The sequence below is a fragment of the Bos grunniens genome, chromosome 18 (assembly GCF_055505025.1).
Source record: "Bos grunniens cultivar Pamir isolate PY7600 chromosome 18, Bosgru_T2T1.0, whole genome shotgun sequence".
In the NCBI taxonomy this organism is placed as follows: Eukaryota; Metazoa; Chordata; class Mammalia; order Artiodactyla; family Bovidae; genus Bos; species Bos grunniens.
This window is the reverse complement of record NC_141182.1, coordinates 62598281-62731475: the sequence shown is the minus strand read 5'-3', so window position 1 is coordinate 62731475 and position 133195 is coordinate 62598281. Positions and strand designations below refer to the sequence as shown.

Here is a 133195-nt window from a genome sequence, read left to right as displayed (position 1 = left end):
CGCTTGCACCCTGTCTCTGGAGGTGGGAGATATATTTAAGGGGGTGTGATGGGAACCCCCACCCCTCCTAGGATCTCACCTTGGTTTGGGGCGCTCCTCTTCTGGTGAGAGGGATACAAAGAGATAATTAGCAAGAGTTCGTGGGTGGGTGGGCATGACATTTCCACAGGAGGGACCCGCCCCTTCCCAAGCCGTGGTTCCCACAAGCCCAGTTCCCTTCTCCTGCAGCTCCGGGGGAGGGGTTGGCGGGTAAAAGAGGATAAGGGAAATGGGGTGGCCTTTAGGAGGGACAGGGTCACACGCATCAGATATACATTCAGAACTGGTGTGGGGGATCCCCCTCCTCCATCGCTGGGAACCCAGGTGTCCAAACCTCCAGACCATAAGGAGACCAAAAAAAAAAAAAAAAAAGGCAACCCCCGCCCCCGCCCCTCGTCCTACACACCCAGAGCTCCTACCCTCCTCCATCAAGACCTAGCAGTGCAGGGAGGCCCCACGCCCTCTCTTCGCTCGGTGACCCAGGAGTTGTGTCCTCGGCCGCTCCCCATAGCAATCCAGACCCCCCCCCCCCACCACCGCTAGCCCCTACGGCAACCCCGGCCCCAACCTTTGAATGTATATGAAGGAGAAAAGTAAGGGACAGGCGAAGACGAGAGGGAGGGAGGGGTGCCTCTCCGCAAACACCCAACCCTTCTGTGCTTGGCCCTCGAGTCTGGGGAAGAAGGCTTGGGTGTCGGTCCCTTTAAGACGGAAGGGAACGGGTTAAAGCCTCCGCGAGGCTGGTTCCCTTCACGGCCAGCAGAGGGCGCGAGCGCGCTCCGGGCTTAAAGGGCCGGGCCGGGCCGGGCGCGGGTTGCGGGGCGCGGAGCGGGTCCTCGCGGAGGTCGGGGCCCCGAGGCCCCGGGATCGCTCTCCGGAAGCGAAGCAGCCGCGGTTACCTGGCTCTGCCGCCGGCTCCGGCTCCTCGGGGGCTGGGAGGGGGCGCAGGATAAGCGAGGGGGTGAGGGGCCGGGGAGGAGAGCGGCCGCGCGCGGGCGCGGGGGGCGGGGAGGGGAGAGAGGGGAGAGGCTGTTAGAGGAGCTGAGGCTGAGCCCTCCCGGCCGCCCCCGCCCCGGCCCCGGCCCCGGCCCTGCGTCCGGCTCCGACCTGCGGAGTGCGGCGCCTCACCTTCCTCCTCCTCCTCGGCGGCCTCCTCTTCTGCAAGGGGTAGGGGACAGAGGGCGCGGCGTTAGGGGTCCGGGGGAGGGGTGGGGGCCCCCAGATGGGGGCACAGGGAGAACCGGGATCGGGTCGAGTCCGATCCGAGACCGAGAGGGGGGCCCCTTGGGGCCTCCGCGGCAAATGGACCCGAGAGCGCTTCCCACGCACGGGCTGTGCGAACCAGGAGAGCGGGCGTCGGGCGGGGTGGGCTAAGTAAGATGCTGCAAGGCACCCCCAACCCCACCCCCGCCAAGGCTAGCCCGCGCCCCACTCACCTTCAGGCTGCTCCCTGAGGACCCGGGGGAAGGAAAGAGGGAGGGAGAGAATTAGGAGCCTTGGAGGCGGGAGGGGTCTCCGCCGCTCCAGGCCCCCAGCCCTCCCGCCGGCATCACTCACTCTTCATATTCTTGCTCTTCGGCGTCCGACATCCTGGGGTCCTGGTGTGACCTACAGACAGCAGAGAACAGGCCAAATGGGGTGCGGTCCAGAAGGGCAGGTGGCTGGGGTCTGGACCCCCGATTCTGAAGGGGAGGGGCCGGGGGCCTGGAACCCCGGGTCTGAGGGGGGAGGGGCCGGGGGCCTGGACCCTGGCTCTGGGGAGGAGGGGCCGGGGGCCTGGACCCTCGGGTCTGAGGGGGGAGGGGCCGGGGGCCTGGACACCCGGGTATGAGGGGGGAGGGGCCAGGGGCCTGGATCCCCGGGTCTGAGCGGGGAGGGGCCGGGGGCCTGGACCCCCGGGTCTCAGAGGGGAGTGGTTAGCCCCCCACCTCCTCAACCTACTGATCCGGTGATCCGGGCACTGGGGGTAAGGTGGGGCCGAGCCCCGGCTGCAGCCCCGCCCCTCTCCACAGCTGTCCCCTTTTGTCTTATGACAAGTCCGTAGGAACCTGATCTGGGTCTGGATTAGGAGAAGGTATTTGGGAAGGGACAGTGGCCTGAAGACAATAGCTGCCCCGCCCCCAGGGTCTATTTTGGGGGGATGTCACATCGGGTGACACAGAGGACATCTCCTGAGAAGTATCTGAGGGCGGGGGAGGTGGGTGAGGGTTCAGGGAGAATTAATCGCCAACCCCACCCCCACCCCCACCCCCGTCCTCTCCCACCCCCAGGGCCCCCACCCCTCTGGCGGGTTATCTGCCCACCTGTCACCTCCTTTCACCTTCACCCACTGCCACGGAGGGGACAATGACACACAAGAGCAGCTTCTGTCCCCAGGCCTCACCCTGACCCCTAAATACTAACACCCCCCATCTCTGAAATCCCCAAGGTGCCCAGGTGAGACCTCCCCAGACCCCAATACACACAGATTCTAACTGACGAATTCTGAAAACCAGCAAGTCCTTGGATCTCCAGATTCTGAGACCTCCCCCCAACTGTGGATCCTGCAGGTTGTGAGCCCAGACACCCTAAAATCTTGATCCCTTAGGTCTTGACCTAAATTCTGAAACCTCAAGATTATGAGACCCCAAAAATCTGTACACCCAAATTCAGAGGCCTGATTGATGCTACCCCAATATGACACTACAAATTCTATTACCTCCAGCCATGAGGCCTCAGATTCTGTGACTTTAAGTCCTAAACCCACAGACACTGACCCCCAGTCCTGACACTCAGACTGTCTGCCATCCAAGCTCAGAGACTCTCAATTTCTGAGATTCCCTCAGACTCAGAGCTCCAAGGCCCTAAGGTATTCTATTCTGGGATACCCAAACCCAGGCACCCCTAAATTCTATAACCCCCCAAATCCTCATACATCCCCCATCCACCCCCAGTCCCGGGACCCTGGCCCCCTCGAATTCCCAGATCTGCCTCCATACCTCTCCTCCTCACCTCTCATGTCTCCCATCCCTCTGCCCCCTCCCCCAAGGACACCCCTGGAGCTCACAGGGGGCTGTTACCTGAGTCTGGGTCAGCAGAGGTGTGAGAGAGTGGTGGGGAGAAATCTTGCTGGGCAGGCTGAAGCACCCCGGTTTATAGCCAGAGGTTGAGCCCCGCCCCAGGGGGAGGGGAAGGGGGAGAGGATTCCTTTCCTCAAAGTCTCAGCCCAGCTCTGAGGTGGCCCTGCCCTCCCCACCCCCCCACCCCCACTTTGGCTCCACTTTAGGGTTCCAGGCACCTCCTGGCTGTTCCAAGGCCTCTCCCGCATCCCAAAAGCATTGTCCAGGAACTCCGGGCTGGGTCAGGTCACCCTCGGGCTCCCCACCTCCCTGGGCCCCGGCACCCTGTGCTCTGAAGCCGCTGGGCTCAGCCCTACAGTCGGTCCTTGGATGAGGTTCATTGACGAAAGGGGTCCAAGGGAGATTTTACCCCTCCATGAAAGAGACCCTTTCTGTCTGTCTCTCTCTAGGCATTCACCTCACATACACTGTTTCTTATCTGTCTCTCCTCTGTCTCCATGACTCTCCATCTATGTTTGTCTGTGTGGGTCCGTCTCAGCTTCTCCCCACCTCTGTCTCCGTCCGTCTTTCTGTCCCCCCTCCCCACCCCCACCCCTTTGTCTGCCACCGGGATTCCACTCTGGTGACAACAGGCACTAAAACAGGGCAGCAGGTGTGTGAGGGGGTGGGGGAGGGCGGTGTCGGACTCTGCGGGACCTCACCCCCCCATCTCCATCTGACACTGATCTTTTTTGGTATCCCCCTCCCCTTTCCCAGGGGAGCCGCGACCTTGAACTCTAGGGGTTCTTCACTCCTCCGGGCTTCTCAGTGCCTCTGTCTCCCCTTGAACTCTAGGGGTTCTTCACTCCTCTGGGCTTCTCAGTGCCTCTGTCTCCCCGTTTCTTGGGGGTTGACTCTGGGGCTCTCTTCCGCCTCTCTCCACACCTCTTTGTCTCTGAATTCTTCACTCTGTCTGCCGGTTCTTCTCTCTGCGTTTCTCTGGGTGTCTCTGCACTCCAGCCTCTCGTAGTGTCTGTCTGTGGGTGTCTGTGTCCCCAGGTCTCCCTGTGCTTGTCTGTGACTCAGTTCCTGTCTTCTTCTTCTTTTAACACTTATTTATTTATATGACTGCCCTGAGTCTTAGTTGTGGCATGTGGGATCTAGTCCCCTGGCCAGGGATTGAACCTGGGTGCTCTTCATTGAGGGCACAGCATGTTAGCCACTGGACCAGCAGGGAAACCCCTTGTGTCTTTAGCTGTGTGTCTGTCTTTAGCTTCCTAGCTCGTGTGTGTGTGTGTGTGTGTGTGTGTGTGTGTGTGTGTGTGGTCTCTTTGTGTCCCTCTCTGCGCGTCCTTATTTCTGTCTTCCAAGGTAAGCCCATCACTGTCTCCCTGTGTATATCTGTCTTTATTCCCTCTTTCTGTGCACTTCTTCCTGTGCCTTTGGGTCTCTGCCTGCCTCTCTCTGGCCGTGCCGCTGACTCCGTCTGTCTGTGCCTCCGGGTATGTCTCCGGGCCTTGGTCTCCTTGGTCTCGGCACCTCTGTGTCCTCGCACGTGGAGACTCAACTCTGCTCCTGCTGTGCTCTTGTGCCGCTCCTACCCCGAGTTCTCCAGCCTCTCCCACACCTAACCGCCCGCCCTGCCCCCAGGAGTAGACAGACAGCCACCCTCAACTCAGAGAGAAGCTTTATTCCTCGGGGTCATCCTCGAGGCCAGGGTCAAGGCAGAGGGCAGTCAGCTCAGCCCTCAAACTTCTTCTTGCGGCCTTCCATTCCACTCAACGCGTCAATGTTCTTGCGCCAGTCTCCCACCTCTCGGTTTTCCTGGTGGGGGGGAGGTCAGAGGTTAGCGTGTCTTCCTGGTAGCCTCCACTTGCCCTCCTGCCTGCTGGGTCACTTGTTCCAGATGCCCATTGCAGGGTCTAGTTCTGGAATACGTCTTATTCCCTCAGACAATCTTTTCCAATATGCCCCACTTCCTGTCTCCCTCCTGTACTTCCTGTCTCCCTCCTGCACTTCCTGTCACCCTCCTGCACTTCCTATCTCCCCTTGGATTTCCTGTCTCCCTCCTGCACTTCCTGTCTCCCTCCTGCACTTCCTCTCTCACTCATGTACTTCCTGTCTCCCTCATGCACTTCCTGATTCCTTGTCACTTCCATTCTCCCTAATGCACTTCCTGTCTTTCTCTTCTACATCCTGTCTTACTCTTGCATTTCCTGTACCCCTCCTAGACTTCCTGCGGAGGACCCTTCACCCTCAGGCTGGGTCCTAGGATTGCTGCCCACTACCTCCTCCCCTGGGACTTCCCTGGTGGCTCAGATGGTAGTGTCTGCCTATAATGCAGGAGACCCAGGTTCAATCCCTGGGTCAGGAAGATCTCCTGGAGAAGGAAATGGCAACCCACTCCAGTATTCTTGCCTGGAAAATCCCATGGACGGAGGAGCCTGGTGGGCTACAGGCCATGGGGTCGCAAAGAGTTGGACACGACTGAGCGACTTCACTTTCACCTCCTCCCCTAAGCACCCCCTTTCCTGGACTGAGCCACACTCACCTTCTCCGTGTCCTCCTTCTTCACCTGCTTGAGGTGGGCCCGCAGGTCTAAGGTCTCCTTAGCCCTGGCACCCAGCAGTGCCTGCATCATGGCATCTGCAGAGATCCGCACTCTACGCAGAGTGGGCCGCTTAAACTTGCCCCGAAGGTCAAAGATCTTCTGGTTCAGATCTGCAATCTGGGCAAAGCCATAAAGGGAGATGGAGACCCCCCCTCCTCTTCCTCCTTGCCTCACTTCTCCACCCTACACTTCTCTCCTATCCCTAGCCAGGCTCTCCCTAGTTCAGGCCTCTACTACCTTCAGGATGAAATCCAAGCTCCCCATCCTGTAATTGGATCCCCAATTTGCCTCAGCCTCATCTCGGAAAACCACCGACACATCCCAGTCCGGCTACACTCATCTCACAGGTCCCTGGCCCACACTTGAGCTGACTTACCAACACTTGAGGCTCCAGCCACAAATGTTCACAAACATATTTCCTACTTTGTCCCCTCCTGGCTTTTGTGCTCATCCCTGACCCTTCACTTTCACTTTTCACTTTCATGCATTGGAGAAGGAAATGGCAACCCACTCCAGTGCTCTTGCCTGGAGAATCCCAGGGACGGGGGAGCCTGGTGGGCTGCCATCTATGGGGTCGCACAGAGTCGGACATGACTGAAGCGACTTAGCAGCTGACCTATTGTGCTCATCCTTCTGGCCCCTCCCTGCCAGGTTCACAGAGTTGTCCTGCGTTTCCTGGTGTCTGCAGCTGTAAGCAGCTGCAAGGGGCCAGGCTGAGACCAGAGCCTGAGGCATCCCATCCTACCCCAAAGGGACACAGGCGGCCCAGTGCCTCCCACCTCAGTGATGTTCTTAGTGACTTTCGCCTCCACGTCGTATCTCTCCTCATCCACCTTGTCCACACGAGCGTGGAGCTGTCGGCACAAGTCCTGGTGGAGGAATGCGGTGTGTGTAGTGAGGAGAAAACCCAGGGGTTTGGACTCCTGGGTCTGAGGGAGGAGGGGTTGGGGACCTGGAGGAGTAGATTGAAGCCAGACCCTGGGGAACTTTAGAGTCAGAGGTTCTGAGAATCTGGACTGGAGTTGGGCTGGAGGAACCAGTCTCTGGGTTTTGAGGTTATAGGCAGCTGCAGGCCACATTTCTGAACTCCTAAGGGTGAGGATTGGCAAATTGGACACGAAGGTCCTGGGAAGAGTGGGGGCATCGGTAAGTATACCCCTGAGTCCCAAGGGACGCAAGATCGGACACTAGGAACCTGGGAGCCCAGGCTGGGACGGAGTCCCTGGTTAGAACCAGTACCTGGAGCTCCGCGAAGCCCAGCCCGGCCAACTCCAGAGGCTGGCACCGTGTGCTCAGAGCGCGCCCCTTCTCTCCTCGCCGCTCCTCAGCCTCCCGCTCCAGTTCCTGCTTTGCAATCTGCAGCATCAGGGTCTAGGGAGGGGGTGCCGGGAACCGCGGCCCAGTATTGGGATGAGGACGCTGCGGGGTAGTCACCCTCATCGGGCCCTGCCCTCTAATCCCAGGCCGGCTTCCAGAGACCTGCCCCCTCCAGCTTGATGTCCATCATTCCCAGGCCCCAGACCTCCCTGGCAGGGCCACCTTCCCGCCAAACTTTTCAGGTCCCGCCCAGTCGCTCACCCGAAGCCCCACCCCAACATCCAAGACCCGCCCCCTGAAGACACCTAGCCTTCCCCCGGGCTCATCCGCACCTTCAGCTGCAGTTTCCTTGAGGCGGAGATCTTAGACTTTTTCTGCCGGGGGTAAGACAGCAAGGAAGGATGAGGGAGGAAGATTCGAAGGAGGACGGCGGGAGGAGCATCAGAGCCCCGCCCCCTCAAGTCAGGTCTCTCCTCCAACTCCAGCCCGCGGGAAGCCACGCCCCTCATCCCCATCCACCAATCTGGGGCCTGTAGATAGGCTCCGCCCACCGTCTCTAAGCGATCTCTGGTCCAGAGACGGCGGGACTCCGCCCATAGGCAAGCTCGCACCAATCAGACGCCGGCCCTCTGCTAAGCCCGTCCCATGAAAGCCTTCCTCCTCTTGGGCTCCGCCCACAACCGAAGTCCCGTGAGGGCCCTGGCTCCGCCCCGCCTCCCCAGGACGCCGGTGCCCTAAGAACCTCAATCCAGACCCTGCGAGCCCCCTCACCGGCCCCGCGCCCTCGCTGGCCCCCGACCTCACCTTGGCGTGCGGCTCCGTAGCGTAGGCGCGGTAGTTGGCAGACGAGCGGCGTCGGACAGGAGGGGGCGCGGGGACCGTGTCCCCTGCCTGGGGTTGGGGGAACGGAGCTGAGTGACCACGGGAACCCCCCCGCAACCCGTCTCCGTGCCATCTTCCAGGGCTGCAGTCTCTCTCCCCAGAGCCCTTCCCGCAGTCCCCTCCCCGGGCACGCGGGGCCAGCCCACGCCCGCTCTCACCGTACTGCCGCCGCTCCTGGAGGGAGAGAAACCAGGAAAGGGGGTTACTGGTGGGCCTGGGTCCTGTCTAGTCCGTGTCCCAAGGGACCCCATAGGCCCTTCTGACCACAGATCCGGCCTACCAGCTCCCCATTCTCGGCTCCTAGGGTTTGGAGTCCCAAACTCTCACCTCATTCGGACACCCGGGTTTCCTGTCCTTACCTCCCTTCTCAGACCGGAGTCCAGGCTCACAACTCTCACCCCTCACAGGGATCCGGGAGATAACCCCCCACCCGCCTCCGGCCTCAGGAGCCCAGGTTACCAGTCCTCACTCACCGGTCCGCCATGCTGGGTCTCAGGCCAGGAGCTGAGGGAGGCAGAACCCTGGGGGCAAGGAGCTCTTGGAGGGTCAGGGAGGGAGCGTCCGGAGTGACCTTGAAGGCCCCTGGGACTTGTCTCGTCCGGTCTGCTCCAACCTCACTGAGGACACTGAGATAAAGGGCGAGGACGGAGACTAAATATACTGCTGCCCCCTCCTCTCCCTGCCCAGGATTCGAGATAACGGGGCGCGTGAGGGGTGGGGCGGGCCATGCTCCAGCTGGATCACCCCTTCACCTTGGCGGCCTGGGAATCCAGCCCCTTCTCCCTCAGACCCAGGGGTTCAGGCCCCCAGCCCCTCCTCCCTCAGACCTGGGGGTCCAGACCCCCCACCCCTTCTCCCTCAGACCCAGGAGTCTAGGCCCTGCCCCTTCCCTAAATTGCAGTCTCCTTGAGGACTGGAACTTCTTCACCGTGTTATGCTCAGTTTCAGTGCCCCAAACCTGTTACCCAATCAGTAAAGTTTGCTGATTTACTTGAGGAAACACGTGTGGGGTGTGCCCAGGCTTTCAGCAGTTCATTCATTCAGTCGTGTCCGACTCTGCGACCCCATGGACTGCAGCGCACCAGTCCATCACCAACTCCCGGAGTTTACACAACTCATGCCCATTGAGTTGGTGATGCCATCCAACCATCTCATCCTCTGTCGTCCCCTTCTCCTCCCACCTTCAATCTTTCACAGCATCAGGATCTTTTCAAATGAGTCAGCTCTTCGCATCAGGTGGCCAAAGTATTGGATTTTCAGCTTCAACATCAATCCTTTCAATGAATATTCAGGACTGATTTCCTTTAGGATGGACTGGTTGGATCTCCTTGTAATCCAAGGGACTCCCAAGAGTCTTCTCCAACACCACAGTTCAAAAGCATCAATTCTTCAGCACTCAGCTTTCTTTATAGTTCAACTCTCACATCCATACATGACTACTGGAAAAACCATAGCCTTAACTTGACGGACCTTTGTTGTCAAAGTAATGTCTCTGCTTTTTAATATGCTTCAGCAGGTAGCACATAAAAATTCACCTCTTGCTCACCCCCCACATCCCCTCCCTCTCCTATTCTTGGAGACAGACAGGAAAGACACAGACACCTGGAGAAGAGTTCTTGGTTCTCTTTACTTGGACCACCTGAGGGTAGACCAGCCTGTGAGAGGCGACACCCCCAGCCCCCAGTTAGGAATGGGACGCCTGGAGTCAAGGGGACCACGCAGAGGGCCTGAGCAGAGCCCCAAGGCCAGATCTCCAGGCTGTTTTCAGAGTCTGGGCGTGAAAGACAGAACTCAAGAGAACAGTCTAGAATTCTAGGAATAAATATAGAATCCCAGGAATGGAATCCGAAATGCTAGCGACACCTCTGGCACCGAGTGAGACTGCTGAGAGTGTGACTGAGTATTCTAGAGGCGTGTTCTCATTCTATGACCGGAGGTTAGATGTCGGGGATGGGGTATTTGGTTTCTGGAGGAACAGTCTGATTCTCTGATTTGGGGGCCTGACTCCCTGTGGGCGGAACTGAAGCCTCCAAGAGTGAAGCTTGAGACTCTGAGGTCAGTTTGAGGGGTTCAGAGGGTGGGTTCCCCGATTCAAGGGACTGGGTCCTGTCCTCAGAGGGCGGGTCGGTTGCCTCAAGGGGCGGGGTCAGGACTTCAGGGGGCGGAGTCCCAGATTCCACAGCTGGGTCCTCATGGCCCGGAGCTGAGTCCCCTGCCTTGTAGAAGCGCGCGAAGGTGTCCGAGGGCTTGCCCCCCAACTGTGGGGCGAATCCAGCCGCTTGTGCTAGCTCCCCGACCCGGCTGGAGAACGCCTGCAGCTGCTCCTGCCGCAGGTCCACTAGGAACCTGGAACCAGGAAGCGGCGGGTTAGGGGGCCCCGCTTTCCGCCCCCGGCCTGAAAGTTGCCCGCCCTGCCCTCTGCTGGCTCACTGGGCTAATTCGACAATCAGGCGTCCTCCGGGGGCCACGCAGGCCCCCAGCTCTGCGCTGAGAAGATGGACCATCCTGCGGAGAGAAAAGGGGAAGGCTGAGGCTCGGACTTTGAGGTTCTGAGTGAAGAAGAGAGGCTGGGGACCTGGACACTGATAGAGAAGGGTCTGGGGGCCTGGATTCCTGGGTCTGAGGGAGGAGGGGTTGGGTGAGGAAGACCTGGGCGCCTCCCAGGTCCTCTTACCCACAGGCCACGTAGAGGAGCTGGAACTGTCCCATGTAGCAGCTCTTGTGGTGGAGGGTGTGGGCAGAATCGAGGGACAGGAAGTGGACAGTGAAGGGCTCCGGGGCAGGGGCTGCTGGGGAAGGGAAGACTGGCAGGGTTAGGCAGACACTCGAAGCTTGGAGATGACTCTCCTCGTCCGTCTTCAGGCCTTTTGTCATCCTTTCTCTTGGGTAGATCCCTGGAAACTTCTGGGAAGACTGGCCTGGCAGGCAGAAACCCATTTTACAGACTAGGCAACTGAGATTCACGAGGAGAAAAGAGAGTGGGTGACCCATAGCCACACAAGTCATTAATTCACCCGGGAGGGCCAACCTAGGTAATGGGTAGACGGAGGCACGACCAGATTTGGGGTCGGGGGATTCAGGTATAATCTGAAACCTAGAAGCTCGTTAAAATGTTCTCAGCCTCTTGAATATCTGCACGTGGGATCATAATTCTGCTAATTCTGCTACTGGAATTCAGAATGGTATGAATGGTGTCAAGAGTTGGAAAAGGGAGAGAAATTCAAAGAGAAGAGTGAAAAACAGACCGGATGTCGGGAAGGGGAGGTCATTTGTCCAGGCTTTAGACACCGAACCGATCCATGCTTGGACTTCAAATACCCGGAGCCTGAAGCCTGGGACGAGGGTCCGGGTCCCGCTCTCCCCCAGATGTGAGCGCCCCAGCCCCGCTTGCCACCTCAAGGGAACAGCCCCGGTCCGCGGCTTACCGGGCTCCGAGCTTCCCTCCGCGCCGCCCTGCACCTGCTCCGGGTCCCCCTCGGCGGCTCTCGGGTGCCCCCAGGCGGCCATCTCTCGGAAGAGCTCCGCCACATTGTGCTCGGTGATCTCGCATGCGGTCTTTGGGGGTAGAAGGGGCGTGGCCAGACGCTGAGCTAGGACCGCGGGGCCGCGGTGGCACTGGAGATGCCTAAAGAACGCTCCCCTTCCCAAGCCCCCACCCCCAGAGAAGGCATCTGGCGGACGCACTTAGATTTCTAGACTGGGCCTGGGAAGTAGAGGGGTGGGGCTGTCACGTGGACGTAGCGAGGGGCGGGGCCCCGGGCTGCAGGGCCCCGGGCTGCAGGGCCCCGGGCTGCAGGGCCCCGGGCTGCAGGGCCCCGGGGCTGCAGGGCCCCGGGCTGCAGGGGCGGGGGCGGGGCCTGGGCTGCAGGGGCGGAGCCCAGGCGTCGGGGGTGGGGCCCTGAAGGCGGGGGCGGGGCCCGGGCGGCAGGGCGGGGCCTTGCGTACCCTCTCGGGCCCCAGCACCTCCAGCCTCAAACCTTGACCGGCTGCCCGTTGCTAGTCCTCAGGAGGGTCTCGTCGTCCGCTTCGATGCCGAAGGCCACGAAGGGCCCCGTGGCGATGTCCCCCCAATACCCGCGCGCTGCCACGCGCTCCCCGCGCTGGGAAAGCAGGGAGAGAGGATAATGTTGGGGAACTCGGATTGTGGGGCTCCCCAGCCTCTAGAATCAGCAGCAGCCAGGGAGCACGCACGTGGCTCAGGAGGCGACCGGACGCCAGGGTCCGGTTGGGCACGTGATAGGCGCTGGAGTCTCTGAGTTCAAAGGCGACGCCCGTGTCCCTCCAGCGCCTGAACTCGCGGGTGTGGATGACTCGGGCCTGGAGGGAGCGGGGAGCGAGGAAAGAGGCCTCTGTGAAACTTACAGGCCCCAGCCCCGCCTCCTCCACCCCCAGGACCCGAGACCCTAGCCTCGCTTCCTCCACCCCCAGGACCGGGACCCCAGCCCTTCCTCCTCCACCCCTAGGACAGGGGACCCCAGCCCTTCCTCCCCCACCCCCAGGACAGGGGACCCCAGTCCCGCCTCCTCCACCCCCGGGACCGGGACCCTAGGCCCGCCTCCTCCACCTCCAGGACCCGGGACCCCAGCCCCGCCCCCCAGCCCTCACCCCGCGGTCGTGCAGCTTCATATGCAGGTCCCAGTCGCTGACGCCGTGCCGGGCGTCGTACCGGGAGCCCAGGTACTGGCGCAGCCTCGAGTCCCACAGGCGGCTCATGGGGAAAGCCTCCGGCCCCTTCTCCCCTCCGGCCCAGAAACGGAACACGGCCTCCAGGGCGTCGCGTTCGCGGAACTGCGCGGCCAGGCCGGTGTGGGGGAGAACGAGGGAGAGGGGGCTGCAGGGACCGTGGCGTCTCCCCCCGACCCTCCCTTCCCCCGCGGGGCGTGGGAAACGATTCTGGCGGCTCTCCGCTGAAGGGACCGAGGCTCTGAGAGCAGAGGCCACCCCCTGGGCCATATGGCCCGGTGGGAGCCCCGGAGCCCTCAGGCCGCTCCATCCACGCAGACCCTGTTGGACGGCCCGGCCGCCACCCGGGTCCCGGGCGGGGACTGTCGGAGGCCGCGCGGAGGCACCTTGAGGGCGCCCAGGCTGAGCCAAGGCAGCTGCTCCGCCAGGCGGTCAGGTTCCGGCACCAGGTGAGCCAGGCGGCAGGCCTGGGCGCGCACGAAGGCGGCCACCGGGGGGCGCAGCAGCGCGTTCCCCCACACCTCCAGGAAGGTCTCGCTCCTCTCTGCGGGGAGTAGGGAGAAAATAATGGAGGGAGCCGAGGGGTGAGTCCACACGTGAGATCCGTGACGGCGACGCCACTTTATAGAGATGGTATTCTTCCATAGTCGTGTAATGAACATGGCGGACCTAGGCAAGTCCCCCACCCATCCCAAAAGCTAAAACATGAAGAGTAATTTACACCTCACCTGGGTCTCCTCGCCTATTCCTACCAACCCCCCGCCCCGCAGGTAACCCCAATCCTGAATTTCCTGCTTAAGTTTCTCTTGACTTACAAAAGGAAAGATTTTTTTAAAAAAAGGAAAGGTTATATAGAGATGGAGATGAAGATTTATGTGTGTTAGCAGAATCCTGTAAGACAGAACTAGGGCTTCCCCGGTGGCTCAGCAGGAAAGAATCTGCCTGCTAATACAGGAGACCAAGGTTCGATCCCTGGATCAGGAAGATCCCCCGGAGAAGGGAATGGCAACCCCATCCAATATTCCTGCTTGGGAAATCCCATAGACACAGGAGCCTGGCAGGCTACAGTCCACAGGGTTGCAAAGAGTTGGACACGACTAAGACTGGAGAAGGCAATGGCACCCCACTCCAGTACTCTACTCTCGCCTGGAAAATCCCATGGACGGAGGAGCCTGGTGAGCTACAGTCCAGTGGGGTCGCTAAGAGTCAGACACGACTGAGCGACTTCACTTTCACTTTTCACTTTCATGCATTGGAGAAGGAAATGGCAACCCACTCCAGTGTTCTTGCCTGGAGAATCCCAGGGACGGGGGAACCTGGTGGGCTGCCATCTATGGGGTCGCACAGAGTCGGACACGACTGAAGCAACTTAGCAGCAGCAGCAGCAGAGCGACTAAGACAGAACTATTTACCTTTAGTTGTATACACAATATATATCGATATCAACATATAGTTTCATTTTAGTTGTTTAAGAACCTTATAAGAGAGAACGATATACTTTTAGTTTGGTTAGATAAGTTCTAGTTTAAGAGCCTTTACAAGGTGCATTAAGAAATCTGTGCAATGTCTTCTGAAAGCCCTGGGCTGTTAATGACACCTACCATCCTTAATCATGGTAACAATAATCGCTAATATGTGTGGAGTCTATATCATAAGCCAGGAGCCATGCATTTTTTTTTTCATTAAACCCTTATTAAGAATTCTATGGCGGAAGAACTTTTAGGATCTTCATTTTATAAATGTAGAAACAGAAGCCCAGAAAGGGATAGACACTAGCCCAAGGTCACACAGCAAGCAGAGTCAGAATTTGAACACAGCCTGCCTGAGTCTAGGGGGGAACAATTGGCTCTAGGCACCAAGCTGAAGTTTTTGTTACTGGAAAACAAGTCAATTTCCCACCCAAATCCTCCTCCTCCTTTCCTTGTTATAGTCTCACTTCCAAGGATGCCTCCTCCAGGCAGATTCCCTGGGGTTCATACCTCTCACTAGGGGAGACTCAGGCCTGAGGGAGGCTTTAGGCAGGACAGAGCTCAGCTCAGCCAAATGGTCCCCACATCCGGGGGACTCATGACCTCTCGGGAAGTCCCTGGATCTCTTTTGGGCTTCTCCCTCATCAGGAGGTTTTGAATGCTTACACTGTGTTACGAACAGTTCTGAGAGTTTTATGTGGATTATCTCCTGGAATTCTCTGAATGATTCTCGGAAGCATTCTTTTTAGCCCCATTTCAAAGGTAGGAAGAGCTGAAGCTGACAGGGCTACCAAGTGAGTGAGCAAGTGATGGAATAGGAAACAATGTGCATCGTGCTTAATTTCACCATTGAAATGCTAGAACTCTGCAGGAAGGGGGAAGGGGCTGGGGGCCAGATGGCCTGGATCTTTGCTGACCTTGCAGCCCCATCTTCTCAGGATCCTCCAGGGCTAGGCTGAAGATCAGTATGTGTCGGGCTACAGCTTCCAGATTATTCTCCAGCACATAAAACTAAAAGGACGGGCAGGGAAGAACAATTCTGAGATCTGTGTCCCTGGCTCCCAACAGACCCAGGAGTGGGAAACCTCAGCCCCCTCCTCCCACAGGACCCCGGAGGCTCGTGCACCAGTCCCGCTCTTTAATCACAGAAACGTGGGCACTCAGAACCCTCCTCTCCGTCACTACTCAGGAGGCCCCATCTTTAGACACTTCCCCCACTTCAACCCAGGAGCCCCCAACTCCAGCCCCATCCTTCCCCAGGACCTAGGAGTCTGGGTCCCCAGCTCCCTCCTCCCTCAAGGACTCAGGAAACTGGGCTCTCATCTTCATCCTCCTCCTTCCAAGACCCCATAATCCCAGCTCACATGGAACCTCCTTCGAGGCCAGAGAGCTGCCCGGGCCAAGGTCCGTAGCAGGTGCCGCCCATCCACTGAACCCAACAGCAGGACATTTAGCTCGGGGGTCTCATGCTCTGTTTCGGCCTGCGAATCTGGATCCACAGGAGGACCTGATAAGATGATAGCAGGCTGGAGTTTGCGGCCTGGAGAGCGTCCCCTGCAGCCACCCTCAGCAGGACTTGGACCCCTGGCCTCGGTTTCAACCGGAGCTGTGCCTCTAAGCGTTCCGGAACTTGGAGTCCACAGAGGCATCTAGGCTGCCCACTGGGCGGAGGGCGCCCTTGGAGCCCCCGAGAACGTTAGCGCGCTGTCTGCCAGGCTGTGAAGGCAGCGGCTGCGTCGCAAGATTTGTGATCCTGAGCGGGGGGCTCACTCTCAGCCTGCAGGTCCACTGCCGGGGACAGGCCCCACCAGGACACAGAGCCAAAGCCCGTGCCCGAGCCTGCCGGTGTAGTCATCGCCGTGCGGTCCGGACAACCTGGGAATCCCCAAACATCGAGTCTCCGTTGCCCACCCGTTCCCCTCGCACCTGCCCCGACTTCTCGCCCCTTCCACACCCGCCTCACCTTTATCTTTTCAAATAACCCGAGACACCCCCTCCCTCCCCGCTCGGGGCTGCGCTAAGGTCCGAAGGGCCCTCCTCAACTGCTGCCCATAGTCCCCGCCCTTTTCAACCATTCGGCCAATGGGAGTGTGCGGGTTGGCACCGCCGCGATCAACTGGCCAATGAGAGTGAGCGAGACCTGCCGGATGCGAACTTTTGGCCAATGGAAGCTCTGACGGACGACCACCCGGGCTTGTGGGCTTGAGGGCTTGAGGACGCGGTCGTCATGACAACAGAGCGGCCAGAGGGCGGGGCCAGGAGAGGCTGGGACGGAGCCTGGGGCGGTCCAAATTTATTGAAGCAGAAGGCCTGGACCGATCCAACATTTAGACAGAACGGAACCGAATCTTCATAAACCCAAGTTAAAATGAGGTGAACTAGACCTCAAACTCGGAGAAGGCAATGGCACCCCACTCCAGTACTTTTACCTGGAAAATCCCACGGACAGAGGAGCCTGGTAGGCTGCAGTCCATGGGGTCGCTAAGAGTCGGACGCGACTGAGCGACTTCACTTTCACTCTTCACTTTCACTCTTCACTTTCATGCATTGGAGAATGAAATGGCAACCCACTCCAGTGTTCTTGCCTTGAGAATCCAAGGGACGGGGGAGCCTGGTGGGCTGCTGTCTTTGGGGTCGCACAGAGTCGGACACGACTGAAGCGACTTAGCAGCAGCAGCAGCAGACCTCAAACTGTACACTTCTGTGTCCCCATTTTCGCTCTCACCCTGGCTCTACCACACAGGACTTTTCTTACCAGGTGGAAACACAGCCAAGTGCTGGGACCAGCTAGCACTGGCCCCTGGTTGCTAAATTTTAGGGAACTTTGTGACCTGGTTGTTACACACAATCATTACTAAAAATTAGTTTTACTAAATTAATTACTAAAATTTAAATTCAGTAAAATACATTAAATAAAAGTAACCATACTCAAAATTCACCACTTCCTATTTTATTTTACTATTATCAATGGTCTCAAGGTTAGTTACAACTATTGTACCTGTAGGAAGAAAATGCTATTTTAATGCAGTCGTTTAAGACATGAAATTGGCAAACTATGACCACAGGCTATCTACTTTTGTAAATAAAGTTTTATTACAACAGGATCAGGATTAGACTAGTGCAGAGAGACCCAAGTGAAGGGTCAGATCCTGCCATTAATTTTTTAATATTTTTCCGTCTTGGATTTCTTTTTTGCACTAGTTTGGATTTTTCTTTAAAAATTGCAGTAAGGGCTTCCCTGGTGGCCCAGTGGTTGAGAATCCCCCTTGCAATTCGATGCAATGAGTTGACCTGTCTGGGAGTCCCACAAGGTCAGGGACTCAAGTGAGACACGTCTCTAGATCATCCCCACCACTCAGCTCAGGGAACAGCACCCACGGAGCGCTAGCTCTCTGCCTCCTCTCCTCACCCAGCTGCATGAATTTAGACAAGTAAGTCACCCTTTCCATGCCTCCATTTCCCTCTCTGTAAAGTGGGAATGGTAACATGAAGTCAGCAGACGAGTGGTGGACTGAATGGGGGTCTGTCTGCCTGGTGAGGACAGTCCTGGGCTCTGGGAAGGAAATGATGGCTGAGTCCCTCCGGGGTTCTAGTCCCTCAGCCCACTGGAGCCCCAGATGCTGACTTTCTCCAGCGAGGCTTACTGCCTTTCATCCTCATCACCACCACTCTCCAAAACACTTCCTCCACAGAGGAGCCAGAGACTCCTTAAAAGTAGACCAAGCATGCCACTTCCCTCTAAAACCTCCTGAGGGTCCTCACTGCAGGTACATACAATCCCAGCTCCTTAGATTTATCTCCTAGCACCTAAGTGATCTGGCTCTTGGCTGTGTCTCATTTTTTTTTGGGGGGGGGGGGCATTTTGGCCACCTTATGTGAAGAACTGACTCATTGGGAAAGACCCTGATGCTGGGAAAGATTGGAGGCGGGAGAAGAAGGGGAAGACAGAGGATGAGATGGTTGGATGGCATCACTGACTCGATGGACATAAGTTTGAGTAGCCTCCGGGAGTTGGTGATGGACAGGGACGCCTGGCATGCTGCAGTCCTTGGGGTCACAAAGAGTCGGACATGACTGAGCAACTGAACTGACTGACTGATGACACATGCCTTCTGAGATCTTAGTTCCCTGACCAGAGATTGAAACTGCACCCTAGATGATGAAAGGAAGGGGGATAAAGGGGAGGGAAACATAGGTATGAAAATCTACATAAATCATGGGCAAGGGAGCAGAAAAATTCCTGAATAACTAAGTGAATTCTCACTGACTCCTCAGAGCAAACATGCGGTAGGTATTACCATTATCACGATTTTTTCAGATGAGGAAACAAGCTTTGAGGGCTGAGTGAATGAACCGATGAAGAAGTGAATGGGAGAGTGGGTTGGTGACAGGGTGGATGGATGAAGGGGTGGTGAGTGGGTGGGTGAGTTTCTGTGTGTATTTCCAGGATGGGCAGCCCTGTCCTCGCCCTTGTGTGATCCCGCCCCTGGAGGGCCCCTCTTGGGTTCCCAGCCCCCACCCCTGTGCACCCCCATCAAGGAGATTCGGTCCAGGCCAGCAAAGTTGCTGAGTATTTATTTGGTCCCAGCAGTGGTGCAGGAATCAGACTGGGGACAGGAGTGGGTGATCCTGTGCAGGAAAGGGGCACTGGGAGCCACGGGGATAGTAGGCTGGGATCACTGATTGTCAAAGCAGAGGGCGGGACCCTGGGGTCGGGGGAGGCCAGATTGCCTCCCTTTCCCCAGGGGCCCCTGGGGCTTCTGGGTATGTGCTGTATCGGGGGAGTTGGCAAGTTATCATGATTGGCATAATGGTGGGGGAGAAGGCAGGAACGGGTAGAGTGGGGGGTGTTGGCCTTAAAGGTGGGCATGGGCGTGGCTTTGGGCAGGGGCCTGGGGTCAGGGGCTTGAGGGTGGGCATCAGGGTGCTGGCGGCGGCCTCACTCGGTCAGGGGGCCGCAGCGAGTGCCACTGGGCGATGGGCCGCCGGGGGTTGGCCAGCATGTCTGCCCAGTGCCGCAGGCCAGCCCCCCCGGCCGCTGCCCCTACAGCCACCCTCCCGATGGCCTCGTTCTTGCCCAGCTTGTCGTAGTCCAGCACAGTCAGCTCCACCTGCACCTTCTGGGTTGGGCAGGGGAGGAAGAGGAGACAGAAAGTGGGGTAACAACGCACACGGAGGGACTCAGTTATCATTGCTAAGGAGACCCCCTCCCTGAGTTCTGGGGAGCCTCCATAGGTGCCTGGGCTAAGGCTTCCTCTGGAGCTGGGAGAGGGAGGGTGTGAGGGCCCTGCTGGATGCTTACAGGAGTGCCCGGGAGTCTTCCTGCCACCAGGTTTTAAAGCAGATAAACCCTCAGGACCTCTGTTGCTCAGAGGCTCCTTAGGGTGCAGGGTCCTAATGGGGGCACATCTTCAAGACTGTTAAATGGGTGGGTGGGCCTGGCCTTAGGGTTGCGGGTCTCTTTTTCTCAGTATCCAGAACTCCTACGGGCGCTGGGCATCCCGTCTTGCTTGGGTGGGCGGGGCTTCCTGGTCCTCATGGGGGAAACTGAGACTGAGAACACAATTAGACCCCCAAGACTTGGCTCCCAGGGGCTGCTAAGGAGGCTCTCCTCCCTTAGTAACGGGGGTTTCTAAGGGCCTGGGACTCAGGGGAAAGGCTGCTCTGGCAGGGGCGGTGGGGAGGTGTGCCCTCACCTGGACCTGGTCACAGGGCACTTCAAAGCTGAAGGCCTCGTTGTAATAGGGGTTCAGAGTGTTCTTCTTGATGGTGGTTTTCTTCTTCCGCACCTTTTTGCCGCCCTGCAGCAGGTGGACCTTGACATACGGATCTGGGGGGAGGGAGGAGTAATCTTACAGCTCCCCTCACTCTGCTGAGTCCAGGAAGAATGCCCGAGGCTCTTCTTCAACATAGAGACAGCCCACGGACCCCTCAGGCCCCCCTCTCTCTGTGCCCAAATCGAATCTAAATCGTCCACGGCGGCCTGGACCTTGCTCCCCACGGTGAGACCGGGGACCCAGAAACTGCGGGAGCCTAAGTCTGCGACCCGGCTCCGCCCGACACCGCCGTCGTTTGCGGCTTCCCGCACACCTGACAGTCCCCCCACGTCCATCTTCTTCAGGTTTTTGGCCTCCAGGACGATGACGGTGAGCTTCCCGGCCGTGGGGACATAGCGGAGGGAGAAGCAGATGTCTCCTAGTTTCTCCTGCTGAGAGGGAAAGAGGAACCGGTCCCCGGAGCCCGGGATCCGCCCGCAGCCCCTCTGCGACCTTCCTTCCCGCCCCCTCGGCTCGGAATGGTACGGTCCGGAACGAGCCCCGCCCCCACCCGGACGCCTGTGCTCTGATTGGCCCGGGCCTGGGGTGGGAGGGCCCAGCCGGGGGGCGTGGCCACGAGCGCTCACCTCCTCGCGAGGCGCCGCCTGCAGCTCGCGCCAGGCCAGCACTGGCCGCCCCAAGTCCACGGAGCTCATGGGGACTCGCACCTCCCCGATGGCGTCGTTGCGGGAGAAGCGGTCGAAGTCGTACACCGCCATGACCAGGATCCGGCCCCCCAGCTCCACGTAGGGGACCTGGGTGAGGGGCGGGAGCAAAGAAAGCACAAAGTGAGGCGCAACACATCCACGTGGAAAGCGGTGAGTGTGGGCAGTGAGGGGCCAAAGGAAGAGTCGGGGGTGTCCATGGAGCCCAAATCGGACAGCCCAAGGGCCAGCGGAGCAGTCCAGGGGCCAGCACTGCTCTCGAAGGGACAGCACAGGGTCCAGTGGAATAGTCCACAGAGCTGGTGGTAGCTGCCACCAGTAAAAGCTGAAGGGACTGGGGCGCCAGTGTTCTAGACTGGGGACGGGCTGCCGGGCACGGAGCCCTGAGGCCACGAGCTCACCTTGAAGGCAAAAGTCTCCCCAAAGTGAGGGTTCAGCGTCTGCCGATGCACCCTGGTCTCGTGCCGCCTCCGTTTGTCTGGCAGCAGGTAGACCCGCACGTAGGGATCAGAGGAGCCACCTATGTCCAAGGCTGCCAGTCCCTCAGCTTGCACGATGCCCACCAGCAGCTGGACAGTGATGAGAGGACCCTAGTCTCAGCTTCCCTTCCGGAACCTCCTCCAATAAGGGACTAGAACTCCCGGCGCCCTCCGGTCCAAAGCTTCCCTCCGTCTCCACACCCACCTGACCAGTCTGGAAATCATAGTCCAGTGAGTACTGCAGTCGTCCTAGTTCATTCTTCTCAGCCACCTGCTGCCCTGGCCCCGAGGGCGTCGGCTCCAGCTCCTCCACTTCTGGCTGCACCTTAGGGAGCCAGGGGCAAGGGCAGGTGAACTCCTCGCCTGACAGTGGTGTCCTCCAGGCCCCGAAGCCAAGGGAGACAGACTCACAGAACCCTCTGGCTAAACCTGAACGTTTGCAAGCTAAGCAGAGTCGGTGTTTGACTAGTGATGTCTGCCACGGGCGGCGACGCGCCATGGCAACACACAAGGTGGTATGCTGGTCAGTGTTTGATTAGTGATGTCTGCTACCGGTAGCACACATGCGGTGACGCACAGGCAGTGTGTTTGTCATGCCTAGACTAAAAGAACAAGCGCTGACAGCGTCTCGCTGCCTACAGGATGGACGCAGATTTTAGTTCCCACGTTAACGGATGTATTGGGGTGATGGTCCAAATTGCCACGTTGATTAGTGATCTTGGACGGAAAAACATGGAGGGAAAATGGCACATCTAGCGCATGTTTGCCATTCTAAACTAGCACAACGAAGTCCGAAGACTTCTAGTCACTGATTTTCTAAATGCAATGTGAATAGTAGTAGTGGTAGTGTGGTAAAATGCCTTCACTTCAGAGATTCTGACTCAGTAAGTCTGGTGCAAGATCCAGGACTTGCATTTCATCAAGCACCCAAAGTGATTCTGATGCTGACGGGGTTTGGAGCTACCGGCTTTAGGAGAGAGGGCTGGAGACTGAACACCAGGACCCTAAAGGGCATCCCTTACTGGTGATAATTATAACAGCTATTTGTTGAAAAGGGAGGAGAGGAAACACTAGTTATGGACTACGACCTCGAGGCTCAGAGACAGTAAATTTTTCAAGGTCACAGAGCCGGTTACTCTGGGTTGGAAACCTAGGACTCTCTGGCTCCCAGGAGAGCCTCATTCCGCTCTGCATTCAGAGGTATAGTGTTCAGATACCTGGACCTGTAGCTTTCCGCGCCAATGGCCTCTTCCTACTCATGTTTGCATCAACCTCTCCGGACTGCCCTACAACCTCCTCCTTTGTCTCCTTGTCCCAGATCTGTCCTCCAGTGGGCTCCAGGGGATTCATCTTAAAGCCCATGTGATCTTGTCCCTCTCTCGCTCAAAACTTCTGTGGCTCCCAGTTCCCTTCATTACATGGGTACCACTGAGCTCTTTAGAAGCTTCACCCTCAAACACAGAATATATGCATGTGTGCTAAGTCGCTTCAATTGTGTCCGACTCTTTGTGACCCCATGGACTGTAGCCCATCAGGCTCCTCCATCCACGGGATTCTCCAGGCAAGAATACTGGAGTGGCTTGCTGTGCCCTCCTCCAGGGGATCTTCCCAACCCAGGTATCAAACCCATGTCTCTTATGTCTACTGTATTGGCAGACAGGTTCTTTAACACTGGCGCCACTGGGAAGCCTATAGCACAGTATACCTTTATGCTATATCCCAGCTATTGTGAAAACCGAGTTTGTTCTCCAAATATCCCTCAGGATCTGGACTCCAAGCCTCAGCACGTGCTCTTCCTTTGAGGTAGAATGTCATTCTCTCTGCTCTCAGTTAACTGAGTCCCTCTGGGTCTCAACACAGAAATCACCTCTGGGAAGTCTTCTCAGACCCTCCGGGCTGTCAGCTAGTTGGTTTCTCTGTGCTCCCATATGCCCCATACTGCCTCTAATGTGGCACATACTGCCCTGTGTTGTGAATGTCTGTGTGAATGTCTGACTTCCCCATCTAATTGGAGGTTCTTGTGAATGTCTGGTTCATCTCCAGGGCCCCAGATCCACTTTAGGGCTAGACACACAGGGGAGCTGCTGGGCTATTGAGAGGAGCATGGGCACAGAAACGGCCAGGGCTGAAGGACTGGGTCAGTCCACACCTTGTCTATGTAGCTCCGGCCCAGCTCCTTCACTTCCTGAAGGTGAACCTGGGCTTGGGCCTGGCTCTTCTTGCCCATCCGCCTCCGACAACGCTTCCGGTAGAGACAGAAACAGCAGCTGAAGATGAGGAGGCCTGAGACCAGCACGATGGTGGCCAGAGCCCAGGGGGGCACTGCAGAGGGCATGGAAACAGCAAACACTGAGGCCGGGAGAAGCAACCCGGTCATTCAGACCTGGACCATGTGCTAGCTGAAATCCCGGCCTTGTTTTCCCTCCAGCCATGTCCATTCCATTTTATTCCCATGTTTTCCTTCCAGCTCATCTCATATATAAAACTGAAGCCTTATGGCAGGCTGACACCATCTGGATTTTCTTGCTTATTAGTTCTACCTCCTCTTCTACCCTCATTCTAATTTTTCTGCTCAACCCCTGTGCTTTAAGAAGGTTTAACCTCTCCCCGAGTCTCCCTATGTTTAAAAGAAGGGAGAGGTGGACCTTCCAATTCACCAATCCAAGGTTCCATTCCATTCCACACCCTTGATGTGGGTCTTCATTTTTTTGCAAACCTGTTCCTTATTCATTTCATTTAGATTCCAATCCAGGATTCGTACTATGACCTCACCCGCATTTTCCAGCCCACCAGCCTGAAAACACCCGATCCGGATCCCGCCCCCGAGAATCCCTACGAGGCTTTCCCTCCACTCCGCCCCGGGTCTCGCTCACCGGGGCCGTGGCTGATGCGACTCGAGTCAGGAGGCGTGTCGGGCGATGGAGGCCCGGGTGTTGGGGGCTCCGGGAACATGACGGCGAGGTCTTATGGTTCTTCCTGCGGAGGCACCCAAACGCCTTATCTCCCACACCCACCCTATGAGTCCACTGAGCCCGCCGAACAACAAAGAACTACAACTCCCATCGGCACTCTGGGCGGGCGGCCGTGTGGGAACCGATCGACTGCCGCGAGGCATACTGGGAGTTGTAGTTTAATCCTTCCAGCTACGGAGGGCGGAGGCTAGGCGTGGGTTCCAGGAGCACGTTCCCGTCCAAAGGGATGCCCCCTTCCTTTAGGCCCCCCAGGAATCCAGTCCCGATGAGTTCTGCTCCTTTCTTGCCCTTCCCCAGGGCCCGAACCAGTCGTGGGCGAAGACGGGCGTGGGAACCGGAGCACCGGGTTGCCCAGAGCAACGGTTGGCTTGGCTCGGGCGGGGTGAAGGGAGTGGTGGTTGCCCCGGCAACGGTCTGTTGCTAAGACAACGGGCGGGGCTTACGCACACAAGCGGAGTCCCAGTGGGGCGAGCGGGTTCGGAGCCCTGTTCCGCCTGGGACCCCAGACCCTGACACCCGAGACAGGCGCAGCTGGGGAGGACTCGGCCTTGCCGGTCCGTGCTCGCGCCCGCAGCTGGATCCTCCCTGCACACCTACCCCTGAACGGGACGTGAAGACTCAGGCTGCCCTCCGTCTCCTACTCCTGCGGGGAATGTGGGCGGCGGGCGTCTGCCCTGCTGCCTTGGCTGGGCCCCCACATCGTTTTCAGCCTGTTTGTCTCGCCCGTGCGCCCCGAACTCTGTCTTCACACCTGTCCTCGTGACCGCCTGGGCCTCCATTCTTCTCCAAACCGACGCCTTCCCTATTTCTGTCCATCTCCCCACCGGCTGCCCGCCGCTCCCCGGTCTGGGTTGGCTGGCTTCTGCCTGTTGTCTGGTCCCCGTCTACCGAGGTCTTGCACCCTCTCCCCCGCCTGCGCCTCCCTTTCTTGTGGCTCTTTGTCTCCACGCCTGCGCCTCCCTTCCTTGTGGCTCTTTGTCTCCACACCTGTCTCTAAGTCCCATTCTCTCCGAATCAGGCTCCAGCCCTCCCCCTCCATCTGTTGGTCTCCCCCGGTATCCCCTCCACTACACACACACACGCGCGCGCGCGCGCGCGCGCGCGCGGCATCTCTCTACGGATGGGAATGAGGATGGAGCTTGGGGAGGGGGTCCCAGCGGCTCCTACCTGTGCGGCAGCTAGACAGGACCCTCCGGAGAGACACAGAGGAGCCGGCCCCGCCCGGACCCCGCCCCCGCACGCGGGTGACTGGCGCTGTCCCCGGTGCTGATCGCGGAGCGCTGCGGGGCGGGGGCGCGGCCGAATGGAGCCACCCCGGTGTGTGCGCGTGTGTGCCTCCGTATATGAGTGTGAGAGAGAGCCTGTATGTGTGTGTGTGTGTGTGCGCGCGCGCGCCTGCGTGTTCCGTAGGTGGAGAGGCCGCCCCGCCCCTCGTCTAGCCCCCGAGCTTGGAACCACCAGGGCGCCCACGGATATTTATCCTGGTCCCGAGGATATTCTGCCTTCTAGTCTAGCCATCCCGGCATCCAGCCCGCTTCTCTCCACCTCAGACTCCGCGGCTGCCCACAGAACCGGGCGCCAAGATACCGGGTTCTAGGACCCAGAAGACCCTCTCTGGAGGCCAGGGTATTCAGATATCTAGACAGGAGACTAAGCCTGAAATTCACCAGCAAATCGGCTTCACTCCACCCTCTAAGTTCCCCTAGGGCCAGGCCCAGAAGGCAAGCCTCCATGCTCCTAGCTGAGGGCACGGAGCCCACACTGCCCACACCCTGGGCCTTCTCGGAAAGACTCAACTGTCCAAACCTACATTTTCAGGTGCCAATTGTGAATCCCTGTAGCTATCTTCCTGGGACCTTTGCCTCAGTACCTATACATCAGGAACCCACCTCAATATTATTTCCAGACCCAGAAATCCACTGTGGGGACGGGTGTCTCTGGGGAAAATAGTGATTTAATAAATTATGGGATAAAAGAAAAAAATATGTACAGGCGGCAGGGTAAGGGGAAACCTCAGATTCTTGAAGACTGATTTGGTTTCTGGAGTAAAAGGTGGGCAGGTCTCTGCCCACCCTTGTTCCTAAGGTGGCCAGAATTCTGGAGCCTCGTTACTTTCTTTCTTCCTCAGAGTTCAGCTTGTTTCCTTGAGACCCTACCTTCTCCTCCTCCCTCAAACAAAAACCAGAGACTCCTGGACCCCATCCCTCTCCTTCTTCAAGGAACTGGAAATCCAGGATCCAGGCTCACCCCCTCTCCAGGAAGTAGGAATCTAGGCTACTGGTCCCCTCTCTTCCTTCAGGGCCCGGGAGTCTGGGACCCCAGCCCTCAGCTGTCCCAGGGGCCCAGACATCTGGGCTGAAGCAGGGGTGCAGAGTCTGTGTCTAGAAGGGCAGGGGTCTCAGCCCTCCCACAGCTTAGGCCTCTGTAGCAGCTCCATTCTCCATCAGCAGGTTCTCGTAGGTGGCCCCCTTCTGAGCCCGCACTGTGGCTGACTGTTGCAGAAACTGAAGGATGCACTGGTGCAGGAACACGTACTGGGCCTGGGAACAGAGCAGGGTGGGGGGCGCCCTCCTGAGCCTCGGGCCAGCTCTCCCTGCCCTCGCGCCCACCCAGCCCAGCCCGGAGATCCCCCTCACCTCAGTCTGCACCATCAGTGGGCGGCTCTCCCGCATCTTCTTCACGTAACCAAAGGGCCCCACGAGACCCTCACACTCCAGCTGCCGCAGCAGCACATCCAGAGCAATGAGGGTGCCTGTGCGGCCCACGCCGGCGCTAGGCAGGGACAAGGAGGCGTCAGGCCACACTGACTGGAGGGCTCCATCTTTGGAGTGCCCAGAGGTCAGGTATTTAGCAGGGCTATTCTAGAGAAGATTCTATACATGGACATCACCAGATGGTCAACACCGAAATCAGATTGATTATATTCTTTGCAGCCAAAGGTGGAGAAGCTCTATACAGTCAGCAAAAACAAGACCAGGAGCTGACTGTGGCTCAGACCATGAACTTCTTATTGCCAAATTCAGACTTAAATTGAAGAAAGTAGGGAAAACCACTAGACCATTCAGGTATGACCTAAATCAAATCCCTTATGATTATACAGTGGAAGTGAGAAATAGATTTAAGGGCCTAGATCTGATAGATAGAATGCCTGATGAACTATGGAATGAGGTTCGTGACATTGTACAGGAGACAGGGATCAAGACCATCCCCATGGAAAAGAAATGTAAAAAAGCAAAATGGCTGTCTGGGGAGGCCTTACAAATAGCTGTGAAAAGAAGAGAAGCAAAAAGCAAAGGAGAAAAGCAAAGATATAAGCATCTAAATGCAGAGTTCCAAAGAATAGCAAGAAGAGATCAGAAAGCCTTCTTCAGTGATCAGTGCAAAGAAATAGAGGAAAACAACAGAATGGGAAAGACTAGAGATCTCTTCAAGAAAATCAGAGATACCAAAGGAACATTTCATGCAAAGATAGGCTCAATAAAGGACAGAAATGGTATGGACCTAACAGAAGCAGAAGATATTAAGAAGAGGTGGCAAGAATACACAGAAGAACTGTACAAAAAAGATCTTCACGACCCAGATAATCACGATGGTGTGGTCACTGACCTAGAGCCAGACATCCTGGAATGTGAAGTCAAGTGGGCCTTAGAAAGCATCACTACAAACAAAGCTAGTGGAGGTGATGGAATTCCAGTTGAACTATTCCAAACCCTGAAAGATGATGCTGTGAAAGTGCTGCACTCAATACGCCAGCAAATTTGGAAAACTCAGCAGTGGCCACAGGACTGCAAAAGGTCAGTTTTCATTCCAATCCCAAAGAAAGGCAATGCCAAAGAATGCTCAAACTACTGCACAATTGCACTCATCTCACATGCTAGTAAAGTAATGCTCAAAATTCTCCAAGCCAGGCTCCAGCAATATGTGAACCATGAACTTCCTGATGTTCAAGCTGGTTTTAGAAAAGGCAGAGGAACCAGAGATCAAATTGCCAACATCCGCTGGATCATGGAAAAAGCAAGAGAGTTCCAGAAAAGCATCTATTTCTGCTTTATTGACTATGCCAAAGCCTTTGACTGTGTGGATCACAATAAAATGTGGAAAATTCTTCAAGAGGTGGGAATACCAGACCACCTGATCTGCCTCTTGAGAAATTTGTATGCAGGTCAGGAAGCAACAGTTAGAACTGGACATGGAACAACAGACTGGTTCCAAATAGGAAAAGGAGTTCGTCAAGGCTGTATATTGTCACCCTGTTTATTTAACTTATATGCAGAGTACATCATGAGAAACGCTGGACTGAAAGAAACACAAGCTGGAATCAAGATTGCTGGGAGAAATATCAATAACCTCAGATATGCAGATGACACCACCCTTATGGCAGAAAGTGAAGAGGAACTAAAAAGCCTCTTGATGAAAGTGAAAGTGGAGAGTGAAAATTTGGCTTAAAGCTCAACATTTAGAAAACGAAGATCATGGCATACGGTCCCATCACTTCATGGGAGATAGATGGGGAAACAGTGGAAACAGTGTCAGACTTTATTTTTCTGGGCTCCAAAATCACTGCAGATGGTGACTGCAGCCCTGAAATTAAAAGACACTTACTCCTTGGAAGGAAAGTTATGACCAACCTAGACAGCATATTCAAAAGCAGAGACATTACTTTGCCAACAAAGGTCCGTCTAGTCAAGGCTATGGTTTTTCCTGTGGTCATGTATTGATGTGAGAGTTGGACTGTGAGGAAGGCTGAGCACAGAAGAATTGATGCTTTTGAACTGTGGTGTTGGAGAAGACTCTTGAGAGTCCCTTGGACTGCAAGAAGATCCAACTGGTCCATTCTGAAGGAGATCAGCCCTGGGATTTCTTTGGAAGGAATGATGCTAAAGCTGAAACTCCAGTACTTTGGCCACCTTATGCAAAGAGTTGACTCATTGGAAAAGACTCTGATGCTGGGAGGAATTGGGGGCAAGAGGAGAAGGGGACGACAGAGGATGAGATGGCTGGATGGCATCACTGACTCGATGGACGTGAGTCTGAGTGAACTCCGGGAGTTGGTGATGGACAGGGAGGCCTGGCATGCTGCAATTCATGGGGTCGCAAAGAGTCGGACACAACTGAGTGACTGATCTGATCTGATCTGATTCTGGAGGCTACGGCATAAGTGGGGGTTGCTTAAGTAGGAAGTAGTAACTAATGACTGTTCACAGTTCTATCTGCAAGGCCCCGTCCTGGGTGCCTCGTGTCCTCTGTGCACTTCTCCCACCCCTCAGAAGTAGGAACTGTCAGTGGAGTGTGTCCGTTTTACAGACAGGGCAATGTGGCTGAGTGAGGTGAAGTCCACTGTCCCAGGACTCTCAGCTAGGAAGTGACCAGCTGAGGTTCATACAGAGCAGATGACCTCCCAAGCGAGTCATTTTTCTTTAAACATGAAACGAACCATTTTAATTTTATTATTATTATTTTGCCAAGCGGTGAGACTTGTGGGGTCTTAGCTCCCCCACCAGGGAATGAACCAGGCTCTTGGCAGTGAAAGCACTGTGTCCTAACCATTGGACAACCGGGAGTTTCCCCAAGGAGGTGTTTTAAACGTTTCTTAAGACCTCTGGCCGTTTCCTGCTCTTGTCCTTCACCCGTTCCTCCCCACCCATGCCGCCTCCTTTATTTCTTTTCCCTCCTTTCCCATCCCTTCATCTTCATCCTCGTTCGCAACCTGTACCACTACCCCTTCACCTCCTGCCTCCATCTCCTGCATGCCTTCCTGGTCTCCTCCGCCTCCTCCTCAAGTCCCCTAAGGACTCGAGGGGCCGGATTCTGAGGCGCAGGGCGGGGGTCCGGGCCCTCCTCACCTGCAGTGCACGATCGGAGGCCCGCCCCCCACCGTCTGGTCCAGCCACTGCCGGAGCATTCTCCAGAAGGCCAGCAAGGGGTCTGGGGAGTGGGGCACGCCGTGGTCTGGCCAGGTCATGTAGTGGAACTGACGCACCGGCAAAGTCTTCTGCTGTTGCACCTAGAGGCAGGGGTTCAGGGGACCTCAGTCCGGGGCCTGCTTCTGATGGGTGGGGGCACCGCTGGGGCACACGGAGGTCCCCGGTGGGAGCGATGGAAACCGCGACTTCCGGGGGAGCTCTGGGGAGGGGCCGCCGCAGGGGAGGAACTGCCAGTCGAGGGGGGCGGGGCTTACATGGCAGAGCTTCAGGTTCCGGACCGCCCAGTTCTCCGCCACCTCCTCCCCCACCAGCGTCACCTGCAGGTGCCCGTGGGTGAAGGGCTGGGCGTCCAGAGGCCAGTAATGCTCACACTTCACCTGGGAGGAGACGGGTGGGTCAGACTACAGGAGGCTGCGGAGAACCTCCCCCGGAGCACCCCCGCGTGGCTCTGGGTTTCAGCACCGGGGACGCGGCCCCGGCCCGGGAACCAAGGGGAGAGCCACCCCAGCCAGGGGGACTCCCCCCTTCCTCAGGTCTTCCAGAGCAGCCTCACCCCATAGGAGGCCCAGTGGGTGGGCTGGGGGAGGCGGGAGGGGTGGGGTCGTGCTGGGAACCCCCGAGGTTGGGTCAGGGTCCACCCCAGGACCCGTGTCTAGGGCAGGATCACAGGCTGCAGCCTGGAGGGCGCCGCCCCCCCCCCGGGGCCCGGGGCTCCCCTCACCCGGCCGGACTCCACGCAGTTGGTCAGCATGACCAGGGTGTGGCTCTGCTGCTCCCAGACCATGCGCCAGAAGTCTCCCACGGTCTGCGGCAGGGGACCCTGGGCCGCAATGAACTCCCGGGGGCTCCAGAGACCCTGGAGGGAGGCAGACCGGTCAGGGCCCCCCTGCCCCCGGCCCTTACCTTCCGAGGATCCCGAGCCCAGGCTGACCCCAGCCTTACGGGGATGAAGCTGGCGTTGATGTACTCGGAGCCCGGCTGTCCGAGGAGGGCCTGCAGGGGCACGCGGGACCAGTCGTCTAAGGGGAGATGCCGACGTTAGCGAAGCGGAGGGAGCGGGGAAAGCGGGGAAGGCGGGGACGGGCGGACACAGGGAGCTGGGAGGGGGGCGAGGGACCCCGTCGGGAGGAGCCAGGGGCTTCCCGCTCACTGGGGCAGGAACTTTTGTCTCTCGAGGGGAACAAGGGACTAGGGTGTTGACGACTTCGCAGGCGAGAACGCCGGAGACTCGAGACTCACAGGGCAGCACGTTCCTGTAGCGGTTCTTGGCGCTGTTCTCCAGGGCTGAGGCCACCGTCTGGGACTGGCCGTGGTCCTCCAGGGCCAGTTGCTGGGGGCGGAGGAAGGGGGGGGGCGGTGCATGGGCGCTGGGTTTCCTCGGCCCACCCCCACCCGGGGCCAGCCGCGTGGCGCCACCCCACTCACCCTGTGCCCCGGGGAATTCTGCAGCACCCACAGAGATAGGACGCGTGCGCCTACCGTCCCCGGGGCGCGTCTGAGACGGCTACTGGGAGGAAGGCGCCCGGGCTAGGGGCAGGCGGGAGAGGAGGGACCCGGCTACCCGACACCAGCGTGAGAGTCAAAAAGGTGGCCGATGGTGGCTGGGGATTTCTGTGAGCCACCCAGCTGGGCATGCCCGTTTCCGCTCAGCCCCGCAGGGGCGGGAGGGGCTGGTGGGCACGCGGGGCTGGCTCACCCCACCTGGTACTCCTCGGCAAAGCCATAGTTGCTGTCCCTCTGGTTTCTCCAGACGTGCTCGGCAAAGTCTTCCGCCAGGATGTCCCCTGGGAACCTGTGGGGGGAGGGCGGGGAGAAGGGTGAGTCTTTGAACTGCCTTTAACCGCACGTTCTTGGGATAAAAGGAGAGGGTTTTGCTTTGTTTTCTTTTTTTGTACCTCCCCAGGACTTCAGTTCAGTTCAGTTCAGTTCAGTCGCTCAGTCGTGTCCGACTCTCTGTGACCCCATGAATCGCAGCACGCCAGGCCTCCCTGTCCATCACCAACTCCCGGAGTTCACTCAAACTCACGTCCATCGAGTCAGTGATGCCATCCAGCCATCTCATCCTCTGTCGTCCCCTTCTCCTCCTGCCCCCAATCCCTCCCAGCATCAGAGTCTTTTCCAATGAGTCAGCTCTTCACATGAGGTGGCCAAAGTACTGGAGTTTCAGCTTTAGTACCAGTCCTTCCAATGAACACCCAGGACTGATCTCTTTTAGGATGGACTGGTTGGATCTTCTTGCAGTCCAAGGGACTCTCAAGAGTCTTCTCCAACACCACAGTTTAAAAGCATCAATTCTTCGGCACTCAGCTTTCTTCACAGTCCAACTCTCACATCCATACATGAGCACTGGAAAAACCATAGCCTTGACTAGACAAACCTTAATTGGCAAAGTAATGTCTCTGGTCTCTAGGTTGGTCATAACTTTCCTTCCAAGGAGTAAGCGTCTTTTAATTTCATGGCTGCAGTCACCATCTGCAGTGATCTTATAATTGGAAGTTTGGACCTTTTATCCTCCTTCACCCAAGTCACCCTCTGCCTCTGGCACCCACCAGTGTATTCTCTGTATCTATGAGTCTGAGGTTTAATTTAAAAAAAAAAAAATTTTTTTTTTCCCTGACGGTGCCACAAAGCTTGCAAGATCTTAGTTCCCTGACCATGGGCTGAACCCAAGCCTCTGGCAGTAAAAGCACTTGAGTCCTAATCCCTGGACCGCCAGGGAATTCCCTCAACCGTTTTTACGATTCCAGATGTAAGTGATATCATACGTTATTTGTCCTCCTCTGACTAATCTCACTTAGCATAATGCCCTAAAGGTCCATCCAGGGTGTCACAAACTGCATCATTTCATTCCTTTTTAATGGCTCAGTGATATTCCGTTGTCTGTATGGTGCATGTTCTTTGTTCACCATCCACTGATGGACAGCTAGCTTGTTACTATATCCTGGCTATGGTGGATATGCTGCTATGAGCATGGGAGGTGCAGACTTTTCAGATTAGCGACTTTGTTTCTCATTCATCAAATCTGTCCGCGGGTATACACCCAAAAGAATTGAAAGCAATGTCTCAGATATTTGTACACCCACGTTCATAGCTGCATTATTCACAGTGGCTAAAAAGTGAAAGCAAGCCGTGTCCACTGACAGGCGAATGGATCAGGAAGACGTGGTCTATGTATACAGTGGAGTATTATTCATCGTTAAGAAGGAAGGAAATTCTGACCCATAAGGCAACATGGATGAACATGAGGGCCTGATGCTGGGTGAAATGAGCCGGTCACAAGAGGACAAATACGATTCCACCTATATGAGGCAGCTAGTCATCAAACTCATACAACCAGAAAGTAGAAGGGGGTCTCCAGGGGCTGGGGAGACAGGGGAAATTGGGAGTTAGTGTTTACTGGGTGCAGAGTTTCAATTTTGCCAGGTGAAGAGAGTTCTATAGGGAATTCCTCCGGCAGTCCAGTGGTTAGGACTCCAGGCTTTCACTGCCAAGGGTGCCAGTTTGATCCCCGAATGGGGAACTAAGATCCCACAAGTCATGCAACTTGGCCTAAATAAACAAAGCCGTGTGTGTGTGTGTGTTTTAAGAGTTTTATGGATAGATGGTGGTGCCAGTTGTGCAACGATGGGAGTGGACTTAGTGCCACTGAACTGGGCACTTAAAAACAGTCTGCAGTGGTGAATTATAGCTTATCTATCTTTTTACCACGATCAGAATTTGTTTTTTGGCTATGTTGGGTCTTAGTTGTGACATGTGGTATCAAGTTCCCTGAGGAGGGATCGAAGCCAGGCCCCCTGCATTGGGAGCACAGAGTCTTAACCGCTGGACCACCACGGATGTCCCTTGGGAGTCGTTTTGACTCAGAAAGAGAGAGAGGTGTTCCTTCTGCCCTTTAGGGCCACTGCCCATCTCTAGGCCCCAATTCCCTGTGGCCCTCCCTGGTTCTTCCCTCTCCCCGTTTGTGTGTGAACATGCTACTCTCACTTTCGTACTGAAAAAAGTAACCATCTGGGGCTTCCATGGTGGCTCAGTGGTAAAGAATCCACCTGCCAACACAGGGGACACAGGTTCGATCCCTGGTGCCCGGCAACAAGAGAAGTCACCGCGATGAGAAGCCTGCGCTCTGCAACTGGAGAAAAGCCTGCAGGGCAACTAAGACCCGGCACAGACCAAAAAAAAAAAGCGTCCTTCGACCTCGAGTGGCTTCCGCTCCAGGCGTTTCTGCCTCCTCCCCTCATAGCGCAGTGCTGTCAGTACGGTCAGCCAGTCCAGACTCAGTTTTGAGTCCCTGGCTGGAGGCTCACCAGTTCAGTTCTCCTTTTTTTTTTCTTTTTCTTTTTTTTAACGTAATTGGGTTTTGGTTTATTTTTACACTTTATTCCTTTGGCTGAGCTGTGTGGCCTGCAGGAGATCCCTGACCCGGGACTGAACCTGGCCCTGGTGGTGAATCAGACGCCAAGGAGTTCCCCAGTTCTCCTTCCGGACGATCTGATTAAATTGCACACCCTCACCACCACCCCTTTGAGGATCACGAACTCTGGGCCGTCTGCTCAGATCGCCACCAGCGACCGGGAACAGCCCTCAGGGTCCACTGAGGTGATTCCAGTTGAACCTGTTTGGCGTGCATTGCTCACCTGTCCCCGTGAAAACCAGGATACAGCCTCTTCCCCAGGGATCCCCTCGCCTCCCAGCCAATGCTGGGTGTGTGATTGCGTGGCCCTGCCTGGTGTAACGTGTAACCCCTCGCTGGGATCTGTGAGTGCAGTAAACTGCCTCTGAACGGTGTCTGTCTCCAGATCCAGTGGCCCCATCATACCTACACAACAATGAGATGGCTGAAAATGTGCCATTGCCTTCAGTCTTCTCAGGCAGGCTAGTTTTCTCTGCTTCCTTCCCACCCTACACCACGGCCTGGTGTCTGCACCGCGACTCCAGGGGAACAAGGACTGTTTCAAAGTCTGATTTGCCTCCTTATCTGCAGTTCCAAAGGCCGCCTCTCAGGCCATCCTTCGAGTCAGTGCTCCGGAGCGTCCGGCGCCACTTTGGTTTTTTTCCGGATCCACCCTCTTCTGAGCACCCTCTCCTGGCTGGCACCACCACCGGCCTCTCTGGCCGCTGCTGCTCCTCCTCCTCGGTGGGCCCCTCGCCCTCCATCCATCCTAAAAGGGAGGCATTCCCGGGAGTCCATCCTTGAGTCCCCCTTTCCCACTGGACACACGCTACTCATGGGGTTTGACCACTTCTGTAGCTTCACCTCTGTCTGCGATTTCTAAATCTCCAGTCCCTACTTCTCCCCGTCCTGAGCTTCAGACCTGTTTCCCACCAGCCTCCAGTAATCTCCACCTGCAAGTCCCCAAGGATCGTCGCTGGGACATACAAACACGCACACGGAGGTTGAGGATGGCAAAACGCTCGACGTGTAGGCGGGACCAGACTTGGAATCCAGTGGGTGCAGAGATTTGTCGCAGGTGCCGTATAATGGACACAGGGTAGGGAGGGGAGAGGTCAGAGGGTGACTGGGGCGGGATGCTGGCCAGGACACATTCTACGGCGAAGGAGAAACTGGGCGTCATCGCCCCCACACCTGTATTTACTCCTCCTCAGGCACCCACCTCTGGTGGCCATCCCCTCTTTCTTTTTGTGCCCACGAGCCCCATGGACAGCAAGGCGATCAAACCAGTCCATCCTAAAGGAAACGAACCCTGAATATTCACTGGAAGCACTGATGCTGAAGCTGAAGCTCCAATACTTTGGCCACCTGATGTGAAGAACTGACTCGTTGGAAAAAGACCCTGATGCTGGGAAAGACTGAAGGCAGGAGGAGAAGGGGACAACAGAGGATAAGATGGTTGGATGGTATCACCGACTCGATGGACATGAGTTTGAGCAAACTCTTGGATATAGTGAAGGACAGGGGAGCCTGGCGTGCTGCGTTCCACAGGGTGACAGAGTCAGACTCCACTGAGCAACTGAACAACCTCCCAGCTGGCCTCCCAGCTTTCCTTAACTCCTTGCCCTGACTCTCCTCTGTTAATCCCTGGGGACTGTTCTAACATAGAAATTTAATGACGATTGACCCAGAGTGATGAAGATATTTGCACAAATGTTGTCCTGAACTGCAAGACTTTATCCAACACTTGTTCATCTTCGTCTTCACCCGCACACCCAACAAGCATTTCAAACTCAGTGTGTCCACCGCTGAGCTCCTGACACCTTCCCCCAAAACCTGCCCCCACCAGAGACATTCCGCCTCGAGTCATAGTGATTCCAGCCTTCCTGGGGCTCAGGCTAAATGCCTTGGGGTCACTCTTGAGCCCTCTCTGAGTTTCACACCAACACATCCAATCTTTAACCAGATCTGCTGTTTAAACACTCAGATGACATCTTGCATCTGATTCCCTCTAACCATTTCCTGCTCTGAGACTTAACGATGTCTGCATTATTAAACACATCTTGCTGCTTCCCTGCTTTTTGCCTTTGCTTCTTAACTGCATCACGGGTCTACTCAAAAGCTTCCAAACACTCCGATCTCCAGATATAATGCAAAGTCTTCACTCTTATCTGACCCCACCTGGTACCTCTCCAACCTCATTTCCTACCCGCCTCCCTTCACCCACACTCTGCTCAACCTCAGAGACACGCCTCATTCTCCCAACACCCCAAGAGGGCAACTGCAAGGGGGCCTCTGCCTGGAATGTCTTTTCCCAGGTGGGCACAGGGTTCTTCCCCTCATCTGCTTCAAGTCTGTCCTCAAATGGCTTTCTCTTAGTCATCTGCTTAGTGAGGCTTCTCCTGGACACCGTATTTAAAATATTCCCCTACTCTTGTTAGCCCTATCTCTCGCTTTATTTGTTTCCACGTAACCATCTTGGCCTTCATCAACTTGTTCTGCTTCCTATGTGCTCATGTGTTTGCTTTTGGTTGTGCCTCGAGGCTTGAAGGATCGTAGGTCCCCAACCAGGGGTCTAACCCGTGTGCCCTGCAGTGGAAGCCTGGAGTTCCAACCCCTGGACCAGCAGGGAAGTCCTCGTGCTGGAACATAAGCGCCACGAGGGCAGGAATCTTTGTTTCCGTCGCTGTTTCCTACAACAGTGCCTGACGCTTTACAGGGATTTGGTGGTCGCACCGCTGGATGAATGAGCGGGAGTCCCAGAACGGAGACTGAAAGCGGTTCTGTAGCCTCTGGCCCGGAGCGCTTAGGGAGCGGGCAGCAGTGGAGGCATGATGGTCCCTGCAGGTGGATCCCCTAGTCCTGCCCTCTGACCTGTCCAGTGGCCAACTGGCTTTGACCTGACAGCGAGTCTCTGGCGCTCCCCAGACCCGCTCACCTGATCTCCAGATCCTTGGGTGCGGGTTTCTTCTCCCTCTTTCTACGCCTGGAAAAGGACAAGGGGAGGTAAAGGTTCGGGGAATGAGGCTGCAGCAGGGGTCCCCGTCTGTCCCCCAGGCCCCCCTCCAGGTGCGCCGTGAGCCCTGCGCAGAGTCTCACCTCCTCTTCAGGAAGAAGAGCAGCAGGCCCACCAGGACGAGTAACAGGAGGACGCTGACCACGGCTCCGGCGATGACCCCTGGGGAAGGTGAGGTGGGGGCTGTTAGAGCCTGGCGCTGCCTTCCTGCCGTCCCTCAGACTCAGAGGCCCACGGGGTAGACTCGAGGGCAGAGGAGGGAGAGGAGAACGCACCCCCACCACCCACCGACCCAACCTTGCCCCACAGCCTCTTAGTTCCCAAGTTGCTGATCAAAAGTCATCACTTGCTCGGGGGCTTCCCTGGTGGCTCCATGATAAGAATCCGCATGCCAGAGCAGGGGACACAGGTTCGATCCCTGGTCCAGGAAGATTCCACAGGCCTTGAAGCAACTAAGCCAATGAGCCATGACTACCGAGCCCAGGAGCTGCAACTCCTGAGCCCATGCACCACAGCTCCTGAAGCCCACATGCCCCAGAGCCTGTGCTCCGCAACAAGAGATGCCACCGCAGCGAGACACTGGCGCATCCCAACTAGAGAGGAGCCCCACCCCCCACAACTGGAGACAAACCCTTGCAGCGACCAAGACCCAGCAGAGCCAAAAGCAAATAATTAATTTTTTAAATAGCAACGAAGCACTGATTGATACACATTAGAACACTGGATGAGCCTTAAAAGCATTACACTAAGTGAGAGAAACCGGTCACAAAGGACCACACACTGTGTGACTGTATTTCTAGGAAAGATCCAGAAGAGGCAAATCTAGAGAGAGAGGTGTAGATTAGAGACCGTCAATGGCTGGTTGGTGGAGGACTGGGGAAGTCAGGGGGTAACAGGCTTAAAGGAGACTCTTGAGAGTCTTGTGAACAGCAAGGAGAGCAAACCAGTCCATCCTAAAGGAAATCAACCCTGAGTATTCATTGGAAGGACTGATGCTGAAGCTGAAGCTGCAATACTTTGGCCACCTGATGCGAAGAGCCGACTCACTGGAAAAGCCCCTGATGCTGGGAAAGATTGAGGGCAAGAGGAGAAGGGGACAACAGAGGATGAGATGGTTGGATGGCATCACCGACTCAATGGACATGAATCTGGGTGAACTCCGGGAGTTGATGACGGACAGGGAGGCCTGGCATGCTGTAGTTCATGGGGTCGCAAAGAGTCGGACATGACTGAGCAACTGAACAACAACAAGGCTTAAGGGGAAAACTTTTCTTTTCTTTATGGGATGATGAAAACGTTCTAAAACCGATGGCAACAATGGCTGCAAATACTGCGAATATGCAGCAGCCATTGGGTTATACCCTTTCAGTGGGTGAACTGTTGTATGTTATAGGAATCACATCTCAACAGAGCTGTTTTAAAGAAAGCAGGAAACAAAACACAAGCAGAGAGGACCCCCTGGGCAGGTGGGCCTGCCTCAGAGCAAGGCCTGAAGGGGTCTGGGGAGAAGGCCATGAATCCCCCGTCCCCGGGACCCCACTCACCCGCGTGCCCGCTCTCCACATGGCAAGCCACCGCGGCAGATGGGGCCCTCATTTCATCCCAGACGGTCGTGACTGTGGCTGAGGAGGACTGAGCCGCCCTGAGTAACGACACCTTCACAGCATCCCCGCAGGAGGAGCTGTTCTGGGGGCCTGGCTGCCCCTTGACCTCCAGTTCAAAGGCCTCATAGCCTCCCTGGGGGCAGGACCAGGCCAGGATGACCTCGTGGCCCCCAGAGGTGATGACACAGGAGGTGATGTTGGCAGGATCTGGGGCTGTGTGCAGGAGGATGAGAGGCATCAGGAGGCTCCATCCGGGGGGACTTCCCACTGCCCCTCTCCCCACCAGTCAGGCCAGTTCTCTGAGAACCAGCGTGTCCTTTCCTTCCCCCAAACCAGAATACCTCTTCACCCCTCATTCTCTCACCCCTCACCCCTGTTGTCCACACGGGGACAGGCCATAGGTCTCCAGAGACTACAACTCCCATGAGCCCTTTGACCATCCATGTCACTGCAACACATGACATCATGACCCCATGGCCTGATGGGATTTGGAGTCCGCTCACCTCTCACTGCCCCCAGGCCCGACCTAACCCCCCACCAGGTTAAAGGGAGCCCCATCTCACCCGTGGACGCATTGAGGCTCTGTTTGTAACCGCGTACACCGTAGCTCTCGGCCCACACGTTGAAGCAGTACCAAGTCCCGGGCACCAGCGCCCCCACCGTATAGTGAGTCCTGTTGGTGCTGCCCGTCTGGTTGTCCTGGTGTCCTTGGGGACCTCGCTTCCTCTGGGGATGTCCTCTGCTGGCCCAATGGACCCAGTATACATAGAACTGGGGCTGTGGGTCTGCAGGGGCTTCCCACTGCAGGGTAATGGAGCTGTCGGTCTGATTTCGCTTCTGCAGGGCCGTAACCTCGCTGGGAGCTGAGAAGTAAGGATAGAGACTGAAGGGGCTGGAGCCCCAAGGACCCCTCCCCTCCACCCCAAACCCGTGGTTCCCCAGTCTCCTCCTCCTCAAAGCAAAGCGAAAGTACCTAGGCATAGGAAGGGGTCTAATTGCTAAGGAGTGTGAACCACAGAAAAGTGGCCAGGGGTGGGGGGGCCAGGATTGCTCAGGCCCTCTGTCCGGGGTCTACAGCCCTGGGTCCCACCCATCACCATACCCTACATTGTCTGTCTCAAGCTGCCCCAGGGACAGAACCTTCTCATTTCTGGACATATCAACTTTCCAGGTGGAGCTGTTGACTCTGGTCTTTCTGGTGCGTGCGTGTGTGTCTCACATGTGTGTGTCAAGTCGTGTCCGACTCTGTGACCCCGTGGACTGTAGCCCACCAGGCTCCTCTGTCCATGGAATTTCCCAGGCAAGAATACTGAAGTGGGTTGCCATTTCCTTCTCCAGGGGATCTTCCCGACCCAGGGATCCGGTGTATCCTGCACTGGCAGGTGGGTTCATTACCACTAGCACAGTGGTAATTAACTAATCGGTAATTAACTAATTAACTAATGGAGACCCAGTGGTGGCACTGGGTCTCCATGGCTGCGAGCAGGCACTCCCTATCTGCAGCGAGTGGGGTCTACTCTTTGCTGCAGTGTGCAGGCTTCTCATTGTACTGGCTTCTCTTCTTGTAGGGCACATATTCTTTCTTCATCGCCTGCTCATTGTGGCCCAAAGGGACCCTGGGCAAGGGAGGGTGCCACGTTCTCCTGTCAACTCTCCACCACCATCTGTCACCTCCCATTAAAACAAACAAAAACAATACGAATAGCGGCTGCCTCTCACCTGTGCAGGCATTGACATGCACCGAGCTATTGAGTCCATCCTTTACTGCGTACACAGAGAATTCGTACAACGTCCCGGCTTCAAGTCCTTTCACTGTGATGGTGGTATTTGTTGTGTTTTGAGACACAGTTGCATTACCGTCACCAGTCCACTGGACACAGTAGTTCTCAGGCTCAGAGCCTTCAGGCACCTTCCAGCTCAGGGTGATGGAGCTGCTAGTCTGATTCTGCACAGTCAGGTTGCTGATGGTGCTGGAGGCTGAGAAGTTAGGAAGAAGGATCTGGAGTTAGCAGGGGAGCAGGGGAGGGGAGAGTTGCTGGGTGTGTTTGACCCTCAGGGTGAGCTCCCAGGCCTGCCTCAGTGACAGGCCGGAAGACAGATGCGGGCGCATGGTCCCCATCAGCGCCTCCTGAGCCTCAGTGTGCACATGCATCCCTGGGAGTCTCCTTACAGTCGGATTCTGACTCAGGTGCCCAGGGTGGGACGGAGGCTCTGCACGCACAGTCAGCTCTCAGGGGCCGCTGCCCATGCACGGACCACACTTGAGTGACAAGATCTAGAGCCGCGCTTTCCGGTAGGATTTCTGCAGCAATGCTGGTTCGGGGCTGCGCAGCCAGCTTCCTGGTAGGGGCTGGGGGCTGAGGACTGGGAAGGAAGGTCTGGTGCGAGCAGGGGAGTCCTGTCCCTTCTACCACCCCCCATTCCTGCCCCGTGTCCAGAAAGGACCGTTCCCATTGGCACCTGCTGTGGCCACTTTGTCCTCCATAGAGACACCCCCCACCACCACCACAAAGCTCATGGGCGTCGAGGTGTAGTGGCTTTGCGTGGGCTATGAACTCAGGCAGGGGTCACTCACCAGCCGCCCTGGCCCCTGTCCAGCTGCACAGGCCCTGGAGACAGCCCAAGGGGAGAATCAGATTCTGAGGCTCACCTCGCTTCACCCCAGGTGAGACGGCCGGCCAGTGACCCTCCCCGAGTGCCCCTGGCCCTGTGAGTCAGTGCTCCCGGAGGGCAGGAACAGGGCACCGCACCTCCTCCCCCAGGCTGGGCCCGACAAAGGTCAGCCCCACGACCTTCCCTTGTCTGCTTTGGGTGTATGTGTGTGTTGGGGGGGTGGGGTGGGGTGGTGAGGTAGGGATGGGACTCCAGGGACCCCGGAGCTGGGGTTGGCTTCAAGCATAAGGTGCTGAGATAAACTGAATGGTTTCACTTCCTGAAAAATATGGCCTTGGAAGATTAAAGGCAGGTATCAACAGACTGGGAATGAAGGAAGAGATTGAGGCTGGGAACCAGGAAACTGTCACCCAATCTGAGGGAGGGGGCTGGGGCCTGGACCCCACAATCTGAGGGACGAGGGGCTGGGGGTCTGCACCCCTGGGTTTCAGAGAGAAAGGGCTGAGGATCTGGAAGTCTTGGGTCTGAGGAAGGAGGGGCTGGGGGCCTGGACCCCCGGGTCTGAGGGGGGAGGGCCTGGGCCTGAATCCCTTCTCTTTATAAAATACCTGAGTCTTGCCAATAACCAACGTTTACTTCCGCAGCAGACACAGCAAGATCTTGAGACCAGGTGTATGTAAGCCTCCCTAGGAACCTCCCCCAATCCGGAAGCCCAGGGAAGGGTAAGCCCCGCCCCCCGCGGGGCCGGCATTCTGGGACCCCAGCATCCCTTCCCCTCGGACCCGGGGTCTGGGGGACTCACCAGCAGCAGCAGGCTCCCCCAGGGCCGGAGGCCACCGCCAGCCCCGGTCATGTCTGCGGACGCTGCCGAGGGACCCAGGTGTCCCAGCCCCGGGACCTTCCACCTGCTGGACTTTACACGCAAGAATTCCCCTCTCCCAGTCCGACGTGAGGCCACAGGTCAGGGCAGAAAGGGAGGAGGAGGAAATGGAGGCTTGTAGCCTGAGGCCAGGCCCGCCCCGCCCAGCAGCCTCGGTCCTCACCTCTGGACGCTGGGCTCCGCCTGGCTTCGAGGTATCCCCTTTCTGCCCCCAGGTTAAGGCACCGCTTCCCACGGCCGGGTGAAGGCGCGACGCAGGTCCCGTGTGTGCGGGGCGGGATGGCGGCGTGGGGCCGCTCCGGGGCGGGGAGGGAAAGATGCCCACCCCTCAAGTGGACCGTTCAGCACCAGACCGGCGTCTCATCGCCTGTCCTGCCTTTGGGCTCTGCCTCCCCTGCCCCTGCGAGCTCCGGCTGCCCTCAGACCGTCCCTATTTGCAGACCCACGCCCCACCGTTCTACCTGGGCCCGAGAGCATGTGGCTTCAATTCGAAGTGGCTCAGATTCCATATCAACGGAACTGGGCACAATCCCTTGCAAATATGTGGTAGGAATAAGGGAGTTCGCATCAAGTCTTGGAACAACGTCCGGCCCTTTGAAGCCATTGGATAAAACTGCAGCCACACTTGCTGTGGGTTCATCCCTAGACCGCCGGTGTCCAGAAGGGCTTTTCAGAAGGGCTTTGCCTTCCTGATCATCTGCACACACAAGCTGCCGTGATCTCACTTACGGTCTGAAAGTGAAGAGAGCGGGTGGGGAAGGCTTCTGGGCAGGGCACTGAAGCGCTGGGCTCCTTCCCCACTTCCTGCCCTGTGCTCCTCTCCCTTCTCCTGTTCCTGAGTGACATCCTAGAAGAAACCAGTGATGCAGCAGGCACGTTTCTCTGCATTCTGTGACCTGATCTAGCAAGTTAATCCAACACAAGGATGGGGTCTTGGGAACATCTGACTTATAGCCTGTTGATCTGAAGCACAGATAACAACCCCAGGCTTGTGACTGGCGTCTGAAGTGCGGGTGGGGGGCAGGAGGGGGCCAGATTTGTAGGGCTGAATCCTCAGCCTGTGGGACAGTGTCAGCACTGAGTTGACTTGCAGGACGCCCAGCCGGTGTTGGGAGATTTTGCTTGGTGGGTGTGGAGCAAGCCCTACGCTGTGATTGTGTGCAGGGTCGTTAACTGTTTATCGTCATGAAACACTGAAGGATAAACAAGGTCCTACCTGGAGAATCCCATGGGCACAGGAGCCTGGTGGGCTACAGTGGGGCCACAAAGAGTCAGACACAGCTGAGGGACTAAACAACAAGCTAGTGATTGCCTTGGGCTGGAGGCGATGGGTGATTAGTTTAAGGCATGGGGTGTCTTTTTGGTGTGATGAAAATGCTCTAAGATTGCTAGTTGAAAAGTCTTCTGAATATACTAAAAACCATGTCTACAGTTTTGGGTGGGCTGTTGGGTGGTAGATGAAGAAAGTGAAAGTGTTAGTCACTCAGTCATGTCTGACTCTTTGTGAACCCATGGACTGTAGCCCACCCTCCAGGCTCCTCAGTCCATGGGATTCTCCAGGCAAGAGTACTGGAGTGGATTGCCATTTCCTTCTCCAGGAGATCTTCCTGACCCAGGGATCAAACCCGGGTCTCCAGCACTGGAGGCAGATTCTTTATAGTCTGAGCCACCAGGGAAGCCTGAGAGTATCCCAGTAAAGCTGCCACCATAACATTTTTTTTCAGGAATTGGATACAAATGCCTTCAAACAGATCATGGTCACAGAGTGACCACAGACAACAATGCTATATTATAAATTACAAGGCTGCTAAGAGACTAGATTTTAATTGGTCCCACCACAATAAAGCAACAGTCGTCATGTGATGACTCGAGAGGTGTTAGCTAACATTCCGGGGGTACTCATACTGTGACGTATCCAAGTATCAAATCAACACTAGCGTGCCTTAAAGGTACACAGTTATGTCACCCCTAGCTCAGCTTCAAAAAACAGAACATGGGGTTCAGACGGAGGCTGGAGATACTGCTCCTTAGCACTTCTCCCTGGGTGGGAGGCTTTCCTGGGGGCCCTTTAGGAGGGGAGAGGGTGCTCACTTTATTTGCCCTGCAGTTACTCTGTCGTGAGCTTCCCACTCTCCATGGCTGACAGAATGATGAGGACCTGGGCAGCGCAGGAGGCGGTCCATGACCACCAAGCGGGCGTGCGGCTGAAGGAAGGCACCCCGGCCAACGTGGCATCCGAGACTGTGAAGAGCAGGCACCCGCCCCAGGCAGAACACCTGCCTCATCTGACCTCAGGCGGTTCTCTGTGGTGAGTAAGGGGTCCTGGCCTGTAGGTGGGGCAGGGACTAAAAACCAAGGGTGGGTTCTGGGGTGGGGGGGGATCCTTTAAAGCACATCTTGGGTGTAGCAGTGTCCTGCCATGAGAGTCCCTAAAAAAAAGCACAACACAGGTATAGAAGTCCCCGTCCCCTCTCTGCTATGAGTCCCTAAAAGCATATCATAGCTGTGGAAGTCTCCTCTCTCTTATAGTAGTAGTAGTAGTAGTAGTAGTAGTAGTGAAGTCGCTCAGTCATGTCCGACTCTTTGCAACCCCATGGACTAGAGCCCACCAGGCTCCTCCATCCATGGGATTCTCCAGGCAAGAGTACTGGAGTGGGTTGCCATTTCCTTCTCCAGGGGATCTTCCCTATCCAGGGATCGAACCCTGGTCTCCCGCATTGTAGGCAGATGCTTTACCATCTGAGCCACCAGGGAAGTCCCCTTTCTGCTATAAGAGTCCCTAAAAGCACATCAGGGTTGTAGATGTCCCCTCTCTGCCATCAGAGTCCCTAAAGGCACACCATGGCTGCAGAAACAGCAGGGTTTGGAGAGCAGTTCTGTTTTCTGTCCTCACGTGCAGGACCTGAGGCTCAAAGGGCAGAGGGCTGCCAAGGTCACAGCCAAGACAAGGGCCACACCTGGGTTTTTTCTTCAGTACTCCACTCCCACCATGTGTTTACCTACCCCCTCCTCCAAGCCCCCTCTGAGTTTCCTCATCTCCTCAGCCCTCTCCTCTCCTGATACTGGGTGTGACTGCAGTCAGCTGAACTGTGGTCCCCAGAGACGTGTGCAAGTCCTAAGCCCGGGCCTTCATGGATGTGATGTTGTTTAGGAACAGGGTCTTTGGAGATGTCATCAAGTTAAGGATCTCGGGATGACATCGCCCTGGACTTAGGGTGGGCCCCTCAATCAAACTGCTGGTGTCCCCAGGGGAGGGCAGCCTCGCGGAGGGAGGCCACTGCAGGAAGCCTGGCTGGGCTGTCCCGAGCTGGGGGGGGCGGGAAGGACCCTCCCCTGAGCGCGCCCTGGACGGAGGGCACCCCCACTGACACTGGGGGCTTGTGGGCCCCAGAACTGTGAGGTTTAACTTCTGTTAAGTCACCCAGCTTATGGTAATTTCTGACAGCAGCCACAGGAAGCTAACATTGGCCAGCCTCCTCCTGACCTCAGCTCAGTAACATCCTCATCTGGACAATGGACACGATGAATATGATGAATCCCCGCCGCCATCAAAGGGCCCTGGGGAGGGGGGTTACTCTACGCCACCCCCTCCCAAGTCCTGGGCACCAGGACTGGGCCACGAGCAGCCTGCTGTGGGCACAGTTAACATCACTGCGTTGTACACACAAACACGTGTTCCCCAAGGGAGGGCCCGCAGCAACTGTTCAAAGCACAACCCTGCGAATGTACTGTCACTGAATCATGGGCTTAAAAGTGGTTAAAATGGTAAATTCTGTGCGGGGGATGGGGGGAGGAAAATGACTTATTTGCTGTTGTTGTGATCAGCCCTCCCCAAATGAACGGTGATGTCGCCGGTTCAATGCCCACTTTACTTTAAGCAACAGAATAAATCAGGGCCACAACATGCGGAGAGCATTTGGAGGCACAGAAGTAGGCCAGGGGCTGGGGGGACCCAGCATGGGTCTGGCTGAGGGCCTGGAAATCAGAACGCAGGGAAGGCAGTGGACTCAGAACTCCAAGAACGGTTTAGTGACCAGATGAACCAGCACCAGCAGACTGGAGTCTGGGGGTCTTGCTCTCGCCCCCAAGGCTGTTTCTCTGGCTTCACTGGGGCCCAGGTCCTTGCAGGAGGAGAGAGGGTGGACGCCTGCCCACCTCAGCCCGGAATCAGTGGGACTTGAGTCTGGGGTTCTGGAAGGCCGACAGGGTGATGAGCATCTGGGCCGAGTAGTAGGTGGTCATGACCAGCAGGTGGCCGTGTGGCACACGGTAGGTGAAGGTGTTCCAGGCCAGCACGGAGTCCGAAAGCACGAACAGCAGGGCGCCCCAGTGGGCACTCCCGCCCCGGGCCAGGCCCCGCCACAGCATGGCGACCAGGACTACAGAGTAAGCCAGCAGGGGCCAGACCACTTGGGGTGGGATATGAGGATGCAGGAGCCGGAAGTAGAGGACGGAAACCAGGAGGAGGGGCAGCAGGAGGCCAGGCTTCAGGGGTGTGAGGCCGAAGGCCCGGAGGTAGAGCAGGTGGGCCAGGCCGAAGGCAGCCATGCCTGCAGGAGACAACGGCGGGGCGGGGCGGGCGCGCGCGCATGGTAAAGCGTGCTGCTCCCTGGCTTAACCCTACGGCCCTCGCCCCGAGGGAAAGGGCAGACCCCCAGTGCCAGCTCCCACAGTGGCCATACGGCCCCGTCTCCCAGGGTGGCCTCTTCGGCCGTCCCTTCTTCTGGCCGTTGGCCCCCAAACCGCCTCAGGCGCGCATCGCGTTCCATGCAGCTCTGCTCCGAACCGCCCGCGGACGGACACCCCAGCTTGCGGGGGCCCCGGCGGCTGCACGCACCTCGGCTCCTGCACCTGCTAGCCCTCTGCCTGCAGGGGCACCTGGCTGGTACACGCGTCCCATTTCAGGCGTCCCTTCCACGTGAGGCTGGCCTCTGGCAGCGTGCTCGAGACCGCGAGCCCTGCGCGCTCACGCGGCCTCGGGGAACGCCGCCCGCGCCCATGTGGGAGGCGCGGGGGCTGGGGTCTGGATGCGTCTTCTCACGGCCGTGGGCTCCCCAGGGAGTTCTGTTGGGGAGTCGCCCCCCCACCACGGCATCCCACCCTCCACCCACTGAGGGGGCGTCAAAAAGGGACAAGGCAACACGTCTCGTTACCCGCTCTCACCGTAGAGTAAGGCCTCAGGCCAGACGAGGCAGGCGTCCCCCACGGCCGAGCAAAGCAGGGCCCCTTGCAGGAGCGAGCGGTAGCCCCCGCCGGGGTGCGCGGTCCCCAGGAACCCCGCCAGGTAGAGGACGGGCAGGATCTTGAGCAGGACGTTGACCCAGGGCGGCTGGTCTGCGTTCTGGACGAGGAGGTAGACGGCACAGGCGAGGAAGAACGGGAGCAGCCCCAGGCCCACGCGCGGCTGTGGGTGTTTCGGGGGTAAGGGGGCCTCTGAGCAGCTGCAACGCAGCCCAGCCCCCAGCTCCTGGGACCAGCCCCCGGCTAGAGCCCTCCGGGCCCCTGGGGGCCAGGCCCAGCCCTGCCCGGGGACCCCAGCCATGCTGCCCAAGGCAAGGGGCAGCCACACAGGCACCAGGACGTCCAGGCTCACAGAACCTGCCCCCCCCCCCCCTACCCCTGATTCTTCCAGGTCACTTGGGTTCCCAGGAGCACAGGCCCCGTTCCCAGCTCGGCGGCGCTCACTTGAGCTGAGAAGCGAGGTTTCCGGAGCAGCCCCTCCTTCCGGGCGTCCATGTCGGCCTGCGGCCCCCACAGTGGCCTGCATGTGGGCACCGCTGGCTTTGAGGGTGGTGGGGACGGCGTGTGGTTACACGTTAACTCAGGAGCGTCCTGTGGACTCTGGGACTGATAAGAGGCTCAGGGAGATGCTGCCCCGCCCTGGGACAGTCCTGCCTGGCACCGCTGATACGGCCCCCGCGGGACCCCAGTGTATCTCACCCTCCACGGCCCCTGCCTCTGGCTTCCTCCTTGCCTAGGGAGCCTGGCCGCCACGCCCCTCCCACCGGCTGTGCCTGGCGGCTCAGAGGGAAGGGGGCGCAGCACTCCAAGGGCTGCTCCTCTATGAGCGAGGGGGGAAGGGCAGGGGACGCCAGAGCCCAGGGACAGGCCAGCGGCGTCCCCTCCCCTCGCGGCCCCGGGCCTGGCCGTCCCTCAGGAGCCCTCCACCCCCCAGCCCCACCCCGCCCCGCCCCCCTGGTCTGGGAAGGCCTGCCCAGCAGACAGCGGCACTGGGCAGTGTGCTAGCCCACAGGTGACTCCGGGGACGGCTCCGCGCGTCCAGCCAGCCACAGCGCACAGCACAGCCGGTCTCCGCCAGAAGCCACGGACCCCGGGCGCCTAGTCTGGCTTGGTTGGCTGCCCCCAAACCCCCACCCCCCACTGCTTCACTAAGGGGAAAGGGCTCTGGGAATGCGGGTGATGGGGCAGGAAGCCCACCACCACAACACCCGGAGCCTGTGTGTGTGTGGATGGGGGTGGGGCCAGGCACCAAGGACCGCTCAGCGCCTCCTCCAGGAAACCCTTCCCAGCTGAGCAGAAGTTCCCACCACCAGCGGAGCAAGGAGGCCAAGGACCCTAATTCCACGCTCTGAGGGTCCCACCCAGGAGGCCCCGGTGTGGGACCAGCTTAGGCTCCCCGACCCCATGTCCCCGAACTCGAAGTCTGAGCAGCACGAGTCTTAAACTGTCCTTTATTTGTTTACGTTTGCGATATGAAACAGAAGCTCAGCACGAACACACGCGCACACTCACGCCCGCCTGGGGAGAGGGGCTGGGACAAGGGCACTTGGCAGCTGGGCTGCACCCAGACCCTCGGGAGGAGGAGTGGGACCCCAGCCAGGTCCCCGCCCGGGCTCGGTGGGAGATGGTCTCGGTGAGTGCGGCAGGGTCCTGGGGGGATGTCCAGGGAAGGCCCCTGGGACCAAGAACCCAGCTCCCTCCCTCACAGCTGGCTGAGCCGGGTGGAGAGTCATAGAGCTCCCAGCCTGGGTCAAAGTGCAGGGTCCGGGGCAAGGGGGCTAGGCACAGGCACGACCCCCACTCGGCCCCCCCCCCCCCCCAAGGTGGACCTGAGCTGAAAGGCCGAGTGTGGGTGTGGGCATCTGCACCGCAGGATGGGGGCACGGCTGGACGGAGAGTGGTGGTCACCTCGGGACCCCCCACAGCAGCCCCAGTGGGCCTGGGTGAAGGCCTCGCCACTGCCGCCCAGCCCTGCGTTCTTCCTGGCTCCCCGCGTGCCCACTCTGCTCCCTTCAGATACATATATATATATATATATAATATATAATATAGGTCTCTCGCGCGCGCTCTCCTTTCTAGCCCACTCTATCTTTTACTCTAGGAGACAAATCTCCGTAATCTCTTTCCTCAGTGCAATGGGGGGTGGGGACTGTCTCCCGGGCGCCAGCCTCCTGGACTCCAGCCGGGACGTGGGTGGGGCGGGGTGGGTTATGGGCGACAGGGCCTCTGTGGCACCTGCCCGGCCCTCACCCGGACAGGGTCCACGCAGAGCACAGAGCGTGTGGCCGCCACCACCGGACAAAGCAGTCACCTTGGAAGTGAGACGGAGATGCTGTGAAGCACCGAAACCAGTGCCAACCTCGCCCACCTCCATCCAGCCCCCGCCTCCGGCCCCACCTCCGGCTATGCCCTATTCCGTCCCCGGCGCCCACACTCACTGGGAGCCCGGGGCGGCTGGGCCTCCAGGGGCAGAGCCATTGGGCATCGGGAGTGGCTGGAGGGCCAGGGCACTGTGGGGAAAGGATGAGCGAGTGGTCAGCGCTCCCACGGAACACCGGCTGCCCCTGCTGCCACACCGTGCTTACCTCTGGCTTTGGGGAAGCCCCAAGGACTCTGGGCTCTTCTCCCCCTCTGGGGTCTGGGGGGGCTGGTGGGCCCCGGGGGCCGGGACAGAGGTAGCAGGGTCTCTGGTTGCACTGCAGGGGACCACGGGGTTACCGTCAGACGCCCTCACATCCCATGTCCCCTCGGAGCCGCCCAGCAGCGGGAGGAGCTGCAGGTCAGCGCACAGCCCCTGCCCTCTCTGATCCGACCGAGCCCTCCCACCCCAGGGCTGAGCGGGAGCTCTGCGCTCCAGGGCCCTGCAGGTGGGGACGGCGGGTGATCAGCACCACCCCCACCTCCCCAGAGGCTAGCTTTCTAGGCCCACCCCCAGCAGTCGGCACCTGTCCAAGGAGCTGGGGGCGGAGCGTGTCCCTCTGAGGCTGGCCTGGAGGTCCCCGACGCTGAGCAGGGCCTGGCAGGAGGCTGTGCGGAGACCGGCCCGCAGTGAGACTCAGGAAGCCAAGCACCAGCGCTTCCTCAGGGCGGGTGGACAGGCCGGGCACCGGGGCTGAGGGCGGGATGGGCAGGGAAGGGTGGGCAGGCCAGGCACGGGGGCTGAGGCGGGGCGGCTCACCCGCGGGCTCCGCTGCTTTGCTGCCGTCTGTGGCTTCCTGAGGTGCGGAGGCGGGGGCAGGATCCTGAAACCTAGGAGACAAGAGGAGCCCAAGGGGTGGCTGGGCTGGGCGCTGGCGCCCCAGGCCCCTGGCCCTGCTTCAGGCCTCACCTGAGCTGCAGGGTGCTGGGGGCCGCAGGGCCAGTCGGGCTCGGGGCCGGGAGGTCTGGATGCTCCCCGCGGGGCTCCTTGTCCCTGCAGTCCTGGGGGCCGGCCGGGCCGTCCGTAGGCACTGGGTCAAAGGCAGCTGTCCAGCTGGGGCCTGGAGGCAGGAAGCTATGAGCGCAGAGGCAGACAGCAGGGCCCTGCCCGCACCCAGGCCGCGCGCTCACGCACCCGGAGGCTGGCGGCCGGCACTGGGGTAGCAGGGGGGCCCGGGTCTGCCGCGGGCCCGGCCGTCCTCGTCCTCATCGTCGTCGTCGTCCTCCTCCTCGCTGTCTGTGCTACCCCGGCTCCTGCTCCACGGAGCACCTGCTGTCAGCGATGCGCGGGGCGGGGCCGTTCCGCCCCCAGCGCCGCCCCCAGCACCGTGGTGTATCCAAGGGGCAGGGCGGGCGGAGGGGCGCTGGGCAGTGGGAGGACGCCTAGGGAGAGTGCGCCCTCTGCAGGGGCCTGGCGGGAACGGGCCCCTCACCACCTATCCCCAGGGAAGGCTGACCCCACACGCTTCCTCCACCTGCAGCCTCGCTGGACTTCCGTCACTGCAGCCTCCTGGGCCCCAAACCTAACGGCCAAGTGCCGACAGACACGAGACTCGACACAGTGTCCACCGGGGAACCGCGAAGGAAACCCAGAGGCTCGTTAAGACGCTGCCCCACGGTCCGCACAGTGCTCACAAGCCAGATGCTCACAGAAAGGGTGCAGGGACCTTCCTGACCCTGGATACCTGGGATGGTCTCCAGAGCCCACAAACCACACTCAACAGCGAGCCCCGAAGCCCCCAAGATCAGGGCGTGACGCAGGGGCTTTCTCTTCCCACTTGGAAAGGAGGGAGCAAAACTGTCTCTGACCGCAGCAAGCATGGTTTGTGTGCAGGAAACCAACGAACCCTCTCAGACTGTCAGAACAAGCAAGTTCTGCGAGAATCAGTGTACCAGTGTACTTGTATTTTTATACACTTATAACCACTTCAAAACAACTCTGAGGAAAACATTTCTCTCAGAATTGCATCAAAAATGTTTAAGAATAAATTTAAATGTATTGTTTAAGAATAAATTCAAATGTATTGCTTAGGAATAAATTTAACAAAAGCACCATGAAAGTTAATACTCGGAAAACTACACAACATGTCAGAAGTAACTAAGACCTGAACAAACTTTTGTAAAGACAGCCCAGAGGCACGGACTGAGAGAGCAGACACTGTTAACGCGGCAGCCCCGTCCAACCGCCCTACAGACTCAAGGCGGTCCCTCTCAGACGCTCAGGCGGCTTTCTCTACCGAAATTAACAGTCACCCAGAGTTTCAAAGAACTGAACCCAGCATGATCAACAGTTTTAAAAACAGAACAAATTGGATGCTCACATTTTCAATTTCAATACTGAATTTCAGAATTCAGTACAATGCAATCGGGGGGGGGTGGGGGGGTGGGGCTGGCATAGAGATGTACAGACCAATGGGCCAGGAAAGACAGGCTAAAAATAAATGCTTGCACAAACAGCCAAAAAACTTCTGACAAAGGTGCACAGACCATCCAGCAGGGAGTCTCTTCAACTGATGAGCTGGGACATGGGTATTTCCATGCCTAAGAATAAAGCTGGACCCCCAGCTTACACACCTAAAAAACTAGCTCATAACAGGTCAAAAACCTAAACGTTAAGAATTGATGTTACCAAGAAAACCACAGGGATGAATCACGACCTTGGATTTGGCAATGACACGTGTAAGTGCAAAGCAACTTGGCAGTCACAAAGGGCACACCCAGCAGATGGCAAGTGACGCACAACCACACCTACCTGAGGGACAGGCCTCACTCATGGGATACAGAGGCAAAAACCCAAAGGGCAAGGGTCAGAAGAACGTCACCCTCAGAGGGCAGCAGGCAGCCAGCAGGGGCCTGGGGAGGGCTGCACTCTCCCCTCTGGGTGCCACAGAGGGAGGCCCGTGCGGCCGACATTCACGACCTGTCTCCTCGTCTCCGTGCCGGTCACACGTCACAGGGCTCAAGCCCTGAGCTGGTGTTCATGCTGGCAAGTCTGTGCTGCCCAAGAGCAGTCAGTCAGTACTCCTGCACCAGCCACCACCCGCACAAAGGGCTGGACACAGCTCACGGGCCCGCAGCTGGACTGTGAGCGAGGACAATCGCCAAGTCCTGCTTCACTGGCGTGACAGGAGGGAGCTGACGGGACACCCCACTGCCCTTTCGGCAAGAACATGTGTGAGAGAACTGCCGCAGGGGAGAGCGGAGTAGAGAGCGGGGCAAGCAGACCACAGCCCCAATGGACCAAGCCGTGCCCAAAGGACCGCCTCTGATGCCCCCACTGGGCCAAGCTGTGCCCGAAGGATCGCCTCCGGACTGCCTCCTGACAGCCCCACTGACGCCTGGACCAAGCGGTTACTCCTTTTGAACCTGAACTCATCTGAATTGGGTTTCTATCACTCAACACTGAAAACGCCCCACATCACACAGGCACTCCATTCTCCGTTTTGCCTGCAGGTCCTGCAGCCTGGCTGTGCTGGGGAACCTGCAGAAGGGGAGAGAAAGGGAGTGGGGCGGGGGGCGGGGGGGGGACTCACCGCACGCCCTGGGGCTGGCCCAGGCGGCCTGCCCTGGCCAGGTGGCCGCCCTGCCAGGCACCGTCCTCCCCGTCAGACTCCCCAGAGCCCTGGCCCTCCTCCTCGTCCTCCTCCTCGTCGTCGTCAAACTGCTGGATGCGGTCCTTGTAGCAGATCTCCAGCAGGTTGGCATTGGGCTGCGGGGGCGGGGCGGGAGGGTGAGGCGGGCCACCTGCCTGCAGCAAACCCCCACCCCCAGCAGCGGTCAGGGCAGCTCACGTTGTCGTCGTCTGCGCTCAGGGAGAAGGTGATGCTGGCTGTCTTGTCAAAAGGCGCGCTGTGGGGGAGGCACAGAGACAGTGAGGGACCCTCTCTCCTGGGCCCGGTTCCAGCAGACACACCTCCTGCTAGGGCTGCCTGTGGACCGCAGCCATTCCTGGAGCACCCCCGTCAGCAGGCGTCTGCAGGGCGAGGCGCCCCGCCCGTGTGCCCCCAGTCCCGCGGGGCCCCACGCGGAGGCCTAAGGCTCCTGCACCTTGTTTCCTCTTCATAAAACAAGGGACACAACTTCGCCGGGCAGGCTAGGCTTTCAGGCTTTGAGAGCGTAACCTGAGTGAGACACTCATTTCGAGGCACACAGGTCCCCAAGGCAGGACCCAGGTGGGGGCCAGGGAGCCCAGGGATCACGGGAAGTGCTGTGCCCACCACCACCTCGCACCCCCGGCCTTTCTGCGTCCACACATGCCCACCAGTCTCTGCTCGGCTCTCTCCTCCAGAAAGCCTCCAGAAGTGTCACTCCCGGATGAAGGAACCAAATCCACACGCTTTAAGTACTGACACACACCGTGAGAAGAGCTTGTCCGTGTACGCTCCGACCCACACACTGTGCCACTTTCCAACAGCCCCTACTTGTCCTGGTCGCCTCTCGCCCGGAGCGGCAGAGCGCCGTGTCTGCACTGAGGTCTAGCCCCTCCTGTGACGGGACTGCTTCCAGCCTGTCACCTGCTGTCTCCGACACAGGAGGCATGTTCACAACCCCCGCGGGCTGACTTGGCACGTGGCGGACAGGCTCACAACCCCCACCAAGGCAGGTCCCCCAACGCCCTCAGGGGAGGGAGCAGCTGCGGGCGGGGCTCCTCACCACCTCGCAGCCCTCCGCGCCCCGGCCTGGCCGGGGCACACTCACTTCACGCTCTCCTCCTGCTCCCCGAACTCCTCGTCGTTGAAGCCGAAGTGGTCGATGAAGGCCGAGGTCATGCGCTGCATCTGGAAGTCCATGAAGGCCTGCGGGGGGCGGCAGTCAGGGCAGGCCTGCACACAGCCTCCCTCCCCTGCCCTCCCTGCCCGCACCTGCTGCAGCACCGCCTCCTCCGGGAAGTTGAACTCCTTGAGCCTGTCGTCCTCATCGTCGCTGGAGGAGTGCAGGTGGTGCGTGTTCACCTGGGCATGGGCCGGCAGGGGTCAGGGCCTGCGGGGCCCCCGGGGAGGCCTGGGGCAGGCTGGGGCTGCGGGGCGGGGGGCGGGTCCCGGCCTGCAGGAGAACCGGCGCAGGAGACTGACTCACCAGGTCTACCGTGTTCTTCTTGTTGGTCTCCGCCAGGGGGCCCGACACGAAAGCCTCCCAGCGCTCCCGCTGCTCCTGCGGCAGCTCTGCCGGAAGGGGCAGGGCGATGTGAGGACGGAGGCCCCGCCCGCCCCGCCTGCCCCGCCTGCCCCGCCTGCCCCCAGGCGCGCCCCGCCCTCACCCTTCAGGAGCTGCTGCAGCTGCTCTGCATTGGGCCCCTTCTCCGAGTTCTGCACCAGGGCATTGGCCACGCTCGTCAAGTGGCCCATGTAGCCTTTCCGAGGGCCCCCTGCGGACCTGGAGAAAGGGAAGCCAGGGCTGAACTCAGCCGCTCCGCCCCCTGCCGCCCGCCCCGGCCCCCGCCCCCGCCCCCGCCCAGGACCCCCTGCTCACTGCACGCGGTCGTTCTCCTCCCAGGAGGTCAGGATGCGCTCCACCAGGCGGCAGCGCTGCAGCAGCTGTGGGGATGGGGCAGCGTGCACTGGGTGTGAGCACGGCACTCCTCCCCTGCTCACCTGTTCTGGGCCCACTCAGCCTGCACAGCAAGCCCCAGAGCCACCCTGCCTGCCTCCACTCCAGCTTCGCCCTGAGGCCAGGGCCACACCCAGGAAGGCATCTCCAAGAGCGCTGGGGCCATCACCCTGGGAGAACCCTTCCTGGCCCCCCCGGACACCCACTGCCCCAGAGGTCACCACTCCACCAGTCCCCACCCTCGCACGACACTGTTTCCCAAGACTCTGGACCTCCAGAAGAGACCAAGACTCTGCCCCTGAGCGGTCTGGCTGCACATGACAGGCAGGAGGAGGCCCGGAGCAGAGCCCCCCAGAGAGCAAAGGGGATCGAGATCCCGGAGCCCAGCTCACGTGTTTCACGACAGGGTTCTCGGGGGGCGTGTCCGAGCCGCTGTCGGCAGGGGGCCCGGAGCTCAGCATCGTGCTCACGCACACCCCCACTTGGGCGTGCAGGAAGTTGTTGAACACGTAGTGGAAGAAGAGGTCCTGGGGGTGAGGGCACAGGCTGGCTCTGAGGAGCTCGCCCGGCGTCGTCCCACCCCCACCCCTACACCCCGGCCCTTTGCCCCCAGTACCAGCATGGTGTTGGGCACATCCAGGGCCAGGAGCTCCTGGGTCAGAGCGGCATCGTTGGCGCTCAGGGCGCTGGCCAGCAGCTTGACCACATGCAACCGCGTGTTGCCCAGGGGTGGGGCCAAGCTGCCCCACGTTGTGCGCAGTGGCTCCAGCTGCAGGTGGAGGGCTGGGCTTGGTTCCTGCCCCAGCTCTGCCCTGACCCCAGGGCTGCCCCCTCTTCCCCCGAGCACCCTGCCCACCTCAGGCGGCTCCAGCAGGAGCTGGTGGAAGCAGCCAAGACGTGGGCGAAGGGCGTGCAGGGCCCCTGCATTGGACACGGCACTGTCCAGGGTCGCCTGGGCCAGGAGTTCCAGCTGCCCATCCACGCTGCTGAAGAAGTTGTTCACGGTCATGGACTCGGACCTACAGCAGGCATGGCGGGGGACAGTGTGATCCATGCAGGCGACCTGTGTACGCGTGCACATGCACACACACTGGGGAGGGAGCCTGGGGCACTCACCTGGGCCTCCTGGGCTCCAGCAGTGTCAGCAGCACCTGGATCCCGCTCACGAGGACGGACGGGCTCCGCTCCCCCTCCAGCATGTTGCTCAGGAGCTGTTCGATGGTCTCCTGCCTGGGGCAGGTGCAGGGGCATCAGGGAGGAGGGCCCGGGACGGCTCCCCCGCCCCCGATCTGGGCGACCCCGCAACCCACTTCTCCAGGGTGGCCAGCAGCTGGTCAGGCTCCGGGCTGTCCTGCACTTGGATCATCTGCTCCCGGCTCAGGCGGATGATGTCGCAAAGGGACTGGGATGCGTTGGAATGTTGCTGGGGAGGGAGAGAGAGCTGAGGACCCCGGTCCGCCCTGGTGTCAGGAAGCCCCACGCACTGGAGGCGGGTACCTGCCCTCGAGGACAGAGGGCCGCAGACCCGGGAAACACGTGGGAGGGAGAGAACACAGACACTGGAAAGGAGAGACTGCCGAAAGGGAAACCAAAGACGACTTCCTGAAGAGGAGACCCTAACACAACCCCCACACACGCCATCTATAGCTAGTGGCCAAGGGGTGCAGTGACCCACGCATGCACAAACTCGTGACTGGACAGGCCACCGAGGTCCGTCCATACAGTGAAACACTGCTTGGCCTTAGAAAAGGATGAAGCACTGAACATGCTACAGCTGGGATGAACACAGCAACCTGGGGCTAACACCAGGGGCCAGTCACGGGCAAGCACGCATCACGCGTTGCACCTACAGGAAACCACCAGGAGCGGCAAAGCAGGACGGAAAGCAGACACATGTCTGCGGGGGCCCAGCCCACATGTGGGGAACAGGGAGCGGCAGCTAATGGGACTGGGTCTCCTCTGGAGCGATGACGAGCGCTCTAAAACCAGCGTCACAAAGGCTGCACGACCGTGTGTGTGCACTAAACACACTTCTGTGTTTTCACTGGGTGAGCCTCACGGTGTGGGTAAGGTGCTGTGAGATAAACTGAGAGAAGCACCAGCAGAGCCCTGAGTCCAACCCAGCAAGCGGCTGCCAGAGCCCAGCACGCAGACCCCCAGAGCCCCCCAGGCACTGCTGTACTTCAGAAACCGGCGCCGAGCCCTGCCACCTAGCTGCCAGCAGACACCCCTTGTCCCTCTGCCACGAAGGCAGGGTGGTCCTCACTGCCCAAGGCCTGGCCCTGGCTGAGTGCCTGGGGTGATGACCCATGCATGTGGACTTCTGCTCTGCCAGCCAGTGGGCCAGGAGGACAGATGTGGGGCCCCTGGCATTATCTCTGAAGCACGACCAGGGCTGATCCAGGCAGATGGGAAGAGCCGCCAGGCCCCAGAGGGGAGGAGGGAGGCCCGGGGAACGGCGGCAGTGAAGACCGGGTCAGAGGGCCATCTTTAGAGCCCTGAGCACTCGTGGGAGGAGGAGCTGATTCCTGGGGAGCCGTCCAGCAGCGTAAGCCTCGCCTGTTCTCAGCAGGAGCCCCCCCACCCCCCCACAGCTCCGAAGGCTCCCTCCTCTCATCGCTCATTTACGAGAGCACAGGGCTGAAGCTCTCGGGCGGTGGCACTCACATTGTCGTCTTTCGACGGGTGGATCTGCTCGATGAGCCTCTGGACGATCTTCTCCTCATTGAGCCACTGCGGAAGGACAAGAGGGTGGGGCTCCGCGCCCCGCCCCGCCCGGCCCGGCCCCGCCCCTGCCCTGCCTGGCCACGCCACGCACGCACGTTGACCACGTCCTGCCTCAGCTGCGGCCGCTCCACGCAGGTGAGGAGGCGCAGCAGCAGGTCCATGATGGCCGAGGTGCCGATGTGCTGCAGCAGCAGGTCCACGAAGTCGTCCTTCTTCCGCAGGAAGGACACGAGCTGAGGACACGGGCCGTCGGTGAGCACAGGACCCCCGGGCCCACCAGCCCACGCTCGCCAGCCCTGCCCGCGCCGCCCCGGCACCTGGTCAGTCTTGCGGTTGATGAGGACGCCCATGACCTTGCTGAAGAAGCTGGCCAGCAGTGGGTTGAGGCTGCCGCTGCTCTGCAAGAAGCCGTAGAGGCGGTGCAGCAGGGACTCGTCGGCGCCCAGTGCGTCGTTGATTTGGGGCACGTCCGATGTCAGGATCTCGCAGGCCACGCTGGGGTACCTGTCAACCCAGCAGAGTTGCGTAGGAGGTGGCGGGGACCCGGCTGCTCCGTCCCCCAGTCCCGATCCATGCAAGCTCCCCTGCCCCCAAGACAGCGTCGGGCCCCCTAAGCCTGGACTCCACCCCTACTAACACTGTCCCCCGACCCCAACCGTCCAGGCTGACCCCCCAGCCCTGAGGACCTTTCACCAGATGGGAGGGCTGCCTGCCTAGGTGCCACCCAGGCCCCAGGGACCCCAGCCTGCTCAGCTCTGCCTCGTGAGCTCTCAGGCCCTGGCAAGTGAGTTCCTCGGGACGGGAGGGGAGCGCAGGGCCAGGTGGGCACAGGAGTCAGAACTGAGCAGTGGGATGTACTCAAGCTGGTGGACAGGGGACAGAGCCAGGTGAGCAAAGCAAAGGAGGGAGAAGACACATGAGGGGGCAGTGACAGACAGGTGGACACTGGGGGCCCCCCTAAGGCTGGCACCTCTGCACTGAGCCCCCAATTCACACAGGGCAAACTGAGCAGGAGTCACCCACTGCCCATCTGGCTCGAGGCCTCCAGGGACAGAGGCAGGACCTGTGAGGCCTGGTGTGAGCGTCAGTGTGAGGGGCCGGGCACAGGGTGACCCAGGGAACCAGGAGGCCTGTCTGGGACGGGTGGGGCAGGGCTGGAGAGGGGCAGCAGAGACCAGGGCAGAGAGGTGCCCTGCAGAGCGCCTGCCTGCCTCCCCCACCCTCCCTGGTACCCCCTCTGGTGGGAGGGGCACAGCCACACCCTCTGGGCCGGGCACCATCCTGGCACTGGGGACAGGACGTGGGGCTGAGGGACAGTCCTCACTCACGCTCCTGTGCTCCAAGACAGGAAGAGAAATCCAACTGAATAACCACCAGGAGATAAAGTAGGGGTGGGGCGGGGCAATGAGACACATGCCCCTCCGCGCCCCTCACTGCTGGGGGAGGGTCCTTGGGGGGCCTCCTCCCAGCCCTCCGTCGGGGGAGGTCTGGCAAGTCCCGCAGAAACGGGGCCAACAAGGTCCACGGCAAGTCAGGGGCTCACTTGTAGCGCAGCCGCTCCTCGCCGCTGGCCGGCGGCTCCTGGGTGACCCAGGCCACCATGGCCTGCAGGTGCAGCGGCCGCAGCAGGAAGTCCAGCAGCTTGCGGTTGACGACCTTGCACTCCTGCAGCACGTCCTCCTCGTCCAGCAGCTCGGGCAGACTCAGGTCCTCCCGCTCCAGCAGCGTGTCGAGGTGCGAGCTCGTGTGCAGGTCAAACTTCCAGAACATGGCGCCCTGCAGGCAGTGCTGTCACACGGGGCCCGCCTGCCTGCCCCTCCACCTCCCAGCCTGCCAGGGCACTCCACGGGCAACTTGCTGCCCACTGCCTGGGGCCGGGGGCAAGGCCCCAGCACGGTGCACAGAGCCGCCCCGGGCCTGTCCACAGTCCCCTGATCTGGGCTGCACCCGGGCTGATCCTGGAACCTCTGGCCCCAGGCTCGCTTCAACCTGTATCTGCTCAACAAATTAAGTGTCCCATGATGCGTGACATCTCCAGGCTGTGTGCAAGGCTGGGGAGAGGGAGGTCTGCAGGGTCTCTAGGCTGTGTGCGCATGCACACACACACACGGCCCAACCTCTGTACCCAGTGCCAGGACAGGCAAGGAAAAGCTGGAGGGGAGGGCGCGGTGGCCCCCAGAATAGCCACTGACGGGTCCCAGTGACACCAGACAGGGAAGCACCTCCGCGGGACGACGGTGGCTGTGGCCCGCCCACATGGCACTGGCCTCAGGAGCATTTCAGGTGGAGCACACGCTAAGTACCTGGAGGGTCCAAGCCCCACGATGAGCAGACTTGGCTGCCCCTCTGGGGATTCTACCGCCCCCAGCCTCGACCCCTGGGTGCACAACTGCCCTGAGCTGGCTGCCAGCTCCCAGGCCACCCTTGTCCAGCCATTCCCCCAGGCACCGGGGCTGTGCCTGCAGCCCTGGTGAGGGCTCTGGTCACCCCAAGGAACAGCAGACAACCACACCCAGGTCAGCTGGACCCCCAAGCACCACGCTGGCACTGCCCAGCACTCACGGGTCACCCACCTCCTGAAGACCACCTGAGGCCAAGGCTGCTGCAGACAGACCCGGAGGCCAGGACGACCCTGCCGGCACCATCGCCAGGACGACCCTGCCGGCACCATCGCAGCGGCGGAGAGCTCGCCCACTGGCCGGGCAGCAGCGGGGGAGAGGGATGCTAGACTCGCCCACCAGCCGGGCAGAAGGCTGGGGCAGAGCCGAGCGGCTGAAGGTTGGCACCTGCCTTCTGACCGTCAGCTCCCCCAGGAGGCTGCCAACACCCGGCTCTCCCGTCCAGCCTCCTCAGGAGTCTCACACATCTCCCCCTGGCCCCCAGGACAACTTCTCAGCGACAGGGAAAAAGTGGCCCCAGATGTGCAATGATCCTGCGGGACTCGGCTGGTTCCTAAGCCCTGGCCACCTGCAGGTAGAGTGGAAGGGCTATGACCTCACGAGACAGCGCAGACACCGGCCCCAGAGAGGGGAGGGGGAGGACGTGGGGGCACCTGAGAGCCCCCAGGCCCACGGGGCCTGGCCACCAGCATGCCAGGTCTCGCCCCCTGGCCTGCACCCCACCCCTCAGGACGCTTTTCTGAAACACAGACTGGCACACCTAGCATGTGGTACCCCGGAAGGCCCCAAGAGGGCCCCCCGGGCGCCCCCCACCCAGTCCTCCCCAAGTCTGCACCCCAGGCTCTCACACCTGCCTCCCCTTGACCAACGATTTGTGCGGGCCAAGCCCAGGCCACAGCCTCTGGACTGCCCTGACTCCCAGTGGCCTGGCGCCTCACACATTGCCCCAAGACTGCCACGTCGGGGTGTGTCTCCGTCCCAGTGAAGCCCCCGAGCAGTGCCCCATGTGCCGTCACCGCCCCAGCCCTAGGCCTCGGGTGCGAGAATGGCGGTGCCACGTGCACAACACGTGGACACGTGCACAACACGCGGACACACGCAGTGGGCAAACCACGTGAGCTGCACAGCTGTCACCTCAAATGAGTCCTACAACCAGCCCCACTGTACAGGAGGCACCCGAAGTGCACCAGGGTCTGAGGGCCGCTGAACCGTGGAGCGGTGCCCGAGCCCCAGGAGGTCCCTTCTCAGAGTGCAGGGGAGCTCAGCTACCCCAACGAAAGCTAACAGAGCCAGCGAGTGCGCTCCGGCCCAGTTGGTGCCGGCTGCAGAGGGGCTGGGTGCAAAACTGCAGCCTTGCAGATCTGTAGAGCAGGCACCCCGCACGTCCCCCGCGGGCTGTGTACAATCCACAGACCCGTCCTGCCTGGCGGCCACGACCACCTTGGACAGCACCGCGTGGGGGACACGAGCTCGGAAACCAGGACTGAAAGGCAGAACACTGCTCCTCAGGCAGGAGGCTGACAGACCTGTCAGGGCAGCAATAGAGGGGACTGCTCCCGCCTGGACGCCCCCAGCCACACCCACGGGCCCCCGTACACCAGCCCAGGTGGCGTGGGGTGGGGGACCGCCAGGGCTGGCAGGCTGGGGAGCGGAGGAGAGTGGGTGGGGTGGGGGACCGCCAGGGCTGGCAGGCTGGGAAGGGGAGGAGAGTGGGCTGCTCCAGGTGCTGAATGTGAGGCCCTGTATCAGAGTGGGGACACTGCTCCCAAAGGCAGGCGGGCAGCGCCCTGAACCCGCAAGTGCACGAGGGCCATCCCCACTTCTGCCTGGGCCCCAGGCCCACCCTCCTCACTTGGAGAGAGAGCGGGCCTGGACGGTCTCCTGAGCTGGGTGCTTGTGGGGCCAGAACCACTGCACGGGGCAGCCGCTGTCCGGGCCCAAGGGACGAGGCACACCCACCGGTGAGAACACCACCTCTTTCTAATCGCAGATTTTTGTGAGGACAAAAGACCAGAGAGGTCAAAAGGTCATCCCGGTGGCACGAACAAAGCCAGCCACCAAAGACCACACGTGGAATGAGTGTGCACGCGCGTGCGCTGTCACTCAGTCATGTCTGACTCTACTGCGACCCCATGGACTGTAGCCCGCCAGGCTCCTCTGTCCATGGGATTCTCCAGGCAGGAATACTGGAGTGGGTTGCCATTCCCTTCTCCAGAGGATCTTCCCAACCCAGGGACTGAACCCACGTCTCCTGTACTGGCAGGCTGATTCTTCACGGTCTGAGCCACCAGGGAAGGGCCCACATATCGCATACTTCCATTTAAACGAAACATCCAGAAAAGGCAAATCTGTAGACACAGAACTGGGACTAGTGTTTTTTAGGAGCTGAGGGGCAAGACAAGGATGGAGGGAGACAACTGCTAGCAAGTCTGGGGTTTCCTTTTGGGAAAGGGGTGTTCTTTGTAAAAAAAAGTTCTAAAATCAATTGTACACAATTTTATTTGATACTATAACTCACTTTAAAAAATCTATGGTGGGGACTGTTGGTTGCACAATTCTGTGAATAAATTAGATATTGAATCATGTAGTTTAAATGGATGTCATATATGACATTACACAAATTACATCTCCCCCCCGACACACAAAAAACCTATTATCTAAAACAAACAAAACCAGGACATCCCTGGTTGTACAGTGGATAGGAATCTACCTGCCAATGCAGGGGAACGGGTTCAATCCTCGGCCAGGGAACTAGATCCCACATACCGCAGAGCTGCTGCACCTGCCCTCCAGCGCCGTGAGCCCCAAACTACGGGCGCCTGCTCACCTGGAGCCTGTGCTCCTCAGCGAGGGGCCGCAGCCCGTCACCACGAGAGGAGCCCGGCTTGCTGCAGCTGGAGAAGGCCCATGCGGCAACAAAGACAGAGCAAACAATAAATACACAACTTGTTACAAAACAAACAGAACCGAAGCTGCCTGAGGCTGCCGAGAGAGGGCCAGGCCTTGGCCTGCTCTGCGCCCAAGAAGCCCGGAGCTGACATGCCACCAGGGCCGGGCCGGGCCGGGCCAGGCCGGGGCGAGAAGGCGCAGACACGGGCACACGCCCAGGTGCCCCCCACCCTCACTACCCATGGGGTCCCCGAGCTAAGCAGGCCCCCTCAGCCGGGGGACGGGCCTGCAGAGAACCTGTGCACCCGCACAGCACCGTGTCCCTCGTCAAGACGACCAGGGACAGCACCGCTCTTGTTCCCATCTGACAGCCGAGGGGCAGGGGGCCCGCAGGCGTCAGCCACAGCAGAAGCAGGCCTCGGCGCCCCCTCCAGGCTGCAGGACAGCCTCGGGGCTGAGGCCCACCGACTGCGCCCAAAGCACCTGCACAGATGAGATGCCACAGGCTACGTCCTCCGCCTCAACCCTGCCACCCGCCCTGGACCACAGGCAGGACTTCCCTCCCAAAGCTGACTTGGGCTGGGGGGCGAGTGGGGTAGGGACTCCAGGGACTTCAGAAACCAGGCGGTCCCTTAAACTCTCAGAACCTCAGGTCCTCCTCTGAAAGTCAGAGGAGGCTGCAAGGATCAGATGCAGCTGAGGGGTGGTCAGTACCCTTCCCTCCCAAAGTCAGTTCTCAAGCTCTACACGGGACAAGATGCAGATGCAGGAGGCACAGAATAAAGAAAACACCCCAAAGAGAAAAACACTCTCCCCCGCCACACACTCTCAGTGCACCTAGCCTCAGGTCCTAATGGTCAACTTCCCGGAAGCCCTAGACGTGGACAGCAGAGGGGTTTCCTCTTCACTCTCTAACGGTGACACGGCATACCACACTTGTCCCCTTGTCTATGAAACAGGGCCCAGCCGTCAGGAAGGGGCACGTTCTGAGAACAGCGGGGTCAGGCCTGTGGTCCTAAAGGACAGGTCTCCTTCAGCAGGTGTCCCCGGGGCCAGGCTGAAAGCTGGACACTTCTGAGCAGGAGGGAAGGAGCAGCCACTACCCAGGGAGACAGCGCTAAAAATAGGAGCCCTAAGGAAGATGGCCCGTTCGCCCGGGTGGCTGAGCTCACTCAAATACTCTGGTGGGTGCCCCTCACCCCGCCACCCCCGTGCTTTGCAACTTTTAGCAAACTTCAAGAAAACGGAAGTGAATACCACTGGCTTTTAGCGACCGTTTGAAAACCGTGACTCTGGCTGCAAACGGAAGAGAGGGAAACTGTAAATGAGAAAGGAAGCCATTAAGAACGAAAACTACCTCTCTCTGCGCCAGCTCCGCACCATCGCCCCAGGTTTCCGGCTTCGCTGCGTGCTTCTCAGGCCTTGGACACCAGCGGCCCCTCTCGGGAGCCGGCAGCCCCCACCCGGCGCGGGCTCAGTGAGGGCCCAGCTGCAGCCCCCACCGAGCGCCCCCACGGCCGCTGTGGTCCATCCACACACGGCCCTGCCTGCCTGGGAGCCGGGGGCTGGTCCTTTACGTGCCGCCACTTTCTCATCCGCCCTAGCCCCACGCACCCGGAAGTGGAGATCCAGCCTGAAGAGGCCGCTGGGAGGGCCCTGGGGTGGCCCCCTGAGATGCCCTGTGGCTCAGGAGGAACCCCAGCCCGGGGAGAGGCTATCCTGGGTCCGCCGCTGCCCTCAGCCACCACAGGCCACAGGCCCCTAATGAGCTGCCAGCCAGGCGTGGAGACCCCGCTGCTGGCTAGCCAGCCCCCTGCCTTCACAGGGCCCACAGGTCAGAGGACAGTGAGACCATCGCCCTCTAACTCCCCGCAATCCATCAGCTCTCAGCCAAATGTGAAATGGGGGTGGGGGGCTTCCAATTCCAGGAACGGGACCATGGTAACATCAGGACCCACCAGAGACCAGAGACTCGGCAAGGTAAGCCGTGGGACACCCACGTGGAAGTAGGGGCCACAGAGGCCAGAGAAGGAGAGGGACCTGGCCAAGGCCTCATGCGACCATGGACTGGGACTTTCCCGGGGACTCGGGAAAGCTGGGGGGTGGTGGCGGCTGTTAGGGGCCCCAGACCACACTTGCCCAGGTAGGGTGGCAGCTCTGCTCCTACCCAGGGCATGGAACAATCAGAAACATAAGAGAATGAGATAGCGGCTGAGGACGCAGAGGGGCCCCAAAGCTCACCATTAGGGGTGCCTTCTGGATCAGTCAGGGGTTCAAAGGAGAAAAGAGCAGTGAAGAGATTCTGAAACTGCCCGTGGGGAACAGGGGGCTGGACTGACTGTTACAGGGAGATTCAAAGTCAGGAAGGCCTGCACTCCCATCCTGCCTCGCCAGGCTCTGCGGCCTCAGAGCCCCGGTCTCTCCTGAGACACCTCGCAAAGACTGCCCTGCCCCTGGGAAAATCCACAAAACCGGTGTTCTCGGGACGCCCTGATTCAGCGTGGAAAAGAGAGTGTGTCCCCACCCCCGGGCCTGTGCCTGCCCAGGGACCCTGCAGGAGCTGGGGAGGCAGGGAAGGCGGGCGTCTCTACCAAGGCGTCCAGGCCTCTCTCACCTCATCTCTCGCGGCAACCCGCATGGCGCTCAACACTCCCGCCACACCTGACTGCTCGTCTGCGCCCTCGCTCTGCCCTGGCTCGGCTGCTCCCTCTGCCTTCCCTCCAGCTCTTCGAGCCTGACTAGGTCGGTCCTCCTGGGTCCTTCAGGCTTCAGCACAGACACCACTTCCTCCAGGAAGCCTCCCCTGACTGTGTGAGAGGCCTGCTCCACACTTCCACGGCTTCCGTGGTCACACTGTGATGGCCTCGGAGCACTCGGTGACAGGACCAGCCTGTTCAGGCACCTGCCTCTTGTAGCAGGACACCAATTTCCCAGGACCGAGCCTAAGGCAAGGCCCCCTGGCTAGAGTACTTCTGCAGTTAAAGTCCCGAAGGGGCCGGTGACCTGCTACGGTCACTTGGCCGTGGATCCTGGAAAAAAAACATTGGGTGGGTGGGTGGAGACCAGCAGATTCTCCCCTAATGGAGAGAAACAGTAGGTAACCCCACAACACTATCAAAAACACAAAAGTACACAACTCAGCACACGCCACTCATGGTAGCCAAAGAGCAGGTGAGCCACACTGTCCCTAACACCCGTGCAGGAAAGCGGGCTTGTCCGCCGCTCTCAGGCACACTGAACTGGGCCGTCCTCTGCCCTGGAGGCGGCCCCACAGCACCCCAGCTCTCACCCGCCACCTGCCAGTAGCATCCGAGCTGTAACAACTGAAACCATCTCCGCTGCCCTTAGTGGAGGCCCCCTGGGGATACCATCGCCCACCTGCCCCCCCCCCACCCCGGCTGAGAACCCAGGCAACAGACGATCCCAAACTGAGTTATAACCTAAGAGCTGCTGACCCGGAGCACTTCCTGTGCTGCAGGCTTCTACAAATGGCACACGGAATCCCCAGAACCGCCAGAGAAAACCCTCTCTACAGCCCACGGAAGTTTCTTTGCAACTCTGAAGCCCGCCCCACGCCTGACAACACATCTTCCTTCCAGAAACCTCCTGCCTTTCAGGCTGGTGTGACCGGTAAGTAACATCTGTGTCCTCAGCATGGATGTCCGAGTGTGTGCATCACCGAACAAGACAGACCCGAGGGCCCCGCAAGCAGCCCCACCAAGGCATTCCGCCCTCTCTCCCGCAGCCTGCGGGGCTGGGTTCCCACCTTCACGTTTCTGCATGTGCTGTTCCTTCCACCCGGAAGGCCCTTCTTCCCACTTTCCATCTGTCAACTCCTACTCATCCTTCCTCGACAGAAAAAGCCACCCGCAGAGCCAGTCTCCCCGGTCGCTCCGCGGCGGCCCCCACACCGCCCTGAGGTGCCCCCTCACCACACCGGCAATTGTGACTGTCCCCCGGCCTTTGTTCCCTCCGCGCCGGCAGCAGGCCTCACCTCACAGACAGGGGCCGCGCCCGGGCAGGGTGAGGGGAAGCCCCGCTCCTCGAGTCTCCTGAGCCCCAGGGTGCCAGTCTGAGGCCATGGATCTCCCCAGGCAGGCCTCGGGAGGAGGGGTGAGGCAGGCAGAGGAAGGCCAAGGAAGGCCAGGGTGGGAGGAGCAGAGAGAAGGGGGAGCCCCGGGGGGCCGGGGGAGAGACTAGGAAACCAGAGGGGAAGCCCGCAGAATCAGACGAGGCGAGGGTGGGAAAGAGACACTGAGGCAGGGGTATGGACTGAAAGGGGAAGGAAGTGGGGCTGGAGGGGGGAGCCTAGGGGATCTGGGGGCTGAGGAAGAGACCAAGAGACTTGGGGGGCTGAGGGGGGAGACTAGGAAACTTGGGAGGGCTGAGAAGGAGAGGTCAGGAGACTTGGGGGGCCTGAGCGGGGAGACTTGGGGTCTGAGAAGAAGAGACTAAGAGACTTGGGGGGCTAAGGGGAGAGACCTGGAGTCTTGAGGGACCGAGGGGAAAAGACTAAGAGACTCTGGGTCTGAGACTGAATGAGAGACTAGGAAACTTTTGAGAGGCTGAGGGGGAGAGACTGGGAGACTTCAGGGGTCTGAGGGGGGAGACTTGGAGGACTGAGGGGAAGAGACTAACAGGCTTGGGGGGCTGAGGGGGAAAGACTAAGAGACTTGGGGTCGGGCGGGGGAGAGACTAGGACACTTGGGGGGCTGAGGGGAGAGACTAAAAGACTTGGAGGGCTGAAGGAGAGACACCTGGAGTCTTGGTGGGCCTGAGGGGAGAGACAAGGAGACGAGAGGGCTGAGGAGGAGAAACTAAGAGAATCGAGGGGCTGAGGGGGAAACACCAGGGCTGGGGAGCCCTCATGGACGAGGGGAAGGGTCCGAAGAAGAAGGGGTGCGGAGACTCGAGGGTACCTGGGCGGTGTTCTCGGGGGCGGGGAGGGTCCCGGGCCGCCCGCTTACCTGCGCGGGGGGGCGGCGGCTCCTCGCACTCCGGGCTCATCGGGGCGCCCCCCCCGCCCCGCCACCGGCGGCTCCGGCCCCGATCAGGGACCCGGTACGTGGGGGCGGGGGGCAGCGGCGGGGGCTCGCGCACGCGTCTCGGGCCTAGGGGGGCCCTCGTGCGCCAAGTTCCAGAGTTTTGGGGCTCAGCGCCGGACGGGCGGGGGTCCGGGGCCCGCGGGCGAGGTGGCTGAGGGAGGTTGGTGGGGTCGCGAGGCCCGCGCAGGCCCTCCGCTGGGAAGTCGCCCCGGTTTACCCGGCCTGGCGCCCCGCGGGAAAGCAAGGGCCGGTCAGGAAAGGCGTCCTACTCCGCGGTCCCAACAGGCCGCAGTGCTGAGCAACGGCTGACGGAAGCCGAGCCCCACTTCCTCCACCGCCCCCTTCCCCAAAGCGGCGAAGTCCCGGGCCTTTGCAGTCGGCTTCAGGGCCTCCGCCGCCCGGCTCCGTCCGCCACTATCCCACAATCCCCCTGGTACGGGGGCACGCAGGAGGCCCCGCCCTCCCGCCGGCGACTCGGTGCGCAGGTGTGTGGAGGCCGCGCGCCTGGGCCCCGCAGTGCGCGTGCGCGCCCGGCCAGCTGCGGCGGGCCACGCCCAGCCAGAGCAACGCCGCCGCAAAAGCGCTCGGGACGGTTTGTGCCAACGGTCTCTCCCAGAGTAAACCCGGGCCACCCGACGCGCAGGCCCCGCTGCACACTGGCAGCGTTTCTCTGCGACTCCGTTCCTAAGTCCACCCCCCTGCTCCAGGATTTCTCTATCCCCTCGCCTATTTGCTAGTCTGTCTCCTCCAATCACATTTTTGCTTTGGCTCCAGGGTCATTTCCTGAGGAATCCAGCTAGGGTTTTGTCTCCAATCCCGGCCAGTAGCTTTTGTCCCTCCTCGATCTTTCTCGACGCCTGCCTTCTTTGAGCTTCAGGCTGACTTCAGTCCCACTTAATAGGCCTTCGCCCAGCCCGTGTCTTTACTGTTGCAGCTGCTGCACAATTGCCCTCTAACATTAAGTCTAGGTTCTAAGTCCAGGTTCTAGACTTTAGATCCATAGTCTTTAAAGTCCCATCTAGCTCGGAGCCTCAGTTTCCTCAGTTTTCATAGCCCTTGCTTTCCATGATACAGGCCAGAATCTGCGCTGTAAGTGCTTGTAAGGACTCGGCTTTAAAAAAACAACAAAACACGCAGATTTACCTTTCCTGTTTCAGGGACATTTTGTTGAATCCTATTCTAGTTTGTTCTCTATTTCAAGGATGTCAATCATGCGTTTGTGCTTCACATCTGTAGCTTCTATTTGCTTTAATCCTTGTCATTTCTACCTGCATTTGCTGGTTACCACATGTCAGTAAAGTCATTTTCCAGCCAAGTCTCTTCCAGTCCTTGCTATTTCCAGTGTCTGTGTTGCATGCGATGTTCTTAGCTACTGCTGATTGACAGGCAACCACGGCTGGTCATGTTCACAGCTTAGAGCTGCATGTGTGAAGGCTGGTGAGGCTGCTTCTATTCCCCTTTGTCTCTCATACTTGGGCACCAGTGGACATCTCAGGGTACTATCCCAGAGGAAAAAGCAGAGGTGCCTCAGTTGTTCAGTCGCAAGTTGTCTGACAACTCTTGACCAAGCCCAACTGTGTTAGCCCAATTTCAAGCCTCAGGTTCCCTCACATCTGCCACCATCCATTGGCCAAAGCAAGTCACACCGTCAAACCCAAAGTCATGGGGCTAGCACCTACACCTCAGCCACCACCGTGTGGGAAAGTGTACTTCTCTCTTGGAGGTGGCATGAGAGGGAGCAGATACCTGTTAAACTCTCTAATTAATTGCCATGGTCCTCAATTTGTTTCTTTAGGTTTGCTAATCTTACCTTCTCATCTCTCAGGTCTTGTTATAAAATGGACCCAGATTCCTACTGTTATACAGCTTAAAGCAATTGTGAGACATTTCCTTCTGTTCCTTCAATGATTTTCTACATCAGGTTCTTTTGTCATAGCTTCCCCCCCTACCCCCGCCCCTGAATGTGATTGAAGTTGCCACGCTGTTTTAACACATAAACTTGGGAACTGAGGGGCAGGAGGTTGGCTATATTCAATCACCAAATGGAACTTGAGAAGCTGACAGTCAGTCTCCTCCAAGAACCTGGGAAACTGCAGAGGTTTAGGACAGAAGTCTGGGTCTTTACCTTGTCCGAATTCACAGGCAGATGATGCTGTGATCTGTATTAGAATTGGAAGGAGCTTCTTACAAGTTTCCACAGGGAGAAGCTTCTGCTTCTTACAGTCTCTTCCCTTTCGTCTCCACCCTTCCCAGGGGCTGAGGACTTATTTACCAGATGGGATGGGCATCTGCCCTCAGCCCTCCAGCTCTCTCTCCTCTTGGAGCCATCCTGCCCAGTGTTCTGGCCTGCTGCCTGCACCTAAGGGAAAGGACTGCTCTTGTCCAGTACTGCCTGTGACCAGTCGGACAACCACGTCTAATGTTGGGATGAAGAGGCAGCAAGACCAATGCTGATTTCTCAAATCTGCTCTAAAAATGATACAAGTGACATCTGATTTCCAATTCTCGGATCCTGTAGCTACCTTTTGATTTATTCTGAATTTGGGTAGTGAAAAATATAATCAACCTCTCTCACACAACTAAATTCCACAGGAGAGGAATTAGTCTGGTATTAAATGGGGCTGCTGCTACTGCTAAGTCACTTCAGTCGTGTCTGACTCTGTGCAACCCCAGAGACGGCAGCCCACCAGGCTCCCCCATCCCTGGGATTCTCCAGGCAAGAACACTGGAGTGGGTTGCCATTTCCTTCTCCAATGCATGGAAGTGAAAAGTGAAAGTCAAGTCGCTCAGTCGTGTGTGACTCTTATCGACCCCATGGACTGCAGCCCGCCAGGCTCCTCCCTCCATGGGACTTTCCAGGCAAGAGTACTGGAGTGGGGTGCCATTGCCTTCTCCGTAAATGGGGCCAGGAAACCAAAATACAGGGAGTGACACAGCTTCGGATGTGGCCCAGGTATAAATTTTGGCTATGAACTTGGCCACAGGATCAACCACCCTGGGCGCCACTTCCTCGTCTGAAATAAACCATCAGTCAAGACTCTTGGTTGTAATGGAAAGCTTCTTTGGTTAAACTGAAAGGAATTTATAAAAGGAGGAGGCAGTTTCCCTGTCCCCCCTGCTTGCTCCCCAATCTCAGAGAAGGCTGGAGAAAAGGCCTAGTGCTTTCCTGTCAGGACGAAGCACACACCCAACCTCAAGCCTGCCCCAGGCACCCAGAGTGGCCTCCATCGCTGGCGTGGGAGGTGTCTCAATGCCTCTAGTACCTGCTCCCGCCTTCTCCAGCGGAGGTTCCAAGCCTCTGGGCGGCGAGCTCTGATTGGTGGAGCAGAAGCCACGCCACACTGCATGCTGGGAAAGAACATGGCTCCCACCTTAGACGTGGAAGCGTGAATGTCAAAAGTATATTTCTTCAGAGAAGTTATCAGAGATGGTGGGGGGGGGGGGGGGAAGAGAAGGACGAGTATCCCACACACTCCCTCTCTAGAGACGCTGGGAGGATGAAAGACAATGGCTCCGGACTTTAGAGAGCAACACTTTTATTATTCCAAGGTTCCGCCCACTGCTGTTCCCTGCTTGGCTCCCTAGACCCCCTGATTGTGCCCCTCCTCCCCAACCAAGGCACTCTGCAGGCGAGGTGACAAAGGTGGCAGTGAAGCAGGCGGAGGAGGAGGAGCACCTTTCCTGGAAGAGCAGTGTGCACACGAGAAGGGGGGTGGATTGAGAGTGCCTGAGAGGTGGGACCCAGGGAGCCAGCGCCTTCTTCAGCACCCATCCTGGCGGCTGAGCAGAGACAGGCTGACACGCCCGGGCACGGCACCAACAAGGCCCTTCTCTCCTCTGGGAGAGGGCTTCATGGGTGAGGGGAAGGCAGGAGGCCTGGGGTTCCCATGAAGAGGGGGAGAGAAGCCACCGGGTTTCACCGATCCATGCTGTCATCAGTTGGGGTGGAGAAACAGGTCTGTAGCAACTTTTCACAGAACTCCAGCTCCTCCTGCATTGGGGTGGGAAATTGGAAGCCCTGAGTGTAGAGGCCAGACCCTGCCTCCACCAGCTCTGCACCCAGAAACGGCTCCTCTTCCCGCCTGCCCCTGATGGAAAAATGAAGGTTTCCACAGGTGTATACATATGTCAAAACTTCTCAAATTGTACACTTTCAGTATAGGTAAGTTAAATGTCAATAAAGCTGTTCATACCATAGATTCAGAGAATAGATGCATGGATGCATCAAGCAAGGATGGCTGAAACTTCAGGACAGACCAGGGCAGGGGATCCCCCTGCCCAACCCCAGGCACATATCTCCACGGGTTCATGTGACAAGGTCAGAGGACAAGCCCCTGGGGGGTGGGCACTGTGCTTCTCCCAGTCACCCCTGCTCCTCACACCCAGTACCCAGGACCCCTCTGGAAATGCCTGACAGTGTTCATAGAAGAATGATCTCAGCAGAAGGTACGTCCCAAGAGGGTGGCATGTTTTCTGTGTCCAGCTTTGCTGAAGCAACAGCATCTGGGTGGTATCATAAGGGCTGAATAAATTACTTAAGTACAGTTAACTAAATAACTTAGTCATTTAAATAAATAACTACTGAATGTTATTTGTTGCTCTTATCACTTATTAGTTACTTACCTATTTAACTAAATACCTGAGTTATTTATCACATTACTATCTGTATAATTAAATATCTGAGTTATATTATCACTTATTTGTTACTTATCTATTTATCTGGTGAGTTACTATTTGTAATTTATTATTATCCTTTATCTAATGACAAACCTAATGAGTTGTAATTTATCACGTATTTCTTACCTATTTAATTCAATAATTGGTTTCTATTTATCATTTACTTATTTATCAATCTAATAAATACTTATTTGAATGATATGATATAAATAATGATATTAATTTGGATAGTAATTAGATGAATCTATTAACTCTTTAAGAAACCCTGAGCTTCTGTTTCTCCTTGCCGTCCCCCTGATGCTAACAGAGCATGAAGCATGTGGGAGGGGGCAATAAATGTGTGCTGAATGATGCCTAGAGAAACACATGAATTGGAAACAAGGTGTAAACAAAGGCGTGGGCCAATCGGGCTTCCCTGGTGGCTCACTGGTTAAGAATCAGCCTGCCAGTGCAGAAGACATGGGTTCGATCCCTGATCCGGGCTGATCCCACGTGCTGCAGTGCAGTTAATCCTGTGAGCCACAACTACTGAGCTGGCACTCTACAGCCTGTGCTCTGTAACAAGAGAAACCACTGCAGTGAGAAGCTGGCGCCCCACAAGTAGAGAGTAGCCCCTGCACACCACAACTTGAGAAGAGCCTGACCAGCAATGACCCAGCACAGCCAAAAATAAAGAAATAAATAAATTTTTTTTTTTTTAAAGCATGGGCGAATAGACCATAGAGGCCTAGAAGGCAGGTACCAGGCTGGCCCTCCCACCCCTTCCCCCCCCATTCGGCAGTACCTGGTACTCTTCGTGCTGCTGCAGCAGCTGGCACCGGTGCCGCAGAAGTTCCTCCAGGCCCAGCTCGGGCTCCCGGCACTCCCGCACGCCCTGGGGGAAGTCTGTCACCAAGCTGCAGGGACAGGACAGCCATTCTTGGGACCTCCCTCTGCCCAGCTGCCCTCCACCCCCCCACCCCCCCACCGAGCCTGGGCAAGCCGCCGCCCCCCAGTGGGCCTCAGTTTCCCCATCTGCAACGTGGACTCCTGCCCCCACCCTACCCAAGGGACTTGGATGAGACTTGTACGGAACAGGGCGCTTAGAAAAGTGCCTGGTCTGGAGCCCACTCCACACGTGAGCGTTGCTGCCTGCTCGCTCAGCTGCTCCATGCTGCTGTCTTACGGCTCTAACCTGCCTGTGCTTTACGTGCGGGATGGGGAGAGTAAGTGGGAGGAAAACTGTCTCCCTCCTCCCCAGGGTGCTATGTCAGCCCCTACAGTGAGGAGACTGAGGCTCCGGAGGGCCAGCACCCTGATTTCTGCTCCTCTCTGACCCTAAACCCTTTACCCCCCATCGGGCTAGTCCCCTGGCGCCCCATCTGACCCTAACCCTCTACCCCACACCGGGCCGGTCCCCTGGCGCCCAGCACACCTGCACAGGGCTCCGAGCACGTGCTCGTGGAAGGGGCTGTGTTCTGTCCGCACGAGGGCCACCAGCTGCTGGACCATGCCCATTGCACACAGGGTCCCTAGGGAAGGGCCACAGGGTCAGAGGAGCAGCCATCCTCCCGTGCACTCCCCCGGGAACCACCCTAGCTCCCCGCCCGGGCCGCCCCACCTTTGTGTTCAGGGTGGCCCACCAGCAGGTTCTGCAGCAGGAACGCCGACTTGACCTTGAGCTTCTGCACCTGCTGCTGCATGGCCCGCATCAACACGGAGAAGCCGTCCAGGCGGAGGAACTGCAGCAGCCCGGCCTCCTGCTCCCGGACCAGGCCTGGGGAGGGGGGCAGGCAGGGCCTTGAGGTCCCAGTCACCATCACCATCATCACCACCAATACCTTCATCGTTACCACTGCCATCAGCACTAGAAACACCAGTCATCACCACCACCACCACCATCATAAACACCACAACCATCACCTGCAAGACCACCACCGCCATCACCACAAACACCATCATTACCATTACATCACCACCACCACCATAAACACCACAATCTTCACCTTCTGGACCACCATTCTCACCACCATCACCATCATCACCACCATCACCACCGTGGATTTTTATGGGCCCATGCTTCGCAGGCATTACCTTTAAATATTTTTAGCTGAGACACAATTCCACAGCCTGTACAATTTACCTTTTTAAACTATACAGTTCAGTGGTTTTCAGTATATTCACAAGGTTGGCTGACCATAATTATCTAACAACAGAATGTTTTTATCACTCCCAAAAGAAGCCCTGTACTGGTTAGTGGTCTCTCCGGCAGTTGGCAACCACTGATCTGCTTTCCGTGGATTTGCGCATTCCGCACATTTCACCTGAATGGAATCATACACTCTGTGGCCTTCTGTGCCTGGCCTCTCTCACTCAGCATAATGTCTTCCAGGCTCATCCAGGTTACAGCATGAGTCAGTAACTTCTTTCCTTCTAATGGCTGACTAGTACCCACTGTATGAATATACATTTTGTTCCCGCATCCTCTGAGGAGCACATTATCTCTTTTTAACTCTCCACACCATCCTAGGAGGTGACTCCCATTTTACTGATGAGGAAACTAAGAGCAGAGAGCCAGACTACATTGTGAGGGTGCCAGGAACCCTGCACGGCCTCCACGCACGATGAGAACCAGGGTGCAGGGTGCACTTCCAGTTAGGTGCCTGCCCTTGGGCAGGGTCGAGGTAGGCCAGGACAGATGGGAGTCTCCAGAAAACCGTGGCCACTAAATACCTGACAAGTGCCCCTGAGGACCTGAGTTGTTAATCTCAGTTGAGCTTCATTCATTTCAAGTTAAGTTAAGTGGTGAAGCGGTGGTATTTTCCCGTGAAGCACAACTTTGTCCCTTCACTAGAATTCGCTACATGCTGATCGCTGAAAATGCAGCCTGAGTTGAGATGCTTATGTGCAGGATACACACCAGGTTTCAAAGACGTAACGTGGGGAAAAATAAAAAGATCTAAAGTAGCTTATTAACATGCCACATAACGATGGGCTAAAACAATAATAGTTTGGCTGCTGCTGCTGCTAAGTTGCTTCAGTCGTGTCCGACTCTGTGCGACCCGCTAAATACACCGTTACTCAGTTTAAAAAAAAAAAAAAGACCGGCAGATGGGGAGGTAGACGTGATGACCTTCCGCGTCTGCTCAGTGGGCACGGCCTATCGGCTCTGCCGTCAGGCCGTATACAGGGGCAACGGCTCCCCTCCACCCCGGGGCCTCTCCGCTGGGCCCGATCCCTGTGTCCCGGGGCTGCGCTGTGCACTGGAGGGGGTTGAGCGGCACCCCGAGCCTAAGCCCAGCCGGTGCCAGGAACCCGGAGATGCATCTACCGGAGGACACCCCTCCCCCTCACCACGCCCACTCCTCCGCCATCAGACCCCCTCTTGGTCTGTGGCCAGTAGGTGAACCGCTGTGAGCCTCCGCGCACCAGGCAGCAGGAGCAGTCAGGAGACAGACCACCAAATCGGCTGGTAGCACCAGGGCTGGCCGGTCCCCAGCACTTTCCAGATGGTAGCGTACCCCGCAATCACGCCCACCCCCCAAAAAAAGACCACAGATGCTACTGAATTGTACACTTAAAAATAGTTATGCGAATTCTACATCAATTTTCTAAAAGATAAAAGGCCTCAGCCATAAGAGAAAAATTAAATCTCGTCACTTGCAACAGCATGGATGGGCTTGGAGATTTCACGCTTGGGGAAGTCAGACAGACAAAGAAAGACATTTGTGTGCTATCACTTACGTGTGGAATCTAAGAAGTAAAACAACTACATCGTGTAACAAAAAAGAAGCAGACTCACAAATGTAGTGGCTACCAGTGAGGCAGGGGGCAGGGACAGGGCAGGGCTGGGTTTTAAGATGTACCAAAAAAATGAATAAGAGGCAGTACTTTCTAAGCTCCTGGAGGGGTGGGGGTAAAGGGAGGTCCGGGACTGCGTACGTTCTCTGCAGAAGTGGACTGCCCATTGTCAGGACACTCCCTCAGCAGCCCCCGCCCGAGGACCCCCGTGATGGGGGTGATCAGCCCAGACGTCCACAGCCCCCTGGCCGACAGCCTTTAGGGGCCTCAGAGCGCTCGGGCTGGGCCTCGCCCCGCGTCCCCAGGGTCTGGTCGCTGAGCAGAGTGGGCCCACCCCCCACCCCCACGGCCGGGACACTCACAGGAGATGGCGAAGAGAGCCTTGACGCGCACCGCATCGCAGGGGTCCCGGTCCAGCAGGCGCAGCAGCTTGCGCAGGGCGCCGAGGCCCAGCACCTGCTCCTGGATGGCCGCCACGTTCTGGCTGCATGTGCCGATGAGCTGTGCCGCCCGCCACCGCAGCCCCGCTGGCCCCGCCTCCAGGTAGCGGCCCACCAGCAGGTGCATGCCCGACAGCTGGCAGAAGTCTGGGAGGAGAGGGCAGCAGGCAGGCCAGGTGTGACGGGCTGAGCTGGGTCCTACCCCCAGATTTACATGGAAGCCCCAACCCCCAGGGGATTCCCGGGGGTGCCAGTGGCAAAGAACCCGCTTGTCAATGCAGAGACACAGGTTCAATCCCTGGTCGGGAAGATCCCCTGGAGGAGGGCATGGCAACCCACTCCAGTATTCTTGCCTGGAGAATCCCCATGGACAGAGGAGCCTGGTGGGCTACAGTCCATGGGGTCACAAAGAGTCGGACACGACTGATCGACTCAGGATACATGCATGCAAGGTAAAATATTGTCACAGGATGGGGCCCTAATCCAACAGGAATGGTGCCCTTATGAAAAGAGGAGATGAGGACACAGACACACACAGACAGATGGCCATGTAGCAACAGCGGGAAGCTCCCCACATACAAGCCAAGGAGAGGGGCCTCAGAAGAAACTGACCCTTAGACTGCCAGCCTCAGAGCTGTGAGAGAGCAGACTTCTGGTGTCGAAGCCCCGCAGTCCACGCTGCTTTGTTAGGGCAGCCAGAATGGACGGAAAACCAGCTGAAGCTGAGGGAGCCTGCCTCCAAGGGCTGGCCCTCCCTAGGCACCCAACTGGGGGTCTGTTCAAGGCCGGCACATCTCAACAAGGTCAGTGGCCCAGGGTCCAGCCCACTAAATGCCAGTTCTGACACCCGGTCTGTGACAATCTGAACATCCCCTGGGGAAACAGACTACACCAGACCAGAGGTCTGCAATCTACAGCCCAACACCTGTTTTCTGAATTGGTCAGCTTGGCTGTTCTTCAAAAAGTGAAAAAGAGTTATCATGTGACTACTCCAACAAATATGTATCCACAAGCCTCAAGAGCAGAAACTGGAACAGATGCTTGCTTGTACCCCAGTGTCCACAGCAGTATTATTTACAATAACCGAAGGGGGAAATGACCAAATGTCCGTCAACTGATGATAGGATGAACGGCACACAGCCTAGCTACACACTAGAGTATTCGCCACAAAAAGGACTAAATTTCTGATACAGCTATGACCTGTAAGAACCTTGAAAATATCACACTTGGAGAAGAAAGCCCATAGCAAAAAGATCACATATTCTACTATCCCTCGTACATAAAATGTCCAGAACAGACAAATCCACATCCTCAACAACTACGCCATGCCACGCCACTCCAAGTGGAAGTGACGACTCGTCTTTCTAGCGGCTTCTCGGCCTTTGAGATGAAACCCACAGCGCCAGCCTTGGCCTGGGAGCCGCTGTGTGCCCAGCACAGGTCACTGCCCAGCCCTCGTCCCTCTCTCTCTGCTCTGTTCTGCCCACCTCACTGCTCTTCCACCCCGGCCAGGCAGGTTCCCACCTCAGGGCCTTTGCATGGGTCGTTTCCTCTGCCTGGGATGCTTTTCTCCAGAGCTGATCCCATGACGCACGGCCTCCCTTCAGGTCTCTGATCACGTGTCACCCCTCGGGGAGGCCTTCTCTGACCATCCCATCTAGGACCACCTCGTGTCTCTTACTCTGGGGAACAGCACGGGGATCCCAGCGGACCAGGGTGAGATGGTCAGTCCCATCAGGGAGGTGGTGGACGGGACCTGGTGCCATTGTAGCCCCTGTCGGCAGGCAGACCAAGCAGCGGGGGACAGGGCAGTCTCAACTGGGGCCTGAGTCAGAGCCAGACTGGAGCAGGGAGGCTGGGAGGCTCGGGAGGAGGCAGGTTGCATGGTGCCTGAGGCAAAGGACAAAGGGCTGGGCTGCAGCAGGACCCGGGGCCGGCGGCGGGGGGGCGAGGAAGAGGCGGCAAGAGACAGAGGCAGACGGGAAGGCAGAAGGGGCAGGACCCTGGCGGCGGGGGGCAGGCCGGGGCGGGCTGGCTGTACCTGCTGCATTGTCCATGTTCTCACACAGGTCCGCCAGCAGCTCCAGGGCTCCCTCGCGCTCCTGCTGGTCAGTGGCCAGTTCAGCCTCGCCAGCCGAGGAGGGCGTGGGCTGGGACAGCACCCGGAGGCAGTTCTTCATCTGCTCCACCTCCTCCCGCTGGCCCCTGAAGGCGGCGGACATGGCCTCCTGCAGCCACTGGCGCCTCTGCAAGGTGAGGTGGGGCGGGAGAAAGAAGCAAACCTTATCAATCATCGACTCAGGAGTAACAGTCATTACCAATAACAGCCGGGGCGTCCCTGGCGGTCCACTGGTTAAGAGCTGGTGCTTCCACTGCAAGGGGCACAGGTTTGATCCCTGGTCAGGGAAGTTCCCCATGCCAAGAGGCACAGGCAAAGGAAAAAATAATAATAACAGCCAACATTGAGGGCTGAGTGTCCTTCAACTAACAGATACCTCCCAGGTACCTTTTCCACTAATGCTCTTTTCTGGACACTGCATCTATGGAGAGACTGGTTGTGGGGCATGACGGAAAAAGAAGGGTCAGCAACACCTAGATTCTTGTCCTGAACAACTAGAAAGGGACGGGGCAGATGGCAAGAGAAGCAGGTGTGGAGTGAGACGAGTACAAATTGGTGCTGATTTTTGAACTTGTTAAGTTTGGGGGATCCATGACATACACAAGGCAAAATATTGAGAAAGACACCTGAAGCTTAGGAAGGAGGGCCAGCCTGGACCTGGATTTCTCAGCCATGACCCTACTGACACCCTGAGCTGGACCGTTCAGCAGTGGGGGTCATCCGTGCACTGCAGGACGCTGAGCCGCATCCCTGACTTCCACCCACGAGATGCCAACAGCACTGCCCCCCCTCCCACAACCCGCCAGTTTGCAACAACCAAGAATGTCTCTGCCCATTGCCAAATGTGGTTAAAACCATCCCTCCAGGAGAGAACCACTGGCTAGAGATATAAACTTGAGAGTCGTCAGAGTAAAACCTCAACCCAATGTGAGATCATACAGGAAGTGAATGGAGAAGAGAGAGTGCTGGTGTGCTCTATGGTCAAGGGACTGGAAAATGAGGATGAACCAACAGAGGCGGTGGGGAAGAAGAGCCAGTGAGTGGGATGAAAACCAGAAAACCACGCTGGTCCATGCTCCAGAAGCCACATGAAGAAAGAGCTCAAGGGGACAGGGTCGTCATCAAATGCTGCTCGTAGGTCAAATAAGATAAGCACTGAGAACTGGCCACTGGGTGTTTTTCTTTTTGGCCCAACTCTGTGCTAAGTGCTCAGATGAAGGATCTAAAGTCATAGTCCTGGATAAATTTGGGCAAGATGTTAATCTTTTCCGTGCCTGTCGGACCACCTCATGGTCCTAGAGGCTCAGTGACTTCATGGATGTTACTGTATTAACACCATGTTTCATACACTGCAACTGTCACCGCCAAGTAAACATCACGTATAGCAAATAGTGTTCTTGACTTCCAGAACAGCCTTCCATGGTTAAGTATTAATATTACTGCTATTCCCACTTCACAGATGAGAAAATGGAGGCACAGAAAAGGGTGACTTGCCCAAGGTCACACAGTCAGCCATCCACAACACCTAAGTCAAATCTAGGTGGTCTGTCCACAGAACTCTTATTAGAGTCTGCTCTTAATGAGAATATCCTGCTGCCTTCAGGAGCAAAGCCTGTGTACCAGGTGTGATGTTGAGACCCACTTCAACAGGAGTCTCAGAACTACCCTGTGAAGGGCCACTCCTTCTTATCATCAACATCAACTTGCAATTGAGAATCGATGCTCAGAAAGATGCAGTGATACCCCCAAGGTCACACAGCTGTAACATACTGAAGCCATATCTGTCTCGCTCTGGCGTGCCCTTGCGTTTTCTTTTTTTACCATGAGGTTATTCTGCCTTCCCGCACAGTGCAGGGTCCCAGGATCTGACTTTCAGTCTACAGTAACCCTATGGAGCACAAATACAGCCTCCTATGCCTTCACACAGGCACTACCGCCCCTCCCCAGATATCTCTTATCCCAAACCCCTCACCCCACCTTCTCGGACCCCCGCCCTTTACCTCCTCACTCATGGGTTCTGGAGGGGGGTCTGGCTCTTCAGAGCCCGCCGTGATAGCCATCTGCAGCAGGCCTTGGAGGTTTCGCGGCGGCGGGGGATGGCCCGAGCCGCCCTCGGAGGAGCCGCTGCCCCCTGACGAGCAATCCTGGGAGGCTGAGGGTAGCGCCAGGGGAAGGCGACTGCCCCCGGAGCCCTGGTTCGCCATGGGCAGTTTGCGAAGAAAGGAAGAATGTGTTGGGGTAGGGGGTGGTCACCGCTGAAGTAGCTCTGGCGTCCTGACGGGTGGACTCCTGGGGGTCTGCTGAGAAGGTGGCGTTTTAGGGGAGCTCGGCGGCCCTGCATGATTCCAAACCACGCTGCCCACACCTCCTTTAACCACGGCCCCCTTTTCTTCTTTCATACCAACAGGCCCCTTCCCCAAAGTCAGCAGTCCCTCTCTCCTCCCTAGCAACAGGCCCCACCCACTCTCCCTAGCAACCCCCTCCTCCATCTCCACCGCGGTCGTTCCCATCTCTTGGCAACCCCACCGCCCAGCCTTCAGAGCAAGAAGCCCTCCCTTTGGTCATCTTAGCGACATGTCCCCTCCCTCCTGTCTGACGAGGGGAGCCAGAGCGGGGCGGACCTCACCTCCCCGAGCCTCGTGTCGCCGCCGCTACCGAAGATAGACTCGCCCGCACCTGACTCTACTGGGCGCCGCCATATTGACCGGAAACACGCACGGTCTGGCCCGGAAGTTCCCGGAGCAGCCACACCAATTGGGGCCGTGAGGCGGCTTCCCCGGGCTCTTAAATTCTTCCCACCTGGCGGGACACCTGGCTTGGCCAGGCCCCTCGCCCCGGCCACGCCCAGCGCGCGCGCACCCTGGCCGAAGCCCCGCCCCCGGACCGGGCCCCGCCCCCGATAAGCCCCACCTCCTCACCCTCTCTGCAAGCTTCACCCCTACCCCGTGCAGGCCCCGCCCCCGGGCTGGCTCCGCCCCTGCTGTGCCCCGCCCACGCCCACGCCCCCTGCCCTGGTTCTGCGCTCCGTCCCGCCCCGCCGCTTCAGGCTCCGCCCCTGTTCCAGGGCTTTCGGCCACTCCCAGCTAAGACCCGCCCCGCGGGCCGGAGCGCCCGCGGCTCCGGGTTAAGCTTGGGGCCCTTTGAACTCTGCTTGGGCCTCCCTGTGCTCTCAGCACTAGTATCTGACCCGGGCGGCGTCTGGCCTATTGCAGCCCGCTCTTGGCTTCTATTTCCCCTTTCCTCGTAAGGGGCTCCCCGTTCTCCCTACTGCACCTCCTGTGCAGACCACTCTTATCGTTACCCCAGCGTCTCCCTTGTGGAATCTTCTCTGGGTCCTGCCAGGTGCACCAGAGGTGATTCTTGAAGCCTGGAAATAAAGTTCCCCGGGGAAAGGTGGTTTAGGCAGCTCGAGGCCTCCCTGCACCAGATTTAGGGTTCAGGTTTGGGACTGTGAGCTAGGCTTAAATAAATCCTAATTCTAGTCTTCCATACAAGGCCCTCCCACTCTAGGAAAAGGTTATACTCAACTTTGGTGGGGCCCACAATCACAGGTGTATTGAGCGCACTGCTGGGTGTGGGATGTGAAGACCAAACGTGTGTGTGTGTAGCACTGAGAAGGACGATTGTCAGACATGGATCTGAGCCCCTGGGTACTCCATTTCCTCTCTACTGTTAACAGATTACTGAAAAACTGGGTGGCTTACTTACAGTTCAGAAGCCCAACGTGGGTCTCACCGAGTTCAAGTAGTTAAAATCAAGGTTGTATTCCTTCCGGGGGCTCCAGGGAAGAATGTTTCCCAGGAGGCTGTCCACATTCCTTGGTTTGTGGCTACATCATTTTGGCTTTTTTTTTTTTTGGCTGCCCTGGTCTTAGCTGTGGTTGCAGCATGTGGGATCTATTTCCTTAACCTCAAATTGAACCCAGACCCCTGGACCACCAGAGGTCCCCATTTTGGCTTCGGTTTCCTTCCTTATCCTGTCTCCTCCTCTGACTGATCTTCCTGTTTCCCCCTCATAAGAATGCTTGTGATTACATTTAGGGCACAAATGTAATAACCAGGAAATTTTCTGCATCTAAGATTTTCAGCTCCATCACATCTGCAAAGACCATTTTGCTGACTAAGTTGACATATTCACAGGTTCGCAGAATTATGACATGGACATCTTTGGGCATTCCCTGATGACTCAGCAGTAAAGAATCTGCCTGCAATGCAGGAGATGCAGGTTCGATCCCTAGGTTGGGAAGATCCCCACCTTGGAGGAGGAAATGACCACCCATTCCAGTATTCTTGCCTGGAAAATACCATAGACAGAAGAGCCTGGTGGGCTACAGTCTGTGGGGTCGCATGAATCTGACACGACTAAGTGACTGAGCACACACATGCAGCCTACTGTACCTATGTCAGTCAGTCAATTCAGTTGCTCAGTCATATCTGACTCTTTGCAACCCCATGAATTACAGCACGCCAGGCCTCCCTGTCCATCACCAACTCCCGGAGTTCACTCAAACTCACGTCCATCGAGTCGGTGATGCCATCCAGCCATCTCATCCTCTGTCGTCCCCTTCTCCTCTTGCCCCCAATCCCTCCCAGCATCAGAGTCTTTTCCAATGAGTCAATTCTTTGCATGAGGTGGCCAAAGTACTGGAGTTTCAGCTTTAGCATCATTCCTTCCAAAGAACACCCAGGACTGATCTTTAGGATGGACTGGTTGGATCTCCTTGCAGTCCAAGGGACTCTCAAGAGTCTTCTCCAACACCACAGTTCAAAAGCATCAATTCTTCGGTGCTCAGCTTTCTTCACAGTCCAACTTCTGTGTCTTATGTACACATATGTAAAAGTCCATCTAACTATAATACTATTTACATACATTATGATACATAATGCTGAATAATATATGTACCTGTGACATGTAATTGTACATGTCATTACACATATGAACATATGTGTAATATAATGGTAGCCTAGATGAAAACTCCCCAGGTACACTATAAAAGCCATAGCCTTTACAATGACCAATAAGAAGGGTGATCATACAATTTTTCATCCACAAGGCACTTGAGAGTGAAAACAGACCCTACTGATAATTACAGAATAAAAGACATAAACCAGGACATATGGTCACCCTGTTTTTTTCGGTTCTGTTTTGTTTTTTGTGTTACATCATACGGCTTACAGGATCTTAGTTCCCTGACCAGGGATCCAACCCAAGCCCCAACACTGAAAGTGCTAAATCTAGCCACTGGACCGCCAGGAAATCCCCTGTTCACCCTGCTTCTAAGGCCCTGTTGGGTCTGCATCCTCACCTTATTTCCTCCCATTGCACTCTCCACTGTTCCCCTCCAGCCACACTTCAGCCTTCCCATTACATACCAGGCACACCTCTGCCCCAGGGCCTTTGCACAGCTGCTTCCTCTGCCTGGAAGGCTCCTGGCACTTTATCCACGTGGCCTCATTTTCCTTCAGTGTCCCTTCACTGAGGAGGCCTCTCTTGGCAATGTAATTGAAAATCACATAGAACAATCACTCAAGAAGAACCTCCTGGACTTCCCTGGTGGTCCAGTGGTTGAGAATCCACACGCTAAAGCAAAGGACATGGGTTTGATCCTTGGTCCAGGAGATTCCACCTGCTGTGGGGCAACTAAGCCCGTGTACCGCAACTGCTGAGCCCACGTTCAAGAGCCCAAGAGCCACAACTGTTGAGGCCCATGTGCCTAGAGCTGGTGCTCCGAAACTAGAGAAACCACTGCAATGAGAAGCCGAGGCACAGCAACTAGAGAGTAGCCCCCTCTCGCTACAGCTAGAGAAAGCCTGTGACAACAACGAAGAGCCGGTGCAGCCAAGAAATAAATAAATAAAAATTTAAAGAAACACTTCATGTCCCCCTTCCCGCCTTGTTTCCTCTTTGTCACTGATCATGACTCTGTAACATACCATATATTTTCCGTTTGTTTGCTTGCTTTAGTTTGATTTTTGGCCTCACAGCTTGTGGGGTATTAGTTCCCCAACCAGGGATGGAAGCCATACCCTCTGCAGTGGAAGCACAGAGTCCTAACCACTGGACCGCCAGGGAATTCCCAACATATATATTGATTGTTTACCTTGCTTGTTACTGGCCTCGCCCACCTCAGTGAGAGGTCCATGGGACAAGGATCTTGGTTGACTCGGTTCACTGCTGTAGCCTCACCACTTGGGTCAGTATCTGGCTCAGTTTCGGTACGGAGTATAGCATCATGGAATGAATGACTATTCATGAATGACTAGTCAATCATGGAATGGTTGACTAGGAGACTTAAGGCTCATGGGTACACTCTATAGGAGACTTGGATGTGAAATGGGGGCCTAACATCCTTGGGTATCTGACATAGTGGAATCCCAGGTCACATGGAAATCCAGCTGTGCACAGGTTCATGGATGACCAAGAGTGGGGATAAATGATTGTAGCACATGGATGAGCTAGAGTGGGGACATATGATTATAGTGGAGCCCACATGAAGAGCTAGGGAATCTGATGGTGGACACAGAATAAATAGCGACCAAAAAATTCACAGGGACCTCAAGGGGCTCTGGAAATTTCTCTGTAGGAGGATTGTGGAGTATTCTCAATGGAGGTATGGATCCAAGATATTTAAAAACATGCACCTTGATCTGTGGGTGGATATGGGGCCCCAATGCTAGTGGGGAAAGGAGGCTGGGATGGGCAGATTGGGGGTCATGGGGAACAAAGATGAGCGTTGGATCAGCAACTCCCCGAATTCTTTCTCTCTCCCTGCTTCTGTCTCCTTTTTTCCCCTGTCCCTCCAATCTGCCCTATCTCCCCCAGCATCTAGACCTCCACCTGTGTTTACCCCCCATATTTTGGGGTTCCCAGCTCTATGCTTACTTGTCGCTCTCTCTCTCCATCTGTCTCTCTTCACTCTCTGTCCACCTCTCTCTCTGCTGTTCCTCCTCCCTTGTCTGTCTCCCTCTCTCTCCCACTTTTCTTCTCTCTCTGACCCTCCACCCTTCCCGTCACCTTCCCCTGGTGCCCCACCTCTGTATCTTGTCCCCTCTGCCCCCGTCCCTCTATTTCTGTCCATTTCTCTCCCCATCTGTCTCTCAACCACTGTCTCTCTCCTCCATTACTCTCAGTCTCTCCCTGTCTCTGGCTCTGTTTTCGGTTCATCTCTTTGCCCGGCTGTCCCTCCATATCTCTGTGTCTCTAACCCCCGCCCACCCCCTACCCCGGCCCATTCCCTGTCTCTTCACCTCTCTTTCCCTTCCCCTATCTCTCTCCATTTCTATCTCTGATTTTCTCCATCCCTCTGTCTCTCCCAGGCAGCTTCTCCCCTCTCCTCCGTCTCCCTGTCCCTCTGCTCCCCCTGGTCTCTCCTGTCTCTGCCCGCCTGCGCGGTCCCCCGTCTCCCTGTCCGGCCCCAGCCCCGGTTCTGGCGGTCCCCGTCTCCCGTGCCGTCTGTCTCCTTCCCCCACTCGTGTCAGGCTCCGTCTCCCTTTGTGTCGCCCCGGCTCTGCCCCTCCTGTGTGCCCCACTCGTCTGCCTCCATGGTCCCTCCTGCATCCTTCCGTCGCTCCCAGCATCCTCCCACCGCGTCTCCGCGGCTCCGGCGCCCAGGCCCGCCCCCTGCCCCCGCTCCCCCTCCCCCTCCGAAAGGGTTAACTTTGGGGAAGGGCCCGGAGTCCCCGGATGGTGATGTCAGCGTGCCGGAGAGAAAGGACGAGGTGGCGGGGGGAGGCGGAGAGGAGGAGGAGGCGGAGGAGAGAGGGCGCGTGGGGGGGCGGGGGGGACCTCGGCCTGCAGCATCCGCTGGCCCGCACCTCAGACCCCCCCGGCGGGGGGAGGCGCAGGAAGCGGGGGACCGGCCAGAAACGGGCTGGGGAGGGGGGGCCGCGCAGCCCCCCCGGGCCATGCTGACTCCCGGGGCCTGACCCCCCCGGGCCAGCCCCCCCTCCCCCAACTCAGAGGCCCGCCGACCGGGGGGGCCCAGCCTAGCCCCCTGGGGACCCCCGGAGAGGTGGGGGGCAGCCGGGGGGGCCGGGACGGAGCGGCCGCCGGCCCCCACCGGAGGGACGGGGCGACTGGCCGCAGGGGGGGCGGCCGGGGGGCCGGTCGGGCCGGGACCAAGGGCATCATGTCGTCCGGGGGCAAGGATGGGGGCGGGGGCTCCCCCGCCTACCACCTCCCACACCCACACCCACACCCACCCCAGCACGCCCAATATGTGGGCCCCTATCGGCTGGAGAAGACGCTCGGCAAAGGACAGACAGGTGAGCCAAGGGAGGGGGCACCCGGTGTGGGGGCGAGAGGGGATGGGGGCAGAGAGTGGGGCTCCCGGGCCCCCGAGTCCCTCTCAGAGAAGGGACTCAGGGTCCAGACTGCCGGGTCTCCAGGCTGAGGGGGTGAGGGCTCGGACTCTGGGGTCCCGACTCCTGGGAGAGGTGTAGGGCCCAAAGTCTCCCCCTCTTTGGGGGCAGAGGTTGGAGGGTCCGGCCCCAGCGTGGGCAAGGGACCTTGGCCTGCAGCCAGGGTCCCGGCGGCCGGGAGCCCAGGTCCTTGGCGCAGTACAGCCGCAGGCTGGGGTGAGGTGCCGGCATGGGGGTGCGCCTCCCGAAGTGGCATCTCTCCGCACTGTCCTCTGGCCGCAGAGGGCCTCTGTTGGGGTGACAGGGGCACTGAGGCTGGGGCGATGGGGTCTCCAGCATCCTGCCCTTTCTCCAGCATGCTGGCTCGGAGTGGGGACGGGGAGTGGAGAGGTGGAAAGGTGGACGAAGGAGGCAAATCCCTCAGGGGTGGCTGTGGACTCGGGGCGGGGGTGGGGGGGTGGGGGGGGGTGCGGTCATCTTCTGTTGTTGCTTAACCTCCTTAACCTCTTTTCTGCCAGGTGGGCTGTGGGTGGGTGTAAGACAGGAGCTGAACACCTGAGTTCTGGGCCAGAGCTTCAGGGATCAGGGGCCAGGCCTGGGGGAGGGTCAGACTCCGAATTCCAGAGCGAAAAGTGTGAAGGTGTTGCTGACCTCAGTTCCTGAGTTTTGGGGGAGGAAGGGGCCATGAGCATGGACTTGAGGGCTTGAGGGAGAAGGGGCTGGGGGCTCGGACTCCTTGGTCTGAAGGTGGAGGGGGCTGGGGGCCTGCATTCCTGGGTTTAGGGCTTAACCTTGGGGAGTGGGCATACCCTTGGGATGTGCATGCTCCCAGCTGCAGCTGCTGTTTTTAAAAGATCAAAGACAGGGCTTGAGAGGTCCGGGTTTGAGAGGAGGTGGAGGAGGATTGTCTGGGAAGGGGGCAATCACAAGATTATATTCCTTGGGAGACATGGTGTCTCCAGAAGATTAAAGGGCAGAGAACTCAAGGAAGTGATGGGCTGAGAGAGAGAGAGAGAGGTTTGTCTGAAGGAGGTAGACTGGAGGACACAAAACTATGGAGACCCAGCAAGGCAAGACGGTGTGGAGAGGTGAACTCGAAGGGCACACGGGAAGGACCGAGAGTCCAGGGTGGCTGTGGAGGTAGGGGGAGGCAGATAAGTGGATGGCAACCAGAAGGGACAGAATTGGACAACAGGGAGTGGAAAGAGAGTTGTGTCTGGCAGGAATGGCTGCTGTCAGTCCCCAGGAGTTCAGGTCAGGGTGATTCAGGCCACCGTGAAACAAGCCAGGAGGGGAAGAAGGAGGAAGCAGGTTGGCAAGACGGGGCTTAGGAGCCAGAGGTGAGGAGACTGCACTGGGAATACTCCCCACATTTTCCGTCCCATTCCCCCAGGTCTGGTTAAACTCGGGGTCCACTGCATCACAGGCCAGAAGGTGGCCATCAAGATCGTGAACCGGGAGAAGCTGTCTGAGTCGGTGCTGATGAAGGTGTGTCTGTGAGCTGGGGGAGAGGGGACCCTTTGGGGCTGGGGACAGGGAGGGAGGCAAGGCTGACCGCCCGCTGTTCCTTTTCCCCCAGGTGGAGCGGGAGATAGCCATCCTGAAGCTCATCGAGCACCCACATGTCCTCAAACTCCACGACGTCTACGAGAACAAGAAATATTTGTAGGTATTTATAGACACCCAGCCCTCCATGCATCCTCCCCAAGTTCCCAGGGTGGGATGTTTCCAGAATCAAGGCCTGGAGGGGCCAGGGGAAACTTAAGCTCTCTTGGCCGGGCCACTGAAAGTCCAGTCCCATCCCTACTGCGCAAGGACAACCCCCCTTCACACACTCATAATCCTCCATGTTCCCATGCTGACCTGGTCTGACGCTCTGGGCCGATTGTACCCTGACAGCAGGGCAGCTAAGCCTGAGCCGTCCCTGTGCCTGATGGGGGACAAGGCTGATCCTCCCCCTTCCTCTCCAGTCCCCGTCCATTGCCCTGCTGTGCTGTGGGGAACACTCTGTACTACATAATCTGGGTGCCCTCAGCCAGACCTGACTTGTTAAGGGCAGATCGCCCTGCCCTTCCCATGTGCTAGGGCAATGGGGCTTAGCAAAGCCCCAGGCTCAATGAATCTTGCCTCTTCCCAAACCCTTCCTCTGCAGCATTGGAGGCTCCTTTCCTCCCGCAGCATAACTCTGGGTGCTATGACTGGACACCCCAACAATGGGTCTGCTCAGGAGTTCTGAGTCTGTATCTGGAAGTCGATTACCCCCCTTAGGTTGGGGGTGGGGTACAGCTGTCCCAGCTCCAGACAACAGGCCTTTGTCTGGACTCTGGTGACCCAGGGGACAGCTGGACTGGGCAGCAGGAGAGGGGACACCCCCGCTGCTGGACCTCGCAGTCCCCAGTTTGAACTGACTCCAGCACCCATCAGAGGCTGGATTTCCCCAGGAAGGAAGCTGCCCTGGCCCCAGGGGCTCATGGGATTTGTAGTCCTCAGGCTTCCCCAGGTGTGGCGGCGGGGAGGGGCCATTGTTGCCAATTGGTGGAGCTGTCACTCTCACTCCACCATCCTTGTGGGGAGGAGGGCCTGTGGCACTTCGTGTCTCACAGAGGAACCTCAGCCTTCCACTGAGCTCATAGAAATTGAGCTTTTGTTTTCCTGAGGCTGATGGGAATTAGATGTTTAGCCTCCCAGAGCCTGATGGGATTTGGAGTCTTTAAAATCCAGGTGGCTGATGGGAATTAGGAGTCTCCATGTCCCAGAGCCTTATGGGAGTTGGGAGTTTTTAACCTCTCAGGACCTGAAGGAAGTTGTAGTCTCTTACTTAAGGGAAGTTGACTTAGACTGGTGCACAAGCCAATCTTTTTTTGCCAACAATTAAAGAGAATTCTAGTTTCTTCATCTCAGAGACTTATGGGAATAAGAGGCTTCCCTTCCCAGGGGCTAATGGGAGTAGGTGGAGGTGGCGTGGTCCTTATTGCCTAAAGTCCTGTGAGAATTGGGGGGATCTCTTTCTTCCAAGTGCTAATGAAGTTGCCTTATCTCCGGAAACAACGGGGAGTCAAAGTATTAATACTCTTGAAGTTGTCATGGGAATCTGTGCTGCCGGGGGGCTGATGGGAATTGAATTTTGACTTCCCGGAGGCTGATGAGACTGTTTCTTTCTCTCAAGGACTGATGGGAATTGGAGTCTTTACTTCCCAGGGGCTGATGGGAGTTGTAGTCTGTACCTCACAGATGTTGACCCTTGAATTGGTACACATTGTAAGTGTCATCAGAGAAGGCAATGGCACCCCACTCCAGTACTCTTGCCTAGAAAATCCCATGGACGGAGGAGCCTGGTGGGCTGCAGTCCATGGGGTCGCTGAGGGTCGCACACGACTAAGCAACTTTACTTTCACTTTTCACTTTCATGCATTGGAGAAGGAAATGGCAACCCACTCCAGTGTTCTTGCCTGGAGAATCCCAGGTACGGGGGAGCCTGGTGGGCTGCCGTCTATGGGATCGCACAGAGTCGGACACGACTGAATGACTTAGCAGCAGTAGCAGCAGCAGCAAGTGTCATTGCCCAAGAATAGATTAGAATTCGATTATCTGCCTCCCAGACACTAATGAAAATGAGAACTTTGGCTTCCCAGAAAGTGAAAGTGAAGTCGTTCAGTCGTGTCCGACTCTTTGGGACCCCATAGACTGTAGCCTACCAGGCTCCTCCGTCCATGGGATTTTCCAGGCAAGAGTACTGGAGTGGGTTGCCATTTCCTTCTCCAGAGTATCTTCCTGACCCAGGGATCGAACCCGGGTCTCCCACATTGTAGGCAGACACTTTACCGTCTGAGCCACCAGGGAAGCCTCCTTATACCTATATCTTAACACAAATATGGTGGGAATGATAGGAAATAAAACTCTATCAGTTCTCCTAATGCACTTTAAAACATCAAAATTATTTTTATTCACAATTCATACTATTGCAGGATGGCAAGTAGGTGTGAAAACGGGGCTTTATTTCCTGGGGGCCTCTGAGAATTGGGATCTCTGACCTCCAGGTGCTAATGGAATTGCCTCATCTCCTGAGGAAAACTAGTCAGAGTGTTGACCTCTGAAGTTGACAGGGCTAATGGGAATTGAGTTTCTGCTTCCCAGAGACTAATAGAAATTGGAGCCTCCTCCTCCCGGGGACTCATGGGAATTGGGATCTTCTTCCTCCAGGGCCAATGGCATTGAGGGCTTGTACTTTTGGAAGAAGGAGGTCAGGCTCTTTGGTCCTCCACATGCCCCTTCCAGCCCTCTGCCCCCTCCGTGTCCCCCAGGTACCTAGTTCTGGAGCACGTGTCTGGAGGTGAGCTGTTCGACTACCTGGTGAAGAAGGGGAGATTGACCCCCAAGGAGGCCCGGAAGTTCTTCCGCCAGATCGTGTCAGCACTGGACTTCTGCCACAGCTACTCCATCTGGTGAGGGGGCAGCTTGAGGGGAGGCTGGGACAAGCACTACCCAGAAGGCAGGCCCTTGGGAGCCTGTAGCAGAATGACTGGAAGCTAGAGTGCTGCAGCCCGCTTTTCCAAAATTGAGATATAGGTCACACGTCATAGGGAATTCCCTGGCGGTCCAGTGGTTAGGACCCCATGCTTCCACTGCAAGGGGCACAGGTTCGATCCCTGGTCAGGGAATTAAGATAATGCAAGCTGCGCTGTGTGGCAAAAAACCGAAAGAAACAAACAAAACTTCCTACAGCATGAAATCCACCCTTCAGAGCGTACAGTCGGTAGTTTTGAGTATATTGCAATGATGTGCATCACTACTATGTAATTTTAGAGCATTTCATCAGCCCAAAAATCATTACCCTGTACCCATTAAGCGGTCACCTCCCCCCATCCCCAGCCTTGGGTAACCACTGATCTACTTTCTGTCTCGGTGAATTTACCTATTCTGGACATTTCCTATCAACGTGGTCTTTTGTGGCAGGCTTCCTTCACTTAGCAAAATGTTTTCAAGGTTCATCCATGATGTAGTATGGATCAGTACCCCATTCCTTTTCACTACTGAGTAATATTCCATGTTATGGCTCTGCCATATTTTGCTTATCCATTTACCAGTTGGTGAACCTTTTGGTCGTTTCTTCTTTTTGGCTATAATGAATAATGGGGACATATGAATATTTACATACCAGTTCTGGTCTGTGACCTGTGTTTTCAATTCTCCTGAGTATATACCTAGGATCAGAATTGTTGGGTAGGGCTTCCAAGGTGGCTCAATGGTATAGAATCAGCCTGCTAAGCAGGAGATGCAGGTTCAATCCCTGAGTTGGGAAGATCCCTTGAAAAGGAAATGGCAACCCACTCCAGTATTCTTGCCTGGAAAATCCCATGGGCAGAGGAGCCTGTCAGGATACAATCCATGGGGTCATAAAAGAGTTGGATACAACTTAGCGACTAAACAACAACAACAGAATTGTTGGGTCATATGGGTTGGCTGCCGTCTATGGGGTCGCACAGAGTCGGACACGACTGAAGCGACTTAGCAGCAGCAGCAGCAGCATGGGAACTCTATATTTAGCCTTTTAAAGAAGTGCCAAAAAATAAATAAAGAAATGCCAGCCCATTTTCCAAAGCAGCTGTGTCATTCAGCATCCCCACCAGCAGTCTCAGAGGGTTCCAATCTCTTGCCAACACTTGTTATTATCTGACTTTTTGATTCTACATCCTAGTGGGTGTGAAGTAGTATCTCACTGTGGTTTTGATGTGCATTTCCCTGATGGCTAATGATGTTGCGCATCCTTTCATGTGCTTATTGGCCATTTGTATGTCTTCCTTGGAGAAATGTCTGTTCAAATCCTTTGCCCATTTTTAATTGAGTTATTTATCTTTCTATTATTGAGCTGTAAGAGTTCTTTATTCCAGGAATGAGGGATGACTCTAGGAATAACTCCCAAGAGTTACTTATTCTAAGAACAAATCTTTTTATCAAACGCATTACTTTTTTCAAGTAATTTCTCCCAGTTTGTGACATGCTTTTGCATTTTTATAACAATATCTTATGAAAAGCAAAGGTTTCACATTTTGATGAAGCCAGTTTGTTGGGGTTTTTTTTTTCCTTTTACAATTCATGCTTTTTCTGTCCTATTTAAGAAATATTTGCCCAAGGACTTCCCTGGCAGTCCAGTGGTTAAAACTCTGTGTTTCCACTGCAGGGCATACGGGATAGATCCCTTCTTGGGAAACTAAGATCCACATGCCATGGGTTGTGGCCAAAAAAAAAAAAAGAAAGAAGTATTTGCCTAGCTCAAAGTCATAAGGTTTCCTCCGATGTATTCTTCTAGAAGTTGTGTAGTTTTAGCTCTTGCATTTAGGCTTGAGGTCCATTTCAAATTAATTTTTGTATATGGTGGAGGGTAAAGGCTGAGGGTCATTTTTTTTTTTTTGCATAAGGATGTCCATATGAAAAGATCTTCCTTTCCTCATTGAATTGCTTTCAGCTCTCAAAACAAGATATTCAATATGCAGCATTTTAATGATTAATTAAGGTACAAAATAGATGCCTCCAGGTCATCTTTCAGCCTCATTTGTTTGCACACCTCCCTCTCTGGGATAGGGGATTGGAGATGGGGTGAGGATCAGGCTGAGGGGGTTAAGACCTAGGACCAAAGCTTGGTGATGAAAAGGCAGCCCATTTAAATTGTCAACACCTCCCTATTGACAAGTGTCAGGACTCTGACATTAAAGACACTGGCCTCCAGGGGGCGAGAGTCAACAGATTTATGAAGTCTAACCCAGTTAAGGACCTCTTCCAACAGAAACTATAAAACCTTCTGCCCACCTCCCCGGGGACATCATTAACCCTTATATCCTGAGGAGTTTGTCCCAGAGTAGGGGGTGAGCTGGGGGGTGAAGGAGGAAGCAATGATGGGTTTTAGTTGACAGTATTTTTTTTTTAATTATTCAGTATTGAAATATTTGATTTTTGTTTTGTTTTTGGCTGGGCCATGTGGCATCTTAGTTCCCTGATGGGGGAATTCAACCCCTGTTCCCTGCAGTGGAAGCCGAGAGTCCTAACCACTGGACCACCAGGGAATTTCCTGAAATATTTGAATTTTTCAAAAAATGTTATTTATTTTTGGCTGTGCGGGGTCTTTGTGGCCGCACGGGCTTTTTCCCTGCTTGTGTCATGCAGGGGCTCCTCTCTAGTTGTGGTGGGAGAGCTTCTCACTGCAGTGGCTCCTCGTGCTGTGGAGCCCGGGCTCCAGAGCGTGCTGGCTTCAGTAGCTGCCCCTCTTGGCTCTAAAGCTCAGGCTCCACAGCTGTGGCCCAGGGGCTTAGTTGCTCCGCAGCACATGGGATCTTCCTGGATCGGAGATCGGACTCCAGTCTCCTGTGTTGGCAGAGATTCTTTACCACTGAGCCACCAGGGAAGCCCTGAGATATTTGAATATTTTAAGAACCAGCTCAGTACCAGACCTGCTTACCTCAAAAAAAGATCACTTCGCACATATTCAAATATCTGTGGATAAAATGATACACTGTCTGGAGGTCTCCTGCAAAATCGTCCAGTGGGGGGAGAGCGTATGTAGGGGTAGACATGAGAGAAGATGAGCCTCGAGCTGATAACGTGTGAAGCTAGTGGGTGGGTGCATGGGGCTTTGTATATTCTTGTCTCTGCTTTGGGGCGTGTTTGCAAAGGTCCCTAACTAGAAGTTGCCAGACACGATCCCCCTCTGAGAGACAGTGAATGAGGGTGGGGTGGGGGGTTGGTCCTCAGACTCTGGGAAGAGGGCGGAGGCCTGAGCCCCACCATCCTGTCTCAGCCACAGAGACCTGAAGCCCGAGAACCTGCTTCTGGATGAGAAAAACAACATCCGCATTGCAGACTTCGGCATGGCGTCCCTGCAAGTGGGGGACAGCCTTCTGGAGACCAGCTGTGGGTAAGTGGGGGCCCGCCACCTGCGCCCCAGGGAGCGGGTAGAAGCCCGCCAGAGGTTCACACCCCCTCTGTCCCTCAGGTCCCCCCACTATGCGTGCCCAGAGGTGATTAAGGTGAGCGAAGGGCAGGCAGAGGGGGAGAGGAGCGGGCGGGGGTGGGGGGCCTGGGAGAGGTAAGCATCAGAGCCGGCCCTTCTCCTCCCAGGGCGAGAAGTACGACGGCCGCCGGGCTGACATGTGGAGCTGCGGAGTCATCCTCTTCGCCCTGCTCGTGGTAAGGCCGTCATTGCCTCTCCCCGCCCCATTTCTAGAACAGTCCTCTGCCTGCTGGAAACTGGGAACATCTACTTCCACCCTCAACTCAGGGGTTGTCTCCCAGATATTTAACTGGTACTAGGAACATGTGTGGGGTGGTATTTACCAGTAGAGCAAAATCCCGGGGGCGCCCCTCTCTGTGCCCGGAGCTAACCATCCGGTCACAGAACCGTGAGAAAGTCTGGAGGGTCCCCTGGGAAGGGATGGCGCGGCCAGGAGGATGTGGAGCACTCGGGCGAGCAGCTGCTTACTAACTGATCCTAGGGTGTTACAATATCGTAGTGATTAATAGGGGCTTCCCTGGTGGCTCAGTGGTCAAGAATCCGCCTGCCACTGCAAGAGACACAGGTTCGATCCCTGGTCCAGGAAGATTCCCCTGGAGAAGGAAATGGCTACCCACTCCAGTATTCTTGCCTGGGAAATCCCATGGACAGAGGAGCCTGGCGGACTACACTCCATGGAGTCGCAAAGAGTCAGACATGACAGAGACTGAACAACAAGTGGGTTAATAGAACCAAATTGGGGAACATGAGCTCTGACCACAGGGCCTTTGCACCTACTGCCTTGTCCCTGCGAGCCCTGTTGCTCACCTGGTTAACACTAGAGTTCTTGTAGCTCTCAGCTCAGTCTTCGCCCTTCCAGGAAGCCTCCCCAGGGCCCCCTCCCTCCTGCCATGAGGTCAGATTTCCCAGTGGGAGGCTGTCTACTCCCCGGAGGTTAACAGAGTTGTCATTGTGTGTGTAAGTCCTTGAAGGGTGTCTCTCTATGCTCGCCTCACCTCTTCCAGGCACTGGATTTAGGGCCCCCATCCCGAAAGCCTGGAGGAGTTCACCTCCAGATCCTCAATGAATTACATCTGCAGAGATGTAATTGTAAACAGGGTCACATTCTGAGGTTCCAGGTAGACAGGAATTCTGGGGGGACACCACTCAACTTGCTACACCCCCAGATTCCCACAGCCCTCTCTCCGTCTGGTCTGCCTAGTCCAGCCCAGTGTCACCTCAGGCACCCGGTCACTGTAGTGCTGTTTGCTCCGTCACCAGCCTCTCCCACTCTGGGGTGTGAGCTGCAGGCAGTCAAGGGCTTGCTTTGTTCACCACTGGCTCCCAGACGTGTAATGGAGACTCGGTCTTTGTTGAGTGAATGATTACCTACCCCTCTCTAACCTGGGGAGAAGCATGTTTTTAAAGGACAGGCTCCAAGCTCCAGCCCCAGCCTTTTAGGTTCTGGACACACTGCCCATTGCCAAATCACTGCTCTGCCACTTCAGAGCCAGGTGGTCTTGTGCAAATGGCTGGATGCCTCCGTGCCTCAGTTTCCCCATCTGTAAAGTGGAGACAGCCCCAGCTCCCCCTCTCCCAGGGCTTGTGGCGAGGCCTGTGTCACTGCATGTGAAGCGCTTAGGCACTCGTCTGGTACATGCTGAGCTCTGTGTGTAAGGGGTCCCGTCATTCCTCATGCAGGGGGCTCTACCCTTCGACGATGACAACCTCCGCCAGCTGCTGGAGAAGGTGAAACGGGGCGTCTTCCACATGCCCCACTTCATCCCTCCAGACTGCCAGAGCCTGCTGCGGGGGATGATCGAAGTGGAGCCCGAGAAAAGGCTCAGCGTGAGTTGGGGGACGGGCATGGAGGGATGGTGGGAGGTGGGGACAGAGTCCCCGGGGCAGTCATGGGGACAGGTTTCCAGGACCCGTCCCTCCATCCCCGAGGTGACAGCTGGGAGCGGGGTTGCTGGCTGAGCCCCATCCTGGGTCCTGCCCACCTGCCACTCCAGACGGGGAGGAGGAAACACCACACACAACATGCACACACCACACCACACCACACCACACACATAAACGCGAGAGTATGCATGTGCATAGTGGACACACACCACACCACACACACACACACACACATCACACCAGACACACACCACACCACCCACCCACCCCCACACACACACACACACAGACACACACACAAACATGACAGGACACATGTGCATAGTAGACAGCCACACCACACCACACACACACACACAAACATGAGAGGACGCATGCATAGTGGGCACACACACCACACCAGACACACACACATACCACATGCACACACAGACACACAAACATGAGAGGATACATGTGCATAGTAGAGATACACCACACCACACCACACACACACATACCACACCACACATACACATAAACACGAGAGGACATGTGCATAGTGGACACACACACCACACCAGACACACAGAGACACACATACCACATCACACCACACACACACAAACGCGAGAGGACACGTGCATAGTGGACACACAAACCACACCAGACACACAGAGACACACACACCACACCACACCACACCACACACACACAAACGCGAGAGGACACGTGCATAGTGGACACACACACCACACACACACACACACAGACACACACACAAACATGAGAGGACGCATGTGCATAGTGGACACACAACCACACCACACACACACCACACCAGACACACAAACACACCACACCACACCACACACACACAAATGCTAGAGGACGCGTACATAGTGGACACACACCACACCACACACACACACACACACACACACACACAAACATGAGAGGACGCATGTGCATAGTGGACACACAACCACACCACACACACACAGACACACACACAAACATGAGAGGACGCATGTGCATAGTAGACACACCACACACACACACACACACACACAAACGTGAGAGGACGCATGTGCATAGTGGACACACACCACACCACACACACACCACACCACACCACACACACACAGACACACACACAAACATGAGAGGACGCATGTGCATAGTAGACACACCACACACACACACACACAAACATGAGAGGACGCATGTGCATAGTGGACACACACCACACCACACACACACCACACCACACCACACACACACCGCACCAGACACACAAACACACCACACACCACACACACACAAACGCGAGAGGACGCGTACATAGTGGACATACACCACACCACACACACACACACAGACACACACACAAACATGAGAGGACGCATGTGCATAGTGGACACACCACACACACACACACACACACACAAACATGAGAGGACGCATGTGCATAGTAGACACACCACACACACACACACACACACAAACATGAGAGGACGCATGTGCATAGTGGACACACAACCACACCACACACACAGACACACACACAAACATGAGAGGACGCACGTGCATAGTAGACACACCACACACACACACACACACAAACATGAGAGGACGCATGTGCATAGTGGACACACAACCACACCACACACACACCACACCACACACACACCACACCACACACACAAACACACCACACCACACCACACCACACACACACAAATGCTAGAGGACGCGTACATAGTGGACACACACCACACCACACACACACACACAGACACACACACAAACATGAGAGGACGCATGTGCATAGTGGACACACAACCACATCACACACACACAGACACACACACAAACATGAGAGGACGCATGTGCATAGTAGACACACCACACACACACACACACACACAAACGTGAGAGGACGCATGTGCATAGTGGACACACACCACACCACACACACACCACACCACACCACACACACACAGACACACACACAAACATGAGAGGACGCATGTGCATAGTAGACACACCACACACACACACACACACACAAACATGAGAGGACGCATGTGCATAGTGGACACACACCACACCACACACACACCACACCACACCACACACACACCGCACCAGACACACAAACACACCACACACCACACACACACAAACGCGAGAGGACGCGTACATAGTGGACACACACCACACCACACACACACACACAGACACACACACAAACATGAGAGGACGCATGTGCATAGTAGACACACCACACACACACACACACACACAGAGAGGACGCATGTGCATAGTAGACACACCACACACACACACACACACACAAACATGAGAGGACGCATGTGCATAGTGGACACACAACCACACCACACACACACCACACCACACACACACCACACCACACACACAAACACACCACACACCACACACACACAAACGCGAGAGGACGCGTACATAGTGGATATACACCACACCACACACACACACACCACACCACACACACACACAGACACACAAACATGAGAGGACGCATGTGCATAGTAGATACACCACACATACATACACACACACACACACACAAACGTGAGAGGACGCATGTGCATAGTGGACACACATACCACACCACACACCACACCACACACACACACACACAGACACACACACAAACTTGAGAGGATGCATGTGCATAGTAGACACACCACACACACACACATACACACAAACGTGAGAGGACGTACGTGCATAGTGGACACACACATCACACCACACCACACACCACACCACACACACACACAGACACACACACAAACATGAGAGGACGCATGTGCATAGTAGACACACAACCACATCACACCACACACACACAGACAAATGCAAGAGGACGCATGTGCATAGTGGACACACACAGACACACATCCGGGGGGCCGCATGTGCATACTGGACAAACACACTGACACACTCACATACCCCACACCAAAAAAAAAACAACAAAAAACACACACCACCGCCAACCTGGGAGGGCGCATGCGCTTAATGGCCCTTGCAAGGTGGGGTGGCGCATGGGCAGGATGCCACTGCGCATGCGAGAGATGTAGCCAGGCATTCCCCCCCACCGCCCTCCGCAATAGTCAGGCTGTGCCGCGAGCCGCCACTAGGGGGAGACATGAGCCGGCGTGCTGCCTGCCCTTTGCGGGGCGCGTTAGGGACCCCCCCAACGCCACCTAGGCAACTTTAATTGCGCACCTGCTGTGTTCAAGCGACCTCACTTCTGCTTCTCTACCAACCACGCCCCTCACAGCTGGAGCAAATTCAGAAACACCCCTGGTACCTGTGAGTATGGGGGAACTGGACACCTGGGTCCTAGGGGGAAGGAGAGGACCCCAAATATCAAGGGCCCCCAAAGTAGGAGAGCCCGCTAGGGAGCGGGGTGCCAAGGGTCCTGAATGAGGAGGGGCTGGGGGTCTGGACTTCTGGATCTGAGGTGGAGGTGTGCTGGGGCCCTGACTCTGGGGTTCCCCATAAAGGAGCAGGCTGGGACGGGGGACCCCGGAGCCTCCGCTTTAGGAGAAGATGCCCGGTTCCCTACGATTCTTCTCCTCCCCAGGGGCGGGAAACACGAGCCGGATCCGTGCCTGGAGCCAGCCCCGGGCCGCCGCGTGGCCATGCGGAGCCTGCCATCAAATGGAGAGCTGGACCCAGATGTCCTGGAGAGCATGGCGTCACTGGGCTGCTTCAGGGACCGCGAGCGGCTGCACCGGGAGCTGCGCAGTGAGGAGTAAGACCCCCCCCCCCAATCCTGACAGACTCCCTGGTCACGTGGGGTGAAGGGGTCCCCCCACAGCCTGCCGGGTGCCCACAGACAAAGACCCTCTTGGGGAGGCCTGGCCACTAGAAGGGGCATGGAGCTGTTCCGGGGGAACCAGGCAGAGGTGGGTGGTAGGGCCAGTGGGGAGAAGAAAGGATGCTGAAAGCTGAATAGATGCTGAGGAGAGCTCAGTACCTCACACAGTGCTTACATATAGCAAGTGCTCAGATGTTCAAGTGAAAGTGTTAGTTGTTCAGTGGTGTCTGACCCTTTGCCACCACATGGACTAGCCTGCCAGGCTCCTCTGTCCATGGGATTCTCCAGGCCAGAATATTGGCGTGGGTTGCCATTCTCCAGGGGATCTTCCCCATCCAGATATTGAACCTGGGTGTCCTGCATTGCTGGCAGATGTTACTATCTGAGCCACATTCAGTTCAGTTCAGTTCAGTCACTCAGTCGTGTCCAACTCTTTGTGACCCCATGAATTGCAGCACATCAGGCCTCCTTGTCCATCACCAACTCCCGGAGTTCACTCAAATTCACGTCCATTGAGTTGGTGATGCCATCCAGCCATCTCATCCTCTGTCGTCCCCTTCTCCTCCTGCCCCAAATCCCTCCCAGCATCAGAGTCTTTTCCAATGAGTCAACTCTTCGCATGAGGTGGCCAAAGTACTGGAGTTTCAGCTTTAACATCATTCCTTCCAAAGAACACCCAGGGCTGATCTCCTTTAGAATGGACTGGTTGGATCTCCTTGCAGTCTGAGGGACTCTCAAGAGTCTTCTCCAACACCACAGTTCAAAAGCATCAATTCTTCGGTGCTCAGCCTTCTTCACAGTCCAACTCTCACATCCATACATGACCACAGGAAAAACCATAGCCTTGACTAGACGGACCTTTTTTGGCAAAGTAATGTCTCTGCTTTTCAATATGCTATCTAGGTTGGTCATAACTTTTCTTCCAAGGAGTAAGCATCTTTTAATTTCATGGCTGCAGTCACCATCTGCAGTGATTTTGGAGCCCCAAAAAATAAAGTCTGACACTGTTTCCACTGTTTCCCCATCTATTTCCCATGAAATGATGTGACCAGATGCCATGATCTTTGTTTTCTGAATGTTGAGCTTTAAGCCAACTTTTTCACTCTGCTCTTTCACTCTCATTAAGAGGCTTTTTAGTTCTCTTCACTTTTTGCCATAAGGGTGGAGCCACATTAGCATCATTATATCATTGAGTAAAATGAGGCTGAGATATATACTGAGACCAAGGGACCAACCCTCTTGATACCTAGGAAAATGGAGCCATAGACAGAGAGCCTGATGCACTGAGCCCCACAGAGCCACAGACACAAGGAGGGGATGAGATCATCTCTGGGACCTGACCTCTGACCCCAGTGCTCTCCTGCCCCCACCCCCCACAGGGAGAACCAAGAGAAGATGATATACTACCTGCTTTTGGATCGGAAGGAGCGGTACCCCAGCTGTGAGGATCAGGACCTGCCTCCCCGGAATGATGTTGGTGAGAAGGGCAGGCCGGGGAGTCCAGACCCCAGATTCCCCAGGGAGGGATGGAGGGGCTGCAGGCCTTGAGCTTCTAACGTTAGACTCCCTGACTTGCCCCGAGACCTTTGTCAAAGGCCCTCTCCACTCTGAGCCTCAGTTTCCCCGTCTGTACAAGTGTCATGCCCAGCTGCACCAGTGCACCCTCTGATCGGGATGATACTCTTGGCCCGCAGACCCGCCTCGGAAGCGTGTGGATTCCCCCATGCTGAGCCGTCACGGGAAGCGGCGGCCAGAGCGGAAGTCCATGGAAGTCCTGAGCATCACAGATGCTGGGGGTGGTGGCTCCCCAGTGCCCACTCGACGGGCCCTGGAGATGGCCCAGCACAGCCAGAGGTGGGAGCCCCCGCCCCTCCACTGAAATGCACAGCCCTGGGTGGAGAGAGAGTTCAGGGCTCCAACGCTGTACCCACCTCAGAGGTGCTGTGTGACTGGGACAAGTCTCCTCCCCTCTCTGGGCCTCATCTCCTCATCTTGAAGGAGTGTGGAAGGGAGGAGACATCTGAGCCTTCTGAAACCCTCCCACCTGATTTTTTTTCAGATCCCGTAGTGTCAGTGGAGCCTCCACTGGTCTGTCGTCCAGTCCTCTGAGCAGCCCAAGGGTAAGGCCAGGTCCCAGATGGATTAAGGGGGGTAAGGGAGTGAAGACCCTGTGGAGCAAAGCTGAAGCAGCAGAAATTATAATTCCCATGAAGTCCTGGGATATTGCCTCCTTGTCCCTGAAGAGCCAAAGACCCAAGGCCTCGTTCGTATTTTAGTCCACTGACTGACCATTTCCCACGTCAACAGGGTTGGGTTTTCAGTGTGCCTGAAGGGTCCTATTTACTCATTTAACCAAAGTTAGTTAAGCACCTATTCTGTTCTTGTCACTGCTGCGTTTACAGTCCCTGAGCATGATAGAAAAAGTCCCTGCCCCAACTTAACAGTGGGAGTAGGGGTGGGGGGTGTTGGGGAAATAATTGGACTACAAGTTCCATCATGCTTTGGGGTACACCCCTGTGTGTGTGCCTGTGGGGCTCCTAGGATGTCCTGGGAGTTGTAGTCCACTCTCTCACTCTACTCCACTGCTCAACAGAGTCCGGTCTTTTCCTTCTCGCCGGAGCCTACTGGAGATGAGGCCCGGGGTGGGGGCTCACCGACTTCTAAAACGCAGACTCTGCCTTCTCGGGGCCCCAGGGGTGGGGGCGCCGGGGAGCAGCCCCCGCCCCCTAGTGCCCGCTCCACACCCCTGCCCGGCCCCCCAGGGTCCCCGCGCTCCTCCGGGGGGACCCCTTTGCACTCGCCCCTGCACACGCCCCGGGCCAGCCCCACTGGGACCCCAGGGACAACGCCGCCCCCCAGCCCCGGCGGCGGAGTCGGAGGAGCTGCCTGGAGGAGTCGTCTCAACTCCATCCGCAACAGTTTCCTGGGCTCCCCCCGCTTTCACCGGCGCAAGATGCAAGGTATGGGGGGGTCCTTTGAGGGTGAAGGGGCTGGGGACGTGGACTCCTGAGTCCTAATGTGGGGTGGGGGCTGGGGTCCAACATCTGGGTCCCCAGGAAGTACCAGGCTGGGGGCCTGGACTCCCACGACTTATGAGAAGATGCTCCTGGGAGCAGAGATTAAGGTGTTGGGGAGAGGCGAGGTCGGGCCTCCAACTCTGGAGGAGGAGCTCGTTGGAAGGACACGCCCGTTCAGTGCTCCTACTCACCTTCCCATTGGCTCATGGCTAGCAAGCCCCACACCCAGAGGGTGTGGCCCAACGAGGGGCCACAGCCCTGGAGAGAACGTCACGCAGCGTGCGTGCCTTTTGGGGTTTAACTGCTGGGACGTGAACAGACTCTAGGGTCTGGATTCCCTGGGTGGAGGTCCCTGCTGGTCTGTGTGATGGACACCAGGTGATGGACACATGTTGACCTTGCTCTCTCTTCCCCAGTCCCCACTGCCGAGGAGATGTCCAGTTTGACGCCAGAGTCCTCTCCAGAGTGAGTCTGACAGGGAAGGGAAGAGAGGGGATGGAGGAGCGATTCCCTTAGCCTCCTCCCAACCTACCTCCAACCCATCTGCTCCCACTCAGGCTGGCAAAACGCTCTTGGTTCGGGAACTTCATCTCCTTGGACAAAGAAGAACAAATATTCCTCGTGCTAAAGGATAAACCTCTCAGCAGCATCAAAGCGGACATTGTCCACGCCTTCCTGTCGGTGAGGGGCCTGGGTCCCCACGCACCCTGGCTTCCACAGAACTACAAATCCCAGCAGCCTGTGGGGTTCACCTCCTTAGTGCTGGCCTGAGTTCCACCTGGGCCTCATGGGATTTGTAGTTTTCTAGCCAGAGTTGGGTGTGGTCACTGTGGGGACATGGAGGCAGGTATATAGCACCCTGCGGCCTGGAAGTGAGAAATAGGAGACCGAATTACTATTCCCTGCATGTTAGCCTCCACTGAGGACTAGTGAGTTGCCATTCCCTTACCACCAGGTCAGAGATTGGCCAAGGAACTATCAATACTTTTTTAAGTGGACTCTGGGGTTGTCCACTGGGTCCTGTGGTTCTTTGCCCTAGGGGCTCAGGGGCTTAACGTTTCTGAGACAGATGTGACTTTGGGCAGGGTTTGTGGAGGAAGGAAGGAATTTGTTTAATGTGGTCCTCGGGCCTGGGGCTGGCACCAGATGTGAAAGTCCATATTAACATGGGAGTCAGTAGTTGAGTTATTTTTCTGATGCTCTGTTCATAAGATACAGAAAACTACAAATCCCAGCAGGCAGTGGGGCCCCCATTGCCTTTTCTGTTATCCTTTCCCCCTGGTGGCTCAGGGTATTGGTATTTCCTGGGCCAGAGCTGATCAAGGACTGCTTATCTGTGCCTTGGAGTCCGGTCGCTCAAATTACCCCCTCCTCTTGTCCCCGCCCCTCTCAGATCCCCAGCCTCAGTCACAGCGTGCTGTCACAGACCAGCTTCAGGGCTGAGTACAAGGCCAGCGGCGGCCCCTCCGTCTTCCAGAAGCCCGTTCGCTTCCAGGTGGACATCAGCTCCTCTGAGGGCCCAGAACCCTCCCCTAGGCGGGACAGCAGCGGTGGTGGCGGCATCTACTCCGTCACCTTCACTCTCATCTCCGGTAAGCGTCCCGGGCCGTGGCTGCCCCCAGCCGGTGTGTGGGATGCTCAAGACAGCTGAGGGCAGCAGTCCTCTAAACTTTCAGGTTATCAAAATCTGAAGAGACTAGTTTAGAGAGACATTCCCCAGACATAATTATTCCAAAAGAGTTTACTTAACGGCACTTATTTATGTCTATTTTATTTACTGAAAAGTTTCATCATATCTAGTTATTTTTCTTGCTGACAAACTTTGTAACAGGAATAATAAGATCTTATTTATCTGATTTCTAGGAAGCCTAAATACAATAATATACTTAATATTGAGGACTCTAAAAACATGTCTGTATTAATTAATGCAACAAATTTAAGCTAAATTTAGTACCAGGTATTAATGCTATACTGAATGTTTCCTAGTTCTTGCAAACCTGAAAGTCGTTAGGGTTATTTTCTTTTCCCTTTCTGAGCATTTACGTAAGTGCCTATTTTCCTGTAAGCCAATACATAGAGTTCATTTACAGATTAATTCTGGCAGTAACACACATCTACAACACACGCATATAGATGCATACAGATGCACCAATAGACTCCCCATAGTTTCCATTTCAAAATTTCAGCCAGTGGAGAAGGAAATGGCAACCCACTCCACTGTTCTTGCCTGGAGAATCCCAGGGACGGGAGAGCCTGGTGGGTTGCCATCTATGGGGATGCACAGAGTGGGACGCGACTGAAGTGACTTAGCAGCAGCAGCAGATCTTCATTGGTGCTCAGGACTTTTCTATTTGCAGCGAGCTGGGGCTCCTCTGTAATGGCAGTGCACTGGCTTTTCCATCGTGTGCTCTCTTGATGTAGCTCACAGGCTCTAGGGCACCCAGGCTCAGTAGCTGTGGCCCCACAGGCTTAGTTACCCTGGGGCATTTGCAGTCTTCCCAAACCAGGTCTCAAACGCACATCTTAAGCACTGGATCAAAAGGGAAAACACTCTGGAAGGAATTTGAAATAAATGACTTTTACATGAAAAAACAAACAAAATTTCAGCCAGGAGTCAGTTACTATAAATAAAGTAAAACCCAACAGTTACAAAAGAGGTTGGATTCAGATCACCTGTCTCCCTTTTGTTCTCTCTTTCAGAGTTACCTTGCCTTCAATTTTCAGTTTACTTTTTACATTTTTAAAAATTACTTTTCAATATTCATTTGCTTATTTATGTGGCTTTGTCAGGTTTTAGTTGCAACACACGGGATCCTTGTCGCTGCACGTGGACCCTGGTTGTGATGTCCTGGCTTAGTCCTGGCTCCGACGCACATGGAATCTTAGTTCCCCGACTAGGGATCGAATCCGTGTCCTCTGCATTAGCAGGCGGACTCTTAACCACTGAAACCACTGGGGAAATCCTTCAATGAGGCATTTTTGGAATTTGGAAAACTTTGGGGGCTTCTGCATACAAATGAAAATAGGAAAACGTGATGAGAGCTCTCTAAAATTTTACAATTTAGAAGTTTTTCCAATCTGAAAGATCAAGAAGCTCGCCCTACAAATATTTTCCCTGCTAACCTAATTTTTAAGAGGAAAAACTCTTACCACTGTTGTTTCCAGTACACCCTGCAGGCAGAGGTCCAGGAGACTGCAGGCTTTTAACTGTGTGTGAAAAATCCGTTTTAGGGTGCTGAAAAGACCTATGTTGGCCAGTTCAGGGCAGGATTTCCTTTCATTCCCAATTAAGTAGCTGCAAGCATACATAAGCCCAGCTGGTATTCCCATCAGTGGCTGTCTGTACAGGAGCTGTTTGGCCTTTGAGGCGCAATTTCCCATTATTAATTTCGTAGCCTAATTCAGATGTGAAATATGATCTAAGCAACTTTCTGAGGGCGCCGCGGCAAATCGCCTGCGTGCTGCTTCTGAATCTAGCAAGGAACTACCCTGGGTTACTTTTTTCGACGTTTTAAGTCTTCTAATTAAAAACTATTTTTTGGCTGCGCTGGGTCTTTGTTGCTGCGCGTGGGCTTTGTCTAGTTGCAGGGCGTGGGGGCTGCTCTCTGCCTGCGGTCCTCCGGCTTCTCCCTGCGATGGCGTCTCGTTTTGGAGCGCAGGCTCGAGGGCTCGCGGGCCTCCGTAGTTGCGGCACACAGGCTTAGTTGCTCCGTGGCTGTGGGATCTCCCAGACCAGGGAACAAACGGGCCCCTGCCTAGTAAGGTGGATTCTTAAGCACTGGACCGCCGGGGAAGCCCCCAAGCCTGTTCTTGACTGCTTGTTTCTCCCAGGTCTCATACCGCCTCCCTTCCCTAATTAACACCTGCTTGAATCGGCCCCTTGAAACTCAGGGAAGGTCATGGAGGCTGAATGAAGGCTGTTTTCTATAATCAGAGAAATGGGGGACGCAGAAAGTTTTTGTGCCCAGGAGCCCCACAGGGCCCTGCTTGGTATCATTAAGAGCTGAATAACTCGGTCTCTCACTTCACTAGCAAAAGTTTCTTTTCAGACCATATAGCAAGTTGTTCAATTTTGACTTTAAGTCAAATTTAACAAAAACCCAGCCACTTATGTTTCCCTGGGCCTCTTGCCCAGATGCCCAGGTCCTGCCTAGGAAATGCACTGGAGCCCCTTCAGATTTCAAGCCTTAAGTGAAAACACTGCAAATAAAATTTTCAGGATCATCACTCAAACGGTGAGAGCTGGGTAGCAGGAGAACTCATCAGAACACCTGAGAAGTACCGAGAAACCCAGCGGGGCCTCTTAGCTTTGGTTCTGTCGGACTCCCGGTGCCCTCTGGTGGGTGCCTGTCATATCCGGCCAGTTAGGCCAGCATGGCAGATGAAAAGATGAATCCGTTGATTTAAGAAAAAAATGGAGGGACTTCCCTGGCAGTCGAGTGGTTGAGAATTTGCCTGCCGGTGCACGGGACACAGGTTCGATCCCTGTTCCGGGAGGATCCCACTTGCCGCAGAGCAAGTAGGCCAGTCTGCCACAACTACTGAGCCCGTGCTCTGCAACCAAAGAAACCACTGCAGTGAGCACCACAGCTAGAGAGGGGCCCCCGCCCCCCAAAACTAGAGGAAAGGCACGCACAGCAGAGAAGACCCAGTGAAGCCAAAAATAAATAAAACTTTTAAAAGAAGGAAAAAATGGAAAATGTTACTGGAGTCATACTGAGCACTATAAGCCAGGAGCAGCCGCTCAGGAAGTCTGAGAGCTGTTCTGCTCATGAGCGGTCCATGCGCCGCTATATGCGTTTGTGAGACAGAGGGCCCTACGTGAAATGGCGTGTGACTGACGGTTTGCATGATCCAGGTGCAGAGCGAGTCGTGGGTCATGGGTCATCGTCAGGATTAAGAAGCTTGCCTCCTAAGCAGGTGTGCTTAGTACAGGCGCACGACAGATACACACCAAGGAGGCAGGAGGAGGCCCGGAGCGGGGAGGAGGCCCAAACGGGCGGAGAAAATTTGTCGTGTTTGAATATTTTCCCCTCTTGCCGGAAAATATGGATCTTGCTTCATCCGTCTGTTGCCCTGCCCCTTGCAGGTCCCAGCCGCCGGTTCAAGCGGGTGGTGGAGACCATCCAGGCCCAACTGCTGAGCACACACGACCAGCCGTCTGTACAGGCCTTGGCAGGTGGGGGCACCCGTGGGGGCGGGGCAGAGGGGCACTTCCGGTGGCCAAGTGCTGCAGGGGCTTGTGTTACCCTCGAGGCTTCAGTTTCGGGGCTCCCAGGGAACCAGGCCTTCCCAAGCCTGAGAAGGCCTCGCCACGGAAGGAGGGGACCTCCAGGGGTCCCTAAGGGGACCACCGGTCCCTGTGTTGGAGGTGGTGGAGCTCCCTGCCACTGGAGGCTCCTGAGCTGTGTTCTGGAGGAGGGTGACCAGCCGTCCTGCTCTGCTGGGGACAGAGAGGTTCCCGACACCCAGGACTCTCAGTGCTAAAACCAGGACAAGGTGGTCGCTGTCTCGCAGACCCTTCTGGCCCTACTGGGCCTGGATTTCACGAACTCGGGCCTCTCCCCGGGAGGGATCGAGATCTGTGCTCCAAGGGGAAGGGGCTTCTCTGTGCCCTTCAGCCCTGGTTGTCGGGAGGGGACTCCCCTAGCCACCAGGGATCAAGGAGGTCGAGGTCACAAACAAACTCTGTGGTTCCAACAACATCAATTTATTATCATGCAGCCCTGGAGGTCAGAGGTCCCACACAGACGAATGGGGCTAACCCCAAGTGGCGGGCCGCCCCGATAGGCAGGTAGAGGAATTCTGCCCTGTTAGTTTGCTTCTCCAGGGCGACCATTAGCCAGGAAGGCCCCCTGAACCTCTCTAGACTGGGCTGCCAAGGAAAGGTGGCCTTGACGACCAGAGTTCCTTAAAGGGCACACCTTCAGACATGTAGGACCCACAGGGACCCAGGGTCCGAGACACGTGCCTTATAAGGGGAGTGGGGCAGTGCGGGGACCTCCGACTGAGCCCCAGAGAGGGGCAGCCCTGTGGGTTGCTCTTGGCAGCAAGACCTTCAGCAGTCAGGGTCTCTTAAGGGGTGTTCTCTGGTACGGGACCTCAGCTCTTGTTTTGGGCCCTATGGAAACTGCTGCCTGACCACTGGGAACCAGCCTTGGCCAGGTCTGGCCAGTGGCCCAGTCTGGCCCCAGTCATGCAGGCGCTGCTGGGAGAGCCAGAACAACCTGCTGGGGGCTCCCCGAGGGTCCCGAAGGAAGTGGGTGCTTTGGCCACAATCTGGGGCCTCGCAAAGTGCAGTAACCAGAGCCTCGGGCTGTCTCCTGAGCTGGGCCCGCCAGGACTCCCTGGGGCTTGGTCTGGTCTCCAAGGCCCCGGGCTGGAGGGCTGCGCCCGGTTGGTGCAGGGCAGGCAGGCAGGCCTCATGTGGCTGGCGTGTGTGAGCCCTGGCAGCCGCCCCCCGCCCCCTCACCACAAGAGGTTTGGCACCCCTTCCTGAGGCCAGACCACTTCCTCCCGCACAGACGAGAAGAATGGCGCCCAGACCCGGCCTGCTGGGACCCCGCCCCGAAGCCTGCAGCCAGCGCCTGGCCGCCCAGACCCGGAGCTGACCAGCTCTCCCTGCCGAGGCCCCCCTAAGGACAAGAAGCTCCTGGCCACCAACGGGAGCCCCCTGCCCTGACCCCAGGGGGCCGGGGAAGGAGGGGCGCCCCCTCCACCCCCCCTTCCCTGCCCCCCCAACTGTGAATCTGTAAATAGGCCCCAAGGCATACGTGGGGAGGGGGGAGACACGACATACCCGGCCCTGCCCTTCGGGGATGGGGCTCCGGGGGCCATGCCCAACGAGGGGGGGTTTCTGGGGGGACTGTGGGTGGGGGAGCCATTTCTATTTTATTTATTGATTAATTTATTATTTTATTTATTGATCAGTCTCTCTGCGGGGTGGGGTGGGGGAGGGACAGGGGCTGGTTGGGGTGGCTTAGCAGATCCGGACGGACAGGGCCATCTGTCCTCGTGTGCCCAACTCCCCCTTCCTGGGCCCCCCCCGCCCCCCAGTCCTCTCCCTCTGCCCCCACGACCTTCTGTACGGATTTGCTCTCCGGAAGGAATTCTGATTTCGCGTGATCCTGCCTGCGTCCGTGTCTCTGATTCCACCGGCGGCAGCAACAACAAAAAATTAACAATAATAATAATAATAATAATAAATATCCTTGATCAGGGATGGCTGGCTGGCCTTGGCCTCTCGCTTCCTGGGTGGCCCCAACTGCAGGGGCGGAACCAGACGGCAGGGACAGGAGGTGTGAGGATGCTGCTGGCTGGATGGCTGTTCACAGCTGGACATGCAGGGAGGTGGGGGAGTCCGGCGGGGGGCGAAGGCTGCCAGAGCCCGGCTGGAGACACAGGGTGCAGCCGTCCAGGCGGGAGAAGTCCACGGCAAGGAGGCCGAAGAGGATGAACAGCAGCATGGCGGCGACCCACTCGCAGATGGCGGAGATGGAGCGCATAGACCAGGAGTGCAGGACAACCACTGAGGCCGGGGTCAAGGGTGCAAGGCCACAGGGAGGAGCCGGAGCCAGCGGGGAGCCCGCCCCTGACATGCCCTACCTGCCTGGCGGGAGCGGGCCCCTCTCACCTGACAGCCTCCCCTGCTCCTCAGCCACTCCTCCCAGACACTCTCAAAGGGGCCCTCCTTATCTCCCCTCTGTCTGCAGCTACTTCCCAAATATTTCCGGTCGCACGTTCCTCCTGTTTATGGCAGCATTCCCACTGTCTCAAAAATGCTCCTGCCTCCAACACCCCACAGTGTCCTAAAGATCCCCTCCGGCCTCCTTGGGGGCTCAGATGGTAAAGAATCAGCCTGCAATGTGGGAAACCCCGGTTCAGTCCCTGGGTCGGGAAGATCCCTGGAGGAGGGAATGACAACCACTCCAGTATTCTTGCCTGGAGAATCCCCATGGACGGAGGAGCCTGGTGGGCTATGGGCCACGGGGTCACAGAGTCTGAAACGACTTAGCGACTTAGCGGCTGACACAAGTTAGCCTCGCCCCGCCCGCCAGCCTCAGGCTGTGCTTGCAACTTTCTCCTCCTACCTGTGCCTCACAGGCCCCTCCTACTCACTCCAAGCAGAGCCTTCTTCCTAAACTCTCTTCTTTCTGGGAGCCCCCACCTCCATGACAACCCCATCCACTCCGGTGCCCCAGCAGGCCCTTGGAAATCGCCCTTACCCCCTCCCATCTCCGTCCCCTGGCCAGCTGGTCACCCCAAGTCTTGTCTGTCTTGCTCATCTCTTTCTGGTTTGGTGTCTCTACTGCCCAGCCTTGTCCCTTCTCCAGCTCCGCAGTCCCAGCTGTTTATAAAATGGTTCTGTGACCACTGGCCGACACACACCCCCAGCTCGAGCCTGGCAGAGTCGCCCCTCATTTTCTGGGACCACCTCCTGCCTCACTGAAGCACTCTTCCTCTCGGCCAACCCAACTCCGACTCACCCCTCCTACATCAGACTAGACATTTCATTCATTCAAGGGTTCTTAGACAGTGAGGAAGGCCAGTACCACCCCCTAGCCCCACTGATGCTCAGACACAGTGTGAGCCCCCAAATACAAGTGCTGACCCCAGCCCTGACCGTGTACCTCTCCTGCTCACAAGCTTTCTGGGGCTCCCTTTTGCCTCAGGCAGAAGCCCAAGCCTGTAACCCCTCACTTTTTCGCTGGAGAGCCTGACCTCTGGGCCTGCCAGCAGCCTTATCGCCTCCCCTGGGCAGCTTACCTCCCCCTCCCCCTCTCCCCCCACAGCCATGTACATAAAGAGGCAGTCCCCCAACCCTGCACCAGCCTCCCAACGCAGGCTAGTTCTGCAAAACCAGCTCAAAGGCGGGTCTCAGACCCCTCCGTGGCCATCCAGCCCTTACCACGCTCAGCTGACCATCTTACGGTCCTATCTCCCCCTTCCCCACAGTCAAGGGATGTTTGGGGCCCTAGGACGAGGACCCTGTGGCCAAATGGATCCTGAGCACAGGCAGGGTTTGAGAAGGGCCGCCACTGCACAGGACCTGTGCTGGTTCTGCAGCTGCAGTTGCAGAAGGCTGAGTTCAGGAGCCAGCCCTTCCTGCCTGTTTCATGGGATTCAATCCACTGCTCTGGGAAACTGGATCACCACCTCCAATTTGCTGGGAAAGTGGATCCAAGTCTCCAAAGGGATCCACCGAGGGCAGCCCACCCAGGGCCTCGCTGGTTCCCCCTGGCCTCTTCCGGATGCCAATGACCTCTTGGGCGCCCCTTCCCACCCGCCCCCACAGGGGGCAGCCGTCCCCAGGGTTGACCCCACTCTCCCTGAAGGCACTCTGCTAATCAGTAGCAATCACTGTTCTGATAAAAGCAAGGCCATTCCACAGATATGGAAACTGAGGATCAGAGACTGGTTTGGCTTGCCCAGAGGTGTGGCGATCTGGTGGGTTCTGGGGTGACTCAGAAACGGGTTGGAGTCGAGGCTCTACCCAGAGGCACACTGGTAAATGTGTGACAACCAGCTCTGATTTGTAACACACATCAGTTTCTGGGGGAGAAACCACAGCCGCCTCCACTGTCTCAAGCTGCTAGTGTGGCTTCCCAGGAGGTGCTAGTGGTAAAGACCTGGCCTGCAAATACAGGAGACCTAAGAGAGGCAGGTTCGACCCCTGGGACGGGAAGGTCCCCTGGAGGAGGGCATGCCAACCCACTCCAGTATTCTTGCCTGGAGAATCGCATGCACAGAGGAGCCTGGGGCTACAGTCCACGGGGATCGCAGAGAGTCAGACATGGTGGAGCACTAGGGCACAGTCACAATATTGACTGCTCACCTGTTCTGTGCCAGGCACCCACCTAAGCACCTCACGTGCTCCTTCATTCCTCACATTCCTTACCATCATCCTCATTTGATAGATGAGGAACCCGAAGCACCAGGAAGTCAGGAAAGAAGAGGAGTCCGCCACCCCACCCTCCCCACCCCACCCCCACCCCCGGTTAGTACATTGAGGTGGTGGGATTCCAACCCAGGCAGCATGCCTCCAGACCCGGGACTCACTGACAATCCTCTGTAACGCTGCACCGAGACCGAGGCTGAGGAAGGAAGGGGCGCCCAGGACAGCGGAGGGCAGACCCACCCCATTGTAGAGCCACCCCGACTCCAGCGAAGGATACTGGCCACCTCGAGGATGAAGCAGGCGCTGCAGAGCACCAGGCGCAGTGGCCCGATCCAGGGAGCCCCAGGCTGGGGCAGGTTCTTCATCCGCCAGGAGAGGAAGAGCTGCAGCCAGAAGTATAAGATTCCCACGAAGAAGGCCAGGAAGGCGCCTGTCAGGTGCGTGGCCCGCTGATTCTTCTCCTGGGAGGAGGAGGGCACAGAGTTGAGGGGCGGACGTGCAGAGAGCCAGGGACTGGGCCCCTCTCCATGGGCTGTGCTGGAAGACTGCCCGCCATACCCGGCGACAGGCATGTTGATTCGGTGCACTGGCTGTTTATTGTCCGCTCCACCCACGAGGGCCCCCGTTTAAAGCTGCTGTTTCCTGCTGGCGCCTCTATCCCTAAAACAGTGCCTGGCACACGGTGCGTCCTAAGTGGCTTCAGTCCTGTCTAACTCTTTGCGACCCTATGAACTGTAACTCACCAGGCTCCTCTGTCCATGGGATTCTTCAGGCAAGAATACCGGAGTGGATTGCCATGCCTTCCTCCAGGGGATCTTCCCAACCCAGGGATCTAAGTCCCCATCTCTTGTGTCTCCTGCCTTGGCAAGTGAGTTCTTTACCACTAGCACCACCTGGGAGGCATAGTAGAGCCTTGCAAATATTAGGAGAATAAATACTTCATTCTCAGCCTTGGTGGGAGAGAGCAGATTATTGCCACTAAGCGGGTAAAAATTGGTTCCTGGAAGCTGAAAAAAAAAGTCTTAAATATTGCAATGGTTTGTGCCTTACTGATATCATTTGTATTATATTAAAAATTTTAATACGAAATATTTCATGGGTGAAGGGATGATTAGGAGAAAATGTCTAAAAGAGGCTTCTGGAGAATTCCCTGGTGGTTCATTGGTTAGGACTCAGCACTTCCTGGGCTGTCCTGGTGGCTTAGAAGGTAAAGAATCTGCCTGCAATGCAGGAAACCTGGGTTTGATCCCTGGAGAAGGGAACGGCTACCCATTTCAGTATTCTTGCCTGGAGAACCCCATGGACAGAGGAGCCTGGCGGGCTGCAGTCCAAGGGGTCGCACAGAGTCTGACAGGACTGAGGGACTAACACATTCAGTTCTTTCAGTGCTTCGACCTCAGGGGGCACAGTTCAGTCCCTGGTGGGGAACAAGATCCTGCGCGCCAAGTGGAGTAGCCAGAAAAGAAAAAAAGGAAGGCTTCTGAGTGGAGGGCAATAATGATTACAGAAAAAGAAAGGTTAAGGAATACGGGAATACATCAGTGAGGGAATGATTTGCTAGGCAAATATGATGTGGAATTTTTACTAAGTTGTAGGCAGCCTCTTGTCTAAACACCATGGCTTCCCTGGCCCCTTGGTAAGAGAAGTTTGGTGTCAGAGGTAACCACAATAGAAAAATAAAATGATAAGATAAATAAGAAAGATTTCTCCCATCACTCATCCATCTGCTTATTCTACCAATACCTACTGAGCTTCGTGGTTAAGAATGTGGGCTCTGTCAAAGAATCTGGGTTCATCTCTGACCACCAAGAACCTGGTAATAAAGAAATATCTCAGGCATTTGACCAAAATGAGGGTGTTCTTGTGGAGATGGATTAAAATAACCCAGCACAAGGCAAAGCTAGTGCCTCCTACAGAGTGAGCACCCATTCACAGGGCGATCCAGCGGTCAGGACTCCGCGCTGCTACCCCCAAGTTTCTGGGTTGCATTGGTCTGGGAACTAGTATCCTCCGCTAAGCCGAGCGGAGCGACCAAAAAAAAAAAAAGAGAGAGAACTGAGAAATTTCATCATTAAACGGAGGGGTACGGCAGTGAATGACCCCAGACTCCCAGGGGTCCACGGAATGACTACAAAGAGCCTCCTACGCGATCTCTACTCAGAGAGTGGACCTCATCACTGCCTCCACGACCTGAGAGCCACAGAGAAATATAAGTCCCAGGAGGCCGTGTGGGGAGCAGCCCTCCTCGATGAGGACTCTGCGCCCCGGGGGATGCTGGGAGTTGTAGTCCCACACTCCGGCGGGCTGGCCTACTCCGTCTCACCTGAAAATTGCCCACTATGGAGGTGCCCAAGGCACAGAGGAGCCCCGTCCACAGGATAACCTGGTTATGCCACTTTCGGACTCCCCAGTCCCGAAGCTGGTAGTAACGGAGAATGCAGATCCAGGCGGCTGGGAGGAGAGGAAGTGGGTGAGAGACCGGAGCCCCAGACTTGGGGGTAGGGCGTGGGTCCAGGCGTGGGAGCCCAACTCCAGGATTTGGGGGGAGGGCGGAGGAGGCAAGGACCCCGACGGTCCTGGCTGGGCGGGGCTAGCACCGCAGGAAAGGTTTACCCGAAGCGGCTCCGATGTTGAGCACCTGGCTGAAGATGCAGCTCTGGGGGGGCACGTTTCCACACACACTGAGGGGAGATAAAGGCTCACCTCTTTGCTCCCTCCCGACCCCGGCCTCCCCGCTGGCGCCGTTAATACCTGATATACGGGAAGCCGTCGGTGAGGTTCACGGCCTTGTTAACCACAGCCAGCGAGAACCTGGGGGCGGGGCACAAGGTGAGCCGAGGGCTTGCCACGACCCTCTTCTTTCTGTTTCCAGCACATACCCGGGCTCCTCGCTCCCTCTCTCGCAGGCCCAAGAGACTAGCCCCCAGCCCCTCCTCCAGACCTGGGGTCCAGACCCCCAGTCCCTCCTCCCCAGACCCGGGGGTCCAGGCCCCCAGCCCCTCCTCCAGACCCGGGGGTCCAGACCCCCAGCCCCTCCTCCAGATGCTCCTCCAGACTCCCAGCCCCTCCTCCAGACCCGGGGTCCAGATCCCACTCTTCCTCCCTCAGACACGGGGGTCCAGACCCCTAGTCCCTCCTCCAGACCCGGGGGTCCAGCCCCCCGGCCCCTCCTCCCTCAGACCTGGGGGTCCAGCCCCAGCCCCTCCTCCAGATGTTCCTCCAGGCCCCCAGCCCCTCCTTCAGACCCAGGGTTCCAGACCCGCAGCCCCTCCTCCAGACCCGGGGGTCCAGCCCCCAGCCCCTCTTCCAGATGCTCCTCCAGACCCCCAGCCCCTCCTCCAGACCCGGGGTCCAGATCCCACTCTTCCGCCCTCAGACCCGGGGGTCCAGACTCCCAGTCCCTTCTCCAGACCCCAGGGTCCAGCCCCCTGGCCCCTCCTCCCTCAGACCCAGGGGTCCAGACCCGCAGCCCCTTCCCGCTCAGACCCGGGGGTCTAGTCCCTCAGCCCTTCCTGGCTCAGACGCAGGCATGTCTCCTGCCTCTAACACTCACACAGTCTGTTCCCTGGTGGCACAGTGGATGGGCATCTGCTTGCCCATGCAGGGGACGCAGGTTCCACCTCTGGTCCCAACAGATCCCACCTGCTGCCGGGGACAAAACCCGCGGGTGCGCCACAACTCCTGAGCCTGCTGCAACTACGGAAGCCCAAGCACCTAGAGCCGACATTCTGCAGCCAGAGCAGCCACCACAAGGAAGAGTCCCCCGCTCACCGGCTCACCGCAGCTAGAGAAAGCCCGCGGACAGCAGCCAGGACCCAGCACAGCCTAACACGAGTCAATAAACGGAAGAACACAGACACACACTCACACGGTCCAGATGCCAGCAATAGCCCAGAAGGCCAGGCACATGGGCAGCAGAGACAAGTATCCCCACATGCCGGGGTCTGCAGGGGAGGAGAGGGGAAGGGACAGGTCAACACTGCCTCTTCGTCTCTGTCTCGGGTGAGAAGCCAGCCCTAAGCGTTTAGGTGTCTCATATTCTGGGACTGTCTTTGAGGCCCTCTTTGGCTCCCAGGCATGAATAGTGTGTAAGTGTTCAGGATGATAACACCAGCTCTGTGCTTGGGGCACTTTCGCTTTTTTTTTTTTGTACAGCCCTTTATCCTGATGTCCCAGTATCTCTTAGCTGTCCTGCCCCCACCCAGCTCTCGAGTCTCTCCAGCCCCTCCCCCACTGCCAACCTCTGCGCCCCCTCCCCGGCCCCTGCAGCCCTCTGCCAGGCGCTCACCGGTCCAGGCTCTCCCGGGCTCTCTCGGTCCTGGGGCCGCGTGAGAGTTTGGGGAACAAGGCTGAGCTGTGGGGGCGGGACTGTCCGCGCCCCGGCAGAGCCAAAGTCCACGATCGAACACCAGCGGGACACTGTTAGGTCAAGAGGGTGGCCCCCGCTGTCCCGGGACTTCACCCTCAAACTAACTGCACTTTCAGTCTCGGAACGGAGCGGGCCGTGGCTTAGCTCCCAGGGCCCTCCACCTCCCTTCCTTCAGCTTTCTAGCTTCAGCATTCAGACTCCCAGACAGGGAGTCCTCCCCAAGACCCAGAAATCCGAGCCTCCAGCTCTGTGCACCCTTCCTCCCTGGGGGACCCAGAACCCCGGGCCTCCGGCCTCTTCAAGAGCACCTGCCATTGTTTCTAGCCCCCTGCTGTCTAGCCTCCCTGTTGGTACCTCCTTAGGGAGTGAGAACCCAGACCTACGGGTGCCCACTCTGCCGGGTGCCGTTTCTGTCTGGACGCGGCGGGGCCAGGCCGGGACCCTGGTGCCCGGATCCTGCCCACACTGGCCTCCCAGTTCCCCACAGCCAGGGAGCACGTGGGTGGGGAGGGTGATCCTGCTGAGAACATCCCCGTCAGGAGAACCTCCCTCCCAGAAACCCACTGCTTCCTCTGGCCGTTTTCTTTTCTCTCCCACAGAACAGCTCTCGGCTTCCTGGCTTCCTCCCTTCTCACTACTCAGGTGCCTGGGCCCTGGCACCCTCCTGCGTCCCCAGAACCCGGGAGTCCAGGCCCCTGGCCCGTCTGCCCTCAGACCCAGGGAGTGTATCCTCCCTGAGACGCAGAAGTACCAGCCACCCGCTCCCTCAGCTCCCCACCTCTTTTGATTTTTTAATAATTGAAATAAACTTCACATAAGATTAACCATTTCACTTTATTTTATTGTGCTTTAACTTGCATTTTATTTGACTTTTATTGCATTATGGTTTGTGGCACGTTGTGGCTTGTGGGATCTTGGTTCCCCGACCAGGGTTGGAACCTGGGGCCCCCAGCAGTGAGAGCACCCGGTCCTAACCACTGGAGGGCCAGAGAATTCCCTGTTTTAAATTTTACAGTTCAGGGACATTTAGCTCATTCACAGTGTTTCAAAACCAGCACCGCTACCTCGTTCCGGAACTTTTTCACTACCCCAGGAGGAAGTCCCTTACCAGTTAAGCTGACACTCCCAGTTCCCGCCTCCCCACCCCTCAACCCTCTGCTGCTGCTGCTAAGTCGCTGCAGTCATGTCCGACTCTGTTCGAACCCTCTGGCCACACCCAAACTGCTTCCCGTCTGTATAGATTTGGCACTTCTGGACATTTCATATAAATAGTATGTGCCTTCTCGTGTCTGGCTTCTGTCACTGAGCGTGATGTTTTTGCGGTTCATCCATGTTCCCAGGTGGGTAAAGAAGCCTGCCTGCCAGTGCAGGAGACGTCAGAAACGTGGGTTCGATCCCTGCGTGGGGAAGACCCCTGGAGGAGGGCATGGCTACCCACTCCAGTGTTCTTGCCTGGAGAATCCCGTGGACAGAGGAGCCTGGTGGGCTACAGTCCCTGGGGTCACACAGAGTCAGACGCGACTGAAGTGATTTAGCATGATAGCATGTTGTAGCACAGGTCAGTGCTTCATGCCTTTTCGTGGCTAAATACTATTTCATCAACGCCCTCCATCACGGGGACTTCTGAAGCCCGCTTCTCTCGTCCTTTGCACTTCAGGATTTCCAAGTGCCCCAACAGCTAGGGTTTTCAGCTCTCGGATTCCTTGAGAGCAAAGACGAGAGAGCAGAGAAACAGACAGGGATCAAGAGTATTTCTTGAAGGCGGAGGCCCAGTGACCAATGAAGAATGAGATCTTTGGGGACTTCCCTGGTGGCCCAGTGATTAGGACTCTGCGCGCCCACTGCTGGGGGCATGGGTTAGATCCCTGGTCAGTGGTCAGGGAACTAAGATCCCACAGGCTGCAGTGTGCAATCAGAAAAAAAAAGCCAAACATGAGATGTTATAGTAGTGCAGAGCAGGGCAGGGTGGGCCTAGAAGGGGAAGTGGCTAACTAGCAATGGTAGCCAGTGCCTGTCTGGCTGTGGGGAAGTTTAGGACAATCTCACAAGCCATGCTTAGAGGACGCAGGCGAGCTGCAGGAAGGCTTTCTCCACAGGGCCCAGGTGGTTCCTGAAACCTGGCCCCTGAGGTTTGAGTGCTTTTGTCTTTCGACCAAAATAGAAATGGCCAACCTGCAAGTTTCCGTTTTATCTGGGGTCATGCTGAGTCCTGTGGCCCACAAGACAGCCTCTCAGGGAGTTCTCAGGATCTGATTCCAGCGTATTAGTGATTTTGCAAAAGGGATTTGGGCGACCCAGCAGACATCTCCTTAGAAGGTTGCTGGTAGCCACAAGGCCCGGATACCTTAGTTAATGACTTCAGTGCTTTTCAAAGCAGGAGAAGGTGCAAGAATTTGGGCTGGTAACATTTTTTTCCTGAAAATATCTGAAGGCCTGTTCTTCCAGTTTGCCCAGAGTGCAGAGTGCCTCATTCAAGGGTGTTAAAGGTTAGTGACTCCAGTTAAAGGTGGGTTAAAGGTTAGTGACTCCAGTTAAAGGTGGGTTAAAGGTTAGTGACTCCAGTGGCTAACACCTCCACGCTTTTAGTCAGGTGGAGAGCGACATTCCTTAGTGGGCAGTCTGCTGGGTTACAGAGTGTGGGACCCACTAGGAGAAATGAGCCTGGACCCTAAGTTCTCAGTCGTCATAAAGGGCTTGGATGTTATCCTGAGAGTACTGGGGAGCCATGGAAGGTTCTTGAGCAACAGGGAGTACAGAGAGGAGCTGACACCAGTGGTGTGTAGACATGAAAGAGATGTAATACATGTTAACTAATCTTATGTGTCAGGCTCTCCCCTGTGTGCTCCACGGAGGTTAACTCACTAATTCTCACGACAGCCTGACTTCTCACTGCTAGAGTTATACACCAGATCCCCTAATCCTCATGAAAGTAGAATTCCTGGTTTTCCTGGTTTCTTGACTCACTTCTACATCACACACACACACACACACACACAGCCCAGTGACCTTGCGGAAGAAGCTTCTGGAATAATTCCACACGTCACACCTCTAAGCCATACCCCAGAAGATCCAGAACTTTCAACCCCGAAAGCAGCTCAGAGAGATTGGTTTCGAATCCCACCTCTGCCAGTTAAGAGTTGGGTGCCCGTAGAGAGCCCTGCAATGGTTGTAACAGCAAACCACAAGCACAGTGGCTTAAGGCAACACAGATTTATTAGCTTCTGGTTCCAGAGGTCTTTGTCCCCGTAGGTTGAAATCAAGGGGCGGGCAGGGCTGCGTTCCTTCTGGAGGACCCGTTTCCCCATCTTTTCCAGCTTCCGGTGGTGCCTGCACCCCTTGGCTCGGGGTGCCTACCTCCCTCTGCATGTACTGCAGGTACTCTGCATGTACTGCAGGTACTTCGTCACCACACCCCCTTCTCTGACTCTGACCCTTCTTGCACTTGTGAGGACTCCTTGATTATGTTGGGCTCACCCTAAAAATCCAGAAGAACCTCCTCATCTCAAGACCCTTAATTTAACCTCATCTGCAAAGTCCCTTTCGGCATGGAAGGTACCGTCGACACCCGCCCTGGAGACCAGGATGGACACAGAGCCCAGGGAGGGGGAGGGGGGTGCTGGATACTGCCCGCTGCTCACCCCCAGAGCAGCGACCCCCCACACACACACCTTCCCCATCTGTGCTCGTGCCTGTCTCATTCCTGCTCCTCTTTCTTTTTTTTTTTTGTTAATGGATCTTAGGTTACTACCTTCTCTGTATCCCGGCTTATGGTTTTATTTCATTTTTAAATATTTATTCACTTACGTGGCTGCACCGGGCTTACCTGCAGCCCGTGGCGTCTTTAGTGGGGCCGTGAGAAGTCTTAGTGGCGGCATGAGGGATCTACTTCTCTGACCAGGGATGGAATCCAGGCCCCCCCACCACCACCCCGGCATTGGGAGTGTGGAGTCTCAGCCTCTGGACCACAAGGGGAGTCCCTCCTGTGTCTTTTTCAAAAGGAAATAAAGATGCGGACCTCCAGGTGACCCTAGGAAAGAACACCCCCTCCCCCCACTTCCCATGCTCTGGGCCTTGGTACCCGCGTCCCCACACTGGCACAGAGGCGAGGCTGACTTGTGTCCCCTGCAGGGACTGTGACAGCCTCAGGACATCCCTGTGAGCACCCGGGGGCAGGGGGGAAGATAGCTCTGTGGGCTGCTTTCCATGTGGGCACCAGGCTCCTCCCACTGTCCACGTACAGGCTGGGGACCTGGAATCTTCTGGATCCTTCTGCTACCCCGGTTCAGCTGAAGGGAGGAGGCTGTGGTCTTCCTCTGGGTGAGACAGTACTGCACTTTTCACTTTCAGGAATCTTTCCCTTCCGCTCTGTGGTGGGATCATTTTCTCCAGAAAAGGGGAACCGCCCACGTCGGTGATGGAGGCCTCCAGGCGTTTGTTTTCTCGTCTGTAAAAGCAAGGGTCATAATGGTACCTCCCGCATGGGGATCAGGAGCGAGTCCATTGGGCTTCCCTGGTGGCTCGGTGGTAAAGAGTCCGCCTACCAGTGCAGGAGATGCGGGTTCCACCCCCGGTCCAGGAAGATCCCACAGGCCGCGGAGCAACAAAGCCGGTGCGCCACGACTGCTGAGCCGGTCCTCTAGAGCCCGGGAGTCACAACCGCTAAAGCCCTCAGGCCTAGAGCCTGTGCTGGAAACAAGGCAGTAACCCCCACACACACCGCAGCTAGACAAGAAGCCCGCCAGCAGTGAAGACCCAGCGCAGCCAAAAATAAAGACATATATAAATTCTAAAATAAATAAATATATATATACACACACACGCATCCCCACACACATATGGGCTTCTCTGGTGGCTCAACAGTAAAGAATCTACCTGCAATGCAGGAGACAAGGGTTTGATCCTTGGGTCGGGAAGATCCCCTGGAGGAGGAAATGGCAATCCACTCCAGTACTCTTGCCTGGAGAATCCCACAGACAGAGAAGCCTGGAGGGCTACAGTCCGTAGGGTTGCAAAGAGTCGGACACAATGACTAAAGCGACTGTGCACGCGCGCGCGCACACACACACACACACACACATGTTTATATATGAAGAGTGAGATCAGGGAGGGACTTGAGCGGTCCCGGCACATAGAGAAAGCAGCGCACGGTCTGGTCTTCAGGTTGACGGCTCCTCCAGGGGGTGTTCAGAACCCCTCCACAGCCTCCTGCACCCCTGAGAGGCTGTGCTGCTCTGTAGGGTGGGGAGCTGTAGCTCAGAGCAGGACACTTGTGGTGTGGCTGGCTCTTCCAGGAAGCAGAGGCTGCTGTGGCATTAGCGATGCAATGGATTTATTAGGATGACACCGGTACTTCTGAACTGTGGTGCTTAGACTCTTGGGAGTCCCTCGGACTGTAAGGAGATCCAACCAGTCCATCCTAAAGGAAATCAACCCTGAATATTCACTGGGAGGACTGATGCTGAAGCTGAACCTCCCATACTTTGGCCACCTGATGTAAAGAGCTGGCTCATTGGAAAACACCCTGATGCTGGGAAAGACTGAAGGCAGGAGGAGAAGAGGGTGACAGAGGATGAGATGGCTGGATGGCATCACCGACTGGATGCACATGAGTTTGAGCAAGCTCCAGGAGTTGGTGAAGGACAGGGAAGTCTGGCTTGCTGCAGTCCATGGGGTCGCAAAGAGTCAGACATGACTGAGCCACTGAACATGTGAAAGATAAAGGCGAGGAAGGACAGGAGGAGGCAGGAAGTCATTCTGCCACCTGTGAAAGGGAAGGCAGGAGGACAGTATAGTCGGGAACGGCCTGAGACCATGCAGCTGCAAGAACCCTCGTCGGCCCGAGCGGAGAGGCAGTGCAGAGATTCACTGTGGACAAATCCATAGGAACAGAAAGTAGGTTAGTGGTTGCCGGATGGATGGGGACTGATTGCTTAATCACTTCCTCTCAGGGTGGTGAAAATGGTTGAAACTTGAGAGACATGATGGCGGCACAAGACTCTGACTGTACTAAATGCTACTTAAAATACTTAAAGGAAATGATTTTGTGTTCTGTGAATTGTTTCTCTTTTCGTTTTCTTTTTGGCCACACGGCATGCGTGTGGGATCTGTTTCCCCATCAGGGGCAGAACCAGTGACCCCTGCAGTGGAAGCTGAGTCCCAACCACTGAACCACCAGGGAAGTCTTGTGTTACCTGAATTTTATCTCAATTCAAATTAAAAAAAAAAAAAAGAAAAAAAGGGAAGAGAGAAAGAGAGAGACCGAGAAAGAAACAGGGAGGAGTGGAGGGAGGGGGCCTCAGCCCTGGTGGTGCTAGTGGTAAAGAACCCGCCTGCCAATGTAGGAGACATAAGCGATGCAGGTTCGATCCCTGGGTTGGGAAGATCCCCTGGAAAAGGAAATGGCAACCCACGCCAGTATTCTTGCCTGGAGAATCCCATGGACATAGGAGCCTGGCAGCAGAGTCGGACAGGACTGAGCAACTAACACTTAACTTTCAGAGGGAGGGGGAGAGGGGTGGGGGAAGGGAAGGAGAAGGAAAAAAAAAAGAGATCGCTATTAGATGAGCCCCACGTTGGATGGAAGTGGCCAGGCCCTAGCACAGCCCCCACCCTAAGGCTTAGTCATTGGTTGGGGGCTGCCCGGAAAGAAGCTTGATTCAAAACAAAACAAAACAAAACAAACTGGTTTCAGGTACTGCAGCTGGGGGCAGTTGGCCAAATACTCTTCTCACAGTTAAATCAGTTCTTTGTTGAACAGAGATCCACCTTGGCTACCAGGCTTGTCCAATACCACCATGGGGAGCTGGGGTCAGAACCCAGGTCTGTCTGGTTCTAAAATCTGATTCTTCCTCCTACGCTGTTGGAGGAAGAGAATGTAAACTGGTACAGCCACTATGGAGAACAGCATGGAGGTTCCTTAAAAAGCTAAAAACAGAGCTACCATATAATCCTGCAATCCCCCTCCTAGGTATATATCCAGAGAAAATTAGAATTTGAAAAGATACATGCATCACAATGTTCTTTGTAGCACTATTTACAATATCCAAGACCCGGAGGCAATCAGCGTGTCCACTGATAGACGAAAGGATAAAGAGAGGTATGTTTATGCAATGGAATATTACTCGGCTATGAAAAAGAAGCAACCGATGCCAAAAAAGAATATATATAATTATATTTTATGTTTATGTTTGTTTACAGTTATATTGAAATATATATATATATATATATATAAATAATTGAATCACTTTGCTATACACCTGAAACTAACACAACATTGTGATTCAACTAGACTTCAATTTAAAAAATAAAACAATAAGGCTTTCCTGGTGGTCCAGTGGTTAAGAATCTGCCTTGCAATGAAGGGGACACCAGTTCAATCCCTGGTCTGGGAAGAACCCACATACTGGGCAAGGGCAAGGGCAGGAGGGGATGGACAGCTAGGCCCATGTGCAGCAACTACTGAGCCTATGCGCTTCAACTACCAAACCCCTGGAGCCTGTGCTTCGCAACAGGAGAAGCCACTGTGATGTGAAGCAACGAAGAGTAGTCCCTGACTGCCACACCTGAGCAGCAAGGAAAACCACAGTCAATAAATAAATAAATAAACCTTTTAAAAATGAAAGAATAAATCTGATTCTTTCCCAACGTGTCATGTTTCCTGCTTGAATACACATCCACACGTCCGTCCATCCAAACTTCCGCCCAACCCACCTTTTCATCTGTGTATATATTCTTGCCTTTATGCATTCATCCAACTAGCCATTTATCCACTCAACCATCCACTTGCCTATCTACACACCCATCATTTCTTTAGATACTCTTCCAGCTCACCAAAGCTCCATCCATTCAACTATCCATTCATCCACCCATAAAGTCCTTCATTCTTTAATCCATTCTATCAATTCCCTCTTCCCATTTATCCTACAATCCACCCATCACTCCAATCACCCACTTTCCCATTGAAACAGTCCACTTAATCAACCATCTGTATTAGCTTCCTGTGACTGCTGTAACAAATCCCACAAACCTGACAGCATAAAAAAACAGAGCCAAGTAAGGGGATGGGTGGGGTGGGTGGGCATTTCCAGCCTGGGCTGTCAGGGAAGGCATCCCTGAAGAAGGGACATTGCAGCAAAGACATGAGCTAGGAAGGGAGTGAACCCTGTGGATATCAGTGGGCAGGGAGAGACCTGTAGAGAGGTTTGGGGTTTTCGGCATCTGGTAAGGAAGCCAATGGGACTATAACAGAGTGAGCAATGGAAAGAATCAGTTCAGTTCAGTTCAGTCGCTCAGTCGTGTCCGACTCTTTGCGACCCCATGGACTGCAGCAAGTCGGGCTTCCCTGTCCATCACGACTTCCCAGAGTTTACTCAAACTCATGTCCATCGAGTCGGTGATGCCATCCAGCCATCTCATCCTCTGTCTTCCCCTTCTCCTCCCACCTTCAATCTTTCCCAGCATCAGGGTCTTTTCCAATGAGTCAGTTCTTCACATCAGGTGGCCAAAGTACTGAAGTTTCAGTTTCAGCATCAGAAAGAAGAATAGTCAGCGATAAGATCAGAGGAAGAAAAGAGGCCATTGTGATGACATTGGATTTTGATCTAGGTGTGCATCCATTGCCTGCAGCTTGGAAGGACGGTAAACACTTATCTCACGTGGTTTCTCTGTGTCCGGAATGGTTTAGCTGGGTGGTTCTGACTTGGGGTTTCCCTTGAGGTGACTGTCAAGCGGTAGATGGGACATCATCCTCTGAAAACTCAGCTCAGACGGGAGGGCTGTTTATGGGATGGTTATTCACATGACTGTCAGACTATCGGAGGAAGACTCAGTTCCTCTTTGGCTGCCGGCATGAGGCCCCCCTACCTTGTAGATTTCGCCATGAGGTGGCTGCAATGACCTTTTGACGCGGTGCTGAGTTCCTCCAGAGGACCGAGTGATCCCACAGAGGATGGTGTCTCTGATATCCGAGCCATGGACTTGCCATCATTTCTGCAAAATCCTGTTGGTTACACAGCTCAGCCCTGTTCATTGTGGAAGGGCATGGGAGGTGCGGAGTGAAGTTCATCTTGGGGGCTGGCTACCAGGGCGTGAGTCCATTGCAGAATTTTGAGCCTGACGAGGATGATTTTACAGATAGATATGTATATGCATGTGTGCATATGCACAGGCATGCATATCTATATACAGATACAGGAATGTGTATATAAATTAACATATCATATGTACTGCTTATATTTTAGTCAATTATTATATGCATTTTGCCCCTTGGAAGGAAAGGTATGACAGACCTAGAAAGCATATTGAAAAGTAGAGACATCAGTTCGCTGACAAAGGTCCATATAGTCAAAGCTATGGTTTTTCCAGTAGTCATATAAAGATGTGAGAGTTGGACCCTAAAGAAGGCTAAGCAAAAAAAAAAAAAAAAAAATTGATGCTTTCAAACTGTGGGGCTGAAGAAGACTCTTGAGAGTCCCTTGGACAGCAAGGAGATCATACTAGTCCATCCTAAAGGAAATTAACCATGAATATTCAAATTCAGACTTAGACTGAAGAAAGCAGGGAAAGCCATTAGACATTCAGGTATGACCTAAATCAAATCCCTTACGACTATGCAGTGGAAGTAACAAACAGATTCAAGGGATTAGATCTGATAGACAGAGTGCCTAAAGAACTATGGACGGAGGTTCCTGACATTGTACAGGAGGCACTGATCAAGACCATCCTCAAGAAAAAGAAATGCAAAAAGGCAAAATGGTAGTCTGAGGAGGCCTTACAAATAGCTGAGAAAAGAAAAGACGCAAAAGGCAAAGGAGAAAAGGAAAGATACATCCATTCGAATGCAGAGTTCCAAAGAATAGCAAGAAGAGATAAGAAAGCCTTCTTCAGTGATCAGTTCAAAGACAGAGGAAAACAACAGAATGGAAAAGACTAGACATCTCTTCAAAAAAATTAGAGATACCAAGGGAACATTTCATGCAAAGATGGGCTCAATAAAGGACAGAAATGGTATGGACCTAACAGAAGCAGAAGATATTAAGAAGTGGTGGCAAGAATACACAGAAGAACTATACAAAAAAGATCTTCACGACCCAGATAACCATGATGGTGTGACCACTCACCTAGAGCCAGACATCCTGGAATGTGAAGTCAAGTGGGCCTTTGGAAGCATCACTATGAACAAAGTTAGTGTTCAGTTCAGTTCAGTCGCTTGGTCGTGCCCGACTCTTTGTGACCCCATGAATCACAGCACGCCAGGCCTCCCTGTCCATCACCAACTCCTGGAGTTCACTCAGACTCACGTCCATCGAGTCAGTGATGCCATCCAGCCATCTCATCCTCTGTCGTCCCCTTCTCCTCCTGCCCCCAATCCCTCCCAGCATCAGAGTCTTTTCCAAGGAGTCAACTCTTCGCATGAGGTGGCCAAAGTACTGGAGTTTCAGCTTTAGCATCATTCCTTCCAAAGAAATCCCAGGGCTGATCTCCTTCAGAATGGAATGGTTGGATCTCCTTGCAGTCCAAGGGACTCTCAAGAGTCTTCTCCAGCACCACAGTTCAAAAGCATCAGTTCTCCGGCACTCAGCCTTCTTCACAGTCCAACTCTGGCATCCATACATGACCACAGGAAAAACCATAGCCTTGACTAGACGGACCTTTGTTGGCAAAGTAATGTCTCTGCTTTTGAATATGCTATCTAGCTTGGTCATAACTTTTCTTCCAAGGAGTAAGCGTCTTTTAATTTCATGGCTGCAGTCACCATCTGCAGTGATTTTGGAGCCCCCCAAAATAAAGTCTGACCCTGTTTCCACTGTTTCCCCATCTATTTCCCATGAAGTGATGGGACCAGATGTCATGATCTTTGTTTTCTGAATGTTGAGTTTTAAGCCAACTTTTTCACTCTCCTCTTTCACTTTCATCAAGAGGCTTTTAGTTCCTCTTCACTTTCTGCCATAAGGGTGGTGTCATCTGCATATCTGAGGTTATTGATATTTCTCCAACAATCTTGATTCCAGCTTGTGCTTCTTCAAGCCCAACATTTCTCATGATGTACTCTGCATATTATTTAAATAAGCAGGGTGACAATATACAGCCTTGACATACTTCTTTTCCTATTTGGAACCAGTCTGTTGTTCCATGTCCAGTTCTAACTGTTGCTTCCTGACCTGCATACAAATTTCTCAAGAGGCAGGTCAGGTGGTCTGGTATTCCCATCTCGTGAAGAATTTTCCACATTTTATTGTGATCCACACAGTCAAAGGCTTTGGCATAGTCAATAAAGCAGAAATAGATGCTTTTCTGGAACTCTCTTGCTTTTTCCATGATCCAGCGGATGTTGGCAATTTGGTCTCTGGTTCCTCTGCCTTTTCTAAAACCAGCTTGAACAACTGGAAGTTCATGGTTCACATATTGCTGGAGCCTGGCTTGGAGAATTTTGAGCATTACTTTACTAGCATGTGAGATGAGTGCAATTGTGCAGTAGTTTGAGCATTCTTTGGCATTGCCTTTCTTTGGGATTGGAATGAAAACTGACTTTTTCCAGTCCTGTGACCAATGCTGAGTTTTCCAAATTTGCTGGCGTATTGAGTGCAGCACTTTCACAGCATCATCTTTCAGGATTTGGAATAGCTCAACTGGAATTCCATCACCTCCACTAGCTTTGTTGGTAGTGATGCTTTCTAAGGCCCACTTGGCTTCACATTCCAGGATGTCTGGCTCTAGGTCAATGATCACACCATCGTGATTATCTGGGTCGTGAAGATCTTTTTTGTATAGTTCTTCTGTGTATTCTTGCCACCTCTTCTTAATATCTTCTGCTTCTGTTAGGTCCATACCATTTCTGTCCTTTATCGAGCCCATCTTTGCATGAAATGTTTCCTTGGTATCTCTAATTTCTTGAGATCTCTAGTTTTTTCCATTCTGTTGTTTTCCTGTTTCTTTGCATTGATCGCTGAAGAAGGCTTTCTTATCTCTTCTTGCTATTCTTTGGAACTCTGCATTCAGATGCTTATATCTTTCCTTTTCTCCTTTGCTTTTCGCTTCTCTTCTTTTCACAGCTATTTGTAAGGCCTCCTCAGACAGCCATTTTGCTTTTTTGCATTTCTTTTCCGTGGGGATGGTCTTGATCCCTGTTTCCTGTACAATGTCACGAACCTCCGTCCATAGTTCATCAGGCACTCTGTCTATCAGATCTAGGCCCTTAAATCTATTTCTCACTTCCACTGTATAATCATAAGGGATTTGATTTAGGTCATACCTGAATGGTCTAGTGGTTTTCCCTACTTTCTTCAATTTAAGTCTGAATTTGCCAATAAGGAGTTCATGATCTGAGCCACAGTCAGCTCCTGGTCTTGTTTTTGCTGACTGTATAGAGCTTCTCCATCTTTGGCTGCAAAGAATATAATCAATCTGATTTCGGTGTTGACCATCTGGTGATGTCCATGTGTAGAGTCTTCTCTTGTGTTGTTGGAAGAGGGTGTTTGCTATGACCAGTGCATTTTCTTGGCAAAACTCTATTAGTCTTTGCCCTGCTTCATTCCGTATTCCAAGGCCAAATTTGCCTGTTACTCCAGGTGTTTCTTGACCTCCTACTTTTGCATTCCAGTCCCCTATAATGAAAAGGACATCTTTTTGGGTGTTAGTTCTAAAAGGTCTTGTAGGTCTTCATAGAACTGTTCAACTTCAGCTTCTTCAGCGTTACTGGTTGGAGCATAGACTTGGATTACTGTGATATTGAATGGTTTGCCTTGGAAATGAACAGAGATCATTCTGTCGTTTTTGAGATTGCATCCAAGTACTGCATTTCAAACTCTTTTGTTGACCATGATGGCTACTCCATTTCTCCTGAGGGATTCCTGCCCGCAGTAGTAGATATAATGGTCATCTGAGTTAAATTCACCCATTCCAGTCCATTTCAGTTTGCTGATTCCTAGAATGTTGACATTCACTCTTGCCATCTCTTGTTTGACCACTTCCAGTTTGCCTTGATTCATGGACCTGACATTCCAGATTCCTATGCAATATTGCTCTTTATAGCATCGGACCTTGCTTCTATCACCAGTCAGATCCACAGCTGGGTATTCTTTTTGCTTTGGCTCCATCCCTTCATTCTTTCTGGAGTTATTTCTCCACTGATCTCCAGTAGCATATTGGGCACCTACTGACCTGGGGAGTTCCTCTTTCAGTATCCTATCATTTTGCCTTTTCATACTGTTCATGGGGTTCTCAAGGCAAGAATCCTGAAGTGGTTTGCCATTTCCTTCTCCAGTGGACCACATTCTGTCAGACCTCTCCACCTGACCTGTCCGTCTTGGGTTGCCCCACAGGGCATGGCTTAGTTTCACTGAGTTAGACAAGGCTGTGGTCCTAGTGTGATTAGATTGACTAGTTTCCTGTGAGTATGGTTTCAGTGTGTCTGCCCTCTGATGCCCTCTTGCAACACCTACCATCTTACTTGGGTTTCTCCTACCTTGGCCATGGGGTATCTCTTCACTGCTGCTCCAGCAAAGCGCAACCCCTGCTCCTTACCTTGGACGAGGGGTATCTCCTCACCGCCGCCCCTCCTGACCTTGAACGTGGAATAGCTCCTCTAGGCCCTCCTGTGCCCGTGCAGCCACCGCTCCCTGGACGTGGGGTTGCTCCGCCCGGCCGCCACCCCTGGCCTCAGGCGTGGCGTTGCTCCTCCCAGCCGCCGCCCCTTGCCTCGGGCGTGAGGGCGTAGGGTAGGTCCTCCCGGCCGCCGCCCCTGACCTCGACGCGGGGTAGCTCCTCTCGGCTGCCGCCTCTGGCCTCCGGTGTGGGATAGCTCCACCCGGCTGCCGCCCATGGCCTCAGGCGTCGTGGGGACGTGGAGTAGCTCCTCCCGGCCGCCGCCCCTGACCGCAGACATGGGGTAGCTCCTCTCTGCAGTTCCTGCTCCGTCGAAGCCTGGCAGTCTCGGCCGCTGCCCTTGACCTCGGACGTGGGGTAATTCATTTTGGCCGCCTCCTCTCGGGCATGGGGTCCTCCCGGCTTCTGCCCCTGACCACGGACGTGGGGCAGCGGCCCGCGCTAAATGCGCCGGTGCGTGTGTAGGTGAAGGAATTCCAGTTGAGCTATTTCAGATCCTAAAAGATGCTGTGAAAGTGCTGCACTCA

General features: G+C 56.3%; 10 protein-coding genes and 4 long non-coding RNA genes across 48 annotated transcripts in view; 4 read left to right on the top strand and 10 right to left on the bottom strand.

Annotated features, from left to right (window-relative positions):
• The window catches only part of TNNT1 (troponin T1, slow skeletal type), a 10873-nt gene extending 7727 nt beyond the window's left edge, over positions 1-3146 (bottom strand). Inside the window, exons 1-6 of one of the 3 annotated variants that reach the window (XM_086354537.1) lie at positions 3099-3146; positions 1597-1647; positions 1476-1489; positions 1168-1197; positions 939-971; positions 80-101 (exon numbers count right to left, since the gene is read on the bottom strand). In XM_086354537.1, coding sequence (XP_086210663.1) covers positions 80-101; positions 939-971; positions 1168-1197; positions 1476-1489; positions 1597-1628 — 131 coding nt within the window. In that variant the 5' untranslated portion in view covers positions 1629-1647; positions 3099-3146. Of the gene's footprint in view, positions 1-79; positions 102-938; positions 972-1167; positions 1198-1475; positions 1490-1596; positions 1648-1980; positions 2116-3098 lie in introns of those variants that run through there. The other 2 variants (XM_086354538.1, XM_086354539.1) reach the window with 2 other exon arrangements.
• Positions 3147-4747: 1601 nt separating this feature from the next.
• On the bottom strand, positions 4748-8515 carry TNNI3 (troponin I3, cardiac type). The gene is made up of 8 exons (XM_086354540.1): positions 8361-8515; positions 8046-8061; positions 7810-7896; positions 7338-7379; positions 6928-7059; positions 6468-6557; positions 5629-5805; positions 4748-4901 (listed from the first exon to the last, which is right to left on the bottom strand). The coding sequence occupies exons 1-8, from the start codon at positions 8369-8371 to the stop codon at positions 4818-4820; spliced, it is 639 nt and encodes a 212-aa protein (XP_086210666.1). The 5' UTR covers positions 8372-8515; the 3' UTR covers positions 4748-4817.
• A 980-nt stretch (positions 8516-9495) lies between these two features.
• On the bottom strand, positions 9496-16083 carry DNAAF3 (dynein axonemal assembly factor 3). 11 transcript variants are annotated; one of them, XM_086354516.1, is made up of 12 exons: positions 16003-16083; positions 15810-15914; positions 15404-15546; positions 14957-15050; positions 12957-13114; positions 12493-12675; positions 12079-12204; positions 11865-11987; positions 11313-11442; positions 10562-10805; positions 10318-10392; positions 9496-10233 (listed from the first exon to the last, which is right to left on the bottom strand). In XM_086354516.1, the coding sequence occupies exons 2-12, from the start codon at positions 15892-15894 to the stop codon at positions 9825-9827; spliced, it is 1770 nt and encodes a 589-aa protein (XP_086210642.1). In that variant the 5' UTR covers positions 15895-15914; positions 16003-16083; the 3' UTR covers positions 9496-9824. The 11 variants fall into 11 exon arrangements, with proteins under 11 accessions (XP_086210642.1, XP_086210645.1, XP_086210646.1 ...); XM_086354519.1 differs by having other exon boundaries at positions 10562-10676; XM_086354520.1 differs by having other exon boundaries at positions 10562-10673.
• A 2515-nt stretch (positions 16084-18598) lies between these two features.
• SYT5 (synaptotagmin 5) lies at positions 18599-25320 on the bottom strand. Of its 2 annotated transcripts, none has more exons than XM_086354489.1 (9): positions 25139-25320; positions 23873-23975; positions 23149-23321; positions 21205-21324; positions 20922-21089; positions 20443-20610; positions 20130-20247; positions 19736-19869; positions 18599-19159 (listed from the first exon to the last, which is right to left on the bottom strand). In XM_086354489.1, the coding sequence occupies exons 2-9, from the start codon at positions 23949-23951 to the stop codon at positions 18959-18961; spliced, it is 1161 nt and encodes a 386-aa protein (XP_086210615.1). In that variant the 5' UTR covers positions 23952-23975; positions 25139-25320; the 3' UTR covers positions 18599-18958. The 2 variants fall into 2 exon arrangements, with proteins under 2 accessions (XP_086210615.1, XP_086210616.1); XM_086354490.1 differs by having other exon boundaries at positions 20130-20244.
• On the top strand, positions 20470-46302 carry LOC147354639 (uncharacterized). The gene is made up of 3 exons (XR_015146510.1): positions 20470-20673; positions 44506-44706; positions 45844-46302. It is a non-coding gene; the product is annotated as an uncharacterized LOC147354639 (long non-coding RNA).
• PTPRH (protein tyrosine phosphatase receptor type H) lies at positions 25906-43245 on the bottom strand. 3 transcript variants are annotated; one of them, XR_015146506.1, is made up of 15 exons: positions 42321-42503; positions 41481-41514; positions 40625-40882; positions 39469-39768; positions 38846-39118; positions 37385-37463; positions 37224-37271; positions 31597-31687; positions 31135-31225; positions 30838-30888; positions 30617-30751; positions 30150-30272; positions 29815-29975; positions 26608-26743; positions 25906-26511 (listed from the first exon to the last, which is right to left on the bottom strand). XR_015146506.1 is itself a non-coding variant. In XM_086354487.1 (15 exons), exons 1-15 carry the CDS (start codon positions 42369-42371, stop codon positions 26386-26388), a joined length of 1983 nt encoding a protein of 660 aa, XP_086210613.1. In that variant the 5' UTR covers positions 42372-43245; the 3' UTR covers positions 25906-26385. The 3 variants fall into 3 exon arrangements, 2 of the variants coding, with proteins under 2 accessions (XP_086210613.1, XP_086210614.1); XM_086354487.1 differs by having other exon boundaries at positions 30838-30914; positions 42321-43245; XM_086354488.1 differs by lacking the exon at positions 26608-26743 and having other exon boundaries at positions 30838-30914.
• TMEM86B (transmembrane protein 86B) lies at positions 46249-49064 on the bottom strand. Of its 4 annotated transcripts, none has more exons than XM_086354496.1 (3): positions 48084-49064; positions 47562-47802; positions 46249-46948 (listed from the first exon to the last, which is right to left on the bottom strand). In XM_086354496.1, exons 1-3 carry the CDS (start codon positions 48132-48134, stop codon positions 46566-46568), a joined length of 675 nt encoding a protein of 224 aa, XP_086210622.1. In that variant the 5' UTR covers positions 48135-49064; the 3' UTR covers positions 46249-46565. The 4 variants fall into 4 exon arrangements, with proteins under 4 accessions (XP_086210622.1, XP_086210624.1, XP_086210621.1 ...); XM_086354498.1 differs by having other exon boundaries at positions 47562-47829; positions 48084-48286; XM_086354495.1 differs by lacking the exon at positions 48084-49064 and having other exon boundaries at positions 47562-48053.
• Positions 49065-49073: 9 nt separating this feature from the next.
• On the bottom strand, positions 49074-69167 carry PPP6R1 (protein phosphatase 6 regulatory subunit 1). 8 transcript variants are annotated; one of them, XM_086354480.1, is made up of 24 exons: positions 68587-69167; positions 59875-60107; positions 58649-58835; positions 58427-58564; positions 58272-58337; positions 56915-57027; positions 56721-56834; positions 56461-56623; positions 56221-56373; positions 55997-56131; positions 55527-55591; positions 55315-55430; positions 55134-55219; positions 54920-55009; positions 54756-54853; positions 53849-53906; positions 53591-53766; positions 51193-51311; positions 50968-51118; positions 50818-50888; positions 50585-50666; positions 50225-50335; positions 50078-50149; positions 49074-49950 (listed from the first exon to the last, which is right to left on the bottom strand). In XM_086354480.1, exons 2-24 carry the CDS (start codon positions 60099-60101, stop codon positions 49947-49949), a joined length of 2595 nt encoding a protein of 864 aa, XP_086210606.1. In that variant the 5' UTR covers positions 60102-60107; positions 68587-69167; the 3' UTR covers positions 49074-49946. The 8 variants fall into 8 exon arrangements, with proteins under 8 accessions (XP_086210606.1, XP_086210608.1, XP_086210604.1 ...); XM_086354482.1 differs by lacking the exon at positions 68587-69167 and adding an exon at positions 67614-68260; XM_086354478.1 differs by lacking the exon at positions 68587-69167 and adding an exon at positions 66234-66651.
• LOC147354636 (uncharacterized) lies at positions 65284-71701 on the top strand. The gene is made up of 3 exons (XR_015146511.1): positions 65284-65599; positions 67098-67249; positions 70918-71701. It is a non-coding gene; the product is annotated as an uncharacterized LOC147354636 (long non-coding RNA).
• Positions 71702-72183: 482 nt separating this feature from the next.
• On the bottom strand, positions 72184-82386 carry HSPBP1 (HSPA (Hsp70) binding protein 1). Of its 6 annotated transcripts, none has more exons than XR_015146509.1 (8): positions 82307-82386; positions 81681-82015; positions 79603-79807; positions 77484-77708; positions 74964-75097; positions 74756-74852; positions 74126-74237; positions 72184-72655 (listed from the first exon to the last, which is right to left on the bottom strand). XR_015146509.1 is itself a non-coding variant. In XM_086354493.1 (8 exons), exons 2-8 carry the CDS (start codon positions 81882-81884, stop codon positions 72581-72583), a joined length of 1074 nt encoding a protein of 357 aa, XP_086210619.1. In that variant the 5' UTR covers positions 81885-82015; positions 82307-82386; the 3' UTR covers positions 72184-72580. The 6 variants fall into 6 exon arrangements, 3 of the variants coding, with proteins under 3 accessions (XP_086210619.1, XP_086210618.1, XP_086210617.1); XR_015146508.1 differs by having other exon boundaries at positions 81681-81980; XR_015146507.1 differs by having other exon boundaries at positions 81681-81977.
• Positions 82387-87670: 5284 nt separating this feature from the next.
• Positions 87671-112021, top strand: BRSK1 (BR serine/threonine kinase 1). 3 transcript variants are annotated; one of them, XM_086354471.1, is made up of 19 exons: positions 87671-87944; positions 89434-89528; positions 89620-89705; positions 92342-92482; positions 95830-95946; positions 96025-96058; positions 96150-96218; positions 97723-97869; positions 101240-101271; positions 101546-101716; positions 103162-103259; positions 103477-103636; positions 103842-103902; positions 104376-104742; positions 105216-105264; positions 105357-105480; positions 106193-106391; positions 109889-109978; positions 111324-112021. In XM_086354471.1, exons 1-19 carry the CDS (start codon positions 87809-87811, stop codon positions 111479-111481), a joined length of 2334 nt encoding a protein of 777 aa, XP_086210597.1. In that variant the 5' UTR covers positions 87671-87808; the 3' UTR covers positions 111482-112021. The 3 variants fall into 3 exon arrangements, with proteins under 3 accessions (XP_086210597.1, XP_086210598.1, XP_086210599.1); XM_086354472.1 differs by having other exon boundaries at positions 87844-87944; positions 89620-89709; XM_086354473.1 differs by lacking the exons at positions 87671-87944; positions 89434-89528; positions 89620-89705; ... (3 more) ...; positions 96150-96218; positions 101240-101271 and having other exon boundaries at positions 97733-97869.
• LOC147354634 (uncharacterized) lies at positions 106550-108673 on the bottom strand. The gene is made up of 2 exons (XR_015146504.1): positions 107950-108673; positions 106550-107351 (listed from the first exon to the last, which is right to left on the bottom strand). It is a non-coding gene; the product is annotated as an uncharacterized LOC147354634 (long non-coding RNA).
• Positions 111656-119683, bottom strand: TMEM150B (transmembrane protein 150B). Of its 3 annotated transcripts, XM_086354474.1 has the most exons (7): positions 118986-119041; positions 118566-118641; positions 117449-117508; positions 117311-117378; positions 117021-117148; positions 114975-115158; positions 111656-112327 (listed from the first exon to the last, which is right to left on the bottom strand). In XM_086354474.1, exons 2-7 carry the CDS (start codon positions 118631-118633, stop codon positions 112128-112130), a joined length of 708 nt encoding a protein of 235 aa, XP_086210600.1. In that variant the 5' UTR covers positions 118634-118641; positions 118986-119041; the 3' UTR covers positions 111656-112127. The 3 variants fall into 3 exon arrangements, with proteins under 3 accessions (XP_086210600.1, XP_086210601.1, XP_086210602.1); XM_086354475.1 differs by lacking the exons at positions 118566-118641; positions 118986-119041 and adding an exon at positions 118251-118375; XM_086354476.1 differs by lacking the exons at positions 118566-118641; positions 118986-119041 and adding an exon at positions 119421-119683 and having other exon boundaries at positions 111996-112327.
• Positions 117027-119890, top strand: LOC147354631 (uncharacterized). The gene is made up of 3 exons (XR_015146505.1): positions 117027-117167; positions 118333-118699; positions 119666-119890. It is a non-coding gene; the product is annotated as an uncharacterized LOC147354631 (long non-coding RNA).
• Positions 119891-133195: the final 13305 nt, after the last annotated feature.

Excerpts from the sequence above, each read along its gene's own strand:
- SYT5 (XM_086354489.1), bottom strand. The coding sequence starts at position 23,951 with ATGTTCCCGGAGCCCCCAACACCCGGGCCTCCATCGCCCGACACGCCT. Across the intron at positions 23,322-23,872 it reads TCGCATCAGCCACGGCCCCG|TGCCCCCCTGGGCTCTGGCC; the intron begins GTGAGCGAGACC and ends TGCCCTCTGCAG. Across the intron at positions 21,325-23,148 it reads GCCGGAGCTACATAGACAAG|GTGCAGCCAGAAGTGGAGGA; the intron begins GTGTGGACTGAC and ends TGGCTCCCTAAG.
- DNAAF3 (XM_086354515.1), bottom strand. The coding sequence starts at position 15,688 with ATGCCTCTGTGGACTCCAAGTTCCGGAACGCTTAGAGGCACAGCTCCG. Across the intron at positions 15,051-15,403 it reads GGCCTCGAAGGAGGTTCCAT|TTTTATGTGCTGGAGAATAA; the intron begins GTGAGCTGGGAT and ends CCGTCCTTTTAG. Across the intron at positions 13,115-14,956 it reads TGAGAAGATGGGGCTGCAAG|AGAGGAGCGAGACCTTCCTG; the intron begins GTCAGCAAAGAT and ends TACTCCCCGCAG.
- TMEM86B (XM_086354495.1), bottom strand. The coding sequence starts at position 47,940 with ATGGCTGGGGTCCCCGGGCAGGGCTGGGCCTGGCCCCCAGGGGCCCGG. Across the intron at positions 46,949-47,561 it reads GCCTGAGGCCTTACTCTACG|GCATGGCTGCCTTCGGCCTG; the intron begins GTGAGAGCGGGT and ends TGTCTCCTGCAG.
- PPP6R1 (XM_086354484.1), bottom strand. The coding sequence starts at position 60,976 with ATGGTGCCGGCAGGGTCGTCCTGGCCTCCGGGTCTGTCTGCAGCAGCC. Across the intron at positions 60,108-60,904 it reads CCTCAGGTGGTCTTCAGGAG|GGCGCCATGTTCTGGAAGTT; the intron begins GTGGGTGACCCG and ends CACTGCCTGCAG. Across the intron at positions 58,338-58,426 it reads TGAGGCAGGACGTGGTCAAC|TGGCTCAATGAGGAGAAGAT; the intron begins GTGCGTGCGTGG and ends GTCCTTCCGCAG.
- BRSK1 (XM_086354471.1), top strand. The coding sequence starts at position 87,809 with ATGTCGTCCGGGGGCAAGGATGGGGGCGGGGGCTCCCCCGCCTACCAC. Across the intron at positions 96,219-97,722 it reads TCCTCTTCGCCCTGCTCGTG|GGGGCTCTACCCTTCGACGA; the intron begins GTAAGGCCGTCA and ends TTCCTCATGCAG. Across the intron at positions 101,717-103,161 it reads CGGGAGCTGCGCAGTGAGGA|GGAGAACCAAGAGAAGATGA; the intron begins GTAAGACCCCCC and ends CACCCCCCACAG.
- TMEM150B (XM_086354476.1), bottom strand. The coding sequence starts at position 119,596 with ATGTTCTCAGCAGGATCACCCTCCCCACCCACGTGCTCCCTGGCTGTG. Across the intron at positions 117,509-119,420 it reads GGTTCTCACTCCCTAAGGAG|GTTCTCGCTGGCTGTGGTTA; the intron begins GTACCAACAGGG and ends CCCCGCCCCCAG. Across the intron at positions 112,328-114,974 it reads CTTCATCCTCGAGGTGGCCA|TGGTTGTCCTGCACTCCTGG; the intron begins GTATCCTTCGCT and ends CCCCGGCCTCAG.
- TNNI3 (XM_086354540.1), bottom strand. Across the intron at positions 6,558-6,927 it reads TGGGCTTCGCGGAGCTCCAG|GACTTGTGCCGACAGCTCCA; the intron begins GTACTGGTTCTA and ends TTCCTCCACCAG. Across the intron at positions 5,806-6,467 it reads TCACTAAGAACATCACTGAG|ATTGCAGATCTGAACCAGAA; the intron begins GTGGGAGGCACT and ends GGCTTTGCCCAG.
- PTPRH (XM_086354487.1), bottom strand. The coding sequence starts at position 42,371 with ATGACCGGGGCTGGCGGTGGCCTCCGGCCCTGGGGGAGCCTGCTGCTG. Across the intron at positions 41,515-42,320 it reads GGGGGAGCCTGCTGCTGCTG|GGCCTGTGCAGCTGGACAGG; the intron begins GTGAGTCCCCCA and ends GGCTGTCTCCAG. Across the intron at positions 39,769-40,624 it reads GCATGTCAATGCCTGCACAG|CTCCCAGCGAGGTTACGGCC; the intron begins GTGAGAGGCAGC and ends CTTACTTCTCAG.
- HSPBP1 (XM_086354493.1), bottom strand. The coding sequence starts at position 81,884 with ATGGCGAACCAGGGCTCCGGGGGCAGTCGCCTTCCCCTGGCGCTACCC. Across the intron at positions 74,238-74,755 it reads GTGCTCGGAGCCCTGTGCAG|CTTGGTGACAGACTTCCCCC; the intron begins GTGTGCTGGGCG and ends CTGTCCCTGCAG. Across the intron at positions 72,656-74,125 it reads AGCAGCACGAAGAGTACCAG|GAGGAGCTGGAGTTCTGTGA; the intron begins GTACTGCCGAAT and ends ACCCCAATGCAG.